We start from the raw sequence: 141,729 nt of genomic DNA on the forward strand, positions 1-141,729 counted from the left end.
TACCTCAAAATATTTAATAAATTTAGAGCTCCATCGATGTAGTTTATCCTAGTTCGTAAAATCTAGTTGACGTCCACGGTAATTTTTAGAGTATTTAATGTACTTCACTTTACTCACCGTATCAATCTAGCTATACATTTAGGCGTTAAGCCGTAGAGATGTAACGAGTTAATGGAAAACATATTTGACGCATGCTCCGACTAGAAGAGTATATGCAATTTGGCACTTGTTTTTACCCTTGCCATTTGTACTTATTTGGTTCTTACCATGTTAGTAAAATAAATCTAAAGTATTCCCTCCGTTCTATATTATAAGACTTTCTAACATTGTCTTTAGATTTATATACGTGTTAATGAATCTAAAAACATATATAAAAATATATGGACAAAATTGATGAATGCAGATGGACCTAAAAAGTCTTATAATATGGAACAAAAGGAGTACATAAGATTTTGGATGACTTTGTTGGCCTATATATGGAAACACACGGAGATAAACCAGTTAGTTTGCTCCAAGATCTTGGGAAGTTCTTTTTTTTACCAATTGGACCCGGCGACCAGCTCTATGGAGAGAAAATTAGTGCACTTAAAATAGTACATTAAATTAAAGTGTTAAGTAACTAAAAACTCACAATCATGAACAATAGTTTAAGATGTTTGTTATCTATACTGTTACGATTAAATGCTATGCATAACTCGTATAATAACAATAATTATTATCAATTGAGTATCTACGACGAGCTATACAACTAATGATTTTGATTTGATTATATATGTAGCATATATATAAATTTATATTAGACAATGATCAACCGTCACTCCTGTTTTCTCTCCCTCACTTATTTTCATTCGTCAATGTTCTATGTGGCATTTTTTTCCCGACACCGAAGTCACACCTTCACTTATTGGTTTATCAGCCGCAACCAAGAATTAAATCATAAAACATAATTTTCACACTGATTTTAAGTTTTCTCATTATAGAACATTTTAATAATAGTAAGATTTAAACCATTAACAATAATAATTTAGTCCTAAATTAATTTAAACCATGAACACCTTTTAGAGGTGAATGGTGAAATATGAAAAATTATCTAGTTTATGATAGTCATTTAATATTATAAACGATGAAATTAAATAAAATTAAAATCTATTAAAAAAGATAAAATAATGTTTTTTTTATAAATACACCATTAGCCGTTCGTAAAAGCGTGCTCGCAAAGCTGGAGAGAAAAATCGCTGACTGAAAGTGCAAAACAAGATTTTGTAATCTCGCCATTTTTGCCACCACAGCTCCGGCACTGGCAGCCCCGCCGGCGACCAGCCGGACGTCGTCGCTCTACCTCTACGGTGGCGAGGCCACAAAAATCGAGTCTTTTCCTCCTACTTCTCCAGGACTCCTCTCCGGTCGTCTTCTTCCTGCGGAAAAAGTAGGAACCCTCCAAGAAAACCTGACGTCGCGCCGCGCAGCCCCTCCACCGCTCACCGCCTCCTCCCCCCACCGCCACCTCGCGAGGCTGAAGGATACCGGGCGGAGCCAAAACCTGACGGGTGTCAGCGCGCGCAGCCAGCCCCTCTCGTCGTCTTCTTGCCGCACCGCACCGCGCGGGGGGCGGTGGCGGTGCTAGTGACGGTGGACGGAGGGGGGCCTTGCCTGCTCGGTGATCTGACGCGTCCGTCTTCAAGGTGGATGCTCACCTACTCCTCCCTCCTTGCAGTTAATCGCATCCAGCTTCTTTCCATCTTCAAGATATGGTGGTGATGATGCCCAGATGGGGTGGGTTGGTTGGTTGCAATGGAGGTCTTGCATTTGTCTTCGTCTAGCATCCGTTTGTGTGAATGTGATTAAGGTTAACTGTTGTACATGGTGTAGGTCCGTGAGTCTGATTTTACCAGGATCTTAAATCATGTTAACTGCTGCTGATTACTGTAGTGCGTAATTTTGGGTTTTTTTTTGGCAACTCTTAGTGTTATTCTCGGTTTGATTGCGGGGATATTGTGATAGTATGATGACATCGGAGTTCATCTCATGAATGTTTTTTGGATCTCTTATTATTTTGCAGTTGTTAGCAAAATGGCCGAGGTGCATCTGTCGAGTTTTGCGATCTCTGTTCTTAGAAAGGCGTCCTTCTGTGCTGCCAGTGAGATTAAATCAGCTTGGAACTTCAAGAAAGAAGTGGGGAAGTTGGAAAGATCTCTCAAGTCCATCTGTGGTGTTCTTAAAGATGCAGAGCACAAGCAATCTACTTCTTGTGCTCTTCAAGTGTGGCTAGAAGATTTAAAGGATATTGTCTACGACATTGATGATGTTCTGGATGATGTGTCCACCAAAGATTTGGAGCAAAAGGTTCATAATGGTTTCTTTGCGGGGGTCAATCGGCAGCTTGTTTACCCGTTTGAATTGAGCCATAAGATAAAAGCAGTTCGTCAAAAGCTTGATGAGATAGCAGCTAACAGAAGGGAGTTTTCATTAACTGAGGAGACTATAGATACCCAATTTTGCAGTAGCAGTACCAGAGAAACACATTCTTTCATCAATGAATTAGACATTGTTGGTAGAGAGCAAGCAAAAAACAAGATTGTTGAAATCATACTGAGTGCTGCAGATGCATATGCTTTTTCTGTGCTTCCTATTGTTGGTTTAGGAGGCATAGGAAAAACTGCACTGGCAAAACTAGTGTACAACGATGTGAGGATTAAGAAAAGGTTTGAGAAGAACTTGTGGGCTTGTGTATCTAATGTATTTGATCTAAAGAAGATACTAGATGACATAATCCAATCAGATACAGGTGAAAGCAACAAACAACTGAGCCTGCAAACACTACAAAACAAGCTTCGTGGGCTTTTACAGGAAAAAGGATATTTACTAGTACTCGATGACATATGGAGTGATAATGTTAATGATTGGGAACAACTTAAAAACCTGCTATCTAGCGGTGGAAGAGGAAGTGTGGTTGTAGTCACCACACGTAATATGAATGTGGCGTCGGTGGTGAAGACATTGGAGCCATACTGTGTGGCAGAGCTTTCTTTTGATGAATGTATGCAAGTATTTATTCGCTATGCATTCAGAGCCGAGGAAAAAAAGGACGCAATGTTGTTAGAAATTGGCAAATGTATTGTGGAGAAATGCCATGGCGTTCCCTTGGCAGCTAAGACATTAGGATCTGTATTGTTTGGCAAACGGGATCATAAGGAGTGGTCACTTGTTAAGGATGCAAATCTGTGGACTATTGAGCAAAATAAATGTGATATATTACCAGCCTTAAAATTGAGTTATGATGCACTTCCACCTCATCTGAAGGCATGCTTCTCTTGCCTATCTGTTTTTCCAAAAGACTACATAATTTTGAGAGAGCTTTTAATTATGTTCTGGATGGCACTAGGGTTATTGCATAAAACCAGAGAAGGTGATGAAATAGAAACTACTGGAGGACAATACTTTAATGAACTGGATCAAAGATCTCTTTTCCAGGACCATTATGTTCTTTATAATGGCTCAATTCAAAGCTGTAAAATGCATGATCTTGTCCATAATCTTGCGGTATTTGTGTGCCATAAGGAGCATGCTGTCGTTAATTGTGAAAGTATAGATTTATCTGAAAAGGTTAGGCACCTCGTATGGGATCACAAGGACTTCTCAACAGAGATTGAATTTCCTAAGCATCTGAGAAAGGCAAACAAGGCAAGGACATTTGCAAGCATTGACAACAATGGGACCGTGAGTAAAGCTTTCCTTGACAACTTCTTTTCAACCTTTACACTCCTTCGCGTTCTTATTTTTTCCGACGTTGATTTTGATGAGCTACCAAGTTCAATTGAAAATCTAAAGCACTTAAGGTACCTGGATCTACAATGGAATGGGAAAATTAAGTTCTTACCAAATTCCCTATGTAAGTTGGTGAACTTGCAAACACTGCAACTTAGTCGGTGTGACAAATTAGAGAAGATGCCAAGAGATGTGCAGAGACTTATAAGCCTTAGATTCTTGTGCCTTACACTGAAGAATAAGTATTTATCTGAACATGATGGATTTTGTGGTTTGACTTCCCTGAAATTTCTGTTCTTAAATTCATGTGTTGAGTTATCATCTTTGACAAATGGATTTGGTAATCTAACTTCCCTTCGAAAGCTCTTCATCTTCAACTGTCCAAAGTTGACGTCTCTACCCTCAACCATGAATCAGCTCTGCGTACTTCAAGCATTATCAATTAATAATTGCTATGAATTGGATTTGTTGGAACCTTCAGAAGCCATGGGTGGCCTGACTAGCCTTGATGTGCTCCAACTTGTTGGGCTTCCCAAGCTAGTCTATTTTCCAGAGAGCTTTATTTCTGCTGCTACCTCTCTTCAATATTTTGGTATTGGAAATTGCAATGGGTTAAAGAAACTGCCAGATTTCATTCAAAGTTTCACCTCTCTCAAGAAAATCATGATCAATGACTGTCCTGAGTTGAGCAGAAGATGTGCTGTTAAATCAGGGGAGGACTTCCCTCTCATTTCCCATGTTCCCCAAATAACAATTGACAAGAAGACATATCGGAAAATTACTCCATCTCATCCAGAGTGTTCTTCAGTAAGTTGAATTACTTAGTTATGTATTTCATTAGAGATGGGAAATAGTTTTATATACCTGTCCATTTCTTGATTTATCCTAAACCTGTATTTGTACGTCTATTAAGTACTAGTAATAAATTTGGATGAAGTCTGCCTTGTAATGAAGTTTCATAAATTTTTCAGAAATGTGTGATCAGCAAGCAAAGGTAAAGTATATCTGTGACTGTCAGGCTATATTCATTTGTTGACGCATAAAAGGTAAACTAGTAGAGAAACTCTACCTTATAGCCATGTCGAGCTATATCCCTGCTAGAGGTTTATTTTGCCATTTATGATGAGTTTCTGTTATAATTGCATCTGTGTTCATTTTTCCCGAAATTGTTTCTGTTTAAATGCACTGGAGAAGTCCAGTTTCTGTTACGGTGGTGTCTTCCAATTCTCCTTTCCATCGTTGGCACTGATCCCTTGATCCTTGACACGGTAGCAGCGTGAGATGTATTTTGTAGTGCACGCTCTTTGCTTCCCTCTAACCCCACGCAGCCACACCTAATACAATATCGGTGTGTTTTTCACCTTCAGGTTTCATTCCATGCTTTGTTTTAAACACATATTTTCAGTATTATCTGAATAGTTTGGTGGGTGAGAGATTCTGTGGTGCCTTTCTTCCGTTGGAGCAAACAGAGGTGGGTTGTCACGCATTTAGTTAGTACCAAGGTTAATGTCATGGATCATTAGTACTATTCATACTGTAGAACGAACAATACCTTCACCCATAACAATTTATGAATTAGGTTTATGTACCAGAAAGTTGGGGCAAGGTTTTGTTATCCTTCTCAAAGTACCTAAATGTGAATCGTGATGTACATGTTCCTGCACATCAGATCTAAAGAATGTACAACAAATTCATAAGGATCTCATAAAATCAGCCAAAACAATACAGCAGATTCTAGATTTAGAGTTTTGTACTTTTTCACATAGCCTACAATACACTGGGCCATTTGCTTGATTCTGCCAAGAAATCAAGTTGGCTTTTGTACTTGCTGAATTCTGCATAGCAGCATTGCCATCAGATGGAGCTGTATTTGTTTGCTTGATGCTAGAAGGTTTGATAGTTCTGAAGTACTAATTTCTGATACTCTCCAAGAGCCCATATAGGGAATATATTGCGATAAGCCATATAACACAATGGACCATTTTTCAAGAAACTTCCGATCATTTCCTACATCATAACACACAAACTATTAGTAAATGGAACAACACGAGTGCTAAGACAATGGACATTTACATGACAGCTAGCATTGGACAATTCCTAGAGAATATTGTTCAAATCTTCTTAGACTCTTATGCTTCTTAATATAATGATGCACAGTTCTTCTGTGCTTTCAAGAGAAAAATAGTTTCAAATAAATTTCTGTACAATTTCCAGCAAGGGATAAATTATTAGCAAGAAACTCACACCAGGAGTCCTCTATTTTCCAAAACCAGTAATAGATGGGTTCGTTAGGGTGTTCCGAGGAAAACTTAGAGCATTAATTTCTGAAATATCCTTCTAATCTCTTTAACGAAGTTCTTTATTCCTCTATTATGCATAACTTTCTTATATGAGGAAAGTTCAAGAATTAGCATCAAATTGTATGACACAAATGCTATGTAGAAGTCACCTCTTGTGGAAAGTCACCATCACTGAGCTGCATGCTCATGATGAGTCTTGCTGCTTTGTGCAGAGGAGCAGGATCTCTCTGTATCTGAACTCAGAGGGAAAATTGTCTCAATACTTAAATACGTTGGATTATAGTATGGACCTTTAAGCTACACATATTGATTAAATTATTCTGGGTTAAACATGCATTATCCTTACTGCCCATTAATATTGCAACATTTCTTTGCAATCTGACTATGTGAAATTCTTATTGGGAGAAGTAATACCTGTCCAGCTTTCATGAGTCCTAACATTGCCCATGCAGTATTGACTATATGCGATTTCTCCCCATCTAGGTTTGTGTATGCCTGTTTAAGATTTGAAACAGCATGCAGTCAGTTTCAAGAATCAAATACAGAAAGGCAAGCCACAACCCAACTTATTTGAAACAATCATATACTTTGCAGTTTTGTACTACTAGTTATGGAAGAAAAAACATGCAGAAGGTCTCTAACTATCAGTATAACATTTTCTACTATTGAAGGTATATATAAATAGTGCAGTCGATGATATATGATTTACTAGTTGTTATCTCACTTGTGCGTGTCATTTATTTGTTTGACTTTTCTCTAAGTGACTTTGAAAGCTAATTAATTAAATGAATAAATGATGATTGTTAAACTCCTATGAAATTCGAATGTGATTACCAGTTAGAAAATGCAGTATATATTTGTCTTCAACTTGTTTCAAGATAGTTGAAGCAACATTTCTCGTTAACATTTTCTACATCTGCGGTTTGCTCTAAGCTATCAAAAAACTTACAGTTTACTTGCACAATAAAGCATTCCAGAAATATTACCTTGGTTCTGGATGAAAGATGGCTCTCTCCCCATCCACCATTCGTAAGCTGCTTTGATAACAGAAACTTACAGGCCTTCCTTATGCAGGTGCTGTCATCATAACACTGTCCCACTGATGACAGACCTTCTATAGCAAACCATGTTCCATAAGTGAAGCAAATACCCCATGATCCAAACCTGTAAAACAATTTATCAATCCAAACTATCAATCTCTCTCAACCATCTATCGATATTAGATTTAGTTGTAGCAGTACTTAAAAAACTATTCTGTGCCATTAAATTTATTTAACCTCGATCCAATCTAGTAATTTCATATGATATACAAATTTACTTTTAGTAGTGCTGTTGGAAATTGATTCTCTTATTAAGTTCTGTCAGTGTATATAATTCTCTCATTTTTAGTTGTTTTCTTGGTTGTACATTGTCAATCCTAATATGTATTGCGAGTTAACTGTAAGAGACAAAGATCTAGCCCAGTCTGTTTGATGGTTTTGTGAATCATTAGTTTCACTGGATTAGGCATACTATTTCTTAGATTTTGGCCTCATTGTCAAACTACAAGATCATTCTACACAAAGACAGTGTTCTAGAATCCCATCGTTCTCCTATCTAGGATTTTAAATATGTCCATACATGATTGATTGAACAGTACTTAAATTTCCTATGATATTTTTTAGGAGTACTGACCATGAGCCATCATCATTCTGTAACTTCTCAATGAATTCTGTTGCATTCCTGATGCATTGATCTATTTCATCTTTCCGATGCTCAGGGTACTTCTCCCTGAACAATGCCAATGCTTGGATGACTGATGAGGTACACTCAACATACCTGCAGTATGTATGCATGTCAGCATTCAGAAGTAGCATAGTTCTGGCAAAGAAAGATTGTAAAAATTCTCACTGATGCTCCACGATGATGTCTGCATATATCTCTGTCATGTTGAAAATCTGCAAAACGTAATTCAAATGCTCATTATTTAGTTCTTTATATGTGAATACTTTGTTACTTCTATGCTCCTCTAATGTTAATTTCCTTAAATCTCTTGATATTTGTGCCATCTAAGAATCTATCCCAGGTAGTTTGCTTCATTGTTCTTCTCTTATCCATGTAGCATAAATGTGAATTCTGGAAATTGTGGCATACTCTCCTTCACCTGTAATAGCTCTAATACTCTGAACTATACTTTGTTACTGAATAATATATTAGTGTTTTCTTACTATATTACCTTTGTCTAAAACTATGATATGCCTGTTTATTCTAGATATTTGTAACCACAAAAAAATGCAGTGGCATTAATCATACCATTCCTAAATCAAATAATAATACAATATAGAAAGAGTATAGTAGCATAGATATGCCATTGCTTTACGCGATGGTGCATTGATAGGTTGATACTGTTATTAGGTTGAGGCATCGAGCATATTTACCTCCATCCATGGATATGTGCGAGCTAGCTCCCATGTTCCATACCCACCATTTGGATTCTGCATAGAATTCAGTGTCAAATATTCCAAGTGACCAAAAATCGGCCGAAGGATATGAGAAAAGGGATCAACTCTTTAGTAACTCTAGTAGCATGGGAAATTTGGAAGCACCGCAATGACTGTGTATTCAATGGAGCTAGCCCTAGAGTTGCGACGGTCTTACAAGTGGTTGAAAATGAAGGTTATCTTTGGTGTGTGGCAGGAAATTCTGCTCTCCAAAAGCTCCTTAGCAGGGTGGCTATCCTAGGTAGCTAGTTGTAGCAAGTTGGGCTGGTGTGGTTCTGTTTTGAGCGAGTTGTTTGTTTGTTTTTTTTCCTGTTTTTTCTGTTTTCTATTTGTACTGTTCCGTTTATTTCCCCTTATTGAAATGAAATGCAGCTCTCCTGTGTTTTCGAGAAAAAAAAAATTACTATGTTTGCATGTGATGTGAACGTTGGTTGTTCACTGCTGCTGGCTTTTGCCCATAACAGCTTGGCATCCGTTTTGTACAACTCTTAACAACTATTAAATGAATCAAAACACTGTTATTCAACTTAGATCTGTACTTGAAGGTGCCACTACAGCTGATGGTTATACATTTATCATTTGGGCATGTGCAGGAAGTAAGGTTCAAAACTCTTGGGTCCCTTTTATAGGATAACTTGGACTATCACAGCATCCATGGGTGCTGTTCACCGTTCATGTGAATAGTAACTTGACCTCATAAGGCCCTTACTTTCCTAGCTAATAGATAGGATACCAAAATAACTGATTATTGTCGCAGCCTCCTAGGAAAATAAATAGGTATTTAGGAAGTAAATACTTTCTAAGGCGAACTCTTTCCAATTCACTCTTGCGTTTTCGAGAAAAAAATAAAAAACAGAAACTCTTTCCAATTCACATGTTATGTCGTACTGTAAGAGAATAACTGCCTGCGCTGCAAGACCATCACCATAACATGTTGCTTCAACTATAGTGTTGCATAATATAATAGGTGAGATACAGAATATGACGTAAATTGTGCAGTTCTATACCTGTAAAGAGAGTAATACATTCACTGCGTCAAAGTAGCAGCATGTTTCCATCTGATAATCTTCACCATCTGATGAACACTTTGATAGCAGTAACAAAGCCTGAAACAAATCACTATATTACTTTGTTTTTTATTCGTGTGATCCATCTTCTATGTATGATTTAGGTCTGGTATAATGATATCATATGGCATCATAAACTTTATAGACAATAACACCAGATTTTGGGGGAATTTAGGTACATATGTGTCATGCTTTTCTTGTTTTGAGTTTTCCATTCTACTTTCCACCATAACCCATCATAATGCATGAAACCTACAAATTGAATAGAAATGAAAAAAAAATGGACCCTACTTGACTCATGCCTGCATCAACTACCTGATTCTTTCTTCACTCTATGTTTGATTTTTCATGCTTAAATTTTGATACATACCTTAAGGGCTTCTGCTGTGCAATCTGAAACCTGCCACCCCTGATCTGCAACCTGGAAGGCCCATCCTCCTTTAGATATGTGACGGTACTTTCTGCTGAAGTCACCAGAAGGATTGTCCATAATCTTAAAATTTAAGTTAGTAGAGTTAAGGAGTAAGTTAGGGAAAATATAGCTAATAGTTTCAATTCTGGGCAAAAATACCTGAGAAGATTTTATAAAACCATGTGCTTTCTTGAGGGTACTTCCAAATTCTCCTGCTATACTACATGCTAATATAGCTTGGACTGCGAAAGCAACATCCCATAATTGGCCCGCACAGACCTTTGAATGAACAAATATTTTGTTTACCAAATTTGAACACAAATTGTTGCAATTTTGCGAAAATGTATAAAATAATCTGATTTTTATATTCACCCGAACTTTCATGCCATCTTCGCCAACCCATAGGAAATCAGCCACTCTAGCCAAATGACGCTTGAATGCATCTGAATTGGGATTTTCAATCCAACAGCACAACATGGATAGTGCCTGAAATATTTTTGTTTGTAAGGATTTAAAGTAATGTTCACTCACTGCTGGAGTTTAATATACAAACTCGGGCATACCTATTTTCTAGATTATTAATTCTTGACTTTTTGCACCAATCCTTTTCTTTACCATGTATTTTTCAGAAATACGCAAAGATTGCTTGGGAAAAATGAGTTTGGTGAGCTAGCTTCTTTTACTATGCATGTTATCATGTATAAGGAAGCCAAAAGTTTAGCTATAAATTCTTTCTGAAAATTAACATTCAGATATACCTTAATTTGCTTAATCTATACCTGATTTAACAATATCTGTAAGACTTTGTATCTCCATAAAAATATTCCTCTTAAATATTGAAGTCTTCTGTTTAGTTTTTCTTTTTATTCTGCATTGCATCTCCATAAAAACATTTGTTTTAAATATTGAAGTCGTCTATTTACTTTTGGTTTTGTATTCTGTATATGCAAATAGAGTTTCAAACTTCTTTTGAAAGGTATGGAGTTTCAAGTTTCAGCCAACTTTCATACTGATGGTTTCATGGCGCTGCTTACAAAGCAAATGCAGTTGATGCAAGATATGGACCATGAGACTTTTGGACAGTCAATGTAAGTTGGTGCTTCACTTTCTTAATTTATCAAAAGGAAACTGAGAACCAGAACCTATCACTATTCAGCCTGAGCTCGTTTCTGCCTTTTCTTCTGGGATTTATTGGGTCAGTATGGATCTCTCTTTTGGAAAAGGAAAAACTCCTACCTTCTGTGCAGCACCAATGCAGATATACTGGGAGTTCTCATCTTCATACTTCAAGAACTCAGCAATTTGTTGTAGAGCCCTTTTTCTCATGTAGGAGATTGGCCAACGTGTAAGAAAAGGCTCACCAAAATTATAAAGGCAGTCAGATAGGCACTCCTGTAGCCATGTATGTGGATTATAGGCATCTTCCTGCATTTGAATTCACATTTTGTTGCTTCCAGTTCTAAAATTTGAACATACATAAAAGAAATTTACTGCAGTTGATTAAGTTATAGGGACTTGGAATCTTCTGATAGACAACTAAACATCTAAATACCAAAAGTATGCAAATATTGCAAACGTTGAAGCACATATTAGTGAGCACATATTAGTCACGTAATAGCTGATAATATGAGTTTTAGCAATATCTGACAGATCTAGACATCTTTGTGTAGACTTTAATATCACTTGGTATTATAACTAAATTTGCCTACATTTTTAGATGGAGTATTTAATGAGGCAACCTAGTGCGTACCTGTTACTGATTTTGGAGAGCCTTGCTAAATTTCTTGTGCAATTAATCAAAAACCGTATCAAATGCTTGCAGAAAATGTGTTAAATGTTTAGTGAACTGACCTTTGCACATAATTTGCGAGCCTCCTTCCAGTCAATCTTTTTATAGGGATGAATATGTAGATCTTCCCTTAATGATGCAACCAAGTTTGTTATAGGACCGACAAACTTCTTTCCATATAAATAAGACATGGGAATAAAAGCCATTCGGAAGTGACTCCACAAACGTCCTGCGCATGAAAATAAAATGCAGCCATAATGAGAATTGATTTGTTCTATCTTAAATACCTAATATAATTCTACAGATTAAACATCTGTCAGATAAAGTAATGGAGTAAGACAAAATTATCAACGTATAAGAAATGAATTGATAATCTTTTTATGCCAATGAAGTTTACTTCAGCATTTCTGGTAACGATGGTGATCACCTATAAATTTCCCTGTTGACATGTTTATATATAGGGACATTATTACAAACTTCTTTCTCAGTAATGCAGAAGACGATTTGATCTCAGGAACTAAAACATAACTTATACGTAGTTAAAATGTTTCATTTCAAAGTCTGGTGATAGGATCTGTGGTAACGTAGTTAAACATATAACAAGGAAGATAATTTTACCTGGTTGGATAGGAACCAAAGATGGAAGGAGAAATAATTCTGGGGGAATAGGATTTACACCTGACCATTCAAAAACCCCAAGCACCTGTAATATAATATACAGTTTACAGAATGGGGGAAAATCAGGCTGGTTTGGCATATGTAGCTCTACTAAAAAAATAATTTGATACTCTCATAACCTTGCTTTTGCATATCTTTTGATGTTTTCATTGACTAATTTCTGTAGATGGAAAGATATTTAATTCAGGCAAGGTACTTATAATTTTTTAGGTAATGGCTGTGAAGTAATTGATAAATTAAACTAGTGGAAACTTAAGTTTCCCAAGCTATCTTAGTAAAATTACTAGCTGAAAACATATTTGACTATGGAGCTAGGATACAGCTGAGAGGATTGTTACCGAGAGCCACACTTTTCCCAAGATTGGTATCATTGTTGCACCTCCATGGTCATGTATCCATTTTCTTGCTTTATGCATGGACATATCTGGTCCATCATCGAGACTCTCACCAAGTAGTCTCAGAGCAGTATAGTTAAGAGCTGTGCTGAGCATGGAACTTTCACCTTCTGCATGTAGTCCCCATCCTCCATCCATGTTCTGGTTCACAAACTTGATTTAGATCTTGTTCACACATTTTATATGAATAGCATTAATCTTTTAGGCATATTTACTTAAAAAAATTATCCATTACTTCCTGGTAACTATTGAGTGTTACCTGACGATTGTACAAATATCGAATGATCTCCCTGTGATGTTCTGATGACAGAGTAATACTTAACGACTCTGTGACATATAGAACTATGATCTGCAGTTGGAACAAACAAACATAAGAATCCCCGTCGAACTTAATTGATGCTGGAACTAGATGTATGATGGATGGTAATCCGAGGAGACATGAAGTTGATTGTGTATGTTACATCTTACCATAGTTGCAGTGGTAAACAATGGTCCTGGGAAATCCCCTGGCCAGTGCCCATCATGTGCCTGTATGGCTGAGAAATAACCGAGCGCCTTCTTCAGTATATCTGATACTGTAGCTGTGTCGATATTTATTGGGTTTGCGTCTTTTTCTTTCTGTAGATCAATACTGAAGTTGTTCGCCTTAGCTAACTGCAAAATGAAGATTCCACATGGATACAGCATCATATTATGCTGTTTAGTTTCATTTCCAGGAGTTTCATGCTTGCTTTTTACATCTATAATGCATATGCCTGTGGCTAATGTCAGATGTTGCAAAGACTGGCGTGAGTTTCTTATGGAGAAACACAGATACTGCTGCGATCTGATACGAGGTACGTATCAAGCTCTGTGCAATAGTTGAATTTAAGTTTTCATTATACCTGCATGCGAGCTAAAATATCAGAGGTGTGTCTTGTTCTGAATCTATTCTTCTGGAACTCGGACTGTGCAGCCTCAACTGCCTCCCGCTCTTCACTTGTTCCAAGATTTTGGTCAAATTCCCATGTTTCTCTTCCGACATGACTGTTCCCACTCTTGAGCCATGGTCCTCCCTCAGCAATCTTTAGCTTCCACATATTATAGAAACTATTCTGCTACTTGTAAGTCTTACCTGTTGGAAAAAAATGGTTTTTAGGATAAACCAGTCTAGATCATCATCACATAAGTTTTTAAAAAGGATTTTCTATATCTAGATATTGAGATTTTTATCATTTACTGTTATACGTTAGAGTTTTTCCAGCTGCAATAAAGCTACCCACTTTCACATATATGTGTGCGCACTTGTTGCAGACCTGACTGGTTTATTACTAATTTGGCACAGCTAGCAACTTTCTGATTACACTAAATTTGGGTCAGCACTTGTTCTTTAATCATACAAATATTAGCATATTTTCACTTAAAATGATTAATTCTTATTCCTCCTTGAAATACTTGAAATGTTGTGGCATAAACCTTTCCTTGGTATGTATGCATATCACTTGTGAAACCATTATTACATTTTATGGAATTATTTTTCTACAGGTGAGTAGCAAATCTTTCAATTTGAACCTCTTAAAAGTAGCAATGCATCATAGTGCCATAAAATAAATGCTGAAATATATAGGAAAACAAAAGTAGGGACATTACACTTACACAGAAGCTTCAATTGGCTTGCTCTTGTTTTCAGGTATTTGAAAACAACCATCCATCACAAAGACAAAGCTGACAAAATATAATCAGGCTGACGAGAGATCGATAAGAAATGAAGACGCATTTGTACAATATTTATCCTCTGGGACGCTAGCTGAGAGCTGAGAAGGATCACATGGAAGTGATGAGGCAGCTTGCTTGAGCTGAGCACACAAGCAAGGAGCAACTGCAAGCCGTGCTGGGTTGGAGCTTTCCTGCTTTGCTTGGCAGCTGAAAAGATGGGAGAAATGGCTTCTGTATGCAATATGCATGAGCCTCTCTGCCCCCTGGTCATGCGAGTCTGATGCAGTGATGCAGCTAGCTGTGCCCTGCATTGTGCATGTGTGCAAGCTAAGGCCTTTGTTTCCTTTGCTCATTTAGAGTGGCAGAATCAGGAGCGCCGAAATTTTTAACTTAAGAACAGGAGTAGCAGTACTATTTTGTCTGAAATTTACTTGGACGCAAGTGAATTTAGTTTAAATTTTGATAATCATGGGGGGTAATGTCGCCCTTGATTTCGATACATGTTCTTCTTTTCCTTGTTGCGATTGTGCTTGTTTGTATCTGTCATGTGTCATGTGAGTAGATATGTGAAAATACTGAAATGTGGAGAAACATTGGGGGTGTGAGCTTCATATGTAGTATGCCGATCTGATCCTGGTTGGTTTTCAGCTTGCTCTCATGCAGTGGACGGAGTTGTTCTCAGCTGCCCTCGCAAAATTTTGCCAAATTGCAACAACAATTTGTTGATGGCAGTGATGTTTGTATACAGTGCCTTCATTCCAGATGGCGGCACTGGATTCAAATGCCGGTACTTTTGAGTGTTTTGGTAACCGATAGTGTTCATAGCTGCAACACGTGTCACCTTTAGGGTCTAATACAAGTGATTTGTTCTCATGTGATCTATAGGTACACGCATGACTTGAAGAAGGCCTTGTAAATATTAATTATTATAATAATCCAGATTATTGAAAGTAAGCTGAAAGAAACAGACAACTTATTGAAGTAGCTTATTATAATCTAAAGTCCAGCTTACTATAATCTGATAAACTCATTTAGGTGAGTTTTTTCTAGCTTATTGGATGAAAAATTACCTACCATGCTATCTCATTTTCTCTTTAGACTTGCAAACTCAATAATCTACGCTCTAATAATCTAGAAAAGAAACAACTCATAGCTTATTCTACTACAGATTATAATAATCTAACTTATAATAATCTAACTCAATAATCTAAATTATAATAATCTTAAGCTGAAAGAAACAGGACCTACGTAGAATACACCGCAAGCTCCATCTTAATACCAACCTTGTGATGCCAAGGTTGCCCTGCCAATGCTCTTAAAGAAAATAATTTTTACAGATTGAGGCTCTTAGCTGCATATTTAATTTGCATCCTTTCCTAAACCAAGAGTTATATTTTGCGCAAAAAAAGAGGAAGTACATTCATTCATTTTTGGCTCCTTAAGTGTGAATAACAACTAACTTAACTAAACTAACTAAGATTAGCAGACAATCCTGAGTTCTTTTTATACATGAGAAATGGTGCAACCAATAGGTTCAGGATCGGCATCCCAGGATCGTTTTTTTATTGTTAGGATCGAGATTTTAAGCAGGGTCGTTTTTTTGTTTTAGTATCTGATCATAGGACTGGTTCTATGAGATTTTCCTTTTAAATTTAATTTAATATTTGTATCAATTATATGCATCTATTTTGTAAAATATAGACATAATAATATGGCATACATACATGAATAAATTTATCCAGAGAATGATACACTAGAGTCAATAGTATTTTTAATGTAGGTTTTGAAAATAAACTAGGCGATACTAGAACCTGCAGCCCATACCCAATTCCTATAACGATACAACCAAAAAACATTATAGAGCAATACATATTATTTGGTTATGTAATCCCTCCATATTTTTATGTATGACACCGTTTGACTTTTAGAATCACGGTTGGCCATTTGTCTTATTCAAATTTTGTATTTAAATATGCAAAATTATAATGCATAATTAAAGTTTCTATAATAATAAATCATATTATAACAAAATAATTAATAATTATATTTTTTTTGAATAAGACAAATGGTCAAACGTAGACCTAAAAGTTAACGGCGTCATATAAAAAAAATATGAAGGGAGCAGTATTTTAGGATCCTGTAATACCACGATAGATATCACGATAATGACAACCTATTGATATGTCGAATAAAATGAACGAAAAAAAAAGGCTAACAGGATGTCAATAGTTCAAAATTGTTTCTAAAGCTTCCATCGGTAAATGGTAACATCTTGCTCTTAGAAAATTTCGTTTGGTGTTGATTGAAGTTCTTGATACATGGGGAAAATTTAACTTTTTACGGCTCTTATGGGTGAGCGGCAATAAATTTACCGCTCTCATCTTACAAGTGTCAAAAGATGGATTAAACCCTCTCGATGAGAATCACAAAAAGTTAAAATCTCCTGATACATGAATGGTACAGCTCGCTAGCAAGATGAGAAAAATACTAGAGTAATAGATCGATTTACCAGCAGTGAAAATTCATCCACAGGTTAGTTATAGGCAACACTTAATACTACATCTGTCCTTTGCTAGAGTAAATGTTTGACGTTATCAATTTTTTTACATGTGTTTGACTATTTGTCTTATTAAAAATTTTTGTAAAGTTATATATATATACAAATATATTTAATAATCCATAATATGATATAAAAATAATTAATAATTATGTAAATTTTTTTAATAAATATATATAAAAAATCAACGGCATTGAATATTTTAAGGACAAGGGAGTACTTCTCTGTGTAAATTTAGATTCAGATAAGAGAAGGCGAAAATTCACGGTTCAATTACAGATGATGTTGTGATTGTGCTAATCAAGGGTCAAACCTTGAGAGAGCTATAATTAACGGCCAGCCGCGGTGGCGGCGTCGGCGGCGGCAACCTTGCGGGCCTCGGCGAGGCGGGAGGCGATCTCGGCGTCGGTGTGGCCCTGCTCCTCGAGGACGTCGCGGAGCTCGAGCAGGCGCACCTCCACCGCCCGCCTCCGCTCGTGCTCCGCCATCTCCTCCTTGATACCGCCCGCGGCGGCGGCGGGGAGATCGCGCGGCGCACCAGCGGCGGCGGAGGGGGAGTGCTGGGGACGAGGGAGGAACTTGTTGGACTGCACGCGGCCGCTGGTGCCGGAGCCCCGCGCGATCGGGATCCCGACGCCGTTGTGCATCTCGGCGGCGGCGGCGGCGGCGGCGATCGGATGGGTTGGATTGAATGAAGAGTTGAACCGCGCGGGCACACTCGTCAGCCTGAAGTTCCCCAATTCTCGTCATTTTGGACGAAACTTTAACTACTAATTTATTAATAACTTTAAATATTTAGTTTGTAAACATTAGAAAAACGTGTATGTATATATGAATCATAAATAATTATAGATGGACATAAAGAATACTTTGATAAAAATAAACATGTACTATTTAATTTTTGATGTATTTTAATAGAAAATTAAAGATAGATTTACAGGAGTGTGCCTTTATCTACCACGGTAAGAATTATCAAACTGCCAAGAGTACCTTCGTTCCTATTATTCTCTTATAATTTCATAATTCTTACTGTTTTAGATCAGAGTGTTGTCAAAGTATTAAAACTTTGATACATTTAAATATTTAATTTGAAAAAATAATACTAAACATTTATTTTTATATACATATTTAATAGGAAATCGCATTCAAAAATAGATTTAGAAGACCATGTCATGGTTCAAAATGGCACGAAAATTATCAAGCTGGAGAAATTACAAAAGATGTTTTGACTTTTATAAATTAGCATCAGGTATATTTCAATATTATATTTGTTTTATATTAAAATTGTTGCTTTATTTTTCTATAAATTTAGTCAATGTTAAAGAAGTTTGACTTAAAAAATAAAAACATCTTATGTAATATAAGTAGAGGGTGTTTGGTTTTTCTACAGTGAAAATTTTGTGTTGTATTACGAAAATATATGGCTCAAAATTTGATAAGTTGAAGTAACGACAAAATGAATACACATTAAATTTACTTTTGAGTTATACTCTGGTAGAGTAGCCTTGCACTAATGTTGTTCTCGATGCAAGATTTTATTGCTCGGCTTACAATAATATCATATCATTAAAACCTGTTTGAGTTGATCGATAGAACATATGCTCTAAATGCAATATTTTACTTTACTGTTTGAGTGAAGTGTACCGGTGGTTCTTAAACTTATGTGCATGTGTCATCTAGATCCCTAAACTCTCAAAATGTATTTTTGGATCACTAAACTTGTCTGGGATGTCATATAGATCCAAACCGGCTCTGACCCGCTCCATTCGCCGACGTATGGTGGCACCTATGTGTTAGTGGGGGCGTGGAGCCGCGTGGGTCCAGATACAACTTACGATAAAGTATTGTATCTGTTATTATTCTTTTCCACGGTATTTCGTTTGATGTCCCGCTGTCATGCTATTTGACTTAGAAATAAGTAACCCCAAATTAACTAAAGATTTACATATTTTGATTTTTAAAATGCATTACGTGGTTCCTGCTATCGCTTGCATTTTTCTTCTGCAGTACCTACATATATGGTTGCAAAATTGTTTCTCTATCATTGGTCGCAAAATCGAGAATTTGGTTGAATCAATGGCAGCAACAAGAGTGTGTATTGGGTACGTTAATTCGCAACAGCGCATGTTGTTTGACTAATTAGCGCACTTAAAATGAGAAAAAATAGCGCACGTAAAGTTTATATTTGTCCCCATAAACATGAACTTTAGGTAAAATATAACCAAATAATATTCAAAAATAAAACACCAAATATAACCAGCCAGTACTTTTGTATATAATTTATCTCAATAGATTAAAATATAACCGAATAATATTTAAAAATGAAACATCCACGTAGCCTCACCAACACATAGGCGCCATCGTGGTATGCCATGTCAGCGGATGGAGCGGACCGAAGCCGGTTTGGACCTGTATGATACCCCAGACAAGTTTGGGGATCTAAAAATGCATTTTGAGAGTTCAGGGACCTAGATGACACATGCACACAAGTTTAGAGACCGCTGGTACACTTCACTCTTACTGTTTCATAGATTAACATATACATCCAAGTGATTAACGGGAGTTGATTAAATACATGGAGATAAAAGAATTACTCTCGCTAGATGTTTCGTTCTAGTTTTATGATCTAGATAATTAAATACACCAAGTTTCATTCCCATAAAAATCAAATCATCTCTCTCATCATAAATTAAATATCACATCACCATTTTTTTTGCCTACATGGCATATCATTTAGCGAGTTTGAAATCCAATGAAACCTCAACTGAGATTGATTAATACCGCCAATTCAAAGCGCTAATAGCATTTCTAGACATTAGGTAGCCATTAGACTACGTGCCCTTTCTCGTTCCGATCATGTTCGTGATATATATACAACTTTACTTTTGCTCAAGCGACAAGTTGCAATAGGTGAAACTTACTAGGATAAATACCAACTAATCAAAAGACGCGAGATAATCAACAAAGCAATTGATCATGATAGGAAACCATGATGGCTTTCAAGCTGAATCAGAAGAAAAAAAAACGTTCACCTAATACCTCATTATTTGGTAAAATAAGTTGAAGCTGAATTTAGTTCATAGGCAAGCCTTGAAGGGGAATAAAAATTGCAAGCCAGAGTATGACTCAATGCAGAATGGGTGAACGACAACAATACAATCTTTACTTCAGATGGGTACGGTGCACATATCCGCAAAGAGTTAAACACAAACACAACGCATTAACATCATCACAACACGATTACAAGTTTACAACAATCTGCACGTCCATAACTGAACTTATTTCTTTTCATCAGAGGAAAGCTACCGCTCTGACGTGTATGCATATATATATATATATATATATACACATAAAAATGGACACCCAAACCTAACTTTCTTTTCCTTTCGCGTTGTTTGGCTAAAAGTTTTGTCCTCTCCAATCATAAGCTAATACTAGAAATCCAGAAGCCACAAGCCACACGGTCTACAGAGATCTGGCACATGTAGCCAGAATACGAAATAACCACTTCTGAGTGCACATGTAGCCAGAATACGAAATAACCACTTCTGAGTGCAGCATGATGCATGGCGAGGACGATGCAGGCTCACTGGCTGGATGGTATGATATTCAGCACTGGAAACGGATGACGATGCACGAAATGTCATCCTTGCTCATCTTCACGAGGGCCTCCGATGTTAATCGCTTTGCTGCGGCCTGTGGGTCCTTGATAGACTTCACCAGATCGACAGCTTCCTGGTTCTTGATTACCTTTACTCAAGCCAGCAAAGAGATAATGAAGAAGTGATTCTATAGTTAAAATGTCAGAGACCATATGTGACTCAGATTGGCTGGCTTAGTTTTCTTGTTTAGGCATATATGGACTTTTAGGAAAAAGAACGCCTGGGAAGCTGTAATGCCCCTTAATAAATACTCCATCTATTTTCTATTAAACGACGTAACGTCGTTTAAAGAAGGATGGAGGGAGTATATGAGATTATTTGTAACGAATGATGATGTAACTTTCCAAAGAACATGACATAAGTACCTTTTTTTCATTTCAGAGCAGTTTATCTTGTGAGGTTAAGAGGTAGACTACAGGAACAGTTGAACGGGTTACAGGAAAAAAACAAATCGATCACCCTATGTTAGCTAAGTAATTTAAGTCACATCAGTCTTGGCAAGGTATCTTGAGTTTTCTTATCTTCAACAAGAAAAGAATACTGTCTCCAATGCAAGGTACTAATTTTGTATCATAATCATAATCTATATAAGCTTTAGTAGAATAGCAACTTGGCAAGAAAAAGTACATACCTTCCATAATCCGTCACTAGCGAGTATGACAAACTCTACACTCGAGTCTATGGCTACATGTTTAACATCTGGTTCTGAGCTCAAGTGTGCCTTGAGGCTCTGATCACCAAATGCTCTGGCAACAGCAAGTTGGCCATTTACTCGAGGAACATCACCTATGAGTAAGCGAGTAAGCAGTAAATGAATCGAGGCAATTTTATGTTTATTTCAGAAACAACAACGATAGAACAAGACAATTACCAGGGAAAGTAGAAACAAAACCACCCTGCTTTTCAATCCTCTTCCGTTCATTTGTTGTGTGGGGTTCATGATCTACAGTAAGTTGATTAGCAGCTCCTCTTTCACACACAACAGCCCTTGAATCACCTACATTTGCTATCCACATATCCCTACCATCAACTACAATGGCTGTAACTGCAGTTGAACCACCTGGTCCTAGCTGTTTAGAATTTTCCAGAATATACTTGTTTGTCAAGCTGTATGCATTTTTAATTGCTTCTTGGGGATTCGTCCAGAAGAGAGGCTGCAGCAACAATGTTACAAAAATAAATAATAGCAAAGCAAATAAAGATACGATGCATCTCAATATGCATATTTTACAGACACAGCAAAACCTACCTCTTTCAGTATGTTGTTAAAAAGATTCGCTTTCAAATAGCTGGGCACACTATCTCCCAAATGGCCATCATAAATGGCAAACAAACCCAGTTCATGATCATTTTCATACTTATACTCTGCTACATGGTAATCTTCCATGTCATGGCCAGATCTTCCCTCCACTAGATGAAATCCATGTGTTACCTTGTTGGTTGACAACTTACTCCGTCCCCTTCCAGTATCAGAAGATGATGAATCAAGACACACTGCACTCTTTACATACATGCAAATGAAACAAGGAAGTGTGAATAATACCAATTTAAAAAAAAATAAAGCTGAGTTAACTGAACTATTCACAAAATAAAACCAATAGGATATGTGAATCCAAAATTTCATAATCAATCCATAAGGTATAAAAGTTGGATATAAAAACTGCAATCCTAGAATTGTCACTAAACTACTTGTCTAATGTTACGTATAAATTACATTTATACAAAGTAAAAAAAAGTAATTAGAAGTTATGTGAGAATCCAACAATGACCAATGTGAAGGATGGAGGGAATAACCCATAAGGGCATCCACAATGTGAGCCAAAAGTGGGTGGTCTATATAACTCTATATAGACTACTTTACTATTGTGAGAGGGGAATTAGGAAATGAAATAGGATGAGCTACCTATAGCTATATGGACTACCCATATGAATTAAAATACATTATCTCTCCTCTCTCTTCCCTCTCTAGTGAGAGAGCTAAGACTATTGGATGTGATTTATTTGTTAGGGTATGGGCCTAACTTATGTCCATTGCTATCTTATACATTATGTAAATTGAAATAGCAAAAGACCACTACTTGGGTCCCATCTATATGGACTACTTAGTCTATATACATTGGGGATGCTCTAATGTATCTGCTTAAGTGGTGCGGAATCAGAATACACTAACAGCACAGATAAACTTTTGGATACATGATACTGAAGAACAATAGATCATTAAAAGGGTAATGAAAATTTGAATTGAGTTTGAGTAAATTTTAAAAACTACATGTACTTTGATCAATGTATTGCAAAACTACATATTTAAGGATAAAGTATTGCAAAACTACAGATTTAACAACAAATTTATCCCAAAATACAGATTTAAGATCATGCATCATAAAACTACAGATTTAATGATGAAGTTATCGAAGAACTAAAGATTTTAGAGTTCACCTACATGGCATTACTGTTTTTGTAAATTACAAATGTTGTAGTTTTGTGATAAATTTGATGTTAAATCTATATTTTTGTGATAAAATATCTTAAATTTGTAGTTTTACGAAAAAAATTAGTGTTAAATATGTAGTTTTGTACCTAACCTTAAATCTGTAGTTTCATGAAATTTACTCTATTTAATTCATTTTTCATAACCAGCTTAAGCCTTGAAGCCTTGAACTGAATATCGAAGTCGGCTGCACTCGATTTGTTTCATAGAGAATAAAATCGAAAACAACAGTATCTTATCCAATTCTCCTTATTCCCTCTCTTGGAGCACATGGTTGTCAGGAGTTAGCTACAGTTCAATTCCTCCAAAGAAGAAGCAGCAGCAGAAGAGTAGCTGCAGCCTAAAACCATAGCCCTTTTTGCGCTTATCGCCATGGATTTCGGTGGAGTAGTTCATGCTCACCACAACGACGGCAGTAAAAGGCAAAGCAGGCTTACATCGACCTAGGCGGGGTGGGGTTCCTGTCCCAAATCGAGACCGAAACGCCACCGGACGGATCGAACCTGGCCCGGCAGCGTCGGCGGCGGCGCAGAGAGGATGTTAATCGAGAGGGAAGTGTTCCCCGGGGAGAGATGGAGAGGGGGGGGGCGACGGAAGCGAGGGTACAGGAGAGTTACCCGGAGCATGGAGAGTATGTCGGGCCGCCGCCGCCCGCGCCGCCCCGACGAGGCCGACGGCGAGGAGGAGGAGGACGACGACGACGACGTTGAAGAGGAGCAAGACGCCGACGCGAGCGGCGCCTCCGCCTGCCCGCCGATCATCACCGCCGGCGGGGTGCTCGGCTCCTCCGAGCCCTCCCCCGCGGGGCTCGGATCGCTCCTCCGATGTGCTCCGCCGGCGAGGAATTCTTCGTGTGTTTCGGGGGGTTGCGGGGAACAGACGGCGGCCGGCGTAAAGCTAGTCTAGTAATAATAGCATTCGTTTCAGTACTGTACTTATTTTTTATTTTTTAGTTTTTGGATACCATATTTTCACTCTTTATCTTATTTAAAAATTTTTGTGATTAATATTTTTATTTTTATTAGATAATAAAACATGAATAATATTTTATGCTTGACTAATTTTTTTAAGTTTTTATACAAATTTTCCAAATAAAACGAATGATCAAACTTTAGACACAAAAATCGAAAAATAAAATTATCATGAGACAAAGGTAGCAAGTGCTAGTAGTAAGTAATACTGTCTCTGTTTTTCTTTTAACTTGATACATTGGTTTTTGAATTTATATTTGACTATTATTTAAAATATTTTGTAAATATGCAAGATTATAAAGTTTTTAATAATAAATCAAACCATAACAAAATAACTAATTGTTATATAAACTTTTTGGATGGGACGAATTGTCTAACGTAAATCTAAAGATCAACTACATCAAATAGAAAAATAGAGTGAGTATTATGTTTTCTTTTTCAGATTATAAGGTTAAAGATCACAGATCAGTGAGATAAAAAAAGTAAAGAAATTAAATAAGAAAATGTTAAAATATTGTTATCAGGTTGTGTGATTAGTTATAAAGTCAGCAAGGCCACACGACTTGACCAGATAGCAAGTTGGACGACTTGCAATGACTAGTCCATGCTCAGTTCGATCTACATGGACGTAACAGGCCGAGCTTTTTTTCCCCGTGATAAATCTTAATAGAAAAATGAATAAAAAACTGTTCTGGCTTAAGTCAAGAGTTAATTAAGTAAAAATAAATTATTGAATAAAATGATTAAAAGGCCACGGATATTTTGGTTGTATTCATCGTCGATTAACATGATATTTAGCAGAATTTTTGGAGAAAACTGATTAAGTTTCATCAAATAAAAAACGGCAACCAAACACGTCTGTCATGAATGTTGAGGAGAGGAGGCCAGATGAACCGTGGAAGGCATCATCATTAACTATGCTGTTGTGGGGATGGGATGCCAGCCTCTAGTTTTTCTGTAAAAAGGATCACTTATCCTACAGTAATTTCCTTTAAAAGAAACGTTTCGGTTTAAGGCTTCTTTCTACGGATAACTGCACACGTTTCAGTATAGCCGTTTTGTTTTAGCCCAACTCACTAGACATCCAGAGACGAGTGGTCAAAATAGATTCGTCAATCACTATTTATAACATATGAACCCTCATAAGTCTGATATGTAGATCCAGTGATAAATCTGTTATCAACATTTGTAGCAAGAGTGATAAAAATCATTGATAAACACTTAATTCTAAGAAATGCCATCGACGAATGCGAGTTCTAAGAAATGCCCTTATACAAACGAATTTGTCTGAGAAATGTCATCGCCGTTAGGGTTCCGTCCAAATTTTTCGTTAAGTGCTATAGCAGGAACAGTGTATTTAACGGTAGAAATGGACGGAACCCTAACGGTGATGGCATTTCTCAGACAAATTCGTTCTTAGAACTTTTATTCATCAATGACATTTCTTAGACTTAGACGTTTGTTAATGGTATTTTTTAGATTTTCTCAAGAGTTAAATGCCCTGACCTTTCACGATGGTCACAAGATGCACGAAGAAGAATAGCACCGTGAGATGACACGATTCATCGTGATGTCCAGACGACTAGACCTGAATAACAATCACACGATAGACAGTGTATTTCTACCTCACTGACAAGTAGGGCCTACCTAAAACGAACACGGTACATTCTCCTGCACTTCTCGTCCCATAATCAACTTCTAGAAATGAATATGGACAGCAGCTCAATGTTCAGATTCGTTCATATAAGTTGGTTTCTATTGGATGGGATGAAGTATTGAAAAAAAAACGAAGAAAATACCAATGAGAATTGTATAGCGGTAAGCTGCTTTGTTTATACTATACCAGTACTAATCTTTATAATACGAAAGCTAAGCAAATTCTATGGCCAAGAATGGGCCACGTGTCAGTGCTGGCTGCTCAGGAAATGTGCCCCTGGCCAGCGCACAAACGCTCACCCAAGCAGAGCTGCATAGGTGCTGCACGGCCAGCGGACGGGTATATACCACAGCTGAGGTCAGTGTGGCCCGTGTCATGCGGTAGCTCCAGCTCTCTCTTCCTTTCTCTCTCTTCTCTTTCTTCTTCCCTCTTGTCTCTCTGTTTCTGCTCTCTCCCTGGGCAGAAAACCCTTCAGCTCACTCACACCATGCTAAGTATAACATATTCATTTTAAATCTGATTTGAGTGAAACTTGAACCTAAATTCATAACCTTCCCGACGGTATTAAATTCATTACTTAATAAATATAGTTGTATTTATGAATAAATTTAATATCCAATGGTTAAGCAATAGTAAACCTATAAATGTATTATTTTCGTAAGGTAAGATGTTTGACTTTTTCAGTTGTAATATTTCACCATTCGTCTTATTTAAAAATTTAGTACAAATATAAAAAATATCAAATCGTGCTTAAAGTTCTTTTGATAATAAAATAAGTCATAAGCAAAATAAATGATATTTCCATAATTTTTGAATAAGACAAATGGTAAACATTGAAAAAAAAATTTAAACATCTTACATTATGAAATGGAGGGAGTAATAAATAAAATTGGTGTTATGCATTAAACTAGGTATGGGAATAATTGTCTCAACATGTATTTTAAAATGTAAATCCATTTTTAGTAATTCTTGAACCATTGTTCTTATAAAATCAAGACCCTCCCAATGATATATAATTTGTAATTCGATCATATTTCATTCATAAATTAAATATTTGGTTAGCTTCATATATGATTAATATATTTTTAATTCCTCGTGGCAAAACTCCATGGGTTAAAATGTGGTGGTACAAGCGAACAATGCACCCAATAGATATAATCACACATTCTAAAACACATTAATCTTTATTAAAAAATAATAAAGGTATTAATTATAAATTTATGGTTACAATCACTAATAATTAAATTGTCCATTTATAATTACGCGCAGCAACGCTGCGCGTTCTGTCTAGTGATCACTAAAGCCAGGTACTAGTTGAGAAAGCTCCCTGTACCTGCAGTCTGGCTCCACCAAAGGGAAAGGTGCACCTCGTGAGCTCGACTGCCTCCACAGCTTTACATATGAATTCCCCTTAAAAAAAAGAACTTTACAGACGACTGGTTCGGTTTGCAACGCCACCAAAAAGAATGTGAAATGAATTTTCTTCTTGTCAAGTCAATCAATCGTCAATATCCTGGACCCATTGCAGACCTGCAACAGGACAAACTAAAGGTGTCAAACACTCACAAAGTGGGGAACATGGGTGTCATAATCCCGCTATAGTATGCAAGAAAAACAAATACCAGACCATGAAAAAAGACAAGAAATATTTTCAAATTAAAGAAAAATGTGTGGGTCATCAGGGAACATCTTCGGCCGAGTCTAAGAATATTGTATATTTGTACTCCCTCCATTTCAAAATATAGAACGTATTTTATTTTGTTAGGACAAGGATTTAACCAAAGATTACTCTATTAATATATCATAGGGTATATAATCATAATAATAATATCAATTTTATGTCATAAAAATCATATCTTAATAGAATATTTTTTTGGTCAAATTCTTGTCCTACTGAAACTAAGTAGGCTCTATTTTTAAATGGAGGTAGTATTCTCATAGTATAAGATACCAACAGTTTCTACAGAGATGCTGTTACTTTCCACTGTTGTTCGTGCACAGCCACCCACACAGTTCACACAAAAGATTTAGCTCTAGGAGCTATTAGAAGGTGGAGCTGACCTTCTAATACTGACTCCACAGCTGCATTTGGAATCATCAGTCCAACAATGCGCTGATTATCATTTTCCGTCTCCAAGCGAGCAACACGTATCCTCTTGTGAATTTGTCGGACCTGTTTGATCATATCAACAAAAGAAAAATGCCAAAGAGAGATGCTTAGATAAAATATCGTACAAGCAGAAACCATACTTTACTAGTATTGCCTGTTTCTGTGAACATGGTTTTATGAAGACCTTTACAAGTATACTAGTACCCACCATCAAGAATGCTGTCCGACATAACATTTGAGAATTGAGATTTGAGATAATAAACTGGGACAGCCATGCATAGTAAGGGAGAAAAATAAAAAGGAATACGAGCAAACCTGCTTAGCTAGTGCCTTTTCTACAATGCCCCATACAGGAAGTATTAGGCCACCCAAAATATTGATTTCCTGTAACCTTCTGCCTACTGTGCAATAGCTTCCAAGTTTGCATTTGGGTCCATGCATACACTGAAAGGAAGGTACAGGACACACAAGTAAATAAACTTGGTTAAAGTACAGTAGATAATTAATCATGTCTGTTCTGGAAACAAAATTAGTGTGCTCAATATACTCCATCCGTCTCAAAATGTAAGTACTCATGCCCTTTTTATGGAGCGATTAAGGTTATGGTGAGAAGTGGCTGACTTGTGATTGGTTGAGATTAGAAAGCAAGTGAACAAATTAAATGAGAGATGATTGTGATTGATTCAAATGGAAAAGTCGGTGAAGTAGTTACATTTTGAGACAAATTTGAATCCTGAAGTGCTATATTTTGAGGCGGAGGAGTAGGCAGAAAGTAAATCCTGATCCTGGAACTATAAATTATTGACAAGAAATAAGGGGATGATAGATGAAGAGTTAACACATCACTACTTGCTCATTCAGTGTTGCCTTACTGAAACATATCGGAAGTTTCTCATTCAAAGAGATATCCTTCTGAAGATAAGAGGATAAACCATTCCCTCTTATAACTACTAAAACTGGACGAAACTCATCTATCCACCTGTTAGACAATGATTTTGACCCACAAGGAGTTCACTTAGGATGCAAGCCAAGAGCTGAGAGATGAGACAGAATTTTTCCTAGAGATAATAAACAACAGCTTAAAAAAGAGTAAGCCCACACACTGGCGGCCAAGTATTGATGTATCACCATACTTATATTCATTGCACTATAAAACTTTAAAAATCTAATAGTATTTCTTTTGCTTGTCCATAAATTCAAAGTCGCCAACAGACACTAGCTGCTTAAAAGGAAAAGGTAACCTACAAAAATGTTATCTGTTGTTTGATAGTCTATGCATCCATTCAACATAGAACCTCATTCTGATCAACGTTGAATAAACTTAATCAAACTTCAGTATTACCTGCTTAGATGATGCATCATACTCTTCCTGCCAGCCATTGCCAATTTTGTCTATTGATGAAACCTTCCTGTACTTGCTTTTAAGTTCCACCAAAGGCATTTCCCTTGAGAAAAATAGAAGGCAGATTGATTAAAAATTTTCAACCAGTCACCGTACATAACACATTTAATAATAAGCACCAAAACAGATATATGTTTTTCTTTTTGCATAGGATGAATCTCTTGTGGAGAGTTTATAGTATTTACTGCTCCGTCCATAGTAAAAAGGATGTTCAAGGCCCATTCTTTTTGTCACTATGGCCACCAGATTATCATGGGCATGCCTCCCAAGCTTATAAATAATGCAGTTTTGCAAAGACTTTCTCATCGGTATTTCTTAGAAAACCTTTTTAAATCAACTTATCAACTTTCTAATATCTAATACATTTATTTATGCCCTCAAATAATTTTCATAAACTTATTCATCCATTAGCAGTTTCAAACAGACCATAATACAAGAGTACAAACTCACCAATTTATGCAAGAGTATTAAGATTTCTTTAACCTTCATATAATATATCGAAATGACATTAATAGAATTGTGATGTAAAATAATTTCATATAGTCATAATTTTAACATGTACATTCTCTTAACCTTAATGAAATTTGGCTGCCAGCTCTTCCTGGCCAGCCCAGCAAAAAATAATTTTAACAATTTTTTTGAATATATGATTAGAAAAAAGGCAATGATCAAACATGTTCATTGGACGCAATGTCGATGTCCTAAAACCAAACAAAAAAGTGTGGAGGGAGTGTTTCCGTAGCAGAAGTGGAAAGGGTGAAATTACCTTAAAGCCTCTCCAACAGCAGGACGGATTACTCTGTACATTCCTTCTGTTGAGCTGGTGAAGCAACAGCAAGGACTCTGATCATTTGTATATAATAATACATTGCACCAAGCATCCATAAAATATTTTATATTTGTTGCCAGCCAACAAAACAAAAAATGAACATATAACGAACACATACCCAAAGCTTATTTATTCCAACTACGGTACTTCTGGTACTCAGCTTCAACCAATCAAAGAGATGAATTTCATCTTTCATGAAAATAGGTAGTACAAGTTTTCTTGTATTTTCTTTCTCTTGCTTTCTCTCTATAATATGTGAAACACTAGAACTCTAGAAGTTCACTATGGAAATAAATGCTCCATGAACAAGATATATAATGTCCAAAGGATTCCTAATTTTCCATCAAGATTGGAATCACTTAGTTAATAGTTTCCTTCATCATTTGTGGCCAGAATAGTCACATCATGTTTTTTCACTTTCATTTAAGTTAGATTTTCAACAACATTTCTTTTGCTATGTACTCCCTTGTTCCGAAATATAAACATTTCTAGGTTGTTTAGCAAATACTAAGGTGATGTCAAAAGATTCTCCTTTAGACACTTCAGTGGTCTAAGTTTTGAATGTTGAATTGATTAGATTACTTTTCTAAGCATTTGATTAGCTCTGGAATCATTGGAATGATTGGAACCAAGGGAATTAGTGCAGAAATGCTTATATTATGGTACAAACTTTGAATCCAAGAGATGCTTATATTTTGGAATGGGGCGAGTAGTTGCTAACTTTTTCAAAAATATTGAAACAAGAAATGATAACAAAGCCGACAGATATGTGGGCATCTCGCAAAAAGAGACTACATATAAATAAACAGTACTTATCCAACCACAACTTAAATCATACCCTTCAAATGCTAGCATGTAATGCCTTCGCCCCATCCATTCTCTTCTGGATTCATAAAATCCACCATCTGAAGAACCAGCTCCATCCTTCTGCCTTTCTTCAAGTATTTCATTTGCCGACTTAACATATGCAAACATAAAGAAGGTGCACTTGTCAAATGGTAGTCTCAAAACCAATGCAGAATAAAAGTAAAGTAAAACTACAGGTATGGTGCAGAGAAAAAGGAGCATGTAACATAAAAGAAAAATAGTTTGTGGATGCAAAATGGTTCCTACCTCCCAAGTAACTCCACGGTCGATTGTGAAAGTAAATAACACTGTCGAAGCACCTGACAAGCTATCAACATGAACAGTCTGCAAGGCATAGATGAAATTAGTCTGTTATTTCAATTACATGGAAAATGTGTGTGCAAATATACACCACATGTCCCTCTAACCAAGCTCAAACAGATGGAGACCAAGGACAAATTCATAAACCTCACTCCCTGCTGAAGCACACATGTGCATTTATAATTGCGGACACGATTTAAAACCTAGTGGATCAAGCAATGGACTGATGACTCAACCAACATACAAAAGGTGCTTCCCTAGACGAAGGTAGTCAATTACTACTGGAAGTTGAGATTCTACAGCAAATGATATCTGAATGAAATACTACCTTCGGTGGATCTTTCATTTTAACACTTTTTGCTTTGATATCAACAATACCGGAATCAAGCTGTCCTTCACTTCGTGCATTCTGAATGACTATATCAAGTATACTCATGAAAAGATCAAATAACCTGGCAAATGAAGTATATTAATAAGGTATCAACCGAACAGGTGTAAATATAACAACAGAAACTTGTTCTGAGGAACACTCGCCTATTCTGGATGTCTGGAGCCAAGCCCAGAATGCGGTTGAGGAAACGGCCAACGTCATGCATATCAGAATCAAAAATCCTGCCAGTAAGCTTTCCTCCATTTTTACCATTGCCTAGGTGAACAGTAGATAACTAAGATTTGAGTTCTGCCCTTAAACTATATAAAGCATGCATCTATCTTGTACTGCAAGCACGACATGTTGAATGCAATTTGAAAAATGGATTTGACTCTCCAAACTCAATAAGGCATACATGGATGCATCCATTACTTACTCTCTTTGTTTCTCTTTGTTTCACAATGTAAGACTTTATTACTTTGCCTAGATTCATTTAGATGCTAATGAATATAGACATATTACATATATATATATATATATATATAAAAGCATTCATCCATGGATGAATCTAAGCAAGGCTAAAGAGACTTATAATATGAAACAGAGGAAGTAAGTACATGAAAGGATGCATCTACTAGTTAAGTAATACTCCCTCCATTCCATATTATAAGATTTTCTGGGTTTGCTTAGATTCATCCATGTATCAATGTATATATTTTGTATATGTGTCTAGATTCACTAGTATATAAACGAATCTAGGTAAGATTAGAAAACCTTATATTATAAAACGGAGGGAATAGAAAATCAATATACTTGTATACTACCTCCATCCCAAAAAGACTTCATTTTCCCCACGTCACACATACCAATATACAATCAAAAGGACTAAAATGCCCTCCTTTTAGCAAACTCCAATGCAATTTTTTCCCACTTGAACAAACCCCGGTGCATTTGTCCCCCACTTTTGTAAATTCCAATGCATTTATTGTCCTAAATATGAAGTCTTTGTGGGACAATTGATTGGGCAAAAAATGAAGTTATTTTGGGGCGGATGGAGCACTTGACAACAGACCACAGTTAATATAGCTTTTGGAACAACATTACAGCATAACGAAATATGTGGATTATAATAAATCTAGAAGTGAAATTTACATGATAAATGGCTGAAAAGCAAGAACAAAGTTTGTGGCTAAGAAACATCTATTGGTTTTTGAAGTGAATCCCACATAGCAATGTATATATGATCCAGTACAGTCATCACGATTCAATTTTATTATAAAGAACAAAGGTAAATGAAAAAAATATTCTAAAGCTTGCATCAGTTCTTTTTTAATCTTTTTGGATATATGACACAAAATAAGTTTGTAAACAAGCTTACACATTATAGCATCCCTGATAATTCCAACTGACACCAAAGCAGCTTTTGCTTTAGTGATGAATCCTTGGAGGCTAGCTTGATCCTCAGAGCATCCTAAAGGCAAAACTGGAAGACCATCCTGGTTACAACAAAAACACCTTTTGAGCAGTTGCAGTTTATGCAACACTTGTCAAATAATCACCCTCCACCTCAAGGGGAAAAAAAGAGAAAAAAAAATCAATATTTAACCTGTTCCAGTATTCCTCTGTACATCATCATCAAGGCTTTCTTTCCATAAATGCTGTCATAGTTGAAAGCACTAAGTGATGGTCCAGCTCTGAAAAAAGTTGAGATGGCACAATGTAATCTTCAGAGATGTTCAAGGTTACAATCAGAGAACAGAACTGATATGAACAAAAAATAGTACCTTCGGTCTCCTTGTGTCAAAGCTCCAAGAGACTCCAGTCTCTTTGCCACAATAGATGCAAATCGCTTTTCTCCTCCAAGATTTGTAAAAAGAAGCCTGGATTGAATTTTCAAGTGTTAATGCTTCCCAGTCCAGATATGCAAGTCTTGTAAAAGGGACAGTCCTCCAGCATAGAGAAATTGGCTCTTTCGAACATGAACTTGTGTATTTTACAGAATAGATAGTAACCACCACTAATCCATGTTCAGCCAAAGACTATGTTAAGACCTTGTACTAGTCACTTTCAACTAACAACAACAAATGTATAAATGAGTTAGGTGCAAATCCATATTAACAAATGGTACCTATATTCAGGTGCAGAATTTTGATTGGAACGATGGGTTCTCCCAAACTGCTGAATGGCACGGTCTGCACTCCAAGGAAGTTCAAGTGTTATGTGTACTCTTCTCCTCTGTCATATTTAGTTGAGAAGTGTAAGGAAAATTCCAGTAGATAACCGTCTTGGATTATGTTAAGGATGGGAAGTGGAAGAAAATCAACCTGATTTTTTGCCCGTTGATCAGCATGCAGAGAAACACCAGCTGATCCTGCTTCTGATATTATTGCAACAAGCTTTTCTCCATCCATAAACTGCTGCTTTTCATGAATATTAATCATATCCAAGGCTACATCTTTCCTATGAATGAAAACTATTTAGGTGAAATTTCAGGAAGATCACATGCTTTCTGATCATAGTTGCACAAAAAAGGCAGGTTTCTTAGCTGTTAATCTGTTATCACTTGAATCAAGGTTTTTATGGTCTTAGGTTTCACTAAACAACCCCATGTAACAAAATTTATCCCTGCCTCAAGATGCCTTTGTGGTCTGATCTTTAGCAATACATTCCAATGCCAATGAGACAAAATTTAGTTAAGCTTGGGGTTTTGTGAAGCATAATGGCCATAAAAATTGTTCACACGCCAAGAAACCTAGGATTTTACTCAGATATAACCATAAAGCATGCAGTTATTTGAAAATCTTAAAGAGGAAAATCTCTCACTTGTTCCGTGCTTGATAAACAACACCTTTGCCATCTGATGCTCTTATTAGCATACCACGACGTCCGGTTATTTCTGCAACATTGTCAGGACCACCTAGCTACAAATACAAAACAGCCAGAATGGCTTAAGATGTTTGACACTTAAATAATCAGCTAATACCTTTAGACAAACTGTTTCTGTTTGTGCTATTTTGGCAGTTCTAGAGCATGTGACAAACTAGAAGGGTGACTGTATCGTATCACAAAGAGGAGAACAAACATAGCAAGCTTGAACATTCAGTCAAAACTGGATCGATTAGATCATTAATTAAAAGCCACCAAAACCTTTTGAGTCCCTCGAATTATTGCCCTGTTAGAATACAATTCCAACTTCTACTGATATGGATAATCCACCTTGATTTACACAAATGCTTGTTCTATATTTCTCAAAAGGTTAGCTACAAATTAGGTCCTGTTATAATAATGCTGAAAATTGGGTGGAATAACAGAAAACAGATGGAATAGCTTAATATTTCTACTGTCTGTGGCACATTTGTAATGCAATGATACGAAGATCTCTTGTGCATTTGAGAAAAATGTGAACTAAATAAACTACCAAGAAAGTGTATATATATAAATATTACATATATGTATATGCTGTACAATTTGTTGTATTAAACGTGACAACAATGTATATCAGTTTGTCACCATGGTCCATATCATGCACCATATCTAACTAGATCGGTTAATAAAACATTGCTGATATCGAAGGACAGCTTCAAAACCTAATAACCTGGTTGGTGAACTCTAAACAAGCAAGTGCTTGTGTTTGAAAGTACTCCATTAGATTTTTGAATTATGTACAAATTAAGATATACCAGCTGCATGCTCAAGGGAACAGCTTTCAAGTACTCGATCTGTTCTGACATCTGAGGCTATATCTTATAAGCTCAATCAGAAATCTGTAAGATTTGAATTCGCAAGCAACTCCTAGCTAGAAACAAGTAAATTACCTGATCAATGATATCATCTAGAGGATTATTAGGCAAATCCAAGGAACGAATGATCTGTAAAATATTTGATTTCCTTTCCACTGCAGTATCATACCTGACATCAATTTACCAGGTAAAATGCACATCACCTGAACTTGCGATATCAACATAGCTATTAGTTAGTAAATGGCTATTGATTTACATTATAGGTACCTCTTGGAGAGTTCAGTTATGTAAGCATCTCTCTCTTTGAAGTAACTCTCTAATTTCTCCTTGCATGAATAACATGACCAATCATCCGTTATCATACCAGTCCAAGGAGGAATCAGACAACCAGGGTGAACATGTGCAGCGCAACCAGTACAATGAAGCAATGCTGTCTTCTCCTATAATTGCATTCAACTGAAGTATTATGAAAACAAGCAAAAAGGAGTTGGGAAAGGAATGGCTGTGGTACATATGAAAAGTGGGGGGATGGCTAAAAATGTCAGGACCAACTTAAATCACACAATTTTCAGTTAAAAAATATATCACAATAAGGAGAAAACAATTGAAGTGTTTAATGAAACATCACAAATCACCTCCTCGGTGTTGCAGATTTGACACATATTGAATTCCTCTTCAGAATCTGTTGATTCGTGTTCTGACTCTGCTGTGACAATTTGCAGGAGGCATCAATAAGTACTTAAGTAATTACTAAGATATAACATAGCTCATCTGCTGCGATCCATGCAACCATAATTAACTACTTAAAAAACCACATTTTTGCCAAAATGCACTAGCGTTAAAAAAATGTAGATGCATTAGGCATAACAGCCATTGTGGCTCACTTTCTCCGCATGATTTTACTGGAATTATATACTTGAGTGTGTGTATATATATCTTGACAATATGCAATGGCATGGCCTTATTAAAATTAAATGATTAAATGCAACCTTTTTTTTGGAAAACGCAAGAGGTATGCGTTTCATTTCATTAAGGAGAAGGAAACAACAATACAGAGGAGAAAAATATGGAGGTCTCTCACTTAGAAACACACACAACAACACACGCACAGGCCAGGCCGCCCAGCAGGCCTGGCTTGAAGGGGTTGTTTACTCCCAAGGCAGCTTAAGAAGTGCAGAAGCGCCGGCTAAACCCCAAAGTCTCTGCTCTTGCTCGACCGTTTGCACGACCATTGCAACCTTAGAATGTATAAAATCAAACCAGGTTCCATTGGTCCGTGTATACGAAAAGTGAAAACACAACAAACTGTTTTTCAGTTTCTAACAGTACTCATGCTATGTTGGGTATTGAACATCACTCATCAATTTACATATAAATGGTTGTCCGATTAGGGTCAAAAATTTGTTAAGATCATCCACTAAATGATTGTGCTATACTATGTATTGTATATGGCTATGGTAATCTTTACCGATTCTACCAAGATTTTTGATGTTATGGACCACAAAAAGAAAATTATAACTTCCAAGAAGTATTATATCAAAGAATGGGAAATATCATGCATTTAGCAAGCACTACCAAAAGTTTGAAAGAAACTTACGTAGAGAATATTCATCACTTCCATCATCACTCAGATCTTCCATTTTTGCGAGTTTCCTAACTCGTCCTTTAAAGGATACATCAGGTCCATAGTGCCGTTTACGCTGAGCCTCTGCAATTTTTTCTTCACCTACCACAATATGCATAGAAAAGAAGCAACAGAAAATTATGAATGCTCAAAAGAACCCAACCAAACACAAATTCTGCATGACAAATACATGCTAAGTTTGTTTAGATTGGATGCCAGCTTCCTGCACCAAAATATTAGCATTTTCATTCCATCTGCAAAGTTTGTCTAGATGCAAACCTTGCTGAAAACAATCAGGTTTTGGAGGCAAAGGATAATTGTCATCTACCAGCTTAAGAAGCAACTCCCTTGGACCAGAAACAAAGTCTTCCATTTCAAAACCCTGCCACGGTCATTCAGTAGAAAAGAATTCTGAGAATCAATTCACCACGACAGATCTTAGAATAGAGTAAATTTCACAAAACTGCAACTAGTTTGTCAAAAACATAGATTTGCAGCAATTTTAGTTGAACATTTCAGAATAAAGCAACAATAGTTGATGATTTAACAAAAAAAAGGCAAAATTTCAGTAAAGGGCCTGTCTAATAGGTCAGGCTCACTAGTCAGACTAAGGCTGTTTCTTGCTGAAAGATAAAAGATGAAAGCTTTTAATGGTATAAATGATGAAATAAACTAGTATGAAGTTGAAAATCTACTTTAGAAATGTGAGATGATAAGCTTCTATATAGAAACCTTTCGCAAAAACACATCGTTTAGTAGTTCTAGAAGCGTGCACGCAAAAGCCAAGGAAAAAGCTGAGAAAAATCTGGGGTGAAAAACACAGCCTAATTACACATAGGGCATAGTCGTGGCTTTCTGACAAAATATTGCGCTATTATTGCAGTTTTGTGAAAACCCGGTTTAAGTTGCAGTCACGAGAATAAGAGAGTTTTGACAAATATTTGAAATGTTGTAATTCTTTAGAATATACAGGATGAAAGTGCTATGCATGAAAAACATACATATTTACTGATAGCTTCCTCTGTTCGAGCTTCTCCAGTGCTTTGCAGACCAATCACCACACATTTTTCTTCTGCTAAGGCTTCTTTCACTAATCTCACGACAGCAGGTACCTTAGCAGACATACACATATGCCTAAAGAAACGCTGCAAAAAGTAAATGTGAATAGCATTCTGTTATTTAGTTATTAATCATACGTAGTAGTGTTTCGGAAGGTCAAGCAAAATGCCATGTTCAAATGTACTGCATTAAAATTTAATCCCCAACCAGATCCTATATTATAACAAAAAGAAATGACATGATTTTTGGGGAACCATAGACTCACATAATTGGCCAAGATGTTATGGTTATAAATATATTGTTATGTAAATGAAAGAGAACCACCTGATGGCTTGCCCAGTATAACCGCCAAATCTGAGATGAATTACCCTTATCTTCTGCATAGTATTCAATTGCTGAAAGAAGTTCAACACGCAACTCGGCCCAAAATTCAGCTGCCTTTCTATACATATTCTGCATCATGTGATAACAAAATACAATACAAAAATCAACACCAGGGCTACACAAAGAATGACTAGAAAAGGCTAAACTTAAAGGAACATCGGTTTTTAGTGTAATGAGAAATCACACCATATACTAAAGAGATTCTTAACATGGTTCAAAGTAAACTAATCATAGCACCAAAACAAAAGCAGAAAATAAAAAATGTCAATCTTACCATCATTCTTTCCTCTAGAGGTGCTTCCACAGCAGCAAAAGCAGCACCCTTATAACTTAGCGTTCGGCAAACGTACATACCCCTGGGACAAGTTGAACAAGAGGTACCAATCATTATTACAACAGGAAATATATCTAAAAGGCAACTGGATTACCTATGTACACAGAGCAATGTGTGTGTGTGTATATATATATATATATATGGGCTCTTAATGTCAACTACTGCATGCACAAAAGGGTAGAACTGATCACCGAGAAGTTCCAGGAATAATATACCTGGCTTTCATGTCCATAGCAACAAGTTCAAGAGCACCCACACCACCTTTCTCGAGAGCACCTACAAATTGTTACAGTAGCTTTTAAACAAAAGCAAACATCATTACAGAACTGTGAATCAGCTCATTAAGCTTTTAAAATGTCTACTATACAACCTTTAACTACCAAAACTTTCCAATTTACCCATCAGCCAAATTATGGTGGCTTTTTATGACTTGTCCGTGGTTTTGTTGACATGGCAGATACTCAGCAAACAGAATGAAAATTATCAAACCCCCATGGATACATGTCATATTCTCATCCCTCCTCATTTCTTTGTAGAACTGATGAATTGGTACCACCAATGTTTGGTTTAAACCACAAACCAAATCGATTCAGTTTTTTTGTGGTTTTTATTTCCCAACATGAATGTTGGCTTGTAATGTTAGAAAACCAAACCGAGAGAATAAAAAAAAAAAAGCAATTTCCCACCACTCTTCATCCATCTAAGCGAATCTGACAGGAAAATACTACTCCAAGAACCAAACTTGGATCAAGAAGACAATCCTTTTTGAGGTTCTGAAAAGTGCATTTCTATTAGATGTATGCCTACTGCATGACAACGTCTCTGGGCAGGCAGTTCATGTGGGCTGGACCGCTGGACTGATTTAGCGCATCCAACACAAGCACTCAGTGAACAGTTTTACAGAACCACAGGGAGACTCATTGAAGTGGGATAAGAGAGAAGGTTAGAAATGAAGCAAATGGACAATGAAGAAGCTTATCTTTAACTTAAATGTGGGTCTCCCATGTAAGCAATTCTTGAAGTTTAATTTGCCAAAGCTGTTTCAGTGCCATGTTAACGTCCACTGATCCACTCAGACTTACACATGGCTCGTCGGAGTGGATTGGATCAAGGGTGGTGAATTGTGCAGTTCGGGGAAAAGTGAACCAAGGCCAAACATAAAAGGACAAGCGAAACTATGGGTAACTTGTGGGAAAAACCGCCAGCTCTACCAATAGTGAACAGAGGAATTACTCTTCTACTAATACTAGTGCTGGTGCAAACAACTCATGGTATATTAGTATGTTTTCTCCCAAAAGAAAAGAAAATAAAAGGTACTCCTGATAGTATTGATCAATAAGCCTTTCAAGATAACTGAACTGAACAGAGACAGTGGGTAGTACTTTACTATAAGTTGAAAAAGGAATGCAGGGAAAAGAACCTGTTCATTTTTACTCTTACCCCAGCGCTTTGATTCTGCCTTCTGGGCCACATTTTGCAGGGCTAAGTGGACAACTACTGCTATGTTTTGATAGATACGAACTAGTCTATGCTTTCAAGAAGTATTTGGTTCTTGGTCTTATCATTAGTTTTGATAAATAGCAACATGATCTTAATTTCATTAAGTGGTGGTGTCAAGATTTGCAGCAAGTTGGCAAGCAACACTGTAAGGGTTTCAATTCTTAGTTATGTTGGTGGCTTGGTAGTTGTGGAAGCATAGGAATGGATGTGTCTTTGAGGGGATCTCGCCAAATTTCAATGTCATTATGCAGCGCGGATGAGGCCTGGCTGTGGTATATGGCTGGGGGCCTGGGGCCAAAGGCCTTAGTAGCATTTGGCCATGGATGTTGCTTGTATAAGTCGCTGGCTGTAGTCCTTTCTATTTCTTTGGCAAGTACTCATATATTAAACCTTGCCCTAGTGGGCATGATTAAGTTCTTCTTAGACTTCTTTTCTTCTTCTTAATATATTGATGCTCAGCTCTTCTGCACTTTCAAGAAAAAACCACTACTAGTCTACTACGGATCCTGCCCTTATATAATAAAATTGTCATTATCATGGTAGCTGGCCAGCACAGAAAGTTGGACATAACTGTTGTAAATTTGTGTGCATTAAGCTAATATATAAACATAAAAGGAAAAGGTATGTAAACAAAATTTAAGGACAACAGAACAAAAATAAACCTAGAAACTTCTGAAAATTCTGAAATGATGTTCCATCTCCCCAGAGACCAAGGCGAACCATGTAGCCCAGATTTCGAGGCTCTGATGCACCAGTTGCTGAGCAGTAAACCACCCGAGCTTCAGGTAACATTTCCTGCAATGTTTTGCGACAATAATCAAGAACAGGTCATCAGTAAACTTTCCTGAAAAAACGATCTCAAATACCACGTAATCTGCCAAAGTGAGGACCGAGGCATAATACTATAATATATCTATACTCTATACTCCTATAAAGAGGAGGTGGTGGTGGTGCCGGTGGTGGTGAATCTGCCACCTGCCCCACCACCAACTCCCTCATATTTATTTTTATTAGCTCTACTTTCATAACATGCTAATGATATTTTTTAATAAAATTCCATTGCAACGCATGGGCGATATGCTAGTAACATCAAAAGTTCACAAAAAACAATGCATATTCATAAGACATGCAAATGGCTGAAAACTAACAAATTAATGTCTGTCAATATAGGAGAGTATGATGACTGCTAGCTCAGCAAAGGATACTCCTAAATGTATCCAGAATTTGGCACATCAAATCAGAGTATGGTGACAAATGTTTTTTTCTAAATAATTTTCTTTATACGTATTTTATAAATATTTCTGCACAGGTTATTGACTTATGGTTTGGAAAACATATGCTACCATTCTGAGACAGTGTTTGCTTTCAATGGGCAAAGAATTTATATTCAAAAAATCAGCTACATAAGAACGGTCCAATAAACGTATGCTAGCAATGTTCTGCCATAACAAGGGGACCAGAGCAAGGAAACAGAGCAAAACATAGTCACACACCTGGATCTCAAGAACTGCTTTACCAGTGCGAGTAGGTTGGCTCCCTGCCTCGGGAATCAGATTTTTTGCTTTGTGGCACTGCAAGAAACACATCATGTAAGCATACCAAATTAATGTGCAGCAGATTGTATAGAATATTGCATGTTAACAGGAAGATGCCAAGCACATTCCATTCAATATTTTTAGTGCATACCTCATCAAACACTAGAAGACCATCGAACTCAGATCCACACCACTCTATCAACTGCTGCAAACGGGAACGGCCTTTCTCAGAGGATGCTATCAAGCTACTATAAGTTACAAAAATAACTCCATTTGCAATCCCAACGGCCTTAGATTCTATCTTAGAATATGGTAGCTTGTTTAAAGCATGCACTGCAGAACAAATATATATGGGTATCAGTTACAAATGTTAGCAATATACAGAACCGATAGTTGTATTTGCATAATAAAGGGGATATAATTATTCAAATAAGTTTATGTGTTCTTCATCTCCACTCAATTATTGAAAGTATAGGACAGGTAAAGCATGAACTAATTACTAAAGATTGTTACATACCAGAGATTGTTACATGACATCTAAAATTACAAAAAAGATAAAATAAAATGCCACCCTTATGTTGCACTTTGTAATGCTATTCTCTACCTCGCCTCTTTTATATTTTGTCATTTTTAATTTCTATTCTAAAATTCCAAACACTCAGACAGGTAAGCGAATAAGCAATAACTGAACAACCAGCGACAGTGAGTGACCACCATGCCCTCATGCCCATTCCACCAGAGAGTGCGGCACTGGTCTACATCCCATCCAGTGTCTAATGCGGTGGCAACAGATTGATGTGGTGCATGATCTGCAATGCAGCAGCGACTGCAGCACTTAGCCAGGAGCATGCGAAGACCGGTAGAGAGATCTCAGAAGACGGAGAGTTCTCGCAGCTCTTGCTATTGCGACTGTTCACCTAGCTCGGTCACCATAATTCAAGGAGCCACAATTTGCACCATGGAAGGGAAGGGGACGCATGCTAGATAGGTGGGTGTGGCTCAGTCAGGTCTTTCCAGCCAGCCAATTCCGAATACAACGAGTACTTTTGTCTTTGCATATGTGCAGGCTATGGACAAGAAATAAAAAATGGACTTCAAATCTCCCAAATAGCAAAACATAGAACGGACAATGTAGAAAGCAGCATTCCAGGCATTTTATGGAGTGCGGTGTGGGGTGGCATATTATCAAAGCCTACTTTGGATAGTGGCATTCTATCAATTCTGGATGATGGAACAGGCAGACACTGACTATGAGGCACTTTGGATGGGAACACAGCCAACTAGGGTTCCAGGATGAGCTTATCCCCTTGTTCTTTCCCTTGCAGCTCTAGTTTTGCCCACAAGGCGGAGGCAACATAAGATGAAATCGATGCCTTAGCCTGCACCTGCATTACCACTTTGTCAACAACATAGCGATGGCTAGACAACCATGGCAATAAGCACCAATTTGGATGTACAGAATTGTGTTTTGGTACTCTCAGGAAATTATGCCCAATGTGAACTTGCTAAGTATTAGCATATACATGAAAATGAATTCGAGTTTACTTTATTAGCCCCTTTTCAAATGTCCACACATGGATTAGATAATTTTACTTTGGTTTATTGTGTTTTTATTTTTCAGGCCTCACCTGTTATCTCTCTTGATCTAATATGTTAATACAAATAACACTGATGCCAGCCAGCCTATATGCTGATAGAAGATTCGAATATTCCCCCATTGGTGTCTCTGTTCTCCAGGACCACTTATTTGCGTAGTGGTATCAATCCAAGTGAGTTACAATTCTTCGTTTGTTTTTGCTAACTAAATGTTGTAAGGTGTATGTGTAGAATCATACCTTCCACATATTTTGCACCAACATCATCCAAATCTCTACGAGCATCATATTTCAGGTCTGAACCAATGGAAATCCACCTGTTTAGTTAATTCATCATCAGATGCATAAACAAGCAGCAAACATGATTACAACCAAAATAAATGGTTAGGTGCTTTTATCAGAGAAGTTACTGAGTCCTTGTTGTTTCATATGTTCTTACAATGCCTTATGCCTTCCCTGTTTCCAATTTTCCCAGATCAATCCAGCAATCGTACGGCCTTTACCAACACCAGCTCCATCACCAATAAAGAAGCCTGCTCTAGCACCAGTAGGCAGATGATGAAGGTGTCTCTGCATACAAGAGTAGACTTACAAGAGGTGCAATATATATATATATATATATATATATATATATATAAAATTAAAAATAAGGAAATGTCAACAGCAAGAAGATAACTAACCTGACAAGCATACACAATTGTTTCAATTTGTAAGCAAGACAACACTTTGGTCTCTTCCAATTCATTCATAATAGTCAAGTCATATGTAGGTTCAGGAGGTTGCACTGCAGACAAAGATGAAGTTTCTACTACAGGGTCTGGATGAGGAAGACCAAGAGATAGCTTGGGAGGCCTCTGGAAATAGAAAAAATATGGAAAAAATATTAGAGGTCATAGAAAATTACTTCCTCCATTTCAAAATATAGGGTGTATTTTGTTTCGTTAGGACAAGGGTTTGACCAAAAATTACTATATTAGAATATAATTTTTATGACACAAAATTAATATTATTAAATTCATAACCGAAAGTACTTTCTTATGATTATACTTTTGTGTCACATAAATAATATATTAATAGGGTAATCTTTGGTCAAACTTTTGTCCTAACGAAACAAAATATATCCTATATTTTGAAAAGGGGGAGTAAAACAGAAACAGATCTAGGACCCGAAGGAACAACCCTTCGTTTTGCCATAAAAGCAATTGAAAACCAGAAATCTTACATAGTCCATAAAAGTTTCCCCAACAGTACCACCTTCATCTTCCTCACGCTCAACATCAACTGCAACCTGCTTGAAGCTAGCCATAGTTAAAACCCCAGTACAATAGCAATGCATTGGAACATAAGGTTCTTGACTGAAAATGCAATAAAACAATTAAAGGTTTATGGCAGAATGTTATCGAATATTCATGATTTCATATGCACTATTCAAAAGCCAAACAGCGAGAAATGTGCCAATGGTATTCCCTCCATCTAAAAACACAGGGCTTTTTTTTTCTTGCCAATAGACAAAGCAAACATTGAAAATGATGAGACAAGTACCTAAAAAAGAATTCCGCTTATTTTCTTCAGTACAGAAAGTGTACAAGAAAACTGGGTGTGGCCAAATTATATGAGCTGTTCACAAACAACTGTGGCAAACTACATTCAAGAATTTCAGGTAATTGAATAGAAGCATGAAACTGAACCAACCTACCAGGAATTTAGTTTTGAACTCCCTCATCCCCCCCCCCCCACACACACACACACACAGAGACACAAATGGGAAAAACAAAGATGTGACCAGCACTAAGCCTACAAGCATACACCAGCTGAGCTAATATCACTAAGGCTCCATTTTGATATTGCAGTCTGTAATAACTTCACTTGGTAGCAGCACTTTAAATATGATTACAGCAATCACAATCTAATCCTAGGAGGCTAAGACTACAATGTTCTACAGTATTACTCAGATCAAAGGAGCAAATCAGCAGGTGGACAGGTGCTCACTGCATCATCTTTACTATTAGGTTCAGCATTGATGTGGAATTATGAGAAACATTCTGGTGCCACTCAAAATTCTGCTATTGCTAGGATCATAAAAGATCCCGTCCGACATTCCAACCCCAAAACAAGCATGGTGTGATGTGACAAGTCACAGACTCAGTCATCTACTCATCTTACCTAGTTGATTGTCCAGCAGCAAACAAGAAAAGAAATTAATCCAATGTGCAAGCAAATGGTGCAAGTGTTTTACGATAATGTAGTTTCTGGATATCATAAGCCTAGAAGTTGTGTCCTACACCACCGAAATTATGGGTTCCCTGCTCTTATTATTACTCCCTCAGTCTTCATTTACTTGTCACCGTTGACTATTACTATTTCAACTTTGACCATTAATAACAATTAAACGATCAGTTGATGATTAGTGAAAATTATACTGCCGTATATTTATACATCATAAATATAACATATTTTTCGATATACACAATATTTTTCCAAAAAAGACGAATGGTCAAAGTTCCCAAATGAATAGTAACTGGTGTCAATTATTTGAGACCGGAGGGAATAATAACTGGGGGGAATAGATGATGAGCATGAGGTAACAATCCCATCTTTAATATGATTCCCAGCTTCCTGCTAAGAATAAATGTACTATAATATGCTTTCGCATGGGTATCTACTATCCATGTATGTAGATGTATGATCGGCAATTTGGCAGCATGACCAATATGGAAGCCAAAATAAAATATATAAGGGCTTCACTGAGTTCAAGCTCTCCCAAGCATAACATGAACATAGGCATCCATACATACAATGAATTATCAAAAAAATGGCAAAACTTTTGAAATAGATTCGGTGAGCCAGCACCACAATTGTGACGTTCTGGCCCATAATAACAACTGCAATCACTTCACCGCAACTGTAACCGGTACAATGCCGGTTGCTCACCTCATTGATCTCCTCAGGCAGTTCCGTGGGTGGCGGCATCGGCGGCATCGGCACCGGGACTTGTGGCATCATCGGAAGGAAGGGCATGTGCGGCAGTGGGACGGGTGGCATCGGCGGAGGAGGTGGCGGCGGCAGCGGAGGCGGGGCGAAGCCTGGACCGGCGGAGGCGAGGAAATTGCGGAGCTTGGAGAGGTCGACGGCGAGGTCGACGTCGCACTGGGGGCAGCGGAAGCGGGCGAGGCCATGGGGCACATTGAGAATGGCCTTGCAGCGCGCGCAGGGCAGCTGGATCTTCGTGGGGTCCACCCCCTGCGCCCGCGGGGCTGAGCGGCGGGAAGGAAGAGGAGGAGGCGGAGGCGGAGGAGGAGGTAGAGGGGCAGCGGGAGGCGCAGGCGGAGGGGGAGGCGGCGGCGGCGGAGTAGGGGAGGCCTTGGGCGGGGAAGGGGGCATGAGCTCGGGGGGGAGGCGCTGCGCCATGCGGCACTTGGGGCAGATGAACTCCGTCATGCCTGGAGCCACGGCGAGGACGCCGCGGCAGCCGGCGCAGCGCACCTGCACGGGGGCCGCCGAGGCGGCCACCGGCGAGGGGGAGGCGCCGCCGCCGGCCATCTCGGGAGACGCGGCGGCGAGGGAGGGTTTGCGCCGAGCGGAGGTAACTAAAAACGGGGAATCTGGGATTCTACGGGGGTTTGGTCGCCCTCGTTTGGATACTGTTAACCTCCCCGTTTAGAGAGGTTTGATTTTTTTTCAATATTTTTTCTATTTAAAAATTTATTATAAATATAAAAAAACTAAGTCACAAGTAAAATAAATGATATTTTTTATAATTTTTTAAACAAAAGAATGATTAAACATTAAAAAAATCAAACATCTTACATTATAAAACGGAGGGAGTAGTGTACATAGTAGGCTTGTAAAATACTCCGTACATAATCATTCGTATATTTTAATATATTAAATGGTGTATTAACCAATAAAAGATAAATTATGGTTAGAATTTTATATTTATGTTCTTAGCGACTTCATTGTCAATATTTAAAAAAAATATGATGAAAAAACTCAAAATGCAATTTTAAAATCAAATTTTGATAGCGACATATGGGTTTTAGGCTAGAAAATAGGACCCTAAGTTACTCGGTAAAAATTAATAAGGTCATTGAAGAAAAAAATTATTTGTTTTTATGGAAAAAATAAATGGAATATTTGCAACAAAAAATAAATTGTGAATAAAAATTTTATATAAGTATTCTTAGCTATCTAAAAGCTAGGATTATTTTTAAGGTAGCCTTCGATTGCGTGTCCTCCGTTACTTTAGATTCAATGATCTAATTTCATTAGACTACAACGGTAGAATGCGTGGTAGAAATTTTATAAAGGTAAAACTAAAACTAAAATATATAAATTTATAATAAATTTGTGTGTCGTATAAATAGATGGATTAGTAAATATGTCTCAAAGTTTTAAATAAAATATTTAATATACTTATAAAATACATAGTTAGATTTAAATTTTACTGCATTACAACACTCTTATTAGTAGAGGGTACCATAATGGTGCCCAAAATAAACTTCGGTGAAAAAACATCTAAAATTAACTTAAAAATTGAGATTAAAAATTTAAATTTTGACTTATAAACAGAAATGAAAAGATGGGGTGACATACCAATACGTGTTGGTATCCGGTGCAAATTAGATCATACTTCTCGTACGTGTCGGTATCCGGTGCAAATTAGATCATACTTCTCGTACGTGTCGGTATCCGGTGCAAATTAGATCATACTTCTCGTGTCACGGCCTAAACAATCTGTATTAGCACATGGATACCAATAGCTGCATGAAGTCCTTGTTTCATTTTATAATTCCAAAATAGAATCGTTGCATCCTTAATAAATCATCACAATACCATGTTACAGTTAAAACAATGTACTGCCTGATTAACAGTTTCAGCCATCAAACGGACTTTTTCCCCTTAAAGGTTACTACTTAGGTTTGCCAATTGGTGGTCAAGAATAGTAAGAGGTTTACCTACTAATGAGAAGAAGGGGCTAAATTCTTTAATCATCTTGGTCGTATGGGAAATTTGGAAGCACATGAAAAATTGCGTGTTTAATGGCGCTACCCCACAATTGACAAAAGTCCTCCGAGCCATCACTAAAGATGGCGCTCTTTGCTGCCTAGCAAGAGCAGCTAGGGTCTGTGATCTCTTTACTATGATTTGTGCTGCTAATGCACTAGTTTGTGTGTTTGTGTTTCCTTGGGGTGTGTAGTTTTCTGTTGTATCCTTGGTGTGCGGGTGTCAGAGTCTTTCTCTAACACCGTATATTTTCTTCTCTACCTTAATGAAATGATACATAGATCTCCTGTGTATTCTAAAAAAACTAACTCATGGTTCAAACAGCCTTCTTTCTTCGTATCAAGTACAAACTGAGGTAATTTGTAATTTCTCGGCCAAAATGTAGTCTATATATCAAGAGAGGCTTAAGATAACTGGTAGCTTGAAACATGGTTGCATATACTGAATCTAATGAAGAAAGTATTCTGCTCACATGGACAATCACACAACAAATTTGGGTGAACGAACAGATCAACTAGCAATAACCCACCTCTAGTTCTAATTTTTTCTTCAGACCAAGAATCAACAAGGACAAGTCCATTAATATCTAAACAAATGAATGCTTAACCTTCTGTTGCGGCATCAAACGAGCAAATTGAATTTGGCAGCTTGGCGTGCGGCCGAGTTTGCCCTTTGTGCTTAACCAGTCGCTACGCTTTCTGCTTCTCCCTTTGCCCAACAGGAAAATGTTGTACTCATGGAAAACCCTATGACAAGAGAGAGGAGGGGGAGCAAAAGAGATGCATGGCCAGGCCCGGCTCTATGTTTTCAAGGGCTCTAGGCGAACTCGGCACTATGGTCCCTAAAGATTATTTTTTTACTTATATTATATAGTTATATAAGCATCCGACAAATGTTTCTTAGGCAACATTCTACAATGATTGTTAATTGTGAAGTAAATCGATAATTGTACAAACGATTCAAATACTGTACCTGCTCGTGTTTCGCTCGCAGATGACTGGTCGTCTGGTAATCAGTCAATCAGGTTGAACCACGGCATGAGGCATGAGACATCCAAGTGTGAGGCATACTGTATTGTACCTACACGAATGTCAGGCGTGAGGCACCCATGGTGAGGTTGTCTAGTGGCTGGCCAGCCGTGTGCCGGTGCGTGCCCTCGTCATGACAAGGGACGTACCTACGTACACCCTCACCGGTGCATTGGACCTCGGATAGGTCATTCATTTCTAAGTAACTTATACCATATTAATTGTTGTATTAGTCAATAATTAGATCATCAGTATGTATTAGACCCCCTGATAATCTTTCTTCTAGGTTTACGGCTGGCCATGACCCAAGCGCACCGGTCGAATCCATGCAAGGCGTTTGGCACAATAGTGTGGCAAACTGGCAGGGACGGGAGCATGTGGTGCTGGCTGGAGCAGCCCGTGGTTGTTGGCCATCGCTTGTGGCGTTCATCGGCCGTCGCCATAGGGCACTCGCATGGTCGCAAACTCACACTCTCGTAGTAAACCAACACCACGATGCACCGAGCGGAACGGCCATCACAGACTCACAGCGATGGTAGTATGATGCTTGAAACGACATGATACAAAATGAATACGATTGGGCACCTCTGCACCTGACCAGAATCACGATTCACAAATATGATGGGGCACTTATGGCCTGACGGCCCTGACCTGATGTTTCTCATAGTGTAGGGGTAATGAGCCCCCTTCTGGCATGGGCTCTAGGTTGTCGCCCCTCTGCCCATGGACTAGAGCTAGACATGTGCATTGGTGAGAAGGTGGTCGTCGAAGGGGATAGTGTTGCATCGTCATTTTCATCACGTCCTAGTCATGCCATCGTCGCAGGATCACCTCCTATTACCAGGATTCTTATTAGACCCCTTAGGTCTATGAGTTTTTTATGGGATGGGGACAAATTTTGACTGGGCTTAACTGAACATGCATTTTTTTATAGGCGCGGGATTCCATCCATGATAGATTGATCCATGGCCCATAGCCCCATACTGTTCTTGGCCCAACAGACCATGGTCTAAAGCATTGCACGCGAATTAGATCAATCTTTAGTAATCAAATAAAATTAGGAGAAAAACTATACTCGTTGGGTTTGCATAAATCAACAACATGCTCAGATAGACGAATGATAGGTACACAAATTGGTCTACAAGTATAGATAAATAATTAATTTTTGTCATGTACCTCATATGAAATCTAGTCATCCTAAGATCGATGCTACAGTACACCAACATAAAAGAGTCATGACTTATGAGACAAATCCAACGGACAGGATCAGTTGCATCTAGCCACCCAGATCCTCCTTCCGCCTATATCTATTCTCCTCCATCGCCGCCTCCGTCACCGCGTAACGCCTCCGTCCCCCACGCCGAACATCGCCGCCACCTCCGTCGCCCACGCCACACGCCGCCTACGCCAATGCCTCGGTCCCCGCCAGCCGTCCCCGCCTCGGCCGCCGTCGTCTCCGTCGCCCACATGCCAGACACTGCCTACGGCAACGTCTTGAACGCCGCCTCGGCCCCCGCCAGCCATCCCCATCTCGGCCGTCGCCTCCGTCGCCCATGCCGGCACGCCGGCCGCCTACGTGCTGCAGTTGTGCTCGCCTTCTTTTAAACGCCCCGCAGAGCTCGCCTGGCGTGAGAGGCTCACTTCATCTCGTCAAATCTGCACACTGGGAGGCAAGCTGATCCCTCTCCTCGCTGTCCGTCGCGGTGGAGAGGCTAGGTTTGTTCAGGTACCTGGCAAAAGATCTCTTCTTTTTTTTCTTGTTTCGTCGCTGCCGCAAGTGACGGCAATGCTGTTTGCGAGGGATGAAGCAGATTACTTGTATGTTGCTAGCTTTTCCCTGATTGCTACACCAGCTATTGAAGTTTCCGTGGCATGTGTAATAGGAACATTTTTTAGATTTGTCCAATAACTGACAACATGAGTGGATGAAGAACCATGTAGGACTGACTACCAATTGTTTGATGACATGCTTTCTTATACTGCATAGAAAATGAGAACAATCCAGTTAATTTCACCGGTCTTGCATTTCAGTCTCTGTGTTCCTCATTCATTCCAATTTTTCAGTAAATCACAACTCTGAACCTTGCTTTTGCAGCTTGCTTTCACTACATTAGTATACCCTGCATTGATTTTGGGATACATGGGCCAAGCTGCGTATTTATCACAACACCATGCTCTCGACTCAACATACCAAATTGGGTACTATATCTCAGTCCAGGTATTTCATGCTTCTGAAAAGAACATTATAGCAGCTGATGCTTCTGAAATTTAACTGCTTAGTGTTTGAGGTGTCAGCGGGCACTGAAGTAACACCATTTCTTTTCGCTTGTGCAAAATGCAGAAAGTGTAAGCTGGCATGTGCTTGTGCGGGCGATTTTGGCATCGGTTGTTGGAAGCCAAGCAATCAGCAGTGGAACATTCTCCATCATCAACCAGAGCCAGTCCTTCAGTTGCTTCCCAAGAGTGAAAGTCGTGCACACATATGAAAATCCATGGCCAGATTTACATCCCTGAGATCAGCTGGCTGTTCATGGTCCCTTGCATTGCTGTGACTGTCGGATTTCGTGATACCAAGCATATGGGAAATGCATCTGGTGAGTATACACAGACTTTCCTATCAGCTATCCTTCACTGTAATATCAAGGTTTTTGTCCACTTCTTTCAAATATATACCTCATGGTAGAAACGGTGTTCATAAACTGATCAAACCATGTGCTCTGAACTTCTGTAATATCAAGTTGCAGAAGTTTTTTCTTCAGGACTACAGGATTTTGGTACTAAATTTAGAGCTTAGGTTTTATGACAGACAGATTAATTGATCGGGGACTTGTTCATTGACTAAATTAGCTTTTAGTCCAATAACAAATTGCAAAATTTCTGTTCTATTATCTACTAAGACTATCAAATCATGAGAGAAGAGGTACATTGGGAGTAACGTGGCAGCTGTTAAAGTGTTTTTAAAGAGAAAGTGATTATTTGATGCTAAAGTTTGCATTTAGAGATGATCAAAACTTTATTATTGCACTGGTTGTGCCACTGGTCTTATAATCTACAATAATGTATGCTGTTTGTACGCTTATATTTCAAGCTTTGCATTTATTTTACTGTCGTAGTCGTAATATTTCCAAACTTATGGTAGTGTAAATATTGTCCAAGTGATACTATGAATGTGGGCATTGCTGCCTTTCCTTTGTTATAGCTCTTGTCAAATTTTGAGGCTTGTTAGATCAAGCCATATTCTATATGTGTACTTAGCTTATTGTATTTTGATGGATTTAATCTCTCTCATGACAGGCGATAAACGATCTACTTGATCCTACTGGACAAAATCTGCGTGTGAGGGAAGATGCACAGGTTAATCATCTACAACTTTGGTTATCTTATTGGCATGCACCTCTATCTAATAGTAGGCCAAATGAATTCAGCTGTCAAAAAATGAATAAGTACCAAAAAAAAAGCATTTTCAGGAATGTTCCATTAATTATTTTACCATATATACATAGAATCCTTGTTAGTATTATATTTAAGGCATTAATTATTTTACCATACATATAGTATTATATTTAAGGCAGCGTGTAGGGAATGTTATCTGTGCATGGCAATAATTGATATTTTACCATACATAGATGAATCCCTTTTAGTATAAAAATTGTTTGCAGCCTTGCTGAAGCATACCTGTATAACTCACTCGATCCTTGGGTGTTCTTTTTTGAGACCTTTGGTAGCGTTCTTCAATATTTCTTTTCATTTCTGCACATTTTACTATTCATTTATTTATTTTGATACTTTTGTATTATCATGTATTTCAGTTACTCATGGTCTCTATGGATGATGGGGATGATTCACCATATCAGGTCACCACGAAGAAGAAGCATCATTACGTAGGGCACGAAAATGCTATCAAAATTGTCTATGAGTACATACGTGATGACCATCGTGTTATTGAGACTTACATGGAAAAGTTCAGCAACGGGAAGGGGCCATAAGGAAATGATTCACGCTGGTCTTCTCCTGTTGAGAGAATAATGAAGATCTTCAAGGACAATATACTGTAGTTGAGGTCTATAACTGTATATCTAGTGATTTCAATGATTTTGGAATACTGTACCGACCCAAATATCAGGTTATATATATATATGTGTGTGTGTATAGATCATACTATTTGCACTTTATGATTACAATATTTTATATGTAACTTTGATCGATTTTAAATCTGATTGCTTTTTATATGAAATAAAATTTAATAATTGATATGGTTGATATCGTAGCGTTAGCACGGGTATATTACTAGGGAGCTGACGGTTGTTGGTTCTATCATTTGCAACATCCATGAAAGTGTGAAGTCCATTGATGGTTCACGATCCCGGAACGGAAAGAAAAATCTGAGCATATTATTGCACAGGGTCGAATGTACTACATGTCAGAACTCCACATATTTGATGCTTGAGGTATCCTTCCCATTCATAAGGGATTATCAATCATTGGTCATCAAAGATACAAGTTATAAATATGCACCATCTTCCAATGAATGGAAAAGAGCAACCATAGTCCGTAAAATTTTGATGGTGCTTTATGAGGCAACTATGGTGGTCTTAGGATCTTTATACCCAACTTCAAACTTGTATTTTCATGAGATAGGGAAAATAAAATTGATCTTATAAAGGGAACATGGTAACAGCGATACAAAAGTGACGAGTATGGTTAAAATATAAAGACGAAATGTCATAAATATTGACTCACATACAAATATCTATGCATTCTAGTCAGTTTTGACCCAAGATTCAAGTCCATGCTTGTTGAATTTTGGCTTGGGCAAGTCTTTGGTGAAAATGCTAAAGAAATGATTGACAAATTTAAGAAGAGGCTAAAGATGTTGTTTAAGGCGTTCTCTGATAAACTCAAGTATATCAATAGTTACTTGATGCTTCAAGTTGATGATGTGATGGTTGTCTTGAAATGATCCTATAGCTGATTGGATTCAACATGTCAATGAACATGTAAATGATTCAAACTGAACTGGATACTTACCTAGAAGAGTAGCCCATCCAAGAATTTGGAAAGAAATTTGACACCTTAAATTGGTGGAAGGCCAATTGTTCAAAGTATCCAACCCTCGCTCGTATAGCACGTAATGTGCTAGCATGGCATGCCTTCACGTTGCATCTGAGTCGGCATTCAACGTAGGATCAAGAATTATCAACATATTTCGATGTAGCCTGAATGGATTCAGTTGAGGCACTCATCTGTCTCTAGGACTGGTACCTTATATCGAAAAAATTGAAAAAATAGGCCTTCAATTGTGGTGTTTCGCAGATTTGTCTCTAGGCCCATATTTCATAGACACGGATGAACCCACATGTCATACACTCGAAGACCCATTTTTACAAATGGCACATGTTTGGAGACCTATTTTTACAAATCTCCCCCTTATATAGTTTACTTCTTTCACATGTTTTTCTACAACTAATATATGTTTATGTTTCAATGGTTATGTCCTAACATAAATGTGAACTTCGTAAACGACATATGTATGAATTTATCTAATTACTCGCTACTATTACTACATATTTGTTCTACCAATAATAATTGTCAAATAAATCTAACCAATGTTACAATTAGTACTAGGGCCAATTCTCTGTATATCCCTGTAATTTCACCCAATCCCTTTTACGCCCATGGGATTTGCTTACCTCTTTTATACCCTAATTTTTTATTTGGACCCCTTACATGACCATTTCAATAATTGACTGTTACTTAGTGTGGGAATGACTTTATTGTCCTTGTATATTACCCAAAGCTAGAAATGTTTCATGTATAAATAATTTGTGTTGTGAAAAACAATAAGGGATAAATTATTAAATGTTTCATTAAAGATTCAAAAAGTATTTATTGTAAAAAAAAGTCAAGCTCTGCATCAAATTCGACGAATATGTAGTGAAAACATATTCATTGTAAGAAACAAAGGGGATTAGATTATTTTATCACAAATTAAAAACATATTTAAAATTTTTAAATAATTTCCAAATTAAATTTGATGAATTTCATTCATCTTCCCAAAAATTTAACCTAAATAACATATAGTTTTAGTTCTCAAATTTTTGTGAAGCTATTGTATGTATTTAATCATATTTTTTTAAAAAAAACCAAAAATTGAAATTTGACATCAAATAATTCTATCACTTATATTTCAGTATATGTTATTGTTTCTCATGAAAAATTATGCAGGAGGTAACCCATAAATATGAGAGAGGGGTGATATAGCCATTTTAGAAATATTTAAGGATCAACTGATGGACAATTAACAGAAATGGGTATAAAAGGGACTGAGATGGAAACTCCCGGGCAGGTAAGTGATGAGGTGAAATTCAAGGGTATAGAAGGGGGCTGAGCAATTTTTTAGGTGTGAGTAAGGAATTTTCTCTTAATACTATAATGGGTACACATAAAACAACAATATATAATTTATTGCTCCAGTGACTTACCGATGTATGGCTCGAGAACTCGGTAGGGCTTCGCCGCTTCCTTTTCCTTGTTGAAGCCCTAAACTTTTTTTTTGGGAATTAAGAAGGGCAACGGATAAGGGGATGTTTGTTTCTAGAGACTAAAGTTTAGTCCCTAGTCACATCGGATGTTTGGAGACTTATTATAAATAGTAAACATAGACTATTAATAAAATCCGTCCATAATCTTAGACTAATCCATGATCAGTCTATGTGATGCTACAGTAAACATGCGCTAATTATGGATTAATTAGACTTAAAAAATTCGTTTTGCGGATTAGCTCTCATTTATAAAATTATTTTTTTTATTAGTCAATATTTAATACTTTAAATTAGTGCCTAAACATCCGATATGACATGAGGCTATAAAGTTTAGCCCCATCTAAACCCCTAAGGAAGGGGCTAGCAGCAACCCCTTTATACAGGAGGGGCTATGAAACACCCTCCTACTATGTGTCAATCACAATGGTTAGGTGCATTGCTGTCACGCCCGGAGTTTTATCCCAAGCTTAAATTCGTAAAAGAAATCCGTAAATAATAATTGGCTTAATTAACTCAGGAAAAATCCCTCTAAAGAAATTAATTTAATTAAATCGTGTTTCCAAATCGATTAACAAGATTTAAACTTAAATTACAGAGTATAAAATTTTGCCAAATAAATTAATTTAAAATTCGGTAAAAGTGGGGCTTCCCTTTTTCCCTCATTTTCCTTTCTTTTTCCCTTCCTCCTCAAATTGGGCCAAAGTCCAATTTTCTTCCTTTCTTCTTCTTTTTCTTTTTCCTTTTTCCTCCCCTCTCCCATTTTCTTCTTTTTCTTTTTCCTTTCCCCCCTCCTTGGGCCGGCCCAGCCAGCCGGCCCATCCCCTCTCCTCCCCTCCGCGTGCGCTCCCCCTCCTCCTCCTGGGCCACCGGCCCATTTGACCGTGCGCTGCGCCCGCCCGCGCAAGTCTGCCTTGCCTCCCTCGGCCGGCCGGACCGAGCCCGCGCCGCCGCCGCCGACTCCAACTCCGCCTCCCGCCACGGCCGTCGCCGACTCGGTCTCCTCCCCAACCGCCGCCCCCGCCCTAGCCGACGCCACCTCCCCTATAAATTCCCCTCCCCCGTGCCGCCTCGCCACCTTTCGCCCGTCGCTCGAGCCGCCGCCGCGCCCGACCTCCTCACCGCCACCGAGCAATCTCCGCCGCCACCGCCGATCGACCGTGCCACCGGCCGTCATCACCTGTCCCAGGTCCTCGCCGACTTACCGCCGCCTTACGTCGCCGCTGGTGAGCCCTCCCCTCCTCTCTCCCTCTCTTTTTCCGTCGCCGCCGGGTCTCCTCGCACCCGCACCGTCGCCGGGTGCCGTAAGCTACCGGCGCTCGCCGATGCATCTCCGCCCGGCGTCGTCCTCGCCGTGCGGTCGCCAAGCCGCCGCTGCCGGTGCCTGCCGTCGTCTCTCCCTCCCGCGCGATGTCGCCGTCGGCCTCGGCACCATGCGCCGTCGCCCGTCGCCTTGCGTCGGCCGTCGCCATCGTCGTCGGTCGTCGGTTGTCGGTCGCCGGTCGTCGTTGCGTCGTCGCGTCGTCACTGCCGCGCCACGCGCCATCACCGTGCGTCGCCGCTGTCGTCGCCCGCCGGTTGCCGCCGCCGACCGAGCATCTCCCCTCTTCGCTCCCCTGCTCTCCCCCTCTTTTCCCCTCCGCCCGCGCTTGCCGGAGTAGACGTTGTCGCCGCGCCCTTGCGCGCTTTGGCCGTCGCTGTCGTCCCTCCGCCCACCGTCTCCTTCGCCTCGTCGTCGCAGACACGACCCCGTCCGTGGCACCACCGCCCTCCTGTCGCGTCGCTGTTGTCGTCCTTCCCGAGCCCGCCGGCCTACGTCGACTCCCCCACGCCGCCGCCGAGCGTCGTGCGTCGTCCGCCACCGGCGTCGCCCCTTATGCCTCTGTCGCCTTCACCGCTCTCCTCTACCTCGCATCGCGTGCATCTCATCGCGCCGGCGCTCTGATGTGCTCTTCGGCGTGCCGCGTCCGCTCGCCGCACCGGTCGCGCCCTCGCGCCGCTGCCTTGCGCCTCTCCGCCGCTCTGCCTAGTGCCGCGCCGAGCCACCGCCTCGCCTGCGCACTCGCCGCCTCTACCACGTCACGCCGCTCCTGGCCACCACGCCGTGCCGGCCGCCCCTCGCTCGCCTCGCCACCGCATCGCTTGCGTTGAGCCGCGTAGCTCGCCGCCGTGTCGCGCCCTCGCCGCCTCGCCTCGCCCCGCTGCTGCGCCTCGCCGCCGCCGCCGTTGGGCCACGCTGCCGCTCACCCGCTTCGCGCCTCCCTCGTCGCCGCACGCGTGCACATCGTCGGTGCTCGCCTCCGCCTTGGTCATCGCCGGATGCAGCCACCGCCTCTCCCCTTCCCTTCCTCGCTGCGCCATCTCGCCGCTCGGCCGCCAAGCTGCGTCACCGCTTCACCGAGGCCATCGCCTTGCCCACCGCTGCTCTACGCCCCGTGCCTGCCTCGCCGCCGCGCCAGTGTCGCCGTGGGCTTGCCGAGCTGCATCGTCGCCTCTACCTCTGCCGCGCCGGACACAAGGCGTCGTGTCCGTGCCGCCCAACCGACGCCCGCAACGGCCGCCGTCATCCCTCCGGCCGCCGCGCGCCGTCCGCCCCGTGCCAACGACCATCCCTGCAATCCATGCGCCGCCGCCTTCAACCGCCGCCCGCACTTCCTGGCGGCGCACCAGCAACAGCCGCACCACCGCTAACCACCTCCACGCCCTGTGCGCCGGCCGCCACCTATAGATCCCCTCCTCTCGGCCGCCGTCGCCTCGTTCGATCTCCCTCGCACCCGCCTCTCGCTGCCGCCCCGTGTGTCGCCCGTCGACGGCCTTCGCCGCCGCACATCGATCGTCGCACGTGCGTCATCATCTCCTCGCCGATCCGTCACCGCCGTCTTCTTCCCGGCCGCCGTCATCGTCGTCCCTTTCTCCTTCCCCGTCCTCTCCTCTCCCTCACGCCGCTGACACCGCTCCGCGTCGCCGTCGCTCTACCCCGTGGTCGCCCCGCTGTCAACCACCGCCTCCCTCCTCACTCCCCCTCTCTTGTCCCTGGCTCGCTCCCCGCGCGCCGCCTCACCCAGGCCGCTGCTCTTGCGTCGCCGCCGCCCCCTCTTGGGTTGTCGCCGCGCGACCGCATGGTCAGCAGCACCGTCGCACATCGCTGCGTCGCCGCCGCACTTCGCCGCCACCATCGCCATTGCGCCTCCTCTCTTCCTCGGCCGCCGCCTAGCCACGTCGCTTCTTGGCGCCGCCCCTCGCCTGTCGCCGTCGGCCGTTCGCTGTCGTCCGCTGCCGCGCGCAGTCGTCGCCGCTGTTCCCTAGCCGTCGCCCGTGCTGCCGCCGGCGCTGTCGCCGCCCCCTCTCTCTGTTTTGGCCGAGCCGATCTCCCCTCCCTCTCCTCTGTCTTGTGCCACCGGCCAGTGGGGCCCATCTGTCAGGCGCCGTCTCTCACTCTCCGTGGGCCCCACCCGTCATACTCCCTCTCCTCGCTGCCTCGTGTACCCGCCCGCCAGCTCACTCCCTTTCTCTCTCGCGCGCGGACCCACGTGTCAGCCTCCCGTCTCCCTCTCTCTCACACCGCCATGTAGGTCCCAGCCGTCAGCCTCCCCTCTCTCCTAATGCTGACGTCATTACCTCCAATTATTGCGCAATAAATCAATTAAGGTTTTCTGTTTAGTTTAAAAACACAGTTAATCTTCTAAAATTCATAAGTAATTCATCTAGTCTCCGTTTAGGTCCATTCAAGTTTCATTAAATCTAGAAAAATGCCAAGAATCCATTAAAAATAGTTTCTTTTTCTGTTTTAGTAGTTTTATAGCCTGTTTTGCCTTGTTTGTCGTAGGTTTTTCCCCGTCGCAGCGCCGTTCGTTCTCGAAGTCGTCGCAGAAGTTCCTCGTGGGTCTAAGCAAAGCAAGTGGCACCCTTCTTTGATCATATTGAACCTATGATTATAAAATCGCCCCGCTTTTACATTCAAACATGCATTGTTTTATGCAAATATAATTAATTTATTTACCTATTGGGCATTTACCAATATATCCGTTGATTCCCACTCATTATTATTGTCATCCCAGGGTTAATTTGACTAGAATTAGGATTAAGCAATGCTTAGCCATGCTTAGTTCAACTAGCTCACTAATTATCATTTAATTAACTGTTAGACTTTGATAGACCTTTAATGGTTGTGATCATGATGAATTTCCCTGACGTGGATTAAATACAACTAAAATATTGCTTATGGTGGGCTGTGGGTGCATGGTTTTGAGAGTCGTGCCCATGGTAATTAAGGACCGGTTCTCGAGAAACCCTGGAAGTCTTACATGTACTAACCACAAGCCAGAATGGGCAACAGTGAGACTCGTAATCTAGCTTGTCCCTATTCGACGTACCAAGGCAAGGGTGAGCGTGATGGAGTATGGACGGGCAATCGTGGTGTAACGAAAGCCTCTGCTGCTTCCGGATTCACCAAGGCACAAGAGGGGACTACCCGACTTGGTGTAAAGGAGGGGTGAAACCTGAAGTGCGGTGCGATTGTCTAGGGAGGGTTAGGTGAAAGGTCTTATCATGGTTTCCGTACTGAGGTATCGTGGTGATACGTTGGGGCATTGTAACATGTTTGGGAGCCATGTCTTGTGGGTAAAGTTGTACACCTCTGCAGAGTAAAACTATTCGAATAGCCGTGCCCGCAGTTATTGGGCGAACTGACAGATTCACTGGGACTAGTTGAACCATTAATAACCTGATTAATCTTGGAATTGTTTGACCCTGCGCAACGTGGTGTAACGTTGTGAGTGGTTTGGGTCTGTCACAACGTGGTTTAACGTTGGACAGAGGGTTGACCCTGTTGCAGTGTGGTTGTAACGCTGGATAGTGGTTTGGGCCTGTTGCAACGTGGTGTAACGTTGGACAGCGGATGATTATTTTAAATGTTACTTTACTTTTATTCAGTCTAATTTATTTACTGTTTTGCTAAATCTGCAGCTTTGTGCAATTTAACCTTAGCCTATCTTTGATACCCTATTGCATTCATTATTCTCCTCTCTTGGATGTTACTCGTTGAGTATGGTGGTTTGTACTCAGTCTTGCTTAATTTTCCCCCACCAGAGCAAGTGCCAGAGCCCGAGTCAGAAGTCAGAAGAAGGTTGTTCCCAAGGTTGAAGTGAGGTTCAGTCCGCCGTCGAGAATGTCTATGGTGTGGAGCCGTCATCGCCAGCTGAAGCTGAAGACTAGATGGTCTAGTTTGTTTTCTTTTTTTCGCTGCATTTCGATAGATAATTGTTTTAATTTGTTTTTAAGTCGTGGAACTGTGTATTAATTTGTCATAGTGTATACTCGGACTGATTTCTGGACCGAGATTCAATGTATGCTATTGTTCAGAAATTTGGTGTAAACTTCTGGGCGTGACACGTGCTTGGGATGGAATATTGCAAGCACCCTTGGCCCAACTATTGAGCAGCAATGGGGCGCATGCAAAATTCCATCTCGGCTCAACGAAAGTCTACTCGTGCCTCGTCGCCATTTATCATGTAGGCTATTGTGCCTAGCTACTCATATTAGCTGGGCATCGGGAGTGTAGTTTTGAGGTTTTTTTAAATACAAATCTATGTTTGTGCGTTTTATTATATTAAAAATAAAAAATACGATGAAATACACCGTCTCCGGTGCAAATCAAGTATTCAATATTTCAAACTAGCGGTCTCCAACCCGAAAATTGGAGAAATACACCCTAACTTTTTTTTTGCAACAAAAAACAAAAATGTAGAGGACTTAAAGATACACACTAATGACATGTACCACGATAATTATTAGCTGACTCTAACCATGTATACAAATACAATGGAGGAAAGAGAAATGAGAAAAGGAAAAACTGTTGTAATACTTAACAACGGCTTATAGTATGAAGAGTAATAAAAATATATTTTGTAGTATTAATTAAAATACCATAACTGATTTTAGCTCTGTATATATACTTATAATAAAATAAGTTAGTGTTACCCGACTTGATAAAAGAATAGTCAATAGTAGTACTAGGCTTTACCCCTCCAATTATATTACATTCCGCACCAACCACACCGAGGCCAGAGAGACCTTCTTCCCCTCTCGCAAGCAAAAACCAGAAGGAGAGCCAAAGCGCCGACGAATCGAGCCGAGCCCAACCCGCATCGAATCCAGCGGCGGAGCGCGCAGAGGAGGGAGAGGAGGAGCGGGGGGCGGGGAAGATGGCGGTGACGGTGAGCTCGGCGAGCGGGCTGCTGGCCATGCTGCAGGAGCCGGCGGCGGAGCTCAAGCTGCACGCGCTCGCCAATCTCAACTCCCTCGTCCACGTCTTCTGGCCCGAGATCTCCACCAGCGTCCCCGCCATGTGAGTGCTCCCGCCCCCTCCCCCCTCTCCCCGCCTCCTTGCCCCTTGAGCTGTAGTTCCCGCCGCCGCCCTCGCCCCCGCCCCCGCCCCCGCGGGGCCGCGGCCGATGCGGCGTCGCGATTCGTTTCGTGTTAGTGGGGGTGGGGGGGGGGCTTTACTTGGTTTGATGCGCTATGTGTTTTGGTGGATGAGGGGTTCGGGTAGGAAGCGGCGGTGTGGGGATTCGTCTGATTAGTGTCGTTTAGCATGCTTAGATTCGATCTGGCGATTTTTGGATGAACCCTAGGTTTTGATCTGTTAGGCTCCAGATTTTGGGAGGTATTATAATGGGTGCTTGGTGTCACTGTTAGCGGCAAAACTATAATCTGTACAGACGATGATTTCAAACTTCCCTAACTGCTGTGATTCATGTATTCGAATTGGTGTGTGCTGGGATAAAAAAAATGTTTTCAAACTAGTTTGTGCTTACGCTAGGATTGCCAGGGCTTTTGTTTGAAGGTTAAAAGATATTGAACCATGATTTTAGTTTCAACGTTCCTGAAGGCTGGAGCCTAGGTTGCGACTTGTTTTTTCCTGTTTTATTGTTGCGTTTGAGGAAATATGCAAATTCCTGACTTTTAAATGTTTGTTTGATCTTTAGGCATGTCCTGTAAAGTAAAATCACTGATATTCTCTGAATTGATAGCTAACACATGTGTTGTCTCATTTCTGGAAATTACTTGCATTCAGTGGGAGCCATCTACATTGGAAATGAGATCTCCATTAAATGTTTTGGCAGTTGCAATTCGGTATTTTAGTTTCTGGAAACTATGTTCTTCATATAACAATATGTGGTGCTTAATAACTTGATATAACCTAATCTTTTCTAGGACTTCTCTATTTAGCGTTAATCTTGTTGTCTAGTTGCAAAAGATATTGATTTTCATATGAGAACTTCCTGTTCTGCTTTGAGATCACATTTTTATGTTAATTATTTTTGTAATGTTACTTCTTATAGTGAGAGCTTATACGAAGATGAGGAATTTGACCAGAGGCAGCTGGCAGCATTGGTTGTTTCCAAGGTGTTTTACTACCTTGGTGAATTAGATGATTCTCTGTCGTATGCACTTGGTGCTGGACCACTATTTGATCTCTCCGATGGTTCGGATTATGCTCAAACAATTTTAGGTGCGGAATTGACTAAATCCACGACCATATTCTGTTTTGCATCTTTCAAATTGACCATTTTAACATTTGTTTGTTCCTTCCTTCAGCAAAAGCATTAGATGAATATGCTAGCATCAGACTGAAAGCTACATCGGAAGAAAGAATGATGGATCCAAGATTGGAGGCCATTGTGGAGAGAATGTTGGACAAGTATGATATCATCCACTATATTTTAGTAGCTATTACCTCCATTTCAGATTATAAGATGTTATGGTCCTCCTTAGATTCATATGGATGCTAATGAATCTGGACACATATATAAAGCATATACATTGGTTCATGGATGAATCTAGATAGGTCCAAAACATCTTATAATATGAAACAGAGAGAGCAATTTATATTCTCATCTCAATATTCTCAGTAAAATACAATACTCATCTCAATATTTTCTTTCAGGTGCATCTTTGATGGCAAATATCAACAGGCCATGGGTATGTCTGTTGAATGCAAGAGACTTGATAAGCTGGAAGAAGCTATATCACAATGTGATAATCTTAATGGAGCACTTTCGTATTGTATCAATCTATCTCATCAATATGTCAGTCATCGTGAATATCGCTGTGAGGTAAGGATGTAAGGTCTTGTCACGGCTGATTTAAATTGTAGCTCTCTCTTAGATTTATTATCAGCATACAGTATTGTACATAACTTTTGGAATGCATATATTATTACTAAAAACTTTTGTTTGATTTATACAGATTCTTCGATGTCTCGTAAAGATATACCAGACACTGCAAAATCCAGATTACTTAAGCATATGCCAGTGTCTTATGTTCTTGGATGAGCCTGAAACTGTTGGAAATATCTTGGGCAAGCTACTTTCTGGAAGCAAGGTATGTCCAAAATATCTCGTGTTTTCTATTAGCTGTTTAATCGCTGCTTAGTATGTTTTTTGTCCTAATATGTGCTTTTGCTCTACAGGATGATGCTCTCCTTGCATTCCAAATTGCTTTTGATCTTGTTGAAAATGAAAATCAGGCCTTCCTCCTGAATGTGAAAAATCACCTAGACACGCTGAGTTTGCAGACTTCTGCCCAGACTTTACCAAGTGATCAAACTTCTGCTACAGAACTATCTGGAGATGCCCAAATGACAGATAATGTTATCACACCAAATGGAAATGCACACACTGTAGATCCAAACGATAAACTGACAAAAATTAAGGGGATACTGTCAGGGGAGACGTCTATTCAGTTGACCTTACAGTTTTTATATAGCCATAATAGGTAATGTGATAATATCTGACAAAATTATTACAGCTGATCTTGTATTTAAGTTTTGAATCTTATGTTGATTTTGGTAATTGATATGACAGGTCTGACCTTTTGATTTTGAAGACCATAAAGCAAGCTTTGGAAATGAGGAACAGTGTTTGCCATAGTGCAACTATATGTTCCAATGCAATCATGCATGCCGGAACAACAGTTGATACCTTCCTAAGAGAAAACTTGGTATGTTGTACTATTCCTAGTTTACCTGCTTGTTGATGCAATTCTCTACTCACTCTATTATTTTCTCATTTTCTGATATTTGTGCGCATTCGTAATCATGTGTTGCAGGAGTGGCTAAGTAGGGCAACCAACTGGGCTAAGTTCAGTGCAACTGCTGGATTAGGTGTCATTCATAGAGGCCATCTCACACAAGGCAGAGCTTTAATGGCACCATACCTTCCTCAGAGTGGTGCTGCCAGTGGTGGTAGTCCATATTCTGAAGGTGGTGCCCTTTATGCTCTAGGTCTGATCCATGCTAACCATGGTGAAGGAATCAAGCAATTTCTTCGTGAGAGTCTTCGCAACACTAGTTCTGAGGTATTTTTTCAGGGTTGTGGTCACTTTTTTTAACCTTTTAGACAATCCTGTCATAAAAAAAACTCTAAACATTCGAACATTATTATACAGGTCGTTCAGCATGGTGCTTGTCTGGGACTTGGACTTGCAGCTCTAGGCACAGCCGACGAGGAAATATTTGAGGACGTAAAGAATATTCTTTACACTGACAGTGCTGTGGCTGGCGAGGCTGCAGGCATTGGCATGGGATTGCTTATGGTTGGAACAGCCAGTGAGAAAGCTGGAGAGATGCTTGCCTATGCACATGACACACAGCATGAGAAAATTATCAGGTGACAGCTTTACGGCAAGCAAGTTCTTACTGTAATCTATTACTAGAAATTTGTTTGTCAAGACAGTAAATATGTTCATGTTCTGATACACTGTCTCCCTCTTTTTTCCAGGGGCTTGTCACTTGGAATTGCACTGACAGTTTATGGCAGGGAAGAGGAAGCTGACACCTTGATTGAACAAATGACTAGAGATCAAGATCCCATACTCCGTTATGGTGGTATGTATGCATTGGCTCTAGCGTACAGGGGAACTGCAAATAACAAAGCTATCCATCAGCTTCTCCATTTTGCGGTGTCGGATGTGAGTGACGATGTCCGGAGGACTGCAGTATTGGCTCTTGGTTTTGTCCTGTACAATGAGCCTGAACAGGTTAGTTTTGCCTTGTCAAGTTTTTTATGTTAAAATTCTCATTTGATTTTAAACCACTTGATTTGAATCTGATTGTCTAAAATTTTGTCAATGCAGACTCCAAGAATTGTGTCGCTGCTCTCTGAATCATATAATCCGCATGTCCGTTATGGTGCGGCTTTAGCAGTTGGAATATCCTGTGCAGGAACAGGATTAAGTGATGCCATCTCCTTGTTGGAGCCTCTTACATCTGATGTTGTTGACTTTGTGCGGCAAGGTGCTCTCATTGCAATGGCAATGGTCATGATCCAAACTAATGAATCATATGACTCTCGTGTTGGAACGTTCAGGCGTCAGTTGGAAAAGATCATTGTCGACAAGCATGAGGACACCATGAGCAAAATGGGTGCCATACTGGCTACTGGTATCCTTGATGCTGGTGGTAGGAACGTTACCATCAGGCTTCAGTCGAGGTCAAAGCATGACAAGCTCACTGCTGTCGTTGGCCTTGCTGTCTTCACCCAGTTCTGGTATTGGTACCCGCTCACCTATTTCATCAGCCTGGCTTTCTCTCCAACTGCGTTCATCGGCCTCAACTCTGACCTAAAAGTGCCAAAGTTTGAGTTCCTGTCAAACACCAAACCGTCACTGTTTGATTATCCAAAGCCGACAACCCAACAAACCACGACTGCTTCAGTTAAGCTTCCAACGGCCATCTTATCAACATATGCCAAGGCAAAATCTAGGGCGAAGAAGGAAGCGGAGAGCAAAGCTCAAGCGGAGAGCAAAGCTCGGGAGAAAGCAGAAGCACCACCAAGTGAAGATGCATCTACTTCAATGCAGGCAAGAGCTGCAGTGTTCACTACCTATGTTATTCCTTTCGTGCTATCATGGAAAAGTTGCTTTCTGATTACAATGACATATTAACACTGTCCCCAAATTTACTCATGCCAGTCTCACATTTGCTCACATGTCTGAATCCATGAATCCAGGTCGATGGTGCTGCAGAGAAGAGGGCCCCTGAACCCGAACCGACCTTCCAGATCCTGACGAACCCGGCCCGGGTTGTCCCGGCCCAGGAGAAGTTCATAAAATTCCTGGAGGGCGGCAGGTACGACCCAGTGAAGCTGGCGCCCTCCGGATTCGTCCTCCTACGCGACCTCAAGCCCACCGAGACGGAGGAATTAGTTCTGACCGACGCCCCGGCAACTCAGACGACGAACGCCGCCGCCGCCCAGCAAGTCTCAGGCGCGGCCGCCATGGCCGTCGACGAGGAGCCCCTCCCTCCCCAGCCATTTGAGTACACCTCGTAATCCTTTGTTCCCAGGAGGAAGAGAACACTTGTACTGGTTGTTTGTAACTCGGCAGCATTGCATGATGGAATCAAATATTTCATTTCTTTCACAAAGCCTACGAATCCGATTATTCTTTCCATTGATTGTGTGAGAAATATTTCATCTGCAAGAGAGAAGTTCGATTAGATATTTTTCTTTTTTCAATTGGATTATGGAATTGGATGCGTGTCTTGTGTTTGCGTCGCGAACTTTTGCATCAAATTGTGGGTGTCCCCAGCATCAGACCATTGCGTTGGCTGTGCGCGTGTTTTGGGCATGCTTTATTTATTCGCTAAGACACCAACTCGCAGTCTCATGTGCAGCACGTGGGTATCCATTTGTAATGTTTCGTGTCGCTCTCGAAAGCAACCTCTCACATGGAATGATATCAACTCATCGATTATACGTGAAACGATTTATTACCAATCAAAAACAATTTATAGTTAAAATTTATTACCAATCAAAAACAATTATAATTAAAATTTTTATATACATGTTATTAGGAATTAAAAACAAATGCAATAAAATAAATTACAGTGAAAAAACCTTAACTTTTAAATTGTTTTTTAAAATGTAATTTTGGTTTATGCTAGCAAAACAAGGGGTATTACACAATCAGTATATTTTCTTTATGTTCTTTATTAATTTTTCTGCCATGCAGTATGATCAGCATGTAAGGTCCTTTTTACTACCTCCGTCCCATAATAACCTTATTTTTTATTTTTCCGTATCCAACGTTTTGATCATTCGTTTTATTTGAAAGATTTGTAAAAAAAACTTTAGAAAATTAGTCACATATAAAATACTATTCATATTTTATCATCTAGTAATAATAAAAATATTAATCGCAAAAAAATTTAAATAAGACGAATGGTCAAACGTTGGACACGGAAAAACAAAAAATGAGGTTATTATGGGACAGAGGTAGTAGTTCCCAAAAATTCTCCCCCAGAAACATCATATCGAATCTTTAGACACCTAAATAGAGTATTAAACATAGATAAAAAACTAAATGCATAGTTATGTGAGAAATCGTAAAACAAATCTTTTGAGCATAATTAGGCCTCGTTCGGCAAGGGACATAAGTTGCACGGAAAACGTAGTAATAGACTAATACATGCTTAATTAATGACTAATTATTAAAAAAAAATAAAATAGATTAATATGATTTTTTAAAAACAACTTTTCTATAGAATTTCTTTTGCAAAAATACACCGTTTAGCAGTTCGAGAAACGTGCGTGGAAAACAAGGGAGGTTTAGTTAACTTATAGGTGTGCCGAATACGGCCTTAGTCCATGATTAGCCATAAGTGTTACAGTAACATGCATGCGTTAATGACAGATTAATTAGTCTCAAAAGATTCGTCTCGCGGTTTCTAGACGAGCCGTGATATTCGTTTTTTCGCTCGTGTCCAAAAATCTCTTCTGATATCCGGTCACCGTCTAATGTGACATCTAGAATTTTTTTCCCCCACTAGACACCCTTAAATAGGGAAAAAAAATCAGCATTCTAGTGAAAAGATCACATTGTATCGGCACTGCGTACGTCAGTGAGGAGTGCTGTGTTGGGAGGGAGAGATACGTCGACTGTTGGAGAGGATGGTCATCCCATCTGCACCAACGCGCAGCTTTAGTTGGTAGCACTGTTCACTTCACCATCAAGGCATCAGCCATCAAAGTCATGTATGTATGAGATGACTCGTGATCTGTGAGAATCCTTTAGACACTTTCTCCCACATGCGAGCGAGATTCCGAGCGATTTTGGCTGATAATAAGGCTGCAGAGACAGCTACAGTTGGCCAAAAATTTGACAATTTCAAGTGGCGTCCAGCAGAACCTCACCGATAGTATTCAAGTTTTTGCTCAAATTAACCCCTTTTGCAAACTATTTTGTGAAATGAACCACTGACAAAATTAATAATAAAAATTTGACTAGAAACTCGGGGCCACCCACCATAGTAGAGCCGGTACGTACTAGCGTCATAGTTGGTGTTGTTGACCCTATTAACACGACACCTAGTGTTGCTGACAGCTAATGTGACTAGGATGCCAGTAACATCGTGCCTGGTGCTAACCTAGGAGACTTAACCGTGAGCCCGTGGCCCTTACCAGCCCCGACTCATCTCATCCTTCTTTCCAAAAAGAGTTTGGCCTTCCCGCATGATTGCGAAGGTAAAATCACAATACCCTATTCCTCCCTTATCTATCTTTATCTATCTTGTATTTAATTGTTTTTTCATTTGGAATCATGGGGGAGTAATTTAGGAGCTCGTGGTTAGTGAATTGAGATTTATTCTTGGTTTTTTTGTGGGAAATTATTTAGGTAGTTCTTTTTGATTAGGAGTCAAGAGGGAGTATTTTTAGAGCTTCTAAGTTCTAAGTAGTGGATCTAATATTGTTCTTGCTTGTTTTGCTCAAGAATGTGCTAGTTAGTTGTTTTTTGTTAACTAAATTTGAAGCTTGTAGATAGTGGATCGAGAGGTTTCTTCGTGCTTTTATAGTTGGAAATGCTGCACTTATTTGTGATTCATATGGAGTGACATTATTTTGGTTGAATTATGAAGGGCACTATATGGATTATTTCTTAGGTTGATTATGTTGTATTGTTCAAGTAGTTATATGACACTTGTTTGTATTTGGTAATATCCGTGATATTTTTGACATTAAATTTGGTAGATTTGTCTGTATGGATGCAATTGGCTATACACCCTGCTCTCCACCTTCGCAAGATGTCTCCTGTCTGATGCGTTGGTGTGGAGATGAATGCAAGTTTGCATTTAGCAATGATCCCAAGACATATCACCACAAAGCGCACAGTCGTACAGGGAGTAAGAGGAAATTGAACAAGCCAGTGGAGGTAAATAAAAAAATATGGATTGTTGTTTTATTGTATTGTTCGTATGCTCCAACGTTGTTTCCTCATTTAAGGCTCCAAAGTCACCGTCGCCACTATGCGACTTTGTCCGGTGGATAGACATGGAGATCTACCCCAATAACGCAGACTCTCTTCAATGGGAATTGTAATGGATAAGAGAGTGTATGGAGCATCAATATGCTATGCAATGTTCTTCCCAAGAAGAGCAGAGGAAGAGGGAGGAGAGAGAATATTGGTCAAATGAGATACAGGAGGAGAAGAGCGAGAGGAAGCACGAGAGGGCATACCATGCAAAAGAAGTTATAACCAAAGTGGCTAGTAAGGGAAAGGTCTCCCTGGTGCACGCAGGTCAGGGTTACGTTCGCTAGGCTAGGGCTAGGCACGATGGCGGCGATGACTTCCATGCTATATAGGCGTGCCGACACTGCAGGTCTGCCATGGTGGCACAACTTTTAGTGTAAGGTCCGTTTCACATGGAAGATCAAAGTGTCATCGGGACTGGCACTGAGCTAGTGGTTTATTTTTTGAAATAAGTCTTTGTTGCAGTTCAGTCCCAGAAATAGTTTAAAAAATGGTCGAATTGAGCAATCTTTGATTAACATTAGTAGTGCTAAGACACTATTGGTTAAAACTTATTTTAAAAATAAATCGCCACCTCGACATTGGACATGTAGGAGCGGAGATACTACATCTTTGCACCGGTATGTGTGGCACGGAGGTGCAACCACTTGGACGGACCAAACGCCTAAGGCCGACGTGCCGTGCTAAGCCAACAAGGTCAGCGTCGAGCCCTAAGGCGTGGACGTCATACACCTCCATGCCATCGGTCCCAACGCGGACCTAGGGGGACTTAAAACCACCTCAGCAGCTAGCCTGACCACTTCATTCTCCCCCAAAACTTTCTCGCCTCCACACTCTTCACCTTCAGCATCGTCCCCGGGAAAGCAATTCTAAGCCACACATATGTTTTTCTAACTATTGCCACATTACAACACACAATGTTTTTTTTCCAATCACACATGCACATCATATTAAATGGAAGGTGGCGGGGCTGGCGGTGGTGACAGCCATTGAATGAAAGAAGTAGGGGTCGGGCTAGGCTCAGGGCTAAGTCCCCTAGGTCCGTGCCACACTCGAAGGTGGGGAGATACATAAGCTCAATACCTTAGAGCAAGTATAATAGCATGCTATAAGCTGGCTAAATGCTTATGTGGAGGAGAGAGGGATGAGAGAGAGTGTAAGCGGGCTGTAAGCTTGTAGCTAGCTCGAGCACAAAAACCAAGAAACTCTGTGAGAGTGACATGTGAGTTCTACATTAACGATAAAGAGCTAAGTACTATATGGGTGTGCTAACAGAAGACTATAAAAAGTCTTATAGCCATCTTGTTAGCTATATTATTAGCCTTTCTCTTAGGGCTCGGCAGGGACCTAGTTGACTCAACGGGCCATGTTGGCTCATGGGAGTTTGACCGGACCAGGTGACTGTCAACTCCGCGCCGAACCTCATGGTACAGAGTTGCATGACCACCACGCTTCGGTTGTGGCATGAAAATTATGATTTATTTTTAAAATAACTTTTAAAACCAATTTATTTTCGTAATAACTTTTTAAAAAGGCCAAATAGTGTCAATACGAGTGGACAGTACAGCCCACCACCGCATCGAGGTTGGCACTAAGAAAACTGGCTAATTTTACTATTAGTTTTTTATAGTCTATTTTTGGAATAAACTTTTTAAAATGGTTACGTCATCAAAATTTTGGCCGGTTTAAGCCGGTGATTTCTCTGTTGGAATTTCCGTCACGTTCACATTGTTTGCGGCGCAATTGTCATTCCAGATTTTTTTTACGGGTGTCTTATTACATTTCCACGGTTAATGATGTCCACAACCGTGGGACTTATTTAAATTAACTTCATGTGAGAAATCATTATCATATCTATTAATTCATGGGACTACACGCCAGAATTAATTATTAATTTTAGCATTTTCACCAAGAGTATAGACAAAGAACACAACCGACTGTATCAGACAAGTTATATATTTTTGTACTAATTGGATTATACCTTTCCAGAAACACACCGAAGTCAGCCGCGTTTGGCGGCTCCTCTACCGACCATATATTTTGGTCGTTTTCTATACGTATATTTCTCACTAAAACAGTATATTTTTCTATAAAAAATTTCTATAGGGAAGTTTAAGTTTTTAAAAAACATATCAAAGCATTTTTAATTTTTTATAGCTATTAATCAATTAATTGTATACTTAATTGATAATTGATAATCGATAATTAGTTAATTATTAGTCACTGTTACGCTTTTTACCGGTTTCCATTCCAGCCCCGTCAACAAATCATATCGAAGTCTTCCTCTCCCTTCCATGCTACTACTAATTAATCTCTTTGTCTCTCTCTCCTGTTTCTCACTTTCCAAGGTCACAGGTCAAAGCATGGAGCAGGGTGGGACCCACGCGGCAGTGGCACGAGGCCAATGCGACGTGCAGACTGGCAGTGGGCCCCTGCATGCATGCGTGCTGTTTCTCCCCATTCTCGCAAATATCGCTTGCTCTGCTGCCTCGGCGCCACCCACCCCTGTAATTTCGTCCCGTTGTGGAGTCGGTCCTCTTTGCACATAAGCCCCTGGAAAGTTTGGCACTACCCTACACCTCCCATCTTTTTCTTATATTTAACCTTAAAAATTAAAAGTTAAAATTTTACTCTTAAATTAAGAGTTGATTTTAAGTTTTTTTACTAAATTTTATTTTCCAGGCTTGACTTTAGACTGCTAAGAATACATATATAAATTTATTTATTTATTTATAAATATGTCGTTTGATTTTTTCCATAAAAAACCAAACCATAGCCGAAGGCCAATTCACCGGAGTACTTCCCTGTTTGCTTGAAGGTCATTTCTTCCGCTGATGTAGTTGTTAGGAAGTTGGATAGAAGATCTAAATGATGCTAGGCTTTTGATCATGTATGTGAACACGTTCTCTCATGATATATGTTTTTTTGGAGGGAGTGCTGTTGTTAATTATATTTTTGGGAATGTTCTTTAAGTTGCTACTACCATCATCTATGACTTAAATCCTATCTTAGTTCTTTCGTCGTCATAGAAAAAACATTCTTCACGAATGAACTCGATCTTAGTAATTATAGAATGATCTACAAAGTTTCATAATTTGTGCATAATCTTGTAAGTCAAAGAGGGTATCAAAATTAAACTGAGACTTTGAGGATATGGTTGGAGAATGCACTAGGTATTATTTGGGTGATGATGAGAGATGAAGAGAGTGATGTAGAGAGAGGAAGAAATATTCAACCCCTTTCTATATGTGGTTGTGGCCTTGGACACTATTGCTAAAGAACGAGAAGGAACAAGGCTAGCAAGAAAGAACTTCCCCAGATCATTTCATCTACTCGCCGCAACACGTCGAGCGTGCCTCTTTCCACATACTTTCATATGATTTTGTGTATTTATTGATTTCTCATGAGCATCCATGCTTTTCTTGTATACTCCTATCCCCTTGAGCTACCTAGTTATTGTTGTCGTTAACTTGGCGCCACAGCCTAGATGTTTATTTGTTTTCTTTTGTCTTAATATGTTTTTCTTACTAGGTTTCTAGTTCTAGTTTGTTGCTAGTTAGCTGAACTCCTGCACAATTCGAGTGTATAGCATACTTTCATATGCTTGTTGTGCATTACTTAATTTCTCATGAACATCCGTGCTTTTATTGAATCCTCCTATCCCCTTGAGCCATGTAGTTACTATTATCGTTAACTTGGTGCCATAGATTGGATGTTTATTTGTTTTCTTTTTGTGTCTTAGTATGTTTTTCTTCCAAGGCATGTCTTCATCCTATCTCTTTGCTTAGGTGCAAGTCGTGGCAGATGCCCTACCTAGCATCAAGTTTCTAGCGATACATCCCATAGCACTATCATTTAGAATATTGCTCAAGGATTTGAATATGCCAGTGTTTACGGGGTGGAGTAAAGCGAACAATGTACAAAAGCAAAGTTTTCGAACGCACCCTATTTTATAAAAAAACTAAACATCAATGACAACTCTATTTCTGTCCATTTTCCTCTGTCTTTTAATTTGTTGTCTAGTGAATAGGCACATCACTAATCTAACTTAATCTCATAAATTCTCGACATCGCATCAGAGCATTCCTAGTGTTGTCTTACCACACTAATCCAACAAAAGTTTAGGTGATAAAATATTCTTTTTCGAGGTTTAATAATAAAATTATTTATTAAAAATATTTTAAAAATAAAAAATTCAAGGATAAATGCAGGGTTGCAATGGCGAAAACAAAGCAGTTGGTGGTGGACACCAATTGCAACCCGAGACCGCATTGCACAGAAACCAAGGTTCGGCTCGGCTCGTCTTCCCTAAATTCGCTTCGCTTCTTCCCTTCCCCCAAACCGAGAGAGAGGGAGAGAGAGAGGGAGAGGCGCGGCGCACGCACGCACGCCCGCCCGCCCGGAGCGAGAGGAGGGGGAGCGCGCCGGATTAACCAGCCTCGTGGCAGATCTGCCGCCGCCGCCGCCGACCCCGGGACCGGGCGCGAGATCCGCGCCGCGCGCTCTCTCTCTCTCTCTCCTCCGACGGAGACCTCTCTCTCTCTTGGCCGCCCGCGGCGGAATCTCGCCGCCGCCCCGCCCCGCCCGATCTCGGTCCGTCTCTACCGATCCTCCTCACCTCCCTAACCGCGTGCTCCTCCCGCCGTTCGGTTCCGGCTGGCGCTTGCATTGTATTGCTCGAATGGGGGGGGGGGGGGGGGATTCCGTAATTTTTTTTCGCGAGTTTCGATGAATCTCGCGGCCTGTTGTTTATGAAAAATCACGCCGAATTTGTTCTCTCCTTTTTTGAAAAATTATAAAAAAGTTTTTTTTGGTGGTTCTCGTCGGTCGATAGATTAGGTGGTTGGCTCGTGCTTCATTGGAGATCGCGGGCGGATGGAACGGTTTCGGGATTGATTGTCTCGATTATTTGCGGGATTCCAGTTGGGGGATTTGAGCTGATGCTTTGTTTTTGTGTTTCCTTTCTCCCCAAAAAAATTGTGCTTCTTTTGGTTTTTTTTTGATCGCCACTTCACTTCTTCAGGTTCTGGTTTGCTCATAGCTGACTGCCGTGCAAAACGATGAGCTTTAGCTTCAATCGGAATCAAATTATTATTTCGTTTTGTCTTTACTAATAATTTGTCTAAAATATGCTATGGCCGGTATTGCCACTATGGAATTGTGGATCGTAGTTTTCGCTGCTAGATTTCCTTTGCTTCTATTAAAGTAGGTGTTCCAATGGTTTGTTTATTTAATTTGGTGATACAGAAGAGCATTTCGTTGTGCTTGAGCTGTTCTTCTGAGATGACCTGATGGGAAAAGGTAGAACACGCTCATGCAATCAGCGTGCATTATTTTGCCTCCATTGGTTGTGGTCGTGTGGCTTCTTGTAAACGCAATTTAAGTCCGTTGTATATTCCAAACATTTTTTTCTCGTGCTGTAGCTTTATGAAATATATCTGGTGGTTACGATTTGCTCAGCATGGCTTGATAGCTAATCACATCTAGAAAAAAATAGCGATTTCTTCTGCTTATGCGTCTAATCTCCGTCAAACCTTTCATAATAAATTATTGAAGAAAAAAGACACCTTTCCTTGCAGTCACTTTCATGAAAACAATAAAGAAATTAGGATGTATCTCCATTGGTTGGGGATGACACGTTTTCCATCTCTATGTATACGACTACCCTTTTGTGTCAATTCCTCAACTCTTCGATCTCATTTTGATTATTGCTTATTCTTTATTTTCAGAAATCATACCAAGATAATACACCTGCTCGTCAAACGATGATGGGCTTGTTAGCATTTGAGAGCAACCAAGGGCTCTGGAGTAGTGGATATTATTCCCAGTTGTTTGGGATTGGAGGAGTTATGGTCACCGTCGCCATACTTTGGTTATCTACAGGCTACTTTGGAGGAATTGGTGCTCCTTTTGCTCCATATTTTTGGCCATATCTAGGACAACTTCCAAAGAAGAAGGAACGGAAAAGGCCTGTGAGAGTTTACATGGATGGATGCTTTGACCTCATGCACTATGGCCATGCAAATGCATTGCGGCAGGCCAAGGTGTTGGGAGATCAACTTGTAGTGGGAGTTGTCAGCGATGAGGAGATTGTGGCGAACAAGGGTCCACCTGTGCTTTCAATGGATGAGAGGTACTAAAGAAAGTAGTTTTCTTTTATTTGTGCAACGCTCTTCAATTATTTCTGTAAGTTATGCTAGATGTTAGCAGTAGGACTGCAAAATTGACTGGAGAAGCTTGTAGAATCACAACCTGATTATTTGATGGCCAAAATTTTTTCTGAAGGCTTTCTTTCTAGATCTCTTGTCATTCATAGAATTACCTCATCTTCACATAGAATTGCCTCATCTTCAATTGCAAATTCGCTCTAAGATCTGGGTCTCCTTGCTAATTTGAGGCATACGATAACTTTTTTTTGATTTCATTTCCTTAAGTACTCTACTATGTTATTGATGATGTTGCAAACCCTTTCCCATACATCCCATTTGGATTTTTTATGGGATCAACTGAAGTTCTTGTCCTCTCAAGAGATTGGGGCTATCAACTACCTAGTCCTAGTCCTAGTTTATCTTTATTATTAATTGCAAATTCTCTTTTTGGTAGATGCACAAGCTTCTGGTTCTCCATTCACCTGCTATTTTTATAGGTTGACGCTTGTTAGTGGATTGAAGTGGGTGGACGAAGTCATTCCAAATGCACCCTATGAGATTACAGAAGAATTTATGAATACCCTCTTCAATAAATACAACATTGATTACATTATACATGGAGATGATCCTTGTCTCCTTCCTGATGGAACGGATGCCTATGCTTTAGCAAAGAAAGTTGGACGCTACAAGCAAATCAAACGCACTGAAGGTGTCTCAAGCACTGATATAGTCGGTAAGATTACCACATGGATCAGTACTAATAGGTCATCAAGTGATAATTCTTGACATGAAGAATGCTTGTCATGCTCATTCTAAAATGATGTGTTCTCAGTCCATTGTGATCTTAATGTGAGAATAATGATTTTTTTCCACCCAGGGAGGATACTACTGACATTCAAGCAGAAAGAAGCTTCCATTACGGAAACTACCATGGATGCAAATGTTGCTGTCAATCAGAATGGTGGAGCCGATACATGTGATCTAGTCAAAAGTCAGTTATCCAATTTTCTTCCAACATCTCGCCGGATAATGCAGTTTTCAAATGGACAGGTACGATGATTTAAGTAAGTATGTTCTCAGTTATGTCGGGGCTAAGGTTAATCTGACTTATCACACACATAACACATCAATATATGATATGTCCACTTGTATCTTTTCATTCTTGGTCATGAATGATAATCTTGACGATATATAGTTGGCAATTTTTGTACACATTTTATGGCTATTGCTTTTATTGAACAATATGCTCATATGCACTCAGGCTCCTTCGCCAGGTGCTCGTGTTGTGTATATAGATGGTGCTTTTGATCTTTTCCATGCCGGCCATGTTGAGGTAATTTTTATGGTTAATATTATCATATGCCAATCATTTTATCATAACTCACCCGATTGTTCTTTGCTGTGGTTCACATATTTTGCAATTGAGAATATTATATTATTTATGTTTAATGCAGATCCTCAGAAGTGCAAGACAACTTGGTGACTTCCTTCTTGTTGGTGTCCATGATGACCAGGCAATCAGGTACTTATTTGGTTTCTTCACTTAATATTTTGGGAATCTAGCTAACTGCAAGCGAATATAAAATACATTTGATTTATGGTATGCGATCTCTCTTTCGTTGATTCATATAAGATGCTTATGTGTTCTAATGTCCAGGGATAGAAGAGGGTACCGTCCTATCATGCACCTCCACGAGCGAACACTCAGTGTACTTGCATGTCGTTATGTTGATGAAGTTATAATAGGCGCACCATGGGAGGTCTCGAGAGATATGGTATGTTGAAACTTCTCTGAGTTGATCCACGTATGTTCAAATATGGTTGTGTGAATAAGTTTAATAATGATTGTAGTGGCCACAATGCAGTTTCATTTGACATCTTTTGACAACTGAATAAAGTCCTCACACCTTCTCTTATCAAATGGTGCAGATCACTACATTTAACATTTCACTGGTTGTTCATGGGACAGTAACCGAGGGCAGTTCTGTGGTAAGTGCTTAATTTTAATCTAATCACAACTTGTTGAAAGGTTACCAGAATGAATTGCCCAATTCTACTTGGTACTTGACGAATACATGCTGCAGGGTGGTATTGATCCATATGCCGTTCCAAAGAGCATGGGTATTTTCCAAACAATCACAAGCCCCAAACCTATAACAACCGTTTCTGTAGCTACCAGAATAATTGATAACCATGAAGCTTACAAGGTACATTTGTGGTCTCAGGGATTTACTTCATGCATAGGAAACATTTTTATTTTGATCTGCCGATCACTAGTATTTTCCCAACTATACATGTATCCTGTGTTCTTTTTGGTAAACAGAAAAGGAACTTGAAAAAGAAGGCAAGCGAAGACAGATACTACACACAAAAGAAATTTGTCTCTGGAGATTAATGGTTCAGAAATATTATGGCACTTAATTTTTGCAGTAAACAGAGGGAAGGCATGCCGCCACATATATTCAAGTATTACAACAGAGATTGCAACACTTACATGGCTATAGAAAGGTCATAGTCAGTTACAATTGATGGCCATTCAGCGAGGGAGCCAGATCAAGGAACTAAACTAAAAAAAATCTACTGTCGCCCTTTTTTCGTCAGGAATGTCCACATAACAGCAAGAGTTCACATACATGATTCTTTTTTTTTTTACTTTCTTGTCCCTGGAGGGGCATTATTCATAGCTGAACAGGTGCTCAGCAAACCACTGTTGTATACTTGTATGTTATACTTAACAGTGTGTGGAGTGATTAGAGTTGCATACTCCCTAATTGTACTAAACGATACTTCTGAGACAACAAACCGTGCGACGAGCAGTCTATTTCATTTATTTGATTTACCTGGTCTGAAAATATTTTGTTCGGTTTGCTCAGCTCATCAGTGCCTGGTACTTGTATCAGTGTACATTGAAGATGAAAATGTGTTCACTTTGAGCTAAAATATGGGCTGCATTCTTATGCACCAGATTATTACTTGGTTTCTATGCACATCTTTTTCGAACTATTAAATAGAGTATTTTTTATAAATAATTTTTTTATCATCTCACCTTTATAGAGTGTATTTTTAATTTTATAGTAACTAATTTTATCATTTATACTAGTACTAACTATTAGAAGATCAGGAAATCTTTTATCTTTCGTCAGCCAAATAACACAGCCATGGTATTGACTGCAGATGAATGGTCTGATACACAACATCGTATTGAAGGCTAATATGATTCTCACAGCTAAATCTGCAAACTAAATTCGTCTGAAAGAGAGAATCCTCTGAAAGAATCTCCAGATGACATTCACATGGCATACTCTTAACCATCGAATCAGCATACATAGATCAACAACCTGTACTTGTCTAAATCAGGATATTATGACAACATGGATTGGAGTATTAGAAATACTCTATGCTAGTCACATGCTAACATAAACATGCTCAGAACAACTTGTAGTGATCTAGCAGTTTGTGATTTTTTTAAAAAAAATTGGAACTCCCTCCGATTCCAGCAGCTTTGTCGTCGGTCTCTGCAGTTCAGAAGAAACCTGCATGGTAGGGCAACAATCGTTTCAATTTTCAATTAGTAAAAAATAAGTTCCAAATTGTTCTTTCACTCTTCAAATACTTCCAAAATCCAGCCCACATGCACTCATCACAACTAGCTAAAAAACAATCAAAATCAAGAACACCATGGTGCTTCTGCTTCAGTTCTACTTACTACCAGCATGCTGAAGGCTATTTTTCACAGGTAAGATCAGCACCAACATAGCTTAGTTTGAACAATTGAACCATCTTACGTTCACTGACCTGACCAGAAAGGTGCCTGCTGACACGGCTGAGCCTGAGGCTGCCGCTGCTGGAGCTCAACCTCGATGTCCATGGCGGCGACGGTGGCGGTGGCGGTGGCGGCTTGGAATGGTGGCTCTGAAGATGCCATCCCATATGGAATGTTCAGTGTGTGATGGACAGCCTTTTGGTCCTGAGTCGGCTGCAGCCATGATGATGAGGCCATGGCTGGCACATTAGCATCAGTTGGAGCACCTGCTTTCTCTTCTTCCATCATGTCTGGAATCTCTCCATCCTGATGACAGCAAGAAGAGGAAAAAACATTGCAACTCATGAACTAAATGTCTCGTTTGCCCAGAAATCATGAACAAAACCCTATGACTCTGAATTTTTCATGCACTGATAAAGGTTTAGGTAGTGGAATAATTCAAGCAGATCATGAGCTGGGTGAGTAAAGTGAATCAATCAATTATGGTATCTCATCATGTGGATGATCTCATGCTTTCCTTATGCAAAAGTAAGAATTCAAATATTTAAGAGAGATAATTAAAATCCTTAAGAAAGCAAAACAATTTACATCCCTAGGAAACCAAAATAGAGGAGTTCTTAGGATCTTCCACCCCATGCTGAATTTAGGACTTCCAATCTCATGCCTTCTGGGATTTAGCACAAATAATGCTAACTCGACATCGTTAAAAAACAAGATTCTTATGTATGTGAATTAGTACAGAGGAGAAAGGACAGAACTTGGCAATTGCCATTGCCATACCTGCAACTTGAGCCTCTTGGGATCAAGAAAGATGGAGAGTCCATGGTTGGACACTTCAGCATGTTCTTTCCTCTTCATGTTCATTGCCACAAGATTAGCCATCTTCTAAGCTATCCTAACAGCCTCAAGACAACCCACAACATCTATACTGATTTGACTATACATCAAGCGGAATTGAGTCTCTTAATTAACATAAAATTAAGGCTGCTTATCGCTTCTGAACCGAAGAGTTGACTGGGCAACCAAGACGACTTGGATCATGATGGTTCCTTGAAGTTCAGGTATAATTTAACTACAACCATGGGATGTGATTATGGTGTGTTTGTGTTGACTAATTCCAGTTGACTTTATTTAAGATGAGCAGACAGGGTAATTTACCCTTGAACTTATCTTTTTGTTTCCTATTGTTGTTTGTGACAAAAGGTCTTTTGTTCATCAGAAAAGGTCAAACGATGTTGCTTATAATTGTATTCCTTCAGCGAGAAGCTGACGAGTGCAAGAGAAAAATGACTGTAATTTGACATGTCAATTTCTCAGTCCAAAAATTCATAGGAATACTATGAGAAGATTACAGGATATCTATGATATGATATTTTTATTAGTACCACTTGTGTCGCACTAGTGTTACATATTTATCCAGAAATTCAATATAAGCACAACCCAACAAGCATTGTTTATTTCATGAAATTGTATGGAAGAGATTGTATCATGTATTACAAGTTTACAACAGCACACAGCCAGGTTTGCAGAATTAATCGCCTGAACTTAACATATAGCGCTTTGGACATTTGGACTCAACGCACCTAAGTACCTAACAGGTAAATAAAAAGATAGCCTCAAATGCCGCAAGTTCAGTTCAGAACCTAACTTCCTCAAGCAATGGACCTCATCCCATTCTAATCATGATTCTACAAGAGAATCACACAATACTAGGTGCCCTTCGCACTATTCGGTTGCGCTAACCAGGAGGAACTCGCCCTCACATACTAGGTCGCCACCAACATAAGCTTTTCCTTCCATCTTGGCAAGACCAAATCTTTTCTGATACTTGGTCAGAGTCATTCTCATGATCAAGGTATCCCCAGCAATTACTGGCTTCCTGAACCTCACTTTGTCAATCCCTGCAAAAAAGAAATTGTCCCGAGATCCGCCAACCTCAGGCTGCAACATCACCAGACCCCCAACCTGGGCCATAGCCTGTCCATAAGGTAGAAATGGAATATCTCACGTGAGGGAAGTTCAGATATTTGTCTACTTGATAGAATAATAAGCAATTAACAAACACCCAGTCAAGCCCTCAGCAGAATATGCACAAAGTAAAAAACACAGCTATAAACATCACCCAGTTCATTATCTTAAAAAAAAAACATCAGCCAGCTATGGGATTTTAAGCTGGGTGTTGGAACATTGGTGCAGTTTGGATAATAAAAAGAACATAGTTGCAGAAAAATCTATACTACAGAGTGTAAAATGAGACAGAAATATTTAAGGGGGTTAAGTGCTCTGCTGAAATAGTTAGATGGAGTAAAGTGGACATTTTTCTAGACAGTATAAATACACATCAAGAAAAGTAGACAATTAGATCAGGCAGAGATGGCAATACAACTATAAAAAATATAAGTATATAACTCAACTAGAGATGATCGCGCCTTAGTAAACAACACATGCCATATACTAAACAATTTCATCGCAGCACATAGAGGAAATATAGTGAATCATACCTCAACCATGAGAACACCAGGCATAATCGGTCGTTCTGGGAAATGCCCAGGGAAGAAATTATCATTTATCGTGACATTCTTGATCCCAACCGCATATTCTCCTGCCTTGTACTCAATAACTCTATCAACCAAAAGGAATGGAAACCTAACATGCACATTGAAATACACAAGAAGTTAGGAGAAAGTACTAAAGGATTGTGTATTCATTAATCATGGCCAATCAATTTTCTTACTTGGGACCATCAGCTATATGTCCACATAGGCAAGCAAAAAGATATATAATATGCAAGCCACTTTTTAGTTGAAAAGTACACCATGAATTTCTCTTCCCCAAGTGAAATAAAAAGAAATGGACATAACCTTGTAATTGTAGCTCTACATTAATTCAGACTACCCTGCTGTACTTTTATTTGGTTAAAACACCATGTTTACTCTAATTTCAGGATATTTCTTCTTCTTCTTCTTATTATTATTTTCAACAGATTGAACGAAAAGTTCATATGCCTCCTATTAAACTTGGAAATGGCGATTGTAATTTTTATCCAGTAATTCTGAATAGTAAATTGTGGCAATGCGAACATCCTGTGAGCCAATCGAAGCACATGCCGAGGCAGTGAGACGCACAGAAAGCTGACCTGTGGGGCAGGATCTCGCGGATCTGGTTGATGTCCATGACGCTCGGGAAGGGAGGGAACCCTGCGAGAGGCAAAGCACACGGTCACACGAACATCAAGCGACGCAGTAGGAGGAGGAGGAGGAGGAGGACGAGAGAGAGAGAGAGAGAGAGAGAGAGAGAGAGAGAGAGAGACGAGGAGAAGAGAACGAAATGGAACCGACTTTTCTCGATGGGGAGCGCCTCCTTGGCCTCCACCGCGTGGGCGGCGCCATCCCCCGCCGCGCGAAGGGGCCGAGCGACGAGGCGCCGTGCCGGGGCGGGCAGCGGCGCGCGTCCTGGGCGGGCGGCGGCGGCGAGGCGGCCAGGGAAGGGGAGCGCGGATCTGGCTGGCGCGGCGGCGGCGGCGGCCTCCATTGGCGCGGCGAGTCGAGGCGCGGAGGTGGCGATAGGAACGAGGGTGGGATTCGGGCTCGGCTGGAGATGTTGCGGGTTTTTGTGGAGAGGGCTTTTGTGTTTTTTCTCTTTTTGTTCCGTGGCTTTGGCTTTGGGACCTCCGCCTCCCTCGTTTCTCTTGTTTGGACTTTTGGAAGGGTGAGAGCTCGTGGTTTTTGATCGATGGAGGAGTATATTAAAAGTATAATACAGCTGTAAATATATTTTAAAAACATAAAGAGAGATGAGAAAAGAGTAGCGAACTATAAATTTATAGCCAGCTGTAATATAGACTCCAAGACATAATATGGGTATAATAGGTGAGACATGACAGTATATGTTTTGTAGTTAGTTATTATATGAATTGACTATTAGATTATCAAGAGATGATTTTGAGATAGTACTTGGCTAAACTATTGAACTTGCTCTGATAAATGAAAAGCAACGTAGGTGTGGTAAGAAAAAAAGGGAACATGCATAGGGCTGTCAACGAGCCGAGCTGACCTGTCCAAGCTTGAGCTCGACACAGGCTCGAGCCGAACTCAAATCGAGCCTAGCAAACCTTTGAGCTCTTAGACATGCTCGGCTCGAGCTCGGTTAGGCTCGCGAGCTCGGTTTGAGTATATGATATATATATTTTTTTATGATATTTATAAATAAAAATAATAATTTTAAGTCAACTATATTAAATAAATTATAAATAAGATTTAAAATTAATATAATAATAAAACAAATTAATTTTTCTTTTAAATATATAATAATTTATTGTTAATCTACTATTTTATCAAATAAAAAATAAAAATAACATGTATATGTAAGCTCCTGAGAAGCTCGAGCTCGGCTCGAGAAAGCTCGCGAGCTTCCGATCAGGCTCGGGGTCGGCTCATTAGAAGCTCGAGCCGAGTTTGAACCGAGTCTGAAGTGAGCCGAGCTGGAACAGCTCTCGAGCTTCAAGCTTTTTAACAGCCCTAGACATGCATATGTATGGGTGAAAACGGGACAGGTATTTCCCGTCCGACTCAAGCCTCATGAGAAGAATATGGGAAATATAAATGGATACCCGATATTATCTTAGTTCGAACCCGAATCCATAAAAAAATATGGGTTAGGATATAGGAAAAGATATATCCGCCCACATGTCCCATATTATTAAATATGTAATAAAATATATTATGAGTCCACATATAAACATGATAAAAACTAATTTGATCACTATTTTATTAGCTCACAAGTAGTATGGTATATTTTTCCCTTAAAGTAACACTTTTAAATTCTAATTACCTTTATATATATATATATACACACACACACACATAGCAAGACTAATACATGCATCCTTAGTATAAGCTATTCTATACCCCCTCACTTCCAAGGCCTCTTAAGGTCTATCCCACCTCCCTCTCTTTTCAAGACTAAAAAATCATCCACCTCATTTAAAGATTGGTTAAAGAGTTCCCCCATGGATCAACTCCCTTATGGGCTTTCTCTCATGTCTATCTAAACCCACTCCTAGTCCTAGAGGAATTTTGTAGTAACATGAAGACAAAAATATAGTAACACGACAACTAATTTACAGTAACAACATCGAAACATACCCACGAGGGATCAATTTTTTTAAACCACTTTTTTCTAACAATGTGGTATAAACGTTTTTAAAAAGTAATATATGAGGTGAGAGATAAAATTGTTTAAAGTTTAAAATCTTAAGAAATATCTATAGTACTTGTATTAGTATACGCTAATGCTATGGCAATAGCTACAGTAACGCTACACATTCTATGTAGTAATAACGTCATATTACTATAAAATATATGTATTGTTACTGTAATTATGCACTAACATAGCAATATAAGTGGTGCAGTAATATGTGCGCTGTTACTGTATAATTGTAGTAACATCATGATATAAGTATAGTAACATTATGATCGAAATACAGTAACACGAGGTGTGACTACATACTATTGTTACAGTACATCTAATATATGTGGGAGAGCTAAAATGTTATATTCCCAATCTTTAAAGAGCAATATCTCATGAATCTTATATTATTTTTAAAACCGTTTCACTACAATGGTTAAAAAAAATGATTTAAAAAACTAGATCTGTCGAGATGTTGTTATTGTATTTTATAAAGCATGTTACTGTATTTTTGTCTTCATATTACTGTACTTTTCAGATAGACGGGATTGGACAAAGGTGGGGTATGGAGGAAGATTAAAAGACGGGTTTGACCGGTGGGGGAGAGCTTTGACCAGGCCAGGAGAGGGGTTTTGGGCCTCGGAAGAAGGTGAGAGGTGGATTTAGGGCCTGTAAAGGGAGGGGAGCATATAATAGGTTATTGGAAAGAGGTGTACATATTAGTTTTATATGTGTCAGTGGTGAAGAGAATAGAGGATCGGCCTGTTGCTGTTAAAATCAATGGTGATAGCAACAAGCAAGAACCAGTGGATGAAGTGGCAGAGCTTTACTACTAAAAATTGGAGGGAGCAAAATATTGTACACATGAATAAATAGAGGTTATCTGAGAGCTTAATTAGTAGTAGGATGCTAATAGTGTTATGGACCGGCGGCTACAACGATTTTATAATATGATCTGTTAGTGGGTTGGGCCTGTAAGGCCTTTACAGATCATGCATAGTCATCTATATCGATGCAACGTACAATCTGATAGTTTTACAAATAAATGAACCTGAGAAATCTCGATGAAGTCCTCACGAACTATGAAACATCATACGATTTCTCAAAGGGATATATATAACCCCGTGGGCAAAAGTAGCCATTCATGAACAAGTTCTACAAATAAATGACCCAATCTGATGTTTCCTGCAACCGCAGGTCAGGCCTGAAGACGAGCTAAAACGCACATTTTGATTTGCATTTTCGCTATCGCACATGCATCAGGTGTCTCATGTCCAGCAAGTTAGATCCATATAACAGGAAAGAAACTGCAAAATGATATTTTGCTTAGAGTTGCTAGCAACAGCATTAGCATATGATATACAGGGGTGATGCTGCAGTTACAGGAGAGTAGGCACAACAGTAATACAGAAGTGAACCGTGAAAGAAGCAAATGGATGCTATACAGTTCAAGAAGCTATGGACCTGCAGAGTTACATAAACCCACACACTAAAACTCATAATAGATGTACATATGGGAATCATGTTGAATCCTGAGTGCCGCCGAGCGAATCTCTTCCTACAGGAATCCAAGAAGGGAGCTGATCAAACAGATCAGTGCTTTGCGCAAACATGTAGAGGCAGAAGACGCAGAGCGCTGTTCACAACATGTTGAGCAATAATTTTTTTAGAGCGAGAGCCCAGAGGTGTTATGTGACAAATATAACGTATTCAGGAATAAATTAGTTTTAGAGTAAGTTAATATGGTATATTTACCAGCATAAGCAACTGCAGCACCTGATACCACCCTTCCCAAAGCTGCTAGAAAATACAAAGTAAAAACCACCTACAAGGTTATAGCTCACTAAGTCACTATACATATAATTATATATGCACCTTTTAAGTTCTAACATAAGCATGCCAATTCCCTGTAAGCCAAACAGTATGCACAAGAGTATCTTTGTACACAAGTAGGCTAGTTCATTGTTAAGCCAAAATAGTGTCTTTTGTACAAGATGGTTAGATGGTTGTAGCAAATACTGCTAACAGGTCAAACAACTGAAGCTGCATTAAGATGTAAAAAGAGAATATAAATAAATCATTTATCCCCTATTAAGAACATAAACTTTTCTTTGTCTCAGAAGTATCTCAATGAACAAACATATGGTTAAAGTTTGATAAATACCTTGAAAAAGAGCTTCTTATCATGTCCAGTTGCAGCCACCCTCAATACAGATTCGGCGGCCCCAATTGTGTTAGCCAAGGATGCAACTATACTATTTGCCATCTCTTGAGAAATCTGCCATTCAAGAGGATCCACGGGCACCCTACGAGTAAAAATGAAAAAGCCGGGAACAAAATATGAATACTTAGTGTTAACAATCATATCAAATGATCAAACATAAGTAACTCATAACACAAAATTAGAACCATAAAAGGCAAAATGTACATTAGCATTCATCATTAACTCATCACCACTGCTAGCATCAATCATATGACAAGCTGTAGAAAGTGTAACCCAACAAAACACCAAACCAAAGTACCAGAGACATCATCCTTTCCATTCAATATTGATGGCATACAGCACTTCATTTTTCAATGAATAGTTACCTTATCTCAGTTATTTGTATTGCTAATGTGGACTATGGATGCCGACAACAAGAGTAATAAGTAACTGATACAGTTTGAATGGAACTTGGGGTAATGCCACAAATAATAGCAAAAGCAAGGAGTTTGCAAATTTATAATTTGGTGATGGAGGGATTTCAGTTAGCAGAGCATAAATGTGTAGTAGAGGAAAAAGGTGTGAAAATGAAAAGTACATTACAAAGCAGCTATAGGATGATGTAAAGGGCTTACAGATTAGTGAGTATTGTTGCTACAAGAATATAATACTGTTGCTAAGTATCAATGTTACAACAGAAAGAAAAGGGAAAAGGAACAATATATTTGGAGTTGGAGTCCATCAAGACAAATGCATTGCTTATTGTGTACTTTTATGGTTGGTTATACCAATAAATTGTCAACATTCCTAAAAAATACTAGAAATCTGGGGATCTAAAACTAACTTACTCTTCTTTAACTCCTATCTCCTTTGTCCTTATTCCTTTGAGATTAAAATTGGTTTATTTCCAATGTGACCCAGCGCTTAATCCCTATTTCATGGATGAATAATTGCAAACCCATGTTGCACATTCTTTAATACTGAATCAAGCAGGTACAAATGCAAACACTTCCCCATATTCATATCATTACATGCTTCCAGCCATCAGCAACTACAACCAACATCATTTGCTACTACTAGTCTACCACTAGTAGCCAACTATGGTAAATGCACAGTAGATGTCATAATTTAATAATGAAAATCACTTCCATCATCAATAAAAAAAAATATAGAACAGAGAAACCATACATGAGTGACAAGAGATGTATTTATCATTCAACACGACCTGTTTTTGTTCAAAACAAAATAACACTTAGATGTATTGCTCCTATTAACAAAACATCAGAACAGAAGTGCTTAATTGGTGATACATTTTACCAGTAACATGTGATTATAAAAAAATCACCTCTTGTACTGTGTACTTTTGTATTGTAAGTATGTTCTACCAATACCATAGTAACATGTTCCAAAAATCCTAACAATTTGGGGATGCATAGTTAAATCACTCTATTTTACTTCCCTGCATCCTTCCCCCTTTCACTTGAGAAAGGGAATGCCTTAAATCCTATCCGATCAAGTATGCACCGGATCACAATTTGAGGGCACCTTGTTTAAAAGATGAACACATCAAACACAATCACATCAGTAACTACTAGTACTAAAATCCTATGCAAATAGAACTAACAATACTCCGTACTAGTATATAATAAAAAAAAAATCAACGGAACAAGAACCCTAGCTGTATCATCGAACCGTAAACATCGGAATCGACCCCACCCAGAAACAGCAGCAGCCAACGCGGCTCAAGAAATGAGGAGGCAAGAGGATGAGCGGCTCGAGCGTCGCCAGGGAAGGGAGGGTGAGGGAGGAGGGGTTTTTACGGACGAGATGTGGAGGTGGCGGAAGAGGAGGCCGAGGATGGAGAGCGAGCAGAGGAGGACGAGGAGCACGTCAGCGGCGAGCGACACCGCGCTGGCCCGCCGCACCGCGCAGTGGTAGTACACCAGCCCGCCGCACACCGCGCCCACCGCCCACCTCGCGGCCCCTCCTTCCCCTCTCCTCCCTTCCGCCGCCGCGTCGCCGCCGCCGCCGGTGGCCTCCATCCCCGTCGCCGCCGCCGCCTTGGACCGCCTCTCCCTCTCCCTCCTCCGGTTTTCTCCTCTCTCCCCACGTGGGGTATTTTTCGTTGTTGTTTCGAGTGGGCCCCACCTGTCTTGTTATTTCTTTTATGGGCCCTGTTCGTGTCGATCCATCTTTTGGGCCAGTTTATGGGCCTAAGGGGCCTGTTAGTGCACACCCACGTTTTGGGCCTTATCAGGGTTCTTCGTCTATAGAAATAAGCCTACGTGGACTCCCTCAACTACGGGTGACTCCGGCCGCGTTTGCCACCTCGCTTAGTTAATCTATTGACCCTCGTTTTTCATGTGCACGTTTCCTAAACTACTAAACGGTATATTTTTTTATAAAAATTTTCTATAAAAAAGTTATTTTAAAAAATCATATTAATCTATTTTATATTTTTAAATAATTAATAATTAATTAATCATGTACTAATCTATTACTACGTTTTTCGTGCCAGAGATAAGTTAACTTATCTCACCACGCCGATCGCGGTCTCTGTCCGGTCCAAAATGTAAGTCACAACCACCACCGCTAATACTAAGACTAAAGAAGAGTTGTAACTGCACCTTCTTGTTTAGATTGCGTTGGTGCATGTACCTAGTCATAGAGTTAATTTTTACAATCTTATGAAAGATATTTAACTACCTCTTCATGTCGGGTTTATTTTTTAATCATGTTGGGATTCATGGGAGTAGAGCACACCTATTTTTTTTCTTTTTTTAAAAAAACACGTTTCCCATCAACACGAAACTTCTGTGGTTTCTACGGAAGCAAACCTGAAATGATTGCTCCTGTGAATCAGGTACGTGGATTCATGCAGCTCTATTCTATAAACCATATTACTTTACAATGAAACAAACAAGAGGACAATCAATTCATATACAATGTTACATGTGTCACCTACAACAAGTGTCACATTGAATTTTTCTTTCTCGCATTTGGTTATCATAAAATATAGTCAGGGCCAATGTTTACTCATGCTAATCTAGAATGTAATAGGTATACTGAATTACAATTCGAACTATACATGAACATATTTGCAGTTTGGTACTACAAATATTTCATCAAATTTATCTCTCATGTTTAATTTAAGTTGTATGCAATTACAACAATGCTATGTGTTCCACCTAAAATTAAAAGTAGTGGTTGTGTTATGCCAAGATGAATACCTCATAGGCACATTAGAAGCATAAGATTATGAGAATAAAATTGGTTATCTCGGAGACTTCTCGAAGATCCTCATGCTCGTATCTTGAATTTCTAAGGTATAAAACCATTCATGATTTGGAAGCGTACAGATTTTATGATATAGTTAACAGACAAGTAATAGTGTATAGTAAATAATGCCTATTCATTGATATTTCTGCAAGCATGCATTTACTTCTTCCTTCGGAAATTTGACAAGCAATGACATCTTATATTTGTGGACGTTTATTTCTATTGAAAATTTTGGCCAACTGCTGAATTTTTGTCACATTTGTGGTATGAGCACAAACAAATTCCCACCAAATTCAATGCAGCCTTTTCCTGATAGTTACACTAATATAGCACAATATGAAGTGCTATGAATATTTATGCCCGCAACAACTCATGGGGTACCAACTATTCATTTACCGGTAGTCTATCTAAACATTTTCTATACCAATGTAATAAATATTCCTTTAAGTACAAGAAAAATGCATGCCTTTTGTTTATTTTGATTACTGTTAGTTAGACTGTTCAACTTACATTAGATCATCATACATGCACATTACTTCCTCCTTTTCAGAGAATAATATTAAAAGGGTGCTCCTGGACCTTTAGTTATCCTGTTCCCATTTACCTTTTGGTGCTCCACAACACAGAAGTAAAAAAGAAGAATATTGTACAACCAGCAAGATTCAAAGAAGTCATTAAGGGATGGTTTTTTGTGCCTATGCAACAATATTGCTAAAAAAACTATGGATCTTCCCATCGACACTAAATTGGCAAGTTTGCACCAACTGAACAAATAAACTATTCACATTCAAAGATTATAAGATGTTGATGTCTGGTATATCATATTTACAAAAAATAGAGTTAAATGAATGACTGTAAAACCGAATATAAGCATTAACTTTTCGTTGTCAAAAGGTTTGAATGCGATATTATACCTTGCTTTTTGATCATATATTCTAGAACTGTTATCCACTAGCTAGGTTCTTGTCAACACCATTGATTATTTTGATCACATAAGCCCATTATACTAACTTCCCCCTAGTACAGGGAGTGCAATCACTGCCGGTTCTGCTTGAGCAGACAACAATTGCAAATCTCTGTCGGTTCATGGTTTTGGAGGAGATTTTCCCACCCGTGCAATCATGAACATCCCTGCAGCCAGCCTAGCATAAACTAATGATTTTGGTACCGGTTTGTGGGATTGGCCAGCTGCAGAGTTTTGCATAGTCTGAACCATCCTTCCAGTCAGCTGACAGTCTCGACTACTACTATAATCCCTAAGATAAACCACCAGTGATTCATGATACATTATATATAGGGACGTAGATCCACCCTTAACCAAGCATGCCACTCATGCTTGGGCTAAAGGCAAGGGGAGACAGTTTTTTTTGTCTCAAAATCATTTAAGGTCATTTGAACTTACAGGTTAGCCATGTTGCACTTTTTAAGTTGGTGCACAACTGGTGTTCATGATGTTTTTATTTTGCTATTTTTATCAAAATTTCCTTAATAATTTTGTAAGGATATAGGACTATCCCTACTAGTTCGGGAGCCGACAGGAATAGGCTAGGACCATCACTGCCACATGGGGCCTAATGGTTGAAAAAGGATTGCCTTTTATGTGTCAGTACCTGTGATTTTTATGATACGTACAACTTAAACAAGAATGTTGTATACACACATATATTACATGGGCTATATAAAAGACATGCACAACATTCGTCTATCGCTACTAGGTCATGAAGCATCAAATCAGATCATGATAGAGAAGAATCTACTGCAGAAAAAAAAGAAGTCAATTAGGATATATAGCGAATCAACTGTCTAAGTTTGCAGACGATTAGTAGCATATATAGCTAGCTTAAATTTGAAGGTCATCTCATGTATCCACAGAGTTACTGAACTAATTAAATGGATCAAACCTAACCGAATTGGAATATATGCACTTAGAGACACTTTATCAAGCTACCTGGAGACTCCTTTAATTAAGCGTTTATTCTCGTCTGTTTGAGAAGGATCACGACAGGGTCAAACAATATGAGATGTCATAACAAATCCGATCCCGTGGCACTTCCTATATAATGTCAACACAAGGTGACACTAAGAAGTGCCAAGTGCCATCATATCATATATAAATCTAACTTTTAAGTTGATCAATCTGTCAATTTTGACACTTGTCATACTATTTATTTTATTCTTGTGACCATTATTCATATTCCTTTTTATTTCAGTTAATCTGTCAATTTTGACACTTGTCATATTATTTATTTTATTCTTGTGACTATTATTCCTATTCCTTTTTATTTCAGTTGAAACACCAATTCTACACAAATTCATCCAACCCCATCACTTGAGCACATTCAAGACGATATATTTTACAAGATAATTGGTATATATTTTTCAATATCAAATCTGCTATTATTTCAGTTCCATCACTAAAATATATATTACGGTAAAAATCTAATTTTATCCCTTGAACCTTGCTTAAAATCCATTTTCACCCTGAACGGCAAATCTGGCTATTTTTCATCCTCATCTTTAAAACCCGGACAAAAGAACCTTTCAGGTTGTTTTTGGAGCCATGTTGTTTGAAATGGAGGTGATTTTCCTATTTATACCTTTCTAATGCACATATATTTTGTTTGATGCAAATATCACTTAATTAGGTCTAACACCATGGAACTGAGCTAATTTAAATTTATGCTAACAAAAACTACTATAATATCCATCAAACCACCATGAAATCAATATGGTTTAGGGTGTTAAGAGTCTTTGGAGTTTAGTGTGAACAAAATTCAAGGGCTACAAAATCAACTTAATTTACCCGCCTATATTATTAATTAATTAAGAATGCACAACATGCATCATTTACATGACAACTCATAAATCTGTCCCCTAGTTTGACACAGTGTTTGTATAACTTGTTCGTTCATGTCCTTGTCATCTTCTTTTGTTCTTTTTTCTGGTAGAAATGTTTTTTGGTTATGAAAGAATATTTTTCCAATCTAGTTTAATATTCTTCTAAGTTATAACCCTATCTTGTGCCTAATAACAAGAACAATTATGCTAAATTAAATCAGGGAAATTTAACTTTTTGCCATTCTTACTAGTGGTCAAAATAGATTTGTCACTCGTTTTCTATGACTTATGGGTCCTCACGAGTCTATGCATGTGGATCCAGTGATAAATGTGTTATGAACATTCGTAAGAGTGGTAAAAAGTTAAATGTCTCTTAAATCAGAGATGAATCATCTACCAAGTATGCCAACACAAGGATAAAATATGGTTGGCTATATATACCAGATAAGTGAAAGCTTGGTCGATATTTCTGTGCATCATATGACATGAGCTGAAGCCAAGAGAAAGCTAACAGATGGATGAAACCAACAACTATACAACCTCTCTCGGAACAGGTGAATTTTACATGATTTTCACATGTAATCAGTTTGACCTGGAGACTATATTAACAGATGTAGTTGTACTTAGCAGAAGGATATCCAAGCCAACGCGTGGATATATATATATATATATATATATATATATATATATATATATATATATATATATATATATATATATATATATATATATATATATATATATATATATATATATATATATATATATATATATATATATATAGCATAATCTGAGCCTTGTGATGCAAAACTAATTTTACTTTCATATGCGCAGACACACACACGTAACGGCCTTAATCCCATGTAGTATGTACGTACCACATACTCCAATCCAATCACTGCTAGTCTTTTGGTTTTGGACTATGCGTATAATTCAAAATTGAAATTTTAACCTTAAATTTGAAGTTGGTTTTGATGTTTTTTACCGAAGTTTATTTTTCAGCTCTGGCTTTTGGATCGCTATGAACATGTATATAAAAGTTTTATTTGTAAATTAGTTTCCGTTTACAAATATATCGTTTGAATTTTTTTACAATCCAAAAGATGACCCCGCTAGTTTCATTTTTCCAATCAGCACACCTGGCAAGTGGCACTAATGGTGGTACAACAGCAGTGCCGGTTGTCGAACCAAGCAGATAGTGTGTCCATATTTTTAGGGGTTGCAAACAAAAAATAATCTATGAATAAAATTATTATATATGTATTCTTAGTGATCTAAAAGTCAAGACTGAAAATAATCTTCGATGAAAAAAATCACAAAGTCAACTTTAAATTTAAGGCTAAAAATTCAAATTTTGAGTTATAAACATAAGAAAAAGCAAAAAGGTTGAGGTATTACTTAATTTGTTAAAAAGAAACATGAATATACAACATAATTACTATTTAAAATTCATGCACGTACCATTATATATTTTTTAATTCATTGGCTATAACACGTAAATTCTGCACAAGAGGTCTTGAGTTTAATTCATGACAACAAACGTTTTACCCTTTGTTTTCGTATATTCTCTTGCCATGTATATGATATAAGAATATTGTATTATCTCATCTATATATTATATATGGTATTTTTATACCAAATAGTTTTGATATAATCAATATAATTTTCTAAATTTCGGCCTGAATAAACAGTGTCATTCCTTTTATTCATTTTTACCATGTGTAATCGGTTTTGCGTTAGATTTTGATCGTAGAAACCAAAATTTTATTAACAAAATGTACTAAAATTCCATTATATTACCAGGATCTTTTGTGACCTTTTCCACAAATGTTTTTCAAACTTTAGAATTTGATCAATATGCTTAGCTTAAAAGAGTGGCTCGGCTTAGTGGAATTTTTTGTGTAGAATCTTAGATCCGACAGATATACCGTCACGTATGTGCCTTTTTTTTTAAAAAAAAACCCGGCATGCATATATAAGTTGGTACCTGCAGATACGTGATCATGTTTTAAAGAAGAGACACATATGGATCTTTTATATGCCGTATTTTAACTTTGCATCTGTGTGTAATTAACTCAGTATGGACCGAAAATGCCTCATGTGTGCTGGTTGGGCAACTCTCCAGTGCATTTTACTGGTAGTATTATACTACCTGTAGCAAAAGGGTATGTTTATACTTTGTTAATTACTTAATTAATAGTATTTTGTAATTTTATTTTTTACAATAAAGATCACAATAAAAATGATGATATTACCCATTCAAATTTCTACTACACCTAATATTGTTAGTAGTATAATTTAATCACGGTCGTCCGATAAAAATAGATCAATGTTATGGATTAAATTCTACTAACAGTAAAATGCACCGGAATCAGCCCCGTGCTGGTTATGGCAGCACATACAGTAATTGCTTTAATGACCTATTTTGTTGTTTTATGCCACTGTAGCTAACATATGTGGATGAGTATATTATTCCCAATTCTCTCAACTGGCCTGGCCTTTAATTCGGTGAAAATGCATGCATGCACTAGCTGTCGATCGTTCATTCATCGCATGGCTCACGAGGATGCCCTGCCGATCGACCTAAAATTTGGCCCACAGATCTTGTGCAAAAGATGGAAAATCCAGCCTAGTGGACCGATCGATAGATCGATAGGCCCTTCAGTTGTCTCTCCCCTCCCCCAAAAAAGCTTGATTTTGTGGCCACAGCTCGCAAATTTAGCGGCTGATCTGATTCCCCTTGATGAGAAAGTTGCATATGGAATATCGAGCTAGGGTCAAAAGCCCCGGCAAACGTACGCCTCGCAGTGTTATTCCATGTGCAACTTTCCTTCAGTTCGCCTGCTATAAATGCCATTGCTGGAGCTTCACCTATCCTCACACGGGAGTCACTCAGTACCCATCGAGCTAGGAAGAAGAAGAAGAAGCAGAAGAAGGAGGTAGATATAGTTAGCTAGATACTAATACAATTTGATCAGTTGCTCGGTCACCTGCTAGCTAGATCTGCCGGAAGGGCCATGCAAGAAGAGGAGGAGAGCAGGATGCAGCCAAGGATGACTTGCCGGAGCTGGCTGGCTACCACAGCATGCAGTACTGTCGCTGGCCGGCGAGGCTGGCCGGAGACTGGCTGTGTCATCCGCCGGCAAGTTTGTCCTTGGCTACACCTTGCTCTCTTCTCGTCATGTGTTGCCTTTGGTTGGCTTGGAGACTTAATTGGAGTCTTGGAGATCATGTTGCCTAGCTAATTCGTGGATGCATGTGCAGGTATATAGACGGAGACGGAAAAAACAGTTACAACATTTATTTCAAAATATAAACAGTTCTAGATTATTTAGCATAGACTAAGATATATCAAAAAATTTCTTTTCAGTCACTTCAGTGGTTTAAGTTTTAATTTTTAAATTAATTAAATTCTCGTTCTAAGCATATGTTTGGCTCTGGATTTATTAGAATGATTGAAATAATAGTAATCAGTAGTTCAGTACATAATTACTTATATTTTGGAATAAAATTTACATCATAAAATACTCACAATTTGGAGAGTATCTATGTGATATGCTTACTGACGGATAAAACATTTTTTTATGTACTCCTCCCTTCGTATATATAATATAAGGCAGGTATATTATTGACATGGTCTCAAGTATTCAACAGTATAGTTTGGTCATTAATTGCTGTCTATAACTATACAAAATTAACGAAAGTATTTTCAGTATATATGGATATAATCATATCACATACGCTAACACTAGTGATATACTATATGATATACATTGCGATCGAGTTTAACAATTAGTCCAATGTTACGAATTTTCATTTAATGAAAAACAAGGATGCATGTCTCATATATATTTATCATATTTTCAATTATACAGTGCGACTATAGTGCTCAAGTCCCCGGCCGGGCGGTGATCGCTTTGAAATCAACTAATTATTACTATCATGCAATTTTAAGCAGAATTGTTGATTAGTGTACATAGTACAAGTTTTATGGATGGGAACTATATACTCATAATTATTTAGTATTGATACTTAATTAATTATGACTGAACATGGTGCCAAAGTAAATCTCTAACGTATAAAATGAAATTGTAACTGCATGAAACATATTTTTATTTGTATGATCTATATGCATAAACGTACCATATATTAATTCTCCATCCTAGAACAGAGTGATAGGTACATTTGCTAGATAGGTGGAGAAACAATGTCTGTCAGCTTGGTTAGTTTAGGCTTTTGATCTTTAATTTTAAAAAAAATCCAAAAAAAAAACGCAGATAATTTTTTATAAACTTATTAAGACTACGTATTCAAGCCTTAACATCATAACTTACAGATTTAGCGTAGACATTATTATAAAGGTCTTCAGTGGTCATCACAACGAATTAATCTAGTACTTTAACATGGAAACCGTTTGTGACAAAGCACCGAAATATTATAAATTCTAACTACGTCCCAAATATAAATTTTAAATATTGTATCAAAATTTAAGTATTTCTTATACTATACACATCATCACTTATTTCATGAATTATTTCTTATTCAAAATATTCTCATTTTATTCTGTGTACCCTCTCACCTTATTTATTATTTTTATTTTAGCCAGGGTGACCGAAACTGTGGTCATCTCAAATTTCATTAAGACCAGAATAAACAAGTCTATTTCTCATTTATTAAGAGATAACTTTTTATAAACTCATTTAAAACTATATATTCAAGCTTTAACATCGTAACGGAGGTACTCCTTCTGTTTGATAATATAAGATATTTGACTTTTTTTTTTGACTATCTGTCTTATTCAAAAAACTATGAAAATATCATTTATTTTGGTTATGACTTATTTTATTATCAACAGAACTTTAAGCACGACTTAATATTTTTTATATTTATACTAAATTTTTAAATAAGAGAAATAATTAAACATTAGAATATAAAAATCAACACCTTGTCTTACAAAACGAAAGCAGTAATATTCAGGTTTTCGGATACATCAATGCGGAGTGCGGAGTGCGGGGAGCGGACATTCATTTATGTTTGACCGAAACAAAATGATCCGCATGCAAAAGTTGCAACAGCACACATTTTCAGCCGAGACGAATCGATCGACCAGCTAGCTGCTCCTGCTCGCGTGCGCGCGCTCTCGTTCTCCGCAGCGGCCGGGAAGAAGAAAAAGGACAAAAAAAAAAAGGCGCGATTTTTCTCGGCCTCCTCCTGCCACTCGCTCCACCCACAGACCCTGCATGCGTTTCTGCCGCCGCGCGCCGGGCGGTTCCTCCGATCGGCGCCCATCCGATCCCCCACAGGTACGGCCAGGCCACCTCCCTTTCGATCCCCCTCGCCCTGTGATGGCAATCCATGGGTGTTCTTGGAGATGCCCGATTTGGTCTGCTGGTTAGCTGAATCGTCGTCGCGGGGGAGGAGGGAGGATAATGGGGTGGATTTGGCCTGGGGTTAGGGGATTGGGCGGCGGCGGCGCCACATTGATTTTTCTGGATCCTTGATGGGAGAAATCTTGTGGGTTTTGATGAGCATTGGCGTTTCTGGGTGTAAAGCTGCCATCTTTTAGGTGAATGCTGTTCGTCTTCTTTCTTTCTTTTCTTTTCTTTTGTTTTTGTTAATTGGGTGAGAAATTTGTGTTTCGATGTTTTGGTTCGTTTTTTCGATGACACCAAACCTCCAAATTTATGGTTCTTTGCGATTACACACATGGCGAGCAGGCACAATAGCAAGCTATAAGCATATTTAAAGAGACAAGAGGAGAGAGATAGAAGTTGAGCTACTAATTTATAGCCAGCTGCACACGGGCTCCAAGACAAAATGTGTTATGGCATGTGGAACTATGTAATGATGTTTTTTAGGTAACTATTGTATGAATTGGCTATTAGATTGACTATAGATGAATTGAAGCCAGTAGTTGGCTATACTGTTGAACTTAGCTTCAATTCATCTATAGTCAATCTAATAGCCAATTCATACAATAGTTACCTACAAAACATCAATACATGGTTCCACATGCCTAACACATTTTGTCTTGGAGCCCGTGTGCAGCTGGCTACAAATTAGTAGTCTACCTCCCTTCTCTCTCCTCTTATCTCTTTAAAATATACTTATAGCTGGCTTATAGACTGCTATTGTACCTGCTCTAATACGTTGAGACCAGTTGGTATCTGACACATGGAACGCTTTGTTTGATTACAAAGAAAGATATTTTTTAATTTACTTTTTGGCATATGGAAGTATGTGGTGATGGCACATGAGCTCCTGATCATGGTCATATACTAGAAGGTAGCAAGCGATGTACAGAAGCATGGGCACTGTCAGCAACATGCAAGCTGAAATGGCCCATTCAATTCGTCATTGCTACAATTTCTGACACTGTTTAGGCATGTAACAAAAAAGAGCTCTGCTCCAAAGGGAAAGACCTCCCTTAGGTATTATAATTAAGAAGAAGCACTTGAAACTGGGACCGAGAAATGTCAAGAGAGCTGCCCCCACCCCTCCAACATGGAAAGCTGCCCCCTGTGGATCAGGTCCTTGTCCTTAACCCATGCTTTGAGGTCCAATCCTATACACATGGGCCAGCCCTGTACAGGTTGATTTTTAGTCATGTATTTTAGGGAACCAAGGAGTGACTTTTCAGTCTCATCTTTTCGCTTCTGCTCATGCTTATAAGCCAAAATTTAAATTTTTAATCTTTAATTTGAAGTTTATTTTGTTGTTTTTTTTAGTTTATTTTTCTGCATTTGCTTTTAAATCACTAAGAATATGCGTAAAAATTTTTATTTATAAATTATTTTTCATTTGCAAATAAACTGTTTCTCCTTTAACCTCAAACACCCAAAAGATGACCACTTTTTTGTTGCATAAGGGCCTGTTTGATTCCGAAAAATATCACATCGAATTTTTGGACACATAAATAGAGTATTAAACATAGATGAAAAAAACTAATTGTACAGTTAGGGAAAAATCGTGAGACGGATCTTTTGAGACTACTTAGTCCATGATTAGCCATAAGTACTACAGTAACCCACATGTGCTAATAACAGATTAATTAGACTCAAAAGATTCATCTCGCGATTTTCAGGTGAGCTATGAAATTCGTTTTTTCATTCTGTCCAAAACCTTTTCCAACATCCGGTCAAATGTCCGACGTGACACCCAAAAATTTTCTTTTCGCGAACTAAACAGGGCCTAAGATAAAAATTCGAACTTTGCTCGGTAGCTAGCTTGCCCTGTAAGGCATTTACCTCCATGCTACTACTGCTTAGTTTGCTTTTGTACTTTTAGGTGCGCTACATTCTATTGGCCTGCATATAGCAGTCAACTTGTCATAGACATCATATTTGTGTTGGACAACTTATCCACCACAAAAGACCGTGGTATGCTACAGTTCACAATGAAAAGTGTTGCACAACTTACCTGGCTGCATGCTCTAATCTGTTCACAATTACATATATCTGTAAAGCAAATCCTGATGAATGGAAAGTGAATTGGGTTTAATTCTGATCTCTGTTGAATATTGAATAATTGACGACCGAAATATGGGAACACCATCTTGTGGAAATGTAAATTCCAGGGTTTCTAACATTTGGTTCTTTTATTGAAGTTCAACCATGTATTGCATAAATCCTCTAATGGGGTACCCGTTTATGCACATTTGGTGACAAGCGACTTGCATGATGGTGGAAATCCTTTTTCCTATTTGTACAACAGACTATCATCCTCAGTTTTCGCTTTTGCTTATGCTTATAAACCAAAATTTGATTTTTCAACCTTAAATTTGGAGTTGATTTTGGGTTTTTTTCATCGTAGTTTATTTTTCAGCCTTGGCTTTTAGATCACTAAGAAGACTTATATAAAAGTTGTACTTACAAATTATTTTTCGTTTGCAAATATGCCATTTAACCTTTTTCCTAAAAATTCCAAAATATCACCCTCTATATCTTCTATAGACATATCAGTTGCATTTTTACAACCCAAGTTAATCACACATTATCAATTTCATTTGCACTGCTGTGTCTCATAATTCTGCAGAGCAAAGTGGAAGTTGTGCTAGGACTGTTTCCTAGGCCCAGTGAATTCTGAGAGAGATGAAGGTGAGGAACTGTATTGTGAGAGGAAGAAAAGAGTGAAGTGGCATCAGTTGTGGCCATAAGGCGTCAAGGACATGAAGGGTGTTCCAGTGCCACGTGCAAGAGCATCTCCAAGAAGGCACATATGGACACTAGTGGTTCTAATTTTCATTGCAATCACTGGACTATGGATTTATATGTACCCACCCCAGGATTATACCTATCCTGTTAGGGATTGGTATCCTGTCAGGGACTGGTTTCCTGCAGAACCTGCCCGGGAACTGACTGACGAGGAGACCGCCACACGTGTTGTATTCAGACAGATCCTCTCAACGCCTCCATTCCCATCGAGGAACCCCAAAATTGCTTTCATGTTCTTGACTCCTGGCAATTTGCCATTTGAGAAACTATGGGAGTTATTTTTTAAGGTATCCCACCATGAGTTCCCCCTTTATTTTGCACTCATGCTTATGTACGATTTCTGTTACTGATACTGAGCTAGTTATTCCTGGTGTAAAAACCTTGGTGGGTTTACAAAGCTTATTAATAGGTAATACTATCATGCAAGTGAACATAATATGCATATAAATTTTGTTCTGCCCCCATAGGTAGATTGGTTCTGCCCACCTGTTCCAGGGTGCACCTTTTATGTTTTCCCAAAAGCCGGGTAATGAAATTTACTTGATTACCACACAAAAAAAAGGTATTGGGCCAAACTTTTAGACCTTTCTACTTGATCTTTCAGGTCAAGAGGCATGCCGGTTTTCTTCCTTTTTACTTTCCTTTTCTGTTTGGTATTTAACTCCACGGACAATGTCATGCATCTTTACTCAATTTACCTTTTCTGTCACATCTCCCATAATTTTTGTAGGGCCATGAAGGGAGATACAATATATATGTTCATGCTTCACGTGAGAAACCTGAACATGTCAGTCCAGTATTTGTTGGCCGAGACATACACAGTGATAAGGTAATCATATTTCAAATATGAAGCCTTGGTGAACTTGTAAATAGGCAAGAACATTTATGAGGTGTTAAGATGCAGAGGATTTTCCATATTTCATTAAATTGTTTTATTTTCACAACAAGGTTCTCTACTATATTTTACTGGTATAGAGACATTAACTAGTCATCATTGCTTCCCAATAGGACTGGAATATTTGAGAACTATTACAACCCCATCTTTTCGCTTTTGCTTAGCTTATAAGCGAAAATTTGAATTTTTAGCCTTAAATTTAAAGTAGATTTTGTGGTTTTTTTCTTGTAGTTTATTTTGCAGTCTTGGCTTTTAGATCGCTAAAAACACGTATATAAAAGTTTTATTCACAAATTATTTTCATTTTCAAATATTCCGCCAAACAATCCCCCTTTAGTATTTCTTCTGAAATTTACTCTTGACTTTGAAACCAATACACAATTCATAAGAGTATGTATCCTTTTTATCAGCTCTTATCTATCTTTTTCCCTTTTTATATATTCTTATAACTTAGATATGTAATTAATCAAGTAAAACTCATCTAGCAGTTCTTTTTTTACTAAAGTGTATTCCTGTCCTCCAAATGATGCAATTACATAAGTATTTGAAATTATATATAACAATCTTGAATGATGACAGTACTACTATTAGGGAATGTGCTTGTTTTAGATTAGGCTAATAGAATGTTGATTATAATTTACACTAACTGCCATCACATACTCTACAGTCTACACATCTAGCCATTGATTTGCAATGGTGATAAAATAATTGAGTCCCTATTTCTCCAAAACTGAAATGGAGTCTGATCAATTCCTTAAATGTTACTGGTGCATATTTGGGCCTTGTTTTGATGGCCTGTGACCGTGATTGGCCTGCATCATCCTAAGCACACTGAGCAGCACCTGATCATAATTCTCATATTTTGAGCTGAATACTTAGCAAATTCTTACATCGTCAACTACCTTGCAGGTGGGATGGGGCATGATTTCTATGGTTGATGCAGAGAGGAGGTTGCTGGCAAAGGCCCTAGAAGATACAGACAATCAACATTTTGTTTTGCTTTCTGACAGGTGATCCACATATTCCAAAATTACTGTATCATATTTTCTTTCGCAATAAAGTTTCATAGTTCTTAACGATTGCTTGCTCAATGATGTCAGTTGTGTTCCTTTACACAATTTTGACTATGTGTATGACTTCCTGATGGGATCAAGACACAGTTTTCTTGACTGGTGAGACATTGAATTAATGTTCTGTTCTTCATACATATCCATAAGATCACTAATCCAAAGTATTCCAGAAAAGTTTTACATCTATAATTAAAATTATATTTTCAATTATCAGATAATTAACTTAATTTTTCCTCACAAACAAATTAAAATCAAATTAAATTAATTTGCAGTGATTGTTATCCTGCTTATCTTCTTGTTTCGTCTATGGCCAGCTTTGATGATCCTGGGCCACATGGAGTATTTAGATATTCGAAGCATATGCTGCCAGAGGTTCGAGAGACTGAATTTAGGAAGGGCTCACAGGTGGGCATCATTTTCCTGTGCAAGTTCTCAAACATTGGATCATGAGTCAAACTAGAGAGTTCTTAATGCAATGAAGCACAGTTCTCCTGCGTTTTCAGGAAAAAAATCAAGCTAGAGAGGCTATATTGATTCTATTTTGGATAAAAATGCACAATTTTAATCTAATTAATTTTGTGTAATATTTCAACATTCTGTCTGCTTTTCAACTGTTTTCAAATATAATTTCTGAATATCGCAGTGGTTCTCAATTAAGAGGCAACATGCAATGGTGGTGGTTGCAGATAGTTTGTATTACATGAAATTCAGACGTTTTTGCAAGGTAATCAAATTTATCTTTCAGCAAAATGCCCTCAACATGGTGCATATTATAGGCATTAGCACCTTTGGAGTTCGAAGTGAAGAGGATTAGGGGGGAACACCTCACACCCAGTGTGTGTGTGTGTCTAGAGGGGGGGGGGTGGGTGGGTGGGTTGACCATGTATTAATATAGCCACACATCCTCAATTAGAGGAGTATAAAAGGATTACAAGGATATAACACAAACCTATACATATATGTACATGCCTACTAAGGCTCATACATTCCTAATACTCGCGGGTAGTGACAGTGGGATTACGGACTCAGAGACTGGACCTGAAATCAGTGACCCTTGGTCATGATGTCCATGAACTGATTGAAAAGACCTCGATGTGCTTCATGCGTCAGTGATGCACTGGATTGGTTGTCATATAGACGGCGTTGTCGTTGTAGTAGATGACCATCCCAGAGATGATAGGAACATGGAGTTCCAGAACAAGTTGTCGAAGCCAGCAGCATTCAGCTATTGCATGAGCAACAACACAATACTCGGCTTATCAAAGCAAGAGATTGTGTTTTGGCACTTGGAGGACCAAGAGACTAGGTTGTCGCCGAGGAAAACGCAGTAGTCGATGTGGATGTGGATGCTGTAGTAGACTCTACTAGGCAGTGCTGATGTGGAACCCGACAGAGAGTGTGCCCTTGACATAGCACAAGATGTGCTTGATTAGGGCAAGATGAGGCTCGCATGGCTCATGCATGAAGAGGCACACCTACTGAACTGCATATGCTAGCTCTGGGTAGGTCAGAGTCAAGTACTAGAGGGCACTGCAGAGGCTCCTGTACTCGGTTGGCTCTATATCAGGGCCGTCGTTAGAGGTGGTCGAGGAGGCCAAACTTTCCACACATCGGGTGTAAGAAGGCCTTCCACTTATCGAAGTTAGGGTTCTTGAGCTCGAGGGTGATCGACACATGAGACTTGACGACGACAATAGCGTAGGGGATGAGGAGGATCTGGACAGTTGCAATAGTGTTGACAACCGGAGCAGAGGGAGAGCTGATGGTAGCAGAGGTGGCCGAGGAGGATGACATGGCTGCACCGACGAGGAGGTGAACACGCTCATAGGGATCATGACGCGGGTGAGGAAGGGGCACCGCAGTCAAGAAAGGATCAACCACGTGTCTAGTAGGGTGGCGACGGCGCTAGGGCAGTGAAGAGAAGAGGGACGACCATTAAAAAGGAAACCCGAGAATCTGATTTAGGGCCAATACCTCACACCCAATGTGTGTGTGGGGGTGGGGGTTTGGGGGAGGACCATGTATTAATATAGCCACATATCCTCACGCTCAAAGGTTGGACATAATGTTTCTCATGATTAACCAGGGTGGAAGAATGGTGGGGGTAAGATGATTAGGAAAGGGCAAGATGGAGATTTCCAGGCCTCAATTTTGGCCTATTGGGGAAAATTGGTTACGCAAATGGTAACATTTGCTGGCCTATTCAATGTTTAGGGTGGTAATCCAAGAAAATCTAAAAAATACCATTGACAAACATTTAAGTCTAAGAAATCCCATTGAAAAATACGAGTTTTAAGAAATGCCATCTTACAAACAAATTTGTCCGAGAAATGCCATCGCCGTTAGGGTTCTGTCCGTTGCTACCGTTAAATACACTGTTCATACTATAGCACTTAACGGAAAATTTTGACGGAACCCTAACGGCGATGACATTTCTCAGACAAATTCGTTAGTATGATGGCATTTCTTAGAACTCGCATTCGCCGATGGCATTTCTTAGAATTAGATGTTTGTCAATGGTATTCGTTAGATTTACTCAATCCTTAATTATAGCCTTTGGAGTGGAAAAAACATGAAATTGCAATATTTGGGATGGCAAATAATTGAGGCCCTCTGGTCCTGAATGAAATTTGTAAAATTAGGCAGAGTTTCAGAGTGAGTTAAAGAGAACAAAAAGAAGATCATGCAAAATCAATTATTAGTTATTGTAAACTTAAAATATGGATTAATATGATTTTCTAAAACAACTTTTAGATAGTTTTTTTTTCAAAAAATCATTTTACAGTTTGGGAAACATGCTCATGTGAAATGAGGATAATTTTTTTCTCCAATCATCAACTGCCGAACAGAGCTTAGTCTATAGTTCTCAGAGATCACTCTTTGGATAGGGTGGCATTCTTTTCAGCCCACTAACTTACTGTTTCTCTCAAAATTCCATATCATGTTCTCCTTTTAACCATGCATGCTATGTTTTGGAGCTTACGTGGTTCATGTTTACTATCTTGATGACTGAGAAATGTGTTTTTCTCATATGCCATTTATCCTTTCAGTTAAAAATGAGAATATTGTCTCCATTATGCATCCCCAGTATAGCAGCGGAAAATATTTAGTCCAAAAGCCTGTTATGATTTGTTCAGGACCTACAATAGGGTGTTCATCTATTGATCCATCTCATCTAATTTTGTTTTAGTAATCTTCTCTGTCTAGTGACTTGTATGGTGCTAAAATATCTAATTGTGCTTTTTTTCTCTCTTTTTTCAGCCAGGAATGGAAGAGGGTCGTAATTGTTATGCAGATGAGCATTACTTACCAACACTGTTCCATGTCAGTAGTTCAGTAAACTACTCCCCTTTACATTTGAAAACCTGATAGTACCATTTATCAATCATATTTTTTGAATTTGTTATGTCAACCAGATGATGGATCCTGCTGGAATTGCTAATTGGTCTGTGACTTATGTTGATTGGTCTGAGGGAAAGTGGCATCCCAGGTCTTTCCGAGCTAAGGACGTAACTTATGAACTCCTGAAGAATATGACAGTACGTTTAACCTTTTCCTAGTTCATCTTAATATGCTCTTTGGATGAACTTTTATTTTCCTTTTCATGGGATATCTATAACTTCAGTCTTTGATGCAGTCGGTTGACATCAGCTACCATGTGACAAGTGATGAAAAGGTTCCTCCTTCTCTCCAACTTAGTTTTCTGTTAATGTTTTGCTAACTATTTTATCAATCCTAGTGAAGTCCCAATGTGTCGCAGCCTCTCAAATAAATATAACATAAGGTATAGGCTTAAAAATGCCAAGAAGGGACACCCTCAAATCTAAAAGCCCCATATATATAATTCAAGTCTACAAATAACACACACGTGTTTGTGTAGAATTGTGTATAGACCCTTCTACGCAAATTATTTCAAAGGTGTGGTGTAAGGTGGAGAGAAGAGAATGCCCGCGCAAACAATTACTTATAGGTAGTGTAAGCATAGCATGGTTGGCTATCACTTATAAGTTAAATTGCCAGTTTAGTTCTAGTTTATCAAACATTTTGCCTGAGACCTTTTGTGTTCATCTCGCATGCCAAACTGAGTAGATTGTAATTCTCATGCACATTGCAATCTACCACAAAAATTGACATGATGAAATGTAGACAATATGTAGTCTGAAGCCCATACAGTTAATTACTACACACATATCAAGTTCTCATATTTTTATATCATGCATTGAAGTCCTTACAGTTAACCGCGATATATAAAATAATTCTCATATTCAGACATATATATATATAAGTGTGTATTTCATAATGATCTCAGTTCCCACTATGTTTGATTTAGAATGCTAACTCATGAAAGGGTATCGTACATCTTTTTGTAATATCATACAGCTACAGGAGTGGAAAACTAAAGATCATGTACTGTCTCTTGAACTTGAATGCAGAAAGAGCTCTTGCAGAGGCCTTGCTTGTGGAATGGACTAAAGAGACCATGTTACTTGTTTGCAAGGAAGTTCTACCCAGAAGCTTCAAACAATCTAATGAACTTATTCTCTAACTACACCATTTTCTGACCTACACGTATTGGAAGAATTCAGTGTTCCAAAATTCTTTTGTACATCGATGGTGAAGCAAATTTATTTACACTAATTGGATATAGAAATAGGGAAAATATTGGATTCTGGAGCAGCAATTAGGGTATGTTGCCCATGGGTATAATTTAGGATTATATTGTTTCCATTTCTTAGTTTTTGAGGATTCCTTTTTGGCCCTACAAGATGATGTTGATTCTGCCATTTTTTTGCCAAGTATCTTTTTTCTCTTATAGCCTAGATATAGATTTTTGCCACTTATCTGTGCATAGAATACGTGTAAATGGAATCATGTGAATTCTATGCACTTTATTTATCCTGTATGGCTGTATGATACAGAGGGATAGCAAAAGCATTCTGTAAAGCAGAATTCTGAGCCATGAGTAAATGAAAGTGTATGCTCTATAATATTTTGTCATCAAGTTATTGCTAATTTGATGGATGAAATAAAGGCCACAAGGGATGTAAAAGTAGAGAAATTTTCTAGTACCGAAGCAGGTGCGTATTTCTAATACAAATATTAAGAGATACTCCATTTGTTTCATAATGTAATACTTTCTAGCCTTGTCTAGATTCATATAGATGCTAATAAATCTAGAATATATATATATATATTATATTATTAATTGATGAATTTAAGTAATGCTAGAAAGTCTTACAAAACGAGGAAGTACATCTCAATCTTTTTTTCTTTTGATTATGTTTACGTGTCAAAATTTAAATTTTCAACTTTAGGTTTAGAGTTGATTTTAGGGTTTTTCATTGTAGTTTATTTCTAGCATTGCTTTTAGACCGCTAAGAATACATATATAAAAACTTTATTTATAAATTATTTTTCATTTGCAAATATACCGTTTGTTCTTTTCCATGAAATCTTACTAAATTTGGTTTTACAGAACTTAAATTCAAGGGCAAATGACATGTTTGAAACTCCCGGTTAATTAAGATAGCACAAACTAAAGAAAGATAAGATAGCACAAACTCAAGAAAGATCACAAGAAACACACTTCAAAAACATTTTCAAGCATTGGACTCATTACTAGATACGATATTCCTAATTGATTCAAAATGAACATACGTACATCTTAACACAATTTTACCGTTTTCAATGACTTCACCTTCACACTGTGTTAAGTTTGCGGTTCTACAATAAATAAATATAAAAATAGAACAGAAAATTTGTAATTTACAGCATGGTAGTCAATCTTATTACTAAAAAGGAGTCAAGGCATGCCTTGCCTCAGCTTAGCGCCGAAGTTTCATCCATATTGTGATTCTAGCTTCTAGATTATAATTCTACCACCCTCATAAACTGCAACGGTGTAAAGATGCACCGGCACATTAGTGTTTGTCTCACCGATTTGAAAATATGTTGCCTAATAATAAATATTGTTTTATATAATACACATTGAAGCCAGTTCCCTACTTTCACAAACATTTTTAATAGATTGACACAAATAGAAAATCCAGGGTAATATATCAAATTCAGAAAATCTGAACAGAATTGTCTCGACCCATGCCGGAGAGCTGCGTATCAAAAAAGCGACCAGAATCACAAATGGCATTGACTGCTCGTTTATAAAGAGTAAAATACATGATCAGTACTTAAACTTGAGAGAGGATGTCATCCAGATCCATAAGCTTAAAAATTGCACATCTAGATACTTAGACTTGGGAACATATATTATTTAGGTTTGTAAACTTTTAAATTGCACATTTATGTCCCTATACTTGAGAACGGGTATCAATTAGATCCGTAAACTTGAAAATTGCATATTTAGATCCTAAATCTCATATACCTGAAGTTGACCTTGGATGGGTTGTTCGCAAATATAGTTACTACGTTGAATGCCACGTCCATGGATAATTTCAGTCAAATGAGGTTTGGACCAACTAGATGAGCAATTTAAAAGTTTATAAACCTAAATGACATATGTTCTCAAGTTTAAGTATCTAGTTATGCAATTTTTAAATTTATGGACTTAGATGATATTAGTTTCCAACTTTAAGGACCGGCTATATATTTTATAAATTGGCTATGGTCAGGGATATGATAAATCTATACTCCTATAAAAATGAGTAGTGGTGGTGGCAGAAATCTATCACCACCAATTACCCTCACTGTAGTTTTACAACCTAACCCTTAAATTTTTTGATATCAAAAACCAGTTAAATATAGATTGATATCTGCATATAAATTTAAATTAAGGTAACTTTCATATAAGAAAATTTGATAACATATCATAAAATCCGTAGCAAAGTACGGGTATTTAACTAGTAAAAAAAAAGCTCCTCAGGTTGCTCTGATTTATCAAAGAGAAACACTCAGTTCTCAAACATCCATCTTCAGACTTCAGTTGTAGTGGAAGTTCATTTAGATTTCTAACAAATGCATGGATCTTAGAAGATTAAGCAAATTAAATATAAGGTTGTAGTCAAACATAACTCTTGTCAAATATAACTCCCGAAAAGTTAATTCTCAACTCTCAAGCACCACAGTGACTAATCACTGACATTACAAACAAACTAAAGTCCCTCGACAACAGCTTTTGTTATGTTGATGCAGTTCCATTGCAATGGACAAGACCAACCGCTAATGTTAGATTATCTCCAATATCCATTTCTTTATAACAGATGGAAAAAAATAAATCTTGTGGAAGGTCCAAAGTTGTATATATCAGTTAATGGAAACATCAGGCTTGCAGAGAGATAAAAATAAACTTAACTATCATAGATTCATATGAACAGATAAACACAAGAAGGTCCTCCCATATTGCAAAGAGTAAACTGACTACGATATCTGATTCAGGGAAAAGAAGAAAGAATACCCATATTGCTTCTAAGTGAAATTAACAGCTCTTGGACTCATCTTGGTGGAGTACTCCTCCTCCTTGACATCTTGTTGAACTTAGACATCTGAGCCATGGCATCAGCTAACACAGAAGGCGAAGTTCTTTGGAGATCCACATACCCTTTGCTTGCCACTACACGCTGCATCTTTCTTGAAGATGACACAAATTCAATGCAAGCATCCTTCAGCGTGTCGCATTGATGCTGATCAGCCAGTGCCAGTGTGGTTGCAACGTTGTGAACATTGAGATTCTTGCAGAGGACGCTCTGGCACAGCAGCTTCAGCCGATCCACGGCGTATCTGTCGGCGGCGACGAGCAGGTGCCGGATCATCTCGCAGTCGTCGCCTCTCTCGGCGCCCCGAGCCGTGGGGAACTGATCGGTGTAGATGAATTCGAGCAGGGCCCTGAAGACAGCAGGCTGCATATCCACGATGGCGATCGGCTGCGACCCTGCCTCCTCCTTCAGCGGCCCGCAGAGCTCCGCCTTGAACACCGGCGACCGCATCGCGAGAACGAGCTTGTGCGCCGGGAAGGCCTCCCCGGCGACGTCGAAGGTGACATCGGCGCCCTCCCTGGTGTGCAGCAGCTTGCCGAGCTGCCGCTTGATGTCGGGCGGCGGCACCTGGATCCTCGGGAACCGCCTGGTCCTCGACACCCGCGGGTCTCCCTTGACGGTGACATGGAATTCCATGGTGAGGCGGTCGTCCACGAGGTAGGGCTCCACCTCGAGGTCGGGCCTGGGCAGCATCAGGCAGTGCAGGACCCTGTATTTCTCCCCGCCGCCGAACGCCTGGGCGGTCCTCAGGTAGAGCTGCGGCGTGGAGGCCAGCCCGGTGGTGCGGTCGAGCAGCTTCACCTCGCAGGAGACCCAGACCCTGCGGGGCGCGTCGCCGACGAGGCGGAGGTAGGCGGAGACGTAGTCCATGCCCTCGACGCCGTAGCCGTCGAGGTAGAGGCAGGCGACCCAGCGGAGGCCCCCGACGGAGAAGGCCCCCGACCGGATGGACTCGCGGGTGCCCATCCCCCTGTGGTCGCTGTACCCGAAGATGTCGAACACGTGGACGCCCTCCGCCACCAGGTCCGGGCTGCACGTCGACACCGTCTTCCGCCCCGGCTCCGGCCGCCCGCGCCCCGACGCCGCCGGCTTCTTCGATCCCGCCGGCATCTTTACGACGAAGGATGGAAACGGCGGGCGGCGGAGAGGAGATCGAATGCGAAGCGGATTGGACGGAGAAGCCCAGACCGGAGAACGATACAAATTAAACACGATTCCGTTCTAGGGTTTGGTTGGGCTGAGATTGGATCCTAGATGGGCCGGGAATGAACGCCATTCAAAGGAAGAAGTTCGTAGTACTAGGTTCCCCAACATCTCATATATCCCATCCTTCATTATAAAAATAGAGAATAAAGACTATAAATTGAGCTTCAACAGAACGGTTATCCTATCATTTATTTTCAGATGTCATCCATATTAGAAGAGAGAAACTTCATCTTTGGATGATATCTCTCTATTCTCTAAAGAGATATAGATGATGTCATATATAGATGATCTGGTGGAGTACAAAGACATATGAAGAATGAAACTATTTTAGATGATTATCTAAATAAAGATATGGATGACCAAATTTAGATGAGCTGTTGGGGATGGTCTTAATCAGTCACGGATCTGATTTTCATACTCCAACCGCCAGATACAATGGATTTCTTCAGTCAAAATCGGTACAAAATAAGTTCCAAGACGATTTGGACAACACTTTTCAGCTAATTTAATTTGATTTTCATCTGACGCGGCACATGAAACAAAATTTAACAATTAAAAAATTAAACAAAATATGTGGGCCAATGATAGAGGTGGCGGTGACTCGCCATGGAGATAGAGAGGAGTGTGATGGTGGGTCCCATGGTTTTTTATCTAAGTGGTATGTGGGCTCATAATTTTTTTATATATATTTTACTTTCTGTGCCATGTCTGACACATAGAGCAACGAGCTAGTATCACATCAGCCAAAACAACCACCAGATGATCTCATCTACACCGGTTTTAACAGCTTAAGATCTTTTATATATGTTATTGCGATTTAGGAATGAAAATTGTCAAGTCAAGAGATCTCGAATAAACTTATTCCCCATCCAAACAAGGCCCAGCAACATGTCAATTTTCACTTTTTTTTCTTTTAAACTTTGTCAAGTTAAGAGATCTTAAATATACTTATTCCCCATCCAAACAAGGCCCAGCAACATGTCAATTTTCACTTTTTTTCTTTTTTTTTCTTTTAAACTTTTTCTGGTCGCCTTTAAACAAACCACAAAATTCACATATATGATGATTGGTTGTGCATAACCATAGTTATTGTGGTACTAAGGTTTCACAATACCCCGCCACATACATTTACTCTTACAAGTTATCTATGAAAATTTAATCATTGTTTTTTTATTACACATAGATGGCTTAACTTCTCTCTATTTTCAATAATATTATTTTAGATATGTTAAATTTACTTGAAACCTTAACAAGTTGTGATTCGAACAGTTCAACCATAAAACCGGTGATTATGTGCCATAAATTTATAATACCCATAATCTTCTATAACTTTAACCATAACACATACTGTATTATTAGTTTGAATTTTACTGGTTAAAAAAAACCTACTGTTAGGGTTGCACTGGCTGATCAAATATAAACACTCAAACCTAAGTTTCATATTCACTTCTTGGAAGTCGGCTTAGTTTCCCAAATATGCAGGCTCTTACAAAATCTAAAATCTAAACTTAATGAGGGTGCAGGCACAACATACATAAATCCAACAATATTCTCCTGTCAATTACAATTCCTGAAAAAGTATTAGGGGGTGTTTGTTTTTAGGGGTTAAACTTTAGTTTCTAATCACATAGGATGTTTGGACACTTATTATAAATAGTAAACGTGGACTATTAATAAAACTCATCCATAATCTTGGACTAATTCGCGAGACGAATCTAATGAGCCTAATTAATCCATGATTAACATATGTGATGCTACAGTAAACATTTGCTAATTATGGATTAATTAGGCTAAAAAAATTCGTCTCGCGGATTAGCTCTCATTTATGAAATTAGTTTTTTTATTAGTCTATATTTAATATTTCAAATTAATGTCCAAATATCTGATGTGACATAAGGCTAAAAAGTTTAGCCTTATCTAAACACCCCCTTAGTAAATTTCACATTGAATTGGGTTTTTCTAACTTTGCTCCACCTTGGATTAGGACATGAAAAGTTTTGTCACTTGCGTTGACATAGCATTGCATTGAACAGCTGTGTACAACTGGCAAATTGGGGGAACAGGATGGGGAAATAGTTTTTAGCACACGGGTATATATACACCCGTGTGCTTGCATGCCATTTAAATAGTCATAAAAATATAAAAAAATTGACAAGATAGATAAATATGAGTTATATCGCTTCACAAACATGTAAGTTTAAATTCAACTTCTACAAGTTGTAGCAAAAAAAAAAACAAAACAAAACTGAAACTAAATATACGCATATTCATAATTGTTTTGTTATTTTTGCTACAACTTGTAGAAGTTAAACTTAAACTTACATGTTGGTAGAGTGATATAACTCATATCAAACTATCTTGTCAATTTTTTCATATTTTTTTGATGACTATTTAGATGACATGCAAGCAATGGGTGTATATACACCCACGTGCTAAACAATTTCTTGCGAACATGATGTTTTTCAGCAATACATAACTGAGCACAAGTAAATGGAATGCCATTAATTCAATCAATGGCATCTCCTCATGGAACACCTTTGCCAAAGCCCTATGCCAACATCATCTTCAAGGCCTACAGATTTGGCCTATTTGAATGGTGTGCTTATGTTGGAGTGAGACAATGTTGGCAGAAGGAAATGGTGAGCTGACACACAACAAATTGGTCCAAAGTGCATAACAAGGCAAACAATCCATCGAAAGCAACAATATTTGCAAAACCAGTACTTCCTCCGTTTCACAATGTTAGACTTTCTAGGCTTACCTAGATTCACACACACACATACACACACACACATATATATATATATATATATATATTATATATATATATATATATATATATATATATATATATATATATATATATATATATATATACATCAATTGATGAATTTAGCTGAATCTAAAAAGTCTTATAATATGAAACAGAGGTAGTACAAAGTGCAGCTTACTTATAATAACATTTTACCCAAAAGTTAATCCAATAAGTACTGGCAATACCAGTATTTAAATTAATGTTGTTTATATAAAAGAGCAAGGTAGCTATAATAACATGATCCAGTAAAACTAGACAGGCATGCATATTATTTATCATAAACTAAACTAATTATTCATCTTCAGGATCATTGCTCTTTGTCATCCTCGGCATTTTCTTGAACCTCCCCATCTTCTCCTTTGCCTCGGCTACAAGAGAAGGAGCTGCGTTATCAAGATCCACGAACCCTTGTGATGCCACCACATCATCCAGCATATTTGGGCATGCCATGAACTCAATGCAGGCGTCCTTGAGCATGCCACAGTGATGCCGATCAGCCAGAGCCAGCGTGCTAGCGACATTGCCGACACGAAGGTTCTTGCAAAGGATGCTTTGGCACAGCAGCTTCAGCCTGTCGACGGCGTATCGGTCCGCGGCGACGAGCAGATGCCGGATCATCTCGCCATTGTCGTCCCCCTCGAGGGCGCGGAGACGCGGCAGCCAATCCGTGTAGATGAACTGGAGCAGGTCCCTGAACACGGCAGGCTGCATATCGGCGATGGCGATCGGCCCCGGTCCGGTCTCCCTCATCGGGCCGAGCAGCTCGGCTCTGAACACCGGAGACCGCATCGCCAGCACGAGCTTGTGCGCCGGGAAGATCTCCCCGGCGACGTCGAAGGTCACGTCCGCGCCCTCCTTGGACTCCAGAAGGTCGCCGAGCTGCTGCGTGATGTTGCTCGGGGGCACCTTGATTCGGGGCACCTGCCTGGCTCGCGACACCCGGGGCTCCTTCTTGACGGTGACCACGCATTCCAGGATGATCCGGTCGTCGACGAGATACGGAGGCGCCTCGAATTGGGTCCTCTTCATCTTGAGGCAGCTCGCCCTGGTGATCTCCTCGGCCTCGACATCGAAGACCCTGAAGGGCTTGTCGGCGTCCGGGTGCGGCGAGGGGGAGGCGGAGGCCAGGCCGGTGGTCTGGTCGACCAGCCGGACGTCACACGACGCCCGCACCTTGCCGCCGCCCTCCCGCTGGCTCCGGAGCTCGAGGAACGCGGTGACGTTGTCGTCGTCGAGGACGAAGGCGGGGGGGTCGGGGTAGAGGACGACGGCCCAGAGGAGGCCGCCGACGAGGAAGGTCCCCGACGCGACGTACTCCTCGTGGCTCCTCCCCTTGATCTGGCTGTACCCGATGACGTCGAAGACGTGGGTGCCCACCGCCGTGTTCGGGACGCACGTCGACACCGTCCTCGGCGCCGTTTCTATCTGGTGCCGCTTCATGGCGCCCGCCCCCCCGCGCCGGCGCGTCGTCTCGGCGGCGGCGGCGGAGGAGGAGGGGAGACCGACGAAGGAGGGGAAGGCAATATCCGCCGTGAATTTAGACGGAACGGAACGGGTTTTTTGGGCGGATTTATCGTGGAAGAGTTTTCAGCAACCGGTTGGGGCTCAATTATGGATGGCCATATGGCCCGAGGCCCAACGGCCCGGCCCATAGCACGGCTATTTGGCCCAACCCGAGCACGACCCGGCATGACGGGGATCGGGTTCGTGCTGGCCCGGTCTGACTGTTGGGCTGTGTCTGGGCCGACTGTCTTGGCACGTGGGTTGGCCCGACCCAGTCCAGTGAATGAAAAAAATAAAGGATCTAAAATAGACTTAATTTTGTTATATAAAGCTTAGCCCAACATGAGAGGTATATAAAATAGACTTTTGGGCCGATCTGGCATGATCCGAGGCTTATTGGGTCGTGCTTGGACGGTGGATGTAACACGTGGGCCGGCGTGGCACGACCCGGTGTGGCTATTGGGCCGTGTCGGCCCGATGAAAGCAGGCACGAGCCCGACCATGCCGGGCTGGGTGGGCCTGATGGCCATCTATAGGCTCAATTGCCGATTCGAGCACTAGCTGATTGAATTGGTATGCATACGACTCAACCATCCGATTTACATGTGAACTAATTATTTAACGAATGCAGTGCCACTCACTTGACCTTACAGTTTTTAATAAATTTAAGTTTGAGCTCTTATTTTTAAAACAAACTGCATTTTATATAGTCATCATTACGTGGATAAAAATATGAATCAGATGTTTGATTTTTTCCTTAAAAATTATGTGTTGTTTCACATGTATAAAGAAATATGTCATTGCTACGTAAAAATGTTTCTAAGGATTGCAACACCACCTATGACCTATATGTGTTGCATAGTAATTTTTTTCGATTACGCAAGAAACATCAAATATCCATTCGCTGAAACATCAAAAAAATAACAAAATAAAAAAATAATATGCGGTCCTAGGTGCCAACAACATTGACGCTGACCTTCTCCATGTATTACCAAGTAGAGGCAATGGTCTCGACACCAACGACAGTGGCGTTGAGATGCTGAACCATGGTGCCATGCTCATTGGTGCAAAAAAAAGTTTATTCTTAATTAAAAATTTTTAGGAGTCTATTTATAAAATATATTTTCTTAAACACTATAACGTAAAAAAAAATCATCTCCAGCTGGTTGCATAGTGATTGATCAAACATGAGTACACATTTCTTACAGTTTTATGCGCTCTGTTCAGCTTTAATAGTTTTTTCAAAGTTGAATCTTAAATAATAATAATTAATGATGATATATATCACAGTACACAAGCTTGAAAAAAATATCTCTAAAATGCAGATGATAAAATAGAATTGGTAAATATGATTCCTTGATCATATACATAATTAATTTTTTATGATGAACAGTTGACTTACGGATTGGTTTATAAATGAAATTTGGTTTGCTGTTTAGGCCGTACGGACAGCGGGCAGAATGCTTGGTTGGTTGCTGTACGTAGCTGGTTAGAAGCAGTACGTTGCATGGATGCATACTAGATCGAATCAGTATACCGTGCAGCCGTGCCACTGCTTCGGCCGAGTAGCCTAAGGAAAGTTGAATATAACTGGAGAGAGATTTGTTACCGAGAAGTATGTCTTTGGTGTGATTTTTTTGAAATTTAGAATTAGAAAATTACAAGTTTAGAATAGTTATTGATTCTATATCGATAATTTTGAGAGAAGTGTTATTGGTGTACTTTGTAAATATTAGTTTAAGTAATAAAGTTAAAATCATTCAATTAACGTCTTTTGTTTTTATCTACTAGTGTTTTTTCTAGATTCCAACGATCTGATCCGCAGCACAGGAGCGACGCGATCTGACGATTTGATCGGCGGCACAGGAGTGGCGTGGTCAAGGTAGCGATGGCACAGGCGGCGCGATCAAGGTAGCAAGCTTTCGTCAATTCGTCGATAGAGGTAATCTTCTATTCCGCCAAAGATTTTTAGGTTTTGGTTTTCATTCGTCCTCTCTCTGGTAGGTTTTGTTTGATTTGGTTCGGTTGCACGTGAAGAGCATTCTTATTTTTTTTTAAATGACTAACATTAAAACTTAAAAGAAATCCCAGTGAAAACACCAACTTCTGGTTGTACCCGTAGATGCTGATCGAATACATGGCTGCCTTTGGCGCTGTCTCCGCGGTGCACATCGATCGACGTCGTCTTCTACCTCTCGGACGCCATCGATCGGGTGAGGCGGCGAAAGGGTGGAATGAATTGAGTGCGTGAGCTTCCACACGTCAGCACGGGACGAGAGAAACAAATGCACATCCAACCAGGAGAGGGAGGGGGAAGCAACGGAGGCGAGCTAGCCTTCAGAAGATGACCGGGGAAGTGGCTGGCGGCGACAAGACACGGCGAGGACTCCCGGAGCTTTTTTTTCTTTTTTCCTCTTCTTGCTCGACTGACATATTGGCTTTTCTCGGCGGGTGGGGAATGCTGATATTTCTAGCACCATTTTAATATTTATCTTTAAAAATAAATCGCACCCAAGCTTATTTTTAAAAATGTACCATTTTCACCGTGGGCTGATATGTTTGTCTGTCGTACTAGAGCGGCGTTCGGGAAGGCTATAGGTTAACTTATCTCCATCGTTTTCCACGCGCATGCTTTCCGAACTGCTAAACGGTTTATCTTTTTGTAAAAATTTTCTATAGGAAAGTTGTTTTAAAAAATCTTATTAATCTATTTTATATTTTTTAATAATTAATAATTAATTAATCATGTATTAATTTATTACTACGTTTTCCGCGTCGGGTAAGTTAACTTATCCTCACCTCCATCGAACGCATAATCTATTCGAATAACCGTGCCCACGGTTAAGGGCGAGCTGCCAGCTTCGCTGTGATTAGTCGAACCTTTAATGACTTGGGTACTGCAACGTGGTATAACGTTGAGTAGTGGTTGGGCTTGTCACAACGTGGTGTAACGTTGGACAGTGTTGTGGTATTTTACGACTGTTATCTACTCATTCTTTAATTTATTTAATTACCTTTGTTCAATTTAATCTCTGTTATTTATTTAATTGCTGCTTTATTGCAACTAATCCTAGCCTGTCCTTGATGACACTTATGCATCATTTATTACCCTTTTTTCCATGCTGCTTATTGAGTACGGTGGTTTGTACTCAGTCTTGCTCAATTTCCCCCTCCAGAGCTAGAAGTTGAGTCCGATGGAGATGACTCTCAGGAGTGAGCTAGTCTGCCGTCGAAGTTTGCCTGTGGACTGGAGCCGTACCCACTGGAGCTAGTCTACCCTACCTTTCCGCTGCATTTTCGTTAGAATAAGTGTTATTTTCAATTGCAAGGGTTCACAAAACCGCCTCCAAAACTACCATGATAATCATATTGTGTCGGACAGGAGTGGCTCCTCTGACTTAAGTCAGAGGGACGTGGGTAGCTAATAATAGGCCCCACCGTCTATGAATCCACATGTCAGGTACTCTAACTTTCAGAGGAGCTCGTTCCTGTTGGACCATGGTTCTGAATATCTCAAGAGTACTATTGCAAAAAAAAGTTACTCTAACATACATCCCAATGATATTTTGATATGGGGTGATATGTCGCACGACATAGATTTAAAAGTAAATTTAGGATTTGTTATTTTAAGAATAAACACTAAAAATATTACAGACGCATTCCTCGAAATTCGAAAGGTTGCAGTTTGTCATTAACTTCTCTCTATTCAAATACGCACTCCAAGGCCAATCTCAATGGAAGTTTTGTGGACAATAAATATGGTGCCATGTAGACATTTTTGATGATGTGACAAAGTATTAGTGAAGAGATAGATAAAATAAGTTTCATGGAGATGAAACTTTCTATACACTGTTATCTAGACAACTTGTGTCTTGCATGTAACCTAGAACAACAATAGATAAAACTATGTATTAAGAGAGGGGTGTTTTATCTTAGTTTCAAACTTTTTAGATGACATGTCACTCTAGGCAATCGTGTCCATGAAACTTACATTGAGAGCAAGTTTAATAGTATAACAAACTACTAGCTCTAATTCATCTATAGTCAATTTAATAGCTAATTCATGCAATAGCTACGTATAAAATATTAATATATGGTCTCACATGTCATACACATATTTTGTCTTGGAACCCGTGTACAGCTGGCTATAAATTAGTAGCCCACATCACTTCTCTCTTCTCTTATCTCTTTAAGATAGTTTTATAGTTGGCTCATAGCTTGCTACTGTACACGCTGTGACGATGGCCTAAACTGGAACCGGCCCATTGAGAAAAGAAAAAGAAACCCTTTTCAGCCAAAACGTCTCATCTCCTTCGCCGCCGCCGCCACCGTCGTCTTCGCCGGTGCGACGCCGCTACCTTTCTCCGGGCATAAATTAAAGTGTAAAATTCGGAATCCTAAGCTCCTAAAAAAACCCAAAGTTTTGCATGTTCTTATGTTGGGTGTGTGTTTACCTTTTACATGCACTTGCAAACCCAAGTATCTGCCATATGTCATTCAAATGAATTCATCAATTACTGTCAACACCTCAACTGTGTGGAAAAAAGTACACATGCTGAAGACAGAACTGCATTATGCAAAACCATTTTTTATGTTAAAACTGTCAAGCTACACATGACAAGTTATGCTGAGCAGGTTATTTATAAACCAGAAGTCTCATTCATATACATGATACCATATACTGAAGACCAATCTGATGTCAACTGTCTTCTACAGGCACCATATGTAAGCTACAATTGATAAGTGCAGATGAGTTCCAATTCAATCCCCTCTGATGTTCAGCATATTAATTGTTCAATTGTTCAACTTTGGTTAGGCAGCCAAATTGAGTTTTAAAGAGAGATTCTGTTCTGCAACCTGTTAAAAACAGCGATGAGATCAAGGGAGTTGTGGAATTTTGAGGTGTGTCTCTGTGACAGATGCAGCAAATTCCTCAGTCCTGTATGGCACCTCCAGCAACAGTTGGATAAGGAGATGGCACCTGAGAGTTTGAGAGAACTTTTCACTCTGTTCTTCGTTTTATATTGGAAGTCTTTCTAGCCTTATCTAGATTTATCTATTGATAAATATTTATAATTTATATATATGTCTAGATTTATTAACATTCATATGAATCTAGACAAGACTAAAAAAGTCTTACGTTATTAAACAAAGGTAGTAGCAAATGTGAATGGACAAACTTTACAGGAATAATACTATCAGGAAACGTATAGCACAGGAATCTGAATCTCTGTTTTTTTTTCCTTCAAGAATTAAGCCACAATGGGAGGACAACCCTGACACAATCTGACCCAATGAAACTTACATTTCCCGCAATATATAGCATCCCCGAGTCATGGGTGGAATTCATCGACGAAGAACAGTGATCCTTTGCACATCCCTACATGAGGCCATCACCATACAGTCTTGTGACCAGATAACATCAAGTATTCAAGTGTGATATTACAACCCCATAACGATAAGTGGTGTAACATAACAACCATGACAGAAATAATATCAAGTTACCATATAAATAAACAAAACAACTAAGTAAACAAAAAACCATTGGAAATGCTGACATTGAAAGGTGGTAAAACAGTACAATTACATCCAAACTGGTCCAATATTAAAGTTCACTCACACATCTGGCAGCATATGGCATGAAAGCAAATATGCCCAAACAAGACAAACAAAATTCATAATCAAAACTAATGTTCCAAGATAACAAGATAGCATATGGCATAGAGTTTTAAGCTGATTGTAGTCCGGTGTTTCCATCACCTTTAGCATTGTGTTTGGCATGGCAAGGAAATGGAGGCAGGCTTGTTTCAGCAAGTTGCACTGATGGTGATGGGCTAGAAGCAATGAAATCATCACCTTCTCCAGATCCATAGCCGCGCAAAGCTTCGTCTCGCACATGAGCTTCAGCCCCTGTAATTTTTAACGGTCGGCAGCACGAATCAAGTGGCGGATCACCTCATTCGCGCTGCGGTGATCGAAACCATCGAGCGGCATCGGCGAGTCGGTGTAGCAGAAGTGGAGTAAAGCCTTGAAAACAACCGGCTCCATGTCTTCCACTGTGATGTGTGATGCCTCACCCTGAAGCAGTGCCCGCAAAGACCGGGGATCGCGCAATGAGCACCACCTGGTGTGCAGGGAAGGCCTCTCCTTTGACAAGGAAAGTGATATCAGCTCCTTCCTGTGACTCCAGCAACCTTGCAAAGTCATTGTAGAACGACTCTGAGGATGGTGTCCTAGCTGCAGGGGACACATGGTGTGTTCCTGATACCAATGGTCTTTCGGTCAAAACAAAGATGTCACAGTCAATCGTGATGCTGTTAAGCACCATCAGTTCAGCTGATGATTCCCGAGCTGTTTTTCCAATGAACTTCTCCCAGCCATAGGTGTATACCCTACTGTCCTCTTGATTGATCAAACATGTCTCTGAAGGTTGGGTGTGTCCAGCCAATATTCTGAGAGAAAAATTTGCCCTAACCTGAGCACCTGGTGTCATAAGCTCAAGAAACACTGAGATGTATTCTCTATAGCCATGGTTGGCTCCATTAGGGTAGTATCTGATTGACCAGTCAAACCCTCCAACATTGAAGGTCTGGGACCTGATAAATTCGCCAGGACCCAATCCAATGCTCAAGCTGTAGTTGGAAAATGTGAAGGATTTCTGGCCATACAGCGCACGAGCGGTGCAAATCGAGACCGACAACGACGCAGCTTCCATATGGAATATCAGATATGTGCTCCCTGTTCACTTGAACAACATCATAAAGTCAGTATGGGAATATAAGATATGAAGACTCATTTGCATATGGAAGACATGCACTAGCTATTTCCTATAATGAGCAAATCACCTGTCTGAAGCACTACAAGCCTCTAAAAGGGAAAATCAGGAACCACAATGATATATATAGTTGCTAACAATGGCCTTAACCTTACCGGACTGTTAAAGCTTAAAGAATGCATGACTCAAAAGTCAAGACTATATGCCAGCCCAACTTCAATTTATAGAGTAATTAAATAACAATAGGACTAAGTACTCCTTAAGAGCATCTCCAACAGATGCCCCATTCCACTCTTCAAACCAAATTTTAGCCATTTTGAACATTGAAAAAACAGTAATCCAACGGTCTCTCCATCTCACTCTCCAAGCCATTTGGATGACCAAATCCCTCTCCTCACTGGCCAAATTTGGCCAGTCCACTCCACTTGCCATTCACTTGCTAAACGTGGGCCCCATGCATGGGTCCACCATCTTTTTCTCTCCCCAGTCTCCACCGACGACCGAGAGAGAGCAGCACCGTCGCTGGCCGAAGCTAAACCGCCGGCGACCGGGGGTAGCCGCCGTCGGCCGAGAGCCCTGTCGCCACCGCACCCGGTCGCCACTGCCGCCGCCACTATCGTCGCTATGGCGGCCGCCTCGTTCTCCTCCACGCAACACCGCCACCGCCCCGGCCGACAACGCGCGACGCCATCACGGGCGACGGCTTCCCGGTCTCCTCCGCGCGACGCCGCCGCCGCCCCGGCCGTGGGCTCCCGGATCTCCTCCGCGCGATGCCACTGCCGCCCCGGTCAACGACGCGCGACGCTGCCACGGGCAACGGCTTCCCGGTCTCCTCCGCGCAATGCCACCGCCACCGGCTCCCGGATCTCCTCCACGCGACGCTAGCCCGTGGTTGCTGTCTGCTGGAGGGGGACAGAGAAAGAGGGAGAGAGAGGGGAAGAATGAGTATAGAGGTTGACACGTGGGTTCCGTTTGTCATAGACTCATTAGAGATGATGATGAATGGAGAGACGGTTGGAGTAAAAACAAATTTGACTTGACAAATAAAATGGAGAGTTGGCCAAATTGAGATTTGGAGAGATTGTTGGAGATGCTCTAACTTGCTAATCAACAAAACCTTGCTACCAGATCTGCAAATATGGATCTATAGAGACAATATGTGGCACAGATCGGGCACAACTGTGCTTGGACTTGTCTCATTATATAAGCCCATATATTTTGAGTATCTGGAAACAATACAAATAGAATTGGCAGAGATAAGGCATTTTCTATAGAAATCTTATACACCAAAACAATCTATCATATACTATCATCAACAACCCCGGCAACCAAATCATCGGCTGGCCAAACACAAATACTACATTGAAAATCCTGAAAGAGCTGACTTGGTAGTCCTTTGGTCATAACACATCGACGAACTGGTGTGACGCCTGGACATGTAGAACATGTATGTGACCAAGGGTTCACCTTCTCTTGAATGCAGTGCATGTCGACTCAATGTACTTTATGCTCTTATGTTGAATAGAGTAGGCAGAGAGAGAGAGAGAGATAGACAACATCGACGTTGTTGCAAATAACTTCGTCTACAGAATAGAGGAGAGCATGAAGCTTACCAAAAAGAACTGTAACCAAGAACACTTAGCAATTGCGTGAGAGGAGACACATTAATCAGCCTCGGAACAAGAACATAAACCGGCAGTGTCGACTTTATGGGATCTAGGGTACCCATATTGACAACTCACGTTGCCTTAAAGGCTAGGTGTCACTTAATCAGGGCTAGTCATCAACCCAATTAACACTTTTCTAGTTGCTCAAACTCAACATGCTTGACTCAGCCCATGGGCCAGTAGAGGGATTGAGTCGACTGGATATTTTGAGGATGTGGCACGCTACCTATAGGAGGGGTCGGGGCTGCCCCAACCCTCTATCACAGGCAGGTACATCCTCCTCCGGAACGCGACTCATGTCTAATAGGGAGGTCGGGTTGCCCTGACCCCCTCTGTTGAAATAGACAAGGTTGTGGCTTATAAAGGTGCTTAAGACAAGTACCTAACTTCATTGATGTGAAGGTAGACGTCCTGCCGACAATGCTTTTGACCTATCTCTTAGCTAGAGAGCGCGAGCGACGTGTATGGCATCCAAGGTTCCTAGCTAGCTTGGATGGGGAGACATGTGCAATATGCATGGCAAGATGCCACCACGGCCACCTATCTGGGCCAGTCAGCTTTTAGTCACTCATTGCTAGCAATAGTCACTTCGACATTAAGTCGACAATAAAGTCCATCATCATTTCACCAAAATCCAAAGATGCTCAAGACTGAGTCAATACTCATAAATGTGTACCTACCTCATAGGCACTATGTATCCTTTTTAGCTATAAAAGGAGGAACAAGCCCATGAAGGAGGGGATCGAATCCAAGTTTCCTTAGGTCGTATAATTAAGCATACAACAAGAGTAGGGTATTATACACCTTGCGGTCCAAACCTATATAAATCTTTTATCTCTCTTTGCCTATGTGAAACTCTTTTGATTTCTCTAATAGTTCGCTAGCCAAATTCACAAAAGGAGGCCTCTGAATCTCTTGCTTGAGGAGCAAGAGCACTTCGATGGGTAGCATGGTGTTTGGAGGAGTATGAAACCAAATTGCTGACGAGGAAGATAGACTAGTCTGACGTAAAACACCACAAGTCAGGGATGACGTAAAACACCACAAGTCAGGGAAGCCAGTCCAATCATCATCGAAGTAGCACACAGCGACATGCAAATATGGAGGACATCCATAGAAACATGCAATGGTCCAAGGTGCTCTTGACATGGAACAAAGTGCTTTTGATCACGGCTATTTGAAAATCCCAAGGAGCATGCATGTGTAAGCACACTCATTAAACCACGTAGGCAAGGTTAAGCCATGTGAGAGTGAGGGACATGAATCTTCATATTGATGATTCTAAATAGAGGCAATGGGGGTGAGCACAACAGGCATGGGTGCTACCATGGTTTCCAAGGGTTGTGACCATAGGTTTGACAGGGCCGAGGGGTGGGGATGTAACTTAAGCCACCATGGGTGAGACAGGCATTGAAGCCTTCGTCGCAACATGTGTGGTCACCACGACCTATGCAGTATGACCTGGGTGGCAACGACACCTACTTCCTAGTGGACCAGTATGACATTATGGTCCATGTTGTGGTTCTCGGTGAGGTGATCAGGATGGAGATTGCAGTGGTGGAAGAAGGCATAAAAAGAGGGGAGTGGATCTAGGAAGAGCACCGGTATAATACCATGCAAATGTGAAACTAGAGAGACACAGATTGTGTGCATCTGATGAAACTGCTTGGCTAGTTCCATTATATAAGACAGATATTTAAATACCTAGAAACAACACAAAAAATGGAAGGGGATAAAATATTTACTATATAAATCCTACACACCAAATCAATTAATAATATACTATCTTTAACTAGATCTATAGTTTCATTCATATCTTTTTTCTCCATTGCTGACAAGGTGACCACACATGTCATATTCTAGCTAGTGGCCATGTATTCTAGCTAGTGACACTTTGACCAAATCCTCAGGATCTAAGAGCTACAACTCTACCAAACATGAACTAGATTCTTAATTTAAGAGCGAGCAAGTGGATATGCCTTAGAAACTATATAGGGAGGGTGAAACTAACCTTTCGTAGTTCATCAACTCTAGATCCATCTTGGATTTGGATCTCTACCAGACTATTAGACACACCCTAGATCTATACATGAACCTCTAATATGACTAACTTGGGCAATTAGTGTAAAACATAATACAACGATGTTTAGAAAAAATCTCCAGATCTCAACAATGTTTTATCCCTAAATTTTTACATGACTAACATATTATTACAAAACAAAATCAATCATCTCAACCATACATGCCTTGATAAAGTATCTTACTACAAGATCTTCAACATATTTCCAGTAAGACAAGTAACGGGAGAGAGAGAGAGAGAGAGAGAGAGATTTTCTGGTGGCTAAACGAAGATGGGAATAGAGGCGGAGAAAACGAGGAAGAAGACATGGAGAGGACCTGTATTTATGCTGGTGGAAAACATGGAGATTCATCTCACACATGACTTCAGCCTTTCGATCCATTCCCTACTGATCAACAACAGAAAATTAAGTGTCAATCACGTCATTAATTATTAGCAAAAATGTAAACAACACTATCGAATCAAAACAATGAGTTTGTGTAGATTAGTAGAGCATTTGAAAACAAATGTTCTATTTACTCCACGGTTACATGAGACGCATCATTCTCAAATCTCAATCATGGCGATGGCCGCGACAGAACTGAGCCATGAACACCGGTGATCGCGCAGCAAACTCCTCTCCCTTCTTGACATGGAAGGCGATGTCTGCTCTTTCCTTCGACTCGAGCAACTTCCCAAAATCTCAGGATAGCTCTGATTGTGTGGCCTGACAACACACCCAATGGTTGATTTCCTGCATAACAGTGGTGTGACATTCAATCATGATGCAGTTAATTATTCCAGGGAAATTTGGTGATGCCCTCACAAAATGTCATCCCCACAAACTTACTTCATCCCGACATTTTTGCCCCTCTTTACAGGACAAGCATTGTTTTCTGAGTGCCTTTCTAACCACCCAAATGATGCCCTAGCCTTAGTATTTCAAGCCCTCTATATTTTTTATATGATGCCGTTGACTTTTAGGTTCATGTTTGACCATTCATCTTATTAAAAAATTTATAATTATATAATTGTTAATTATTAATCATGATGCAGTTAATTGTTCGAGGCAAGTTTGGTGATGCTGACCTCCGAAAATTAATGTCATTTCCACAAACTTACGTCATCCTGACATTTGTGCCCCTATACAAGACAAGCACATTTTGTTTTGTGAGTGCCTTTCTAACGATTGAAACGGTGCCCTAACCTTAGTGTTTTACTCCCTCCATATTTTTTATACGACACCGTTGACTTTTAGAATTACGTTTGACCATTCGTCTTATTCAAAAAATATATTATTTTATTATAATACATTTTGCTTATTTAGATTAAAATTGAATAAAACGAATGGTCAAATGTATATACAAAAGTCAATAGCATCATAAAAAAATATGAAGGGAATATTTAATTGTTCTTGACAAATAGATATGCACTCGTGGCATTTGCGGCCGCCTCCATAAGGGTAGTGCCACAGTAGAGTTTTAAAGTTTGTGGAGCCAACATTTTGAGTGAATGCAAGAACAGTTAGAAGGGCAATCTCGTTTCCCTGCTGTTTTTGGTAGTGAAAGGAGAATGTATTTGTAATGTCTGAACTGAGTTTTCATTGTTTGCTCGTAGGTGAATTAAAAACGTTTTGATATATTAATCATTCATGATGCATTTAAAAGTAGAAGCGATATATGTAACACATCATATATATACCCTTTATTTTAATAGATTGAGTCCAACCATGATGTTGGGATTTAAGATTGAAGATGCTATATAGGTTATGTCTACAGTAAGGTGCTTATGTGCTCTACACGAACACTGTCATGTGTTCTTCTCACTTTTTCCCCCACACAGGCCTTGTTTGGCTGAGCCAGGACTTTGAACAAAATTCCTGGCCCATCATTTATAAGCAAGGTCTTACTGTACTAGCATACGACCCGTGCGTTGTAACGGTATTTAATGTTAAAAATATCATTAACATGCTATTAACATTATTTCTTTGGCATGTATCATGTTTTAATTAGCTTCTACATATATTTGTTATTAATATGTGGGCTTATTGGTCCTATGGTCTTTTTCTTATCGTAAAAAGTAGAGTTGGTGTGAGTGGTTGAGATCCATAACAATAGAAAACAATATGGGCATAGATTCATCATGACTTTTTTCCCCTTGTTGTAACGATGTGTCAAACACAACCCAGCTAGGAAGCTTTCTAACACAAGCATGAAATAAATTAGGAATAGGGGAGTATCAACTCTCTCTCTCTCTCGCCTTCTTCAGCTTGCTTCTTACTATTCGTCCATTCGGGACAGGGCAGCCAGCCATGTCTTTATCATGGCGGAAACAGAACAAGAGGGAAAGACCCGACTGACTTGCCCAGGGCTCGAGGGTGAACCATACGAGAGTGAGTCGAGTTATGTTTATGTTTTTGGTTTGGTTTGGGCCCCTCTCGATCTTTTGTGTATAAGTCAGGGGGGAAGGATTCTAAATCTATGAACATTAATGAACCACCGTTGATGGACGTTGCACGGTACTAGCAGGGGCAATCACAATATTATTAATCGATAGAAACTTTAATACAACCTTTTTTGATCTTGTAGGAGGGGGAGAGCCGGGCTTTCAAGAGCACACACAAAAACCATTTAACAATGCTTGCTTCTGTGAGCTATTCATTTTCTGGGAGTTTAGACTCACGGTTAGGTTCTTTATGGAATCTCATGTTCTTTGCTTGAATGAGGCTGAACACTGTTCTAGCTATAAATAGGTGATAAAGACGATATTCGAAGCTTGAGACATTCTATCCATCAAAAGGTAAGAGACAACCTAGCGAACTAAAACATCTTAGTAGCCAGAGGAAAAGGAAGCCTCATGTTGGTCCTCGGAGACTGTTGTTCAGGCACTTGCCAAGACTCAAGTGCTTTTGGTGGACAATCCCTATACCTTTCCGAAGCTAGCAATAGGTGCCTATAGCGTACGTCTCAATCTTTGTTATATAGCAATGTCCATCATCACTATGAATATCTCGCATCGGTCGATTGGATCTGAGGAGCATCCACCTACACTAGTGTATTGGCCGGTGACGACGATGGAGTCGTTATCATCAGACATGAGATCAACTCTCTCAATGGATGAAATTATCATTTCTAAACGATGTATAGACTGTTAAGCACCCTCTAATCTTAGCCTCCCAACTTCTTTAAAATCTATACTTTACATTTTTTTAGTGGACCAACATATAAGCACAACTAATGTTGCAAAAGAAAGCACAACTAAAAATAAATGCAAAGATCAATCTAGCCATTGACAGGCTTTTAGCTTAGGACAAACTGATCCAAGAACTAGGCTCCATATCCATTTGTTCAATTTATTTTTGCAATTATACGGAAGATGCATATGCATACAACTCCACACTCATACATATGCAAATGCACCTCTCAATGCATGCTCAAATAGATGAAACCAATGACAACTCGGTCTCTAACCTTGCAAAAACCTTTCTTGGGAAACATATTGCAAACACATCGCTTACAACACGCGCATGCTCACCCTATGAGCACACATATACTCTACCCTTATGAGCACATCCCAAGACTAGGCCGAGATATCTTAAGATTGACAAACTCACCATAGACGCCTTGGGTTATATCACCTACCACAGAAAGAATGCAAGCACCCATATCAAGTTTAGAACTTGAACTTGACTTGGTAGCTAGTTCCACCAGAATGAGTCTAACCAGCTTAAAAGCACACCAATGTGTCTAATTTTTGTGAGCACCATAAACCCTTGTGGGTGAAGTCATGCACCAAATACTCCACCAATGCACCACCGATGCTTCTCCATATATGTTCAATTTAGTATAAGCTTCTCTTGAGGATGTGGTAGCAGGCTGATCAATGATGATGCCATAGCTTAAGATCAGTCTACAAATGGGACTAGTTCAAGAACTAATTAACTGAACCAAATGAGTCATTTTAAGGTACTCCACATTACCTCCTAGTAGGTAAGAGGCAGTGGTAAATCTCAGCCCTTGATTATATGATTTATTTTTTTGTAAAACATATTTATTCTCTCAATTAATAAATAACACAAAAGGAAACCATTGATACATTAATGCACATTATTACACTTTCCATCTTAGCCATGCATGAAGGAGATTAGGCTCCACCGAGGCACCAAAATGGCAGCTATATGGTAGCTAATAGATTTTGCAGTGTATTTAAACCATATATAAAATGTTGTTGTAAAGCCAATAAAACATGAGTTGTAATGTATCTAAAATATATTTGTATGAAAACAAACAAGGAACAATGATTTGTAATTTTAAATATTTGAAAAAGAATTGAAAAATGTGCTCCTATAAAATTATCATTAAAATTTCACCAAAAAATTAAGAACACCAGATCAATTTAAATTTTTGGATGTGATTTGATCTTATAATCTTGAACTACTCATTTTCGATGTATATGTGATTTTAAAATTGAAATTTAGTAGCTAAATGTGATTTGAATTAGAAATAGAGAAATAGCAGGTGGGATTATCACAATAATTAGTTCCCATTCTTGTAAATAGCAAGTACAACATATTATTTATTTCCTTTTTAAAGATCTATTACCTCCTAGGAGGTAATACCAATTTCAAGCATTGGATCAACATAAAATACATGGCCAAAACAATCTTGGAGCACTGTATAAAAATCCAAACCAAATACAAACTAAGATTGAGGGCACATCTTAGGAAGAGCCTAAGATAAATGCACAAATTTTGTTGACATTCTTATAGTATCGTGTTGCTGCAACACCATCCATCGCTATAAGTAATGCGGAATTAAGCAATATTTGAGGATGACAAATTCAGGTTAATTAACACATATGAAAGAATACAATTTACAATAATGATACAAGCACTTCTATTTCATAAACAAAGTTCTCCAATATTTATATCGTATAGTAATTACATGTGAAAACATAATTAGCAATTCAGCCTAATTTATGTTGATTTTATTGTGCTCTCGAATGACAGGATGCCAATAGAGGAAGACAAACGCCAGATCAGGGAGGATGAGGCTGAACTCCAAACCAACCACACGACCGCCATTAAATTGAAACTTGGAATAAAACCCCATAAATTTCAACATCCATCACATCCGAATAGACCATAAATTCAAGACAAACATCATTGAGCTTGTCACAATTATATTGTTCCTTAAGCTATTGCAACTTTCAAATGATGCTCTGACATACTCCCGATGATTTTCAATAAATAACACCGTTGACTTTTTGATATACATTTAACTATTCGTTTTATTAAAAATATAACATATTTATTTATTATTTTGTTGTGATTTGGTTTACCATTGAAGGTACTTTAAGCATGACTTATATTTTTATAAATTTGTACAGAATTTTTATATAAGATGAATAATCAAACAATTCCTAAAAGTCAACGTCGTTATCTATTAAAAATTGAAGGGATTATTAGTTTCAGCCTATACCCATGGAGTGTTTATCTGCAGCCATAAGCAGATGCCCATCTATCTTGCTATACAGGCAACTGAACAAAAAACAAGTCCTAGAAATAACTATCCTTGAATTCTCTAGTATCAGCTCAACATATATACATGTCATTGGGCACCTCATTACCTGAATGTCGAACCACAAATTGTGTATAATGCTCTGTCTAGTGTTTCGTGGGTATATTAAGGATCAAGCTCCTAAGCTAAGTCTTGTTTTACAATGCCATAAAATAAGTTGCAATATAAGTTGTAAACATCATGCAAAGAATTGTAGGTTTGTAAGTGTATAGCATCATCATAATACAATAATTGTTTCATCCTTGCTATACCCTGCCATATCATGCAACTATTATGATTGTCGATTCGACGGATCATACTGTTCAAAGCCACCATTTTCCGCCATACGTAGTTGTAACAAATATATTTATTAAGAGCCCGACTACAATACTCTCTACTGGTTGTATTCTACTACCAGCAGTACCATCGATATAAGAATCTCGACCATTGATTTAAAGTTCTATTAACAGTAGAAAAATATTATACTAGCAGTAGTCGTTGTGGTAGTATAAATAGATCCGATTCATTGGATTAGAAAAAAATAAACAATCTAGATTAGTTCTTCTATCAGTAGAGAGCATTGCAGAACACCTAATTTATTAAATCAACAATATACCTGCAACACTTCACTAAGCTGCACTAGCTTGACCGTGAGCATGACTAATTAGATGAGACTGGCATTATCGGTGGCAATGAGAGAGGCTGTTATAGGTCTCCGAGACCAGGGTTTCAACTCACCTCCCAGATAGCTTGAGCAGTGACACGAGAGTCTTTGTGCTTGTTTGCTTAGATGCGAACTTCCCATAACCCAACTTGCATGCCAAAGTGGTAAGCCACACAAAAGTGTGGCCAACACAGATCATCCTTATGTGCTGATTAGTTTCAATAAGATACATTTTTTAAACTTCTAACACAGTCAAATTTAATTGTTTGAATTTTTGTTTGTGTATGTTTGGTTTTGCAGCTTTGTGGATATTTGAGATGTGCGGGGCGTTACAGGTACCATCACATTTTCATGTTGTTTTTGGATTAGTTTGTAATAAAATGGAGGCAATGTTTTTTGAGCTTGTTGAGTTTATATGCTGCCCAGCTAGATAGTTGTCACTGCCTCCCTGCATCGACAATCATGAAAAGATTCATCTCACACATGACTTCAGCCTTAATTTCCATTCCCTGCTGAGATGAACAGCATCAAGTAAGCTAGCGTCAATCACCTCGATCATTCGCAAAAATGTAATCAACACTATTGAATCAAAACAGTGAGTTTAGTGTAGATTAATAGAGCATTTGTAAGCAAATGGTGATCTATTTCCTCCACGGTTGCGTGAGATGCATGCATCGTTCTCAGTCATGGGGGCTACAGAACTGAGCCATGAACACCGGTGATCGCGCAGCGAACTCCTCTGCCTCCTTGACAATGTGATCTGCTCTTTCCTTCGACTCGAGCAACTAATTCCCAAAATCACTGGATACCTCTGATTAACAGTGGTTGGCCTGACAACACACCCAATGCAATGGTTAATTTCCTGCATAACAGTGGTGCGACATTCAATGATGCAGTTAATTATACCAGGGAAGTTTTGGTGATGCCCTCCAAAAGTGTCATTCCCACGAACTTACTTCATCCTGACATTTGTGCCCCCCTGTACAAGACAAGTACATTCTGTTTTCTGAGTGCCTTTCTAACCGCCAAAACGATGCCCTGATATTTTACTCCCTCTATATTTTTTATACAACGTTGTTAATTTTTAGATTCACGTTTGACCATACGTCTTATTTGAAAAAATATATAATTATTAGTTATTTTGTTATAATATGTTTTATTATTATACGAACTTTAAACTCATGCATGAGTTTTTTGTATTTAGATTAAAATTTTGAATATGACAAACGGTCATACGTAAGTAAGCGCCGCTACCGTTCTTCTCGCCTCTCACTCTCGCTGGCTTCGTGTAAAGTTTGTTGTTCGATTTCCGCGGCGTTGTTGGCCATAGATCGTGTTGGGGGTTTGTGGATTGCGTGTGTTTGGTTGGAATTTGTACGGACTGATTTAGGTTATATTTCTCACCTTTTATTTTTTTTGCCCCGACCATATATTGCTCTTAGCAATTGAGATGTATATGCTTTGTCCTTCATGTATATGCTTCCTCCATTTTTCGAATAATTGACAAGCGCACTTTTTCAAGTTTAAACTTTGACATTTTGTACGTGGCATCATAAATATATAACCATACAGCTTTCATTCATCATCATGGTAGTCACTTAGACGTAATTTGTGGTCAAAGTGAGATGCCCATAGTACTCCAATTAATCAAGAGACTGGCATTTTCATTAATTTATTCAGCAATGGCAGGTAGAAAGTTCAAAAATCAGGGGTCTGTTCCAATGAAGTGCAGTAGGTAAACGATAAAAATAATTGGTTTCTAGAAGAGGTTATATAGCATTAAGTTGCTATCACATAAAAGAAAATCTTCCATTTTCATCTTCAGTAGAGGACTAAAATTCAAGTGCTAAAAATCATGTATCGAAGACCTTCTAAAAATAATGGGCCTGAAAATTACCCCTACTTTAAGAGAAGTGCAAAAATTATGTCCTAAAATTTTTTAAGTTAGTTGGCCAAATAAATTAAATTAGTTAACATCACTTCGTTCTCTTTTTCTTCCTCCCCTTCCGCCCAGGTGTACGTTGATTTTTTTCTACCTCACGTCGTTTTTTTTCCCTTCTTTGTCTTATTTTTTCCTTCTGCCATCTAGGTGTACGATAATTTTTTAAGGACGTATTGCGTTCTCAGATTTACACTATTTTTAGGCTTTGATTAGAAGCACGGTTATTTTAGGTACGTTTTAGGTGGTTTGTTCGACCTCTGTTTTTAATACAAAACCAAAAAAAAATGTTTTGGGGAACTTATCTAGTACGTTGCTGAAGATGCTCTTAAATAACTATTACAAAAGTCATAAACCACATCTTTCTCATATCTGTCCTATGCCACAGTTAGCGTATCATTGTTCGAAACGTTTAACCTTTTTCTAAATATTTATATAATATCAGCTTACTTTAGTTTCGATTTGGCGCCTGCACATTTAGGCCATATTTGAGCAGAAATTTGCTATTTTGGCTATAAAACTAAATGGCTTCGCTAAAATGACCACCAAATAATGGACTACTCTAAAATAGTTTTCCATCCAATAACACACATAAAATAATCATACTTTTGAGTTACGTATTCTCTTCTCCATTTTTCTAAAGGAACACTTGAAAGGACTAAACTACCCCTAACTCTTCTGAACATGTGCATGAATGCTCTTGGCTCAAGAAAATAGTTTACGTATCAAATAGTTCCAGCCAGGGAGGAGGCCACCGGAACGGGCGCTGGGTTGGGGCCGACTCTCCAGGCCATGGCGCGACAGGTGAAAGGCCGTACGACACCCGCGAAGGTAGGCTGCCGCATGCGCCGTCGACACACTCTAGTATGCGGCTGCGGCTCCAGACGACGAGCAGTGAAGGCAGAACACTTGTGGGTGAGAACCATATTTTCGTCCCATCTTCCATTGGGCTACATCAAAATATTGAAAATTTCTTAAAGAAAATAGAAAATGCTAATTTAAGTGAAATATAGGGTTATTTTAGAGAAGCCTACGATTTCTTGGCTATATTAGCAGAGCAATTGGGTTGCGTGGCCAAAACAGCAAATTTCTCCCTATCCGATACGCCGGCGCCAACTAACCCGGCCCAGCCCAGTATACAGCCCGCGTGGCGTACAGCCCAGGATCGCTTAGGATCGGAGCGACACGTACACCGATCCGGACATGGCCAGCGACGTCTAGGTAACCTCAACCTGCCGCCTCCGCCTCCGCCTCCGTCGTGGCGAGGAGGCGAATTCAGCACAAAACCCTAGCGTAGCGACCTTCCGACTCCCCGCGTCTCCAACTCTCCATCCATCGACGCCTACCGCGAGGTACGTACGTACGTAGGTACGCGCCACTACCAATTCTCGCCTCTCTCTCTCTCGCTGGCTTCGTGAAGTTTGTTGTTCGATTTCCGCGGCGTGGTTGGCCATGGATCATGTTGGGGATTTGTTTTTTTTTTCTTTTTTTTGGCACGATTTTTTGTGCTGTCCGGATTGCGCGGAGCGTATGTATTGTGGATTGCTTGTGTTTGGTTGGAATTTGTACGGTGTGCGATGGACTGATTTAGTTATATTTCTCGCTTTTTTTTTTCTTGCCTGGACGATCGCTCTTAGCAATTGAGTTGTCTGTCCTGTGTTTTTCATGTATATGCTTCCTCAATTTTCGAATAATTGACAAGTTCACTATTTCAAGTTTAAACTTTGACATTTTGTCTTACCTAAAAAGTTATATAAATACTTCAAAACATCATACAGATACAGCTTCCATTCATGATAATGGTATTCATTTAGACGTAATCTGTGGTCAAAGTGAGATGCCCGCAGTCAACACTTTAAACAGTTTGTGAATTGTGATGCAGTAATAATGACCTTTTTGAAGTGATCATAGCTACTCAAAATTCTGTCTCATGACTTATAGCAGGATGGGTTTGAAGAAGATTCCTTTCCATCGGCACAAGGAGAAGGAGGAGGCAAGAAAGAAGGTATAGTGTTGAATCTCTTTCAAACTTTCCATGCATCTTCCATGGCCACGCATATCTGATTTGAACTGTTTTGCTCTGTTGTGAAGAGAGAGCAAGATGAAGTGGCACGTGTGTACAAGGAATTTGTCGAATCATTCGAGGGTGATAGCACATCTGGGTCGAAGTTTGTCCCCGGAGGTGTGATTGATCCCAATGCCAAGCCAACAGTTCATCCCGAAGGTTAGTGATAGACTGATAGGGTTTACATTTTTCATGTACTTTGTTAGTTTGTGGTAGTTGGCTTGCCCCTTTGTTGATTGAAAATCATGCATGATGGATATATATACATTGGTTATTCTGTTAGTACTCCAATTAATCAAGAGACTGGCATTTTCATTAATTCATTCAGCAATGGCAGGTAGAAAGTTCAAAGATCAGGGGTCTGTTCCAATGAAGTGCAGTAGGTAAACGATAAAAATAATCGGTTTCTAGAAGAGGTTATATTACGATACTAGATTTATGGCCATACTGTCAATATATGATTGGAATCCAGAGGCCAATCATAATCTATTTTAACTGATTCATTCGAGCTAAAATTGTCCACACATTTTAATTTACTTTTTGTTAGCATCATTGTTTTGTGAATTTTTTGCTTATTTATATACAAAAAGTTGGTACTTGGTAAACCATTAAATGTGTTTGACAGACAAAATGGCTGTATTATGAAGACAAATATCTCACTTCATGCTCTTTTATTGCAAAAAAAATTGCACTCAAAGATATCCTGTAGTCCTCTCCAGTGGCTACGAAATATGGAATATTGCTTGTGGACTGTAACATAGGACACATATATTGAGACTGAGCTCAGAGAGAATACCCATATTTCCGTATGGTAAAATGTAATTAATTTTGGATGACACATACAAGGATTAGGCTCATGTTATATCCGTTCTTCAAAGCACTTATAAATTGATCATACTTTGAACCTTGGGGAATGAAATTTCAATTATCAGTGAAGTGATTATAGTTTTAAGAATATTAATACAGGTCATACAACAATTTACATGTGCTGAGAAACTTGTGTATGTAGTAGGGTTTTGTCCTTTTTTCTGTTTTTAGCCCCTCTTTCTCGCTCACTCGACATTTCTCTCCCCTGAAACGGTAATTTAAGTTCATTTAAGTAGATTCCTAGAGTTTTCGCTAGTTCCATATTTCATTTAAAGTTTTTTTTTCCGTTATGACTCCAAGACAATATGCACTAAACTATTTTCCCCATAAGTTGAAAACTCTTTGTCTATTCTTTGAAAAGCTTAAAGCTATAGCATGGCAGTGATGAAAGGAACCTCTTAGTTGCGTAATATTTGGATTCATTTTATGTAATCATTGTAATAAGTCATAAATGCTATCTAATTTCTATAGAGCCATGGCTGATGGTGAAGCATATGTAAGCTTCACGATTAACTGCATCTCTGTATTTTCTTGGTTAATATGATTTCAGAAAGAGAATTTGCGAAAGTATCGTACGGTTAAAAGTGGTTCTATTCATCAAGGGGTTACTACTTACTAGTAACTCACCCTGCTTGTCATTTTTTGTGCACATTGCTAATTGCTTCATCCTGGTTGTTCACATGATAGATACCTTATACTTAGTGTACTTTTGTCCAGGCATGTTCCATCCTTATTTTTGCCACCGTCATTTGAAAATGAGCCGGAAACAATGGTTAGTACTCTTCCATTGTTATTACTACTGTCTCAGTAGACAATAGTTGGTACGATTCATTAGTTAAGCATTTTCTTGACATGCAGAAGGAAGAGAAGTGTCCAAATAAAAAGGAGAGAGGAAAAGCACGGGCAATAGACAAGATCATGGTGCAAGGGCTTCAAGAAAGGCGTAATAAGGAACGCGGACACGAGCGTGAGGGTCGACACACTGACTCCTCTACTGTAAGTAATTCAGTGTGTGACAAAATAGGACTTTATTTTTTGAAGTAAGCAGCATTGGCATTTCAAGAGTGAAGATCATTTTTAGTTCGTTGGCTAGCATAATGCTTTTGTTTTGCGATGGATGATGTATATGTGTAACCACCCTGGAACATAAAAAATATATACCTGGTCATATGAGATCAGTTAGTGACCACACTATGGACATGTGCTAAAAGCATCTTTTTAAAAGAATTATGAAAATTGACACACATGTCTACATATATATATGCATCCACAGAAGGTCCTTTAGAGTAGAGGTGTGAGGTGTACCACTTGCCATTACTCAAAGTCATCTCCTTTTCTGTTTAGAATGTTGAACACCATATTTTCTTCTCTGGAGCACTATTTTTAATAGATTTCTAGTTTGTTAGGAACTATCATAGTATCATGGTCTCTCTTGCAATTTTTCTTTGTTGCATTATTGATCTGTTAGTATGTTCACTTTCCTGCAGTCCTCTAGCCATTTTGATGAACTACCAGATGAATTTCATCCCATTGGGAGATTTCCTGGATCATTTGCTAATGAGGATCTGCAATCCACAAACTTGTATGTTGGGAATCTTTCTCCCAAGGTTGGTATGCTCCAATGCACATGTTCATACAGAATTTCAACTTTGTGTGTGTCATGATTAATTAGCTCGATGGTTGCATTGCATCTATGATATAGGTGGATGAGAATTCTCTTTTAAGGACTTTTGGTCGATTTGGACCTATTGCTAGTGTCAAGATAATGTGGCCCCGAACAGAAGAGGAACACAGAAGGCAAACAAACTGTGGTTTCGTTGCGTTCATGAATAGAGCAGATGGACAGGCAGCCATGGATGAAATGCAAGGTTACTATACATTTTCATGTAGTGCAGGGATCATTTTTGTCCATTTGAACAGGAGCTTGAAAATACTTTGCTTGCTTGCTTTCAATAATACTATTCATCTTCTTGTTTTTGACATGCTTAAATGGTTCTTGTCAGGTGTTGTTGTGTATGGCTATGACTTGAGTATAGGGTGGGGCAAATCTGTTGCTCTTCCATCACAAGCATTGGCTGCTCCTCTACTAGAGCGCATCACATCTGTTAAACCTCAAAAGTTAGAGCTGGTAGGGATCTTTTCTTACTGCAGATGTTTATTGTTACAAAATGCCTTTCTTCTTCACTGATTTTTTGCAATATTGGTAAAGTGCATATGTCCCTGTTGCTCTCTCTGAGAGGAAAATTAGTATATCTTGTCGTCTTTGTATTGGGTCATTTTTCTGAATGCTTTGGTTTGATAAATCTTTCATGAGTGAGCAGTTTATAAATCAAGATACACTACTTCCCATTTGATTCTTTTTTCTAAATGTTTAAGTGCTTGAGTTGTATAGAGTATATACTAATGGAAGTGTTTACCACTCACCTTGTTGGGTATAAATTAATATCTGGAATATTCCTCAATTACCACATTATTTAGATAGGCTTTTCCATTCTGTTTGCCATCCCTGTCTTGTATTCAACTTTGGTAGCCATGTTCTTTATTTCTTTGTGAGGGCATGTGCAGTACATGCTAGCGACTAACGGCACCATGCATACTTGCATTGGTTCTAACCGTTCCATTATTTCAACCATGGGTACAGTTCTTTTGTGGGTCAGCAAACCTATCATCTTTGCTAAGTGAACAAAAAAAGTTTAGCTGAGAATAAGATGAGGAAGTCAAAAGGTTTTCATGGAATGTATTTAATGATGTTATCTTCATTAACTTGAAATATTACTGCAATAAATCATGCCAGAGACAACACTAAGGGACAGACCAAAGAACGATTAAAAACAAGAGTGCTAATGTCCAACTAATCACTTAAAAAAATTGTACAGATTCACATAACCCAAGCCTTATTTTTAACTCAAGTAGACATTGCAAGAAGTTTTGTCTTGAATGTAAACTTGAAATTGAATCATATCTCGTGTTATTTATCCAACATTTTGGTTATTCTAATTTACTTTGGTTTCACAGGTCCTCACAGCAAATGTTCCTGATATAGTGGTCGCTCCACCAGACGATGCACATCTTCGGTGTGTG

At 39.3% G+C, this 141,729-nt stretch overlaps 14 protein-coding genes, 1 long non-coding RNA gene and 1 pseudogene across 20 annotated transcripts; 6 read left to right on the forward strand and 10 right to left on the reverse strand.

Annotated features, from left to right (window-relative positions):
• Positions 1 to 1,240: 1,240 nt before the first annotated feature.
• Positions 1,241 to 5,240, forward strand: LOC102720542 (putative disease resistance protein RGA1). The gene is made up of 3 exons (XM_015840470.2): positions 1,241 to 1,682; positions 2,060 to 4,572; positions 4,737 to 5,240. Exons 2-3 carry the CDS (start codon positions 2,071 to 2,073, stop codon positions 4,761 to 4,763), a joined length of 2,529 nt encoding a protein of 842 aa, XP_015695956.1. The 5' UTR covers positions 1,241 to 1,682; positions 2,060 to 2,070; the 3' UTR covers positions 4,764 to 5,240.
• A 137-nt stretch (positions 5,241 to 5,377) lies between these two features.
• Positions 5,378 to 14,621, reverse strand: LOC102707332 (cycloartenol Synthase-like). 2 transcript variants are annotated; one of them, XM_015840471.2, is made up of 19 exons: positions 14,522 to 14,621; positions 13,771 to 14,000; positions 13,355 to 13,540; positions 13,146 to 13,235; positions 12,830 to 13,027; positions 12,432 to 12,516; positions 11,876 to 12,042; positions 11,261 to 11,449; positions 10,397 to 10,510; positions 10,184 to 10,303; positions 9,983 to 10,105; positions 9,553 to 9,651; positions 8,483 to 8,539; positions 7,956 to 8,002; positions 7,740 to 7,883; positions 7,052 to 7,229; positions 6,480 to 6,560; positions 6,215 to 6,298; positions 5,378 to 5,772 (listed from the first exon to the last, which is right to left on the reverse strand). In XM_015840471.2, the coding sequence occupies exons 2-19, from the start codon at positions 13,963 to 13,965 to the stop codon at positions 5,650 to 5,652; spliced, it is 2,280 nt and encodes a 759-aa protein (XP_015695957.1). In that variant the 5' UTR covers positions 13,966 to 14,000; positions 14,522 to 14,621; the 3' UTR covers positions 5,378 to 5,649. The 2 variants fall into 2 exon arrangements, with proteins under 2 accessions (XP_015695957.1, XP_015695958.1); XM_015840472.2 differs by having other exon boundaries at positions 14,516 to 14,613.
• A 2,846-nt stretch (positions 14,622 to 17,467) lies between these two features.
• On the reverse strand, positions 17,468 to 17,785 carry LOC121055144 (pre-mRNA-splicing factor CWC21-like). Its single transcript, XM_040526732.1, has one exon. The coding sequence runs from the start codon at positions 17,783 to 17,785 to the stop codon at positions 17,468 to 17,470; it is 318 nt and encodes a 105-aa protein (XP_040382666.1).
• A 2,494-nt stretch (positions 17,786 to 20,279) lies between these two features.
• Positions 20,280 to 24,171, reverse strand: LOC102720819 (probable protein phosphatase 2C 44). Its single transcript, XM_006659158.3, has 5 exons — positions 23,906 to 24,171; positions 22,050 to 22,301; positions 21,672 to 21,954; positions 21,432 to 21,586; positions 20,280 to 20,888 (listed from the first exon to the last, which is right to left on the reverse strand). The coding sequence occupies exons 1-5, from the start codon at positions 24,047 to 24,049 to the stop codon at positions 20,748 to 20,750; spliced, it is 975 nt and encodes a 324-aa protein (XP_006659221.2). The 5' UTR covers positions 24,050 to 24,171; the 3' UTR covers positions 20,280 to 20,747.
• A 2,969-nt stretch (positions 24,172 to 27,140) lies between these two features.
• Positions 27,141 to 47,178, reverse strand: LOC102707607 (protein FORGETTER 1-like). Its single transcript, XM_015840042.2, has 32 exons — positions 46,497 to 47,178; positions 44,788 to 44,853; positions 44,246 to 44,419; positions 44,005 to 44,135; positions 43,806 to 43,882; positions 42,122 to 42,303; positions 41,929 to 42,006; positions 41,098 to 41,230; positions 39,151 to 39,211; positions 38,876 to 38,957; positions 38,542 to 38,670; positions 38,160 to 38,303; positions 37,438 to 37,540; positions 37,132 to 37,260; positions 36,170 to 36,240; positions 35,802 to 35,974; positions 35,610 to 35,703; positions 34,618 to 34,715; positions 34,119 to 34,254; positions 33,923 to 34,029; positions 33,579 to 33,674; positions 33,401 to 33,488; positions 33,173 to 33,290; positions 31,959 to 32,070; positions 31,753 to 31,876; positions 31,371 to 31,448; positions 31,096 to 31,214; positions 30,195 to 30,248; positions 29,369 to 29,471; positions 28,342 to 28,470; positions 27,978 to 28,089; positions 27,141 to 27,446 (listed from the first exon to the last, which is right to left on the reverse strand). The coding sequence occupies exons 1-32, from the start codon at positions 47,103 to 47,105 to the stop codon at positions 27,415 to 27,417; spliced, it is 3,942 nt and encodes a 1,313-aa protein (XP_015695528.2). The 5' UTR covers positions 47,106 to 47,178; the 3' UTR covers positions 27,141 to 27,414.
• Positions 47,179 to 51,163: 3,985 nt separating this feature from the next.
• On the forward strand, positions 51,164 to 53,736 carry LOC107304808. The gene is made up of 5 exons (XR_001550856.1): positions 51,164 to 51,323; positions 51,693 to 51,815; positions 51,939 to 52,191; positions 52,892 to 52,951; positions 53,407 to 53,736. It is a non-coding gene; the product is annotated as an uncharacterized LOC107304808 (long non-coding RNA).
• An 8,464-nt stretch (positions 53,737 to 62,200) lies between these two features.
• Positions 62,201 to 67,588, forward strand: LOC102707891 (26S proteasome non-ATPase regulatory subunit 1 homolog A-like). Its single transcript, XM_006659881.3, has 12 exons — positions 62,201 to 62,482; positions 63,480 to 63,649; positions 63,736 to 63,838; positions 64,085 to 64,253; positions 64,387 to 64,521; positions 64,610 to 64,914; positions 65,004 to 65,139; positions 65,248 to 65,496; positions 65,587 to 65,807; positions 65,919 to 66,177; positions 66,274 to 66,999; positions 67,149 to 67,588. The coding sequence occupies exons 1-12, from the start codon at positions 62,340 to 62,342 to the stop codon at positions 67,467 to 67,469; spliced, it is 2,937 nt and encodes a 978-aa protein (XP_006659944.2). The 5' UTR covers positions 62,201 to 62,339; the 3' UTR covers positions 67,470 to 67,588.
• Positions 67,589 to 74,699: 7,111 nt separating this feature from the next.
• Positions 74,700 to 79,447, forward strand: LOC102721101 (ethanolamine-phosphate cytidylyltransferase-like). Of its 2 annotated transcripts, none has more exons than XM_006659159.3 (10): positions 74,700 to 74,733; positions 76,176 to 76,579; positions 77,093 to 77,328; positions 77,473 to 77,645; positions 77,857 to 77,928; positions 78,050 to 78,117; positions 78,253 to 78,370; positions 78,525 to 78,584; positions 78,680 to 78,802; positions 78,919 to 79,447. In XM_006659159.3, the coding sequence occupies exons 2-10, from the start codon at positions 76,212 to 76,214 to the stop codon at positions 78,988 to 78,990; spliced, it is 1,290 nt and encodes a 429-aa protein (XP_006659222.1). In that variant the 5' UTR covers positions 74,700 to 74,733; positions 76,176 to 76,211; the 3' UTR covers positions 78,991 to 79,447. The 2 variants fall into 2 exon arrangements, with proteins under 2 accessions (XP_006659222.1, XP_040382615.1); XM_040526681.1 differs by having other exon boundaries at positions 74,710 to 75,039.
• Positions 79,448 to 79,809: 362 nt separating this feature from the next.
• Positions 79,810 to 81,311, reverse strand: LOC102721385. The gene is made up of 3 exons (XM_006659160.3): positions 81,139 to 81,311; positions 80,391 to 80,664; positions 79,810 to 80,128 (listed from the first exon to the last, which is right to left on the reverse strand). The coding sequence occupies exons 1-3, from the start codon at positions 81,238 to 81,240 to the stop codon at positions 80,118 to 80,120; spliced, it is 387 nt and encodes a 128-aa protein (XP_006659223.1). The 5' UTR covers positions 81,241 to 81,311; the 3' UTR covers positions 79,810 to 80,117.
• Positions 81,312 to 81,788: 477 nt separating this feature from the next.
• LOC102708174 (3-hydroxyacyl-[acyl-carrier-protein] dehydratase FabZ-like) lies at positions 81,789 to 83,999 on the reverse strand. Its single transcript, XM_040527211.1, has 4 exons — positions 83,697 to 83,999; positions 83,495 to 83,555; positions 82,860 to 83,004; positions 81,789 to 82,335 (listed from the first exon to the last, which is right to left on the reverse strand). Exons 1-4 carry the CDS (start codon positions 83,887 to 83,889, stop codon positions 82,084 to 82,086), a joined length of 651 nt encoding a protein of 216 aa, XP_040383145.1. The 5' UTR covers positions 83,890 to 83,999; the 3' UTR covers positions 81,789 to 82,083.
• A 2,798-nt stretch (positions 84,000 to 86,797) lies between these two features.
• LOC102721666 (reticulon-like protein B23) lies at positions 86,798 to 89,790 on the reverse strand. The gene is made up of 4 exons (XM_006659161.3): positions 89,573 to 89,790; positions 87,710 to 87,851; positions 87,301 to 87,370; positions 86,798 to 87,181 (listed from the first exon to the last, which is right to left on the reverse strand). Exons 1-4 carry the CDS (start codon positions 89,788 to 89,790, stop codon positions 87,066 to 87,068), a joined length of 546 nt encoding a protein of 181 aa, XP_006659224.1. The 3' UTR covers positions 86,798 to 87,065.
• A 9,223-nt stretch (positions 89,791 to 99,013) lies between these two features.
• On the forward strand, positions 99,014 to 109,045 carry LOC102721948 (glycosyltransferase BC10-like). Of its 4 annotated transcripts, none has more exons than XM_006659162.3 (11): positions 99,015 to 99,168; positions 101,900 to 102,365; positions 102,809 to 102,907; positions 103,883 to 103,983; positions 104,074 to 104,145; positions 104,358 to 104,448; positions 104,687 to 104,767; positions 107,305 to 107,367; positions 107,460 to 107,582; positions 107,681 to 107,719; positions 108,477 to 109,045. In XM_006659162.3, the coding sequence occupies exons 2-11, from the start codon at positions 102,033 to 102,035 to the stop codon at positions 108,603 to 108,605; spliced, it is 1,131 nt and encodes a 376-aa protein (XP_006659225.1). In that variant the 5' UTR covers positions 99,015 to 99,168; positions 101,900 to 102,032; the 3' UTR covers positions 108,606 to 109,045. The 4 variants fall into 4 exon arrangements, with proteins under 4 accessions (XP_015695781.1, XP_006659225.1, XP_015695779.1 ...); XM_015840293.1 differs by lacking the exon at positions 99,015 to 99,168 and adding an exon at positions 99,275 to 99,431; XM_015840294.1 differs by lacking the exon at positions 99,015 to 99,168 and adding an exon at positions 100,350 to 100,395.
• Positions 109,046 to 111,339: 2,294 nt separating this feature from the next.
• LOC102722236 (BTB/POZ and MATH domain-containing protein 2-like) lies at positions 111,340 to 112,684 on the reverse strand. The gene has a single exon (XM_015840385.1). It carries the CDS (start codon positions 112,638 to 112,640, stop codon positions 111,489 to 111,491), a length of 1,152 nt encoding a protein of 383 aa, XP_015695871.1. The 5' UTR covers positions 112,641 to 112,684; the 3' UTR covers positions 111,340 to 111,488.
• A 3,029-nt stretch (positions 112,685 to 115,713) lies between these two features.
• LOC102708459 (BTB/POZ and MATH domain-containing protein 2-like) lies at positions 115,714 to 117,096 on the reverse strand. The gene has a single exon (XM_006659883.2). The coding sequence runs from the start codon at positions 116,989 to 116,991 to the stop codon at positions 115,843 to 115,845; it is 1,149 nt and encodes a 382-aa protein (XP_006659946.1). The 5' UTR covers positions 116,992 to 117,096; the 3' UTR covers positions 115,714 to 115,842.
• Positions 117,097 to 123,127: 6,031 nt separating this feature from the next.
• On the reverse strand, positions 123,128 to 123,769 carry LOC102708736 (BTB/POZ and MATH domain-containing protein 4-like). Its single transcript, XM_015840043.1, has one exon. It carries the CDS (start codon positions 123,767 to 123,769, stop codon positions 123,128 to 123,130), a length of 642 nt encoding a protein of 213 aa, XP_015695529.1.
• Positions 123,770 to 137,661: 13,892 nt separating this feature from the next.
• LOC102709020 overlaps positions 137,662 to 141,729 on the forward strand; it is an 8,823-nt pseudogene continuing 4,755 nt past the window's right edge.

This window comes from Oryza brachyantha, chromosome 8 (genome assembly GCF_000231095.2).
Source record: "Oryza brachyantha chromosome 8, ObraRS2, whole genome shotgun sequence".
Lineage (NCBI taxonomy): Eukaryota > Viridiplantae > Streptophyta > Magnoliopsida > Poales > Poaceae > Oryza > Oryza brachyantha.

Coding starts and splice junctions, on each gene's coding strand:
- LOC102721666 (XM_006659161.3), bottom strand. CDS start 89,790: ATGGAGGCCACCGGCGGCGGCGGCGACGCGGCGGCGGAAGGGAGGAGA. Junction 87,371..87,709: donor ATAAGAAGCTCTTTTTCAAG/GTATTTATCAAA, acceptor ATAACCTTGTAG/GTGGTTTTTACTTTGTATTT. Junction 87,182..87,300: donor TGCTGCAGTTGCTTATGCTG/GTAAATATACCA, acceptor TGTTGTGAACAG/CGCTCTGCGTCTTCTGCCTC.
- LOC102722236 (XM_015840385.1), bottom strand. CDS start 112,640: ATGCCGGCGGGATCGAAGAAGCCGGCGGCGTCGGGGCGCGGGCGGCCG.
- LOC102720542 (XM_015840470.2), top strand. CDS start 2,071: ATGGCCGAGGTGCATCTGTCGAGTTTTGCGATCTCTGTTCTTAGAAAG. Junction 4,573..4,736: donor CTCATCCAGAGTGTTCTTCA/GTAAGTTGAATT, acceptor TAAATTTTTCAG/AAATGTGTGATCAGCAAGCA.
- LOC102708736 (XM_015840043.1), bottom strand. CDS start 123,769: ATGGAAGCTGCGTCGTTGTCGGTCTCGATTTGCACCGCTCGTGCGCTG.
- LOC121055144 (XM_040526732.1), bottom strand. CDS start 17,785: ATGCACAACGGCGTCGGGATCCCGATCGCGCGGGGCTCCGGCACCAGC.
- LOC102720819 (XM_006659158.3), bottom strand. CDS start 24,049: ATGATCGGCGGGCAGGCGGAGGCGCCGCTCGCGTCGGCGTCTTGCTCC. Junction 21,587..21,671: donor TTTTGTTTCTACTTTCCCTG/GTAATTGTCTTG, acceptor GCTTACTCATAG/GTGATGTTCCTCGAGTAAAT. Junction 20,889..21,431: donor CTAGTGACGGATTATGGAAG/GTATGTACTTTT, acceptor GCTTGAGTAAAG/GTAATCAAGAACCAGGAAGC.
- LOC102708459 (XM_006659883.2), bottom strand. CDS start 116,991: ATGAAGCGGCACCAGATAGAAACGGCGCCGAGGACGGTGTCGACGTGC.
- LOC102721385 (XM_006659160.3), bottom strand. CDS start 81,240: ATGGCTAATCTTGTGGCAATGAACATGAAGAGGAAAGAACATGCTGAA. Junction 80,665..81,138: donor CCAAGAGGCTCAAGTTGCAG/GTATGGCAATGG, acceptor TGCTGTCATCAG/GATGGAGAGATTCCAGACAT.
- LOC102707332 (XM_015840471.2), bottom strand. CDS start 13,965: ATGTGGAAGCTAAAGATTGCTGAGGGAGGACCATGGCTCAAGAGTGGG. Junction 13,541..13,770: donor ATATTTTAGCTCGCATGCAG/GTATAATGAAAA, acceptor TTCATTTTGCAG/TTAGCTAAGGCGAACAACTT. Junction 5,773..6,214: donor ATGGTGACTTTCCACAAGAG/GTGACTTCTACA, acceptor GTTATGATGTAG/GAAATGATCGGAAGTTTCTT.
- LOC102707607 (XM_015840042.2), bottom strand. CDS start 47,105: ATGGCCGGCGGCGGCGCCTCCCCCTCGCCGGTGGCCGCCTCGGCGGCC. Junction 38,958..39,150: donor GCTATGGACATGAAAGCCAG/GTATATTATTCC, acceptor AACTTGTCCCAG/GGGTATGTACGTTTGCCGAA. Junction 34,030..34,118: donor ATCAACGGGCAAAAAATCAG/GTTGATTTTCTT, acceptor TAAATATGACAG/AGGAGAAGAGTACACATAAC.
- LOC102707891 (XM_006659881.3), top strand. CDS start 62,340: ATGGCGGTGACGGTGAGCTCGGCGAGCGGGCTGCTGGCCATGCTGCAG. Junction 63,839..64,084: donor GTGGAGAGAATGTTGGACAA/GTATGATATCAT, acceptor ATTTTCTTTCAG/GTGCATCTTTGATGGCAAAT. Junction 64,915..65,003: donor TTTTTATATAGCCATAATAG/GTAATGTGATAA, acceptor TTGATATGACAG/GTCTGACCTTTTGATTTTGA.
- LOC102721101 (XM_006659159.3), top strand. CDS start 76,212: ATGATGGGCTTGTTAGCATTTGAGAGCAACCAAGGGCTCTGGAGTAGT. Junction 78,118..78,252: donor CATGATGACCAGGCAATCAG/GTACTTATTTGG, acceptor TCTAATGTCCAG/GGATAGAAGAGGGTACCGTC. Junction 78,371..78,524: donor GGGAGGTCTCGAGAGATATG/GTATGTTGAAAC, acceptor CAAATGGTGCAG/ATCACTACATTTAACATTTC.
- LOC102721948 (XM_006659162.3), top strand. CDS start 102,033: ATGAAGGGTGTTCCAGTGCCACGTGCAAGAGCATCTCCAAGAAGGCAC. Junction 102,366..102,808: donor TATGGGAGTTATTTTTTAAG/GTATCCCACCAT, acceptor TAATTTTTGTAG/GGCCATGAAGGGAGATACAA. Junction 103,984..104,073: donor TTTGTTTTGCTTTCTGACAG/GTGATCCACATA, acceptor CAATGATGTCAG/TTGTGTTCCTTTACACAATT.
- LOC102708174 (XM_040527211.1), bottom strand. CDS start 83,889: ATGGAGGCCGCCGCCGCCGCCGCGCCAGCCAGATCCGCGCTCCCCTTC. Junction 83,005..83,494: donor CGCGAGATCCTGCCCCACAG/GTCAGCTTTCTG, acceptor TGTGCATGTTAG/GTTTCCATTCCTTTTGGTTG. Junction 82,336..82,859: donor CTGGTGTTCTCATGGTTGAG/GTATGATTCACT, acceptor CCTTATGGACAG/GCTATGGCCCAGGTTGGGGG.